Here is a 121896-nt window from a genome sequence, read left to right on the forward strand (position 1 = left end):
ATTTGCTTCATATTATATGGATTCTTTTATCTAACATTCAGTGATAGAATCCAGGCAACTATGAACTTAACAACTGTGCCCTCCCCCATAAAAATTTTTAATATTTTTAAAAACTTATTAACCTACACAGTACCCATTTATTTCAGTACCATGTGTTTTATAAAACAGGCACGGAAGTTCTATTAAACTGATACTGATTTTTCTTAAGTAAAATTAGACTGAAACTGTCCTAAAAGCTTAGACCAACTTTCTGCAAAACGTTTGTGAAACAGTTAAATTATGTGACTTTGTTCATGCGTGTGTGCATGTCTTTAAGTGAATGCGTAAAAAAAAAGGTTGAGTCCTACTTACGTTGATGTCAATATTGAGAGTTTTACACAGGACTTCAATCTCAAACTTGAGGTTCAGCTTCAGTTCATGCTCCTGGTGAAGTTCTGCCAGGACATTCATGATCCCCATGGTCCATGGGTTGGGGGGCTTGAATACCTGGAACACACCAAATAGGGGGGTTAACAACAGAATTTACACAAAATGCAGTGAAGGAATTCAGTATCTATTCATGGAACTTGAACAAAGTGCAGGAAAAATGCTGCTGTTACTTGCCAAATGTAAACAAATTCTACAAATATGGTAATTATTTAAAAATTCAAACAAAACTGCTGTTATTACTATTACTGCTATTGGTAAACAAATTCTGCAAATGTTGTAATTATTCAGAAATTCAAACAAAACTGCAAATGAGATATACAATTCCTGACCCTGGCCAGGTTTTTACACCCTGCTTCTGGGTTATAAAGTAAGAGACAGCAGGTGCTATTTTTGAATTTTCTTTTTAAACCTGCAGTATTCCTAACTTACCCTGCTTTTGGAGGAGGACTCGATCACTTTGGCCACAAAAGGGACGACGTAGAGCAACTCGCGCTCCCCCTTGCTGTAGGCCTCATATAGGAGAGACTTCAGGTCAATGTCCTGAAATACAGACATACATCACGTCACGGAAATCTATCCAGTAACAACATGTGAACTTGTTGGCCATTACGCGCATACATAATATTTTCATATCTATTTCCGGACCTATCATACTAAGACCCCATTCCCAGAGATTAGATCCATCCAACTAGATTGACCTAACTCCCTGGGGGTTCACGCTAAATAGCTGTCAGCCGAGCGGGCAGGAAAGTTAATTACCCCCTTACAGCTTGTAGTAGGTGGGACGGACACTTAAGCCGGATTATCTGACAGTAATCTAGTGAGACTCCCCGCGGGGATAGATCAATCTAAAATCTATGGGAATGCGCCCTTAGTCTGGCTATACGTTGTTACTAGGACGTATGACTATCACAAAACTTTGTTCATTTTTCTGAACCCTGATGCCATCAAATAAGCTTTGGTCTTCCAAGTCTTCTGTCAACAATGGAAAAACTCCAAAGGGGTGGTAGACAACAAACAGCATTCATATCAACTAATATTTCTTCTCCCTCTTACGTTATTTTCAGTATGAAGAAACAGTTTTTAAACCCAATGCATCTCCCAATGGTATAAAATCATGACAAAAAAGTACATTTTAAAACCAATCACCTAGAATGAAAACTTTTCAAAACCTGACCACCAAAATTACCCACGTTTAACCCAAGTCCCCCCAGTTTGTTCTACTTACCACGTGGAGGATAGGTTTGTTCTTGGCCAGGGTCAGCATGCCCAGCCAGTGACCTAGATTCTTCAACAGCGTCCTGTCTGAAAAGTTTGCTACCGCCTTGTCACTTCGCAACAGAATCTGAAATCACAAGACCGTTTACTTAATCTTTTATGACCTTTGACCTTCTCTTTCCATAAATGAATATTCTAATATTAGAATAAACTGAACAAAATTGAATACAAAGTTAGATATGATTTAAAGTCCAATTGAATACATATTACACAAAAATTTACTTAAAAGAAACCTGAATTTTTTTATACTGATCCTAATGTGAAGGAGACTGGCTAATATTTCCTTGTAAATCATCTGTCCAGCCAAAAGTTGAACCATTTTATCAGTGCCCCAGTCCCCCCACCTTAATGTTCCTGTACGTCTCCGAGATAATCATGTCCGACAGAGGCTGGATCTTCAAGACCTCAGCAAAGTTGGCGTAGAGCGTGTGGAAGTTGGGTTCGATGCTAGCCCTCTTCATTACCATGTACTGGGAGACCCAGGGGATGTAGTCTAAGCTGACGTGTTCACGCAGCTCCTCTGCCTGTGTGGGGAAACAGAATATATACATAATACAGAGTAATGGCAGCTTTTCCCCCTGTGTGGGAGGAAAACAGAATATATACCTAACCTAAATACACAGTTATGGCAGCTCCTTTGCCTGTGTGGGGGAACAAAATATATATACATACACAGTTATGGCAGCTTTTTCACCTGCCTGGCAGGATCAAAACACCCTCAATATTCACTAACATATCACATTAATTCCAGTGACTCTCTTACACACTCAAAGGGGACTCGAGTCTATAAGACTAAATGAAATCTTTCAAACGGTGAAAATCCCCCTTTCCCTGCTGGTACAGCACCCATCCACCCCTCTTACCTTCTGGGCCATGTTAGCCAGTGACAAGTTGTTGAAGATAAAGAACACTTTGTCTTGGAGAGCCTCTGGGGGGACGCTGGTCTCCTCTTTCCCCTCTGTCCCTGCCAGCAGGGTGTCAATGTTGGTAGCATTAGCTATAGACGGCTGGAACAACACAGAGATGACAAAATGTGAAATACAATAACCATGGGTAAATAAAAATTCATGTCTCTGACTGCAGACTGTTGAAAAGAATGTGAATAATTTTCTTTTTAGAGTTAATAACAACTGAAACAACAACACATTCACCAAGTTTGAAGTAGTTTCAGCAATAATACAATTCTTTGGTAAGTAAAAACCGACAATGGCAAATAATTTAATGATTAACATAATTACATAAGTAACTAAATGCATTTTCCTGGCAGTAGAGGAATCACAAATAACCCTACCTTGGTCTGGAAACTAACACTCGTAGGTTTGGTGACGGCAGCAGTCGCAGCGGCCGTGGTCGTGGTGGTTGTCACGGTGACAGTACTGACCACAGGGGGTCCACTGGGAGTCAGGCTCCGGGTGGAGCTGGTAGAGACCACAGGACCCTGGGGGCGGTTGGGGGGCTCCTGGGAGCGGGACCCGAAGTCCACGTACTCTATCATGTGCTGGGGGAACTGGCTGAAGTGAGGGATTCTAGCCAGGTGTTGGCAATACACTGGGTAGTCCTTCAGTCTGGAACAATATAGGTCAAAGGTTATGAAAAACTAGGTCAAAGGTCATGGAAAACTAGGTCAAAGTTTGTGAGTAACTAGACTTAAGGTCACAAGGTATCAGAATTGATAATGATTAACATGCTGAATCTTCAAATAGGTTGAACTTGTTTTGTCTGCAGTGGAGAATTTATCCATTCATTAAAGTCAAATACATCACATTCATACTTGACTATTCTGAATGGTTAAAATAAAATCAACAAGGGCAAACAATTTCCACATACTACAGTTGACAGTACAGCATGTAATCAAGTGAAGGAAAAAGATCAAATGGCAGATACACGATTAAAGAATTTGTGCAATTTAGTCAATATCTTCCTAAGTTAATTTTTTCTTCCCACTAACACAGGTTTTGTTAACATTTGTTAAAGTCTTCCAAACTTTCCAATTATAACAGATGATTCCCCCCCCCCAAAAAAAATCTCCAATCTCCCCCTTTACTCCTTCCCAAATCTCCATGCATACCCCCCCCTCTTTACCTGGTTTTGAACCTGTCCAGTGCAGCTATTCCAAACAGGTACATCTTGCTCCCACTCGGCTTCCTGAGAGCATCCAGCACGTATCTCAATGCTACGCCTAGCGCCATGTAACTAAAAATATCAACACAATTCCATAAGTCAGCACGCCCACACAGGACATCACAAGGCTTGGATTGTTAATGAACAATACAAACAAGGTAAAAAAAATATAATAAAATCTTAAAATATTATGTCTTATAAGTGACAGGGCTGTAGCATGCCCATGTAGGACAGGGGTGGACTGAAGCCATCTTCTGCCCCTTCAGCAAACATTGGCGGATATCTAATTATTTTTTCTGTTGGAACTCAGTCAAAATTGGAGGATGGATCAACAAGAATAATTAAGAAGACTGTCAGAAAATATTGCTGGAATCACCTCTGTAAGACATCTCAGGTCTTGGATTGAAAATATACAGTTCAGGTAAAATAATAGAATAAAATCTCAAAAAATTATTTCCTTTATCTGATTAAACAATAAACCCAGTCTGCAGTTAAGACCAACTATTGACTCAAATTCTTGCTCTCCCCATACAAAAGATTTATTATCAAACAACTTACGTGACAAGTCCTTGCTCGATAATTCCACCAAACAAGATGGCGGTGGTCTGCAACTCTTTCTCAGGGTATTGTGGGAAGAATCGGTACTCCTCAAACAAGTTGCGCAGCATGCACGCAAAAACATCCTGGATAACATAAATGTGAATACTTTAAGAAATGCACCAAGCAGAAGTGATAACAGATTTGCGGAAAAAATTTAATGACTGTTTTTCTCTTCAGGTAAAAAGAGATAATTGAAAATGGAGCAAATAGGCCAAACGGATACGGATATGGAGAAATAGTAGCAGAGAACCTTTTCCAATACCAATCTGTCTGCCATCTGCTCTCCTTCAGATTCAGAACAAAATATTATAAATAAAAATTAAATAAAATAAAAAATTAATTAATTAATACAACTCAAAGTTAATAATTAATAACCCACCCGTTCTTTCTTCACGGGGGAGTCCTTGAACCTCTTCAGCATCTCGAGGACCTCGTCAATAGTGATGGTTGGGTGTGGCGGGTGGTTGTAGATCCTCTGGAAATACGAGTTGGCCTCGTCTTCCACCTCCTTAGAGAATTGCTGAGTGGGTTCCTGGAACAGACTGGCCACCTCGTCCTGCTGGGAGGCTGGGGAAAACGTGGGATAGGTGTACGTTACACACAGGAAGTAAATGGTGCAAAAATGAAAGTGAAACTGAAGATTATCCTTTTTTTTTCTCACTGGGCATTAAGATGTTCTTTTTTTTCCTCCTCACAAAGTTTTTTAGTTTTTTCTTTTCATTTTTAATATGTGGCCCCTCACAGAGTCTTTTATGCATTTTCTCTCTTTTTTTTTTTTTTTTTTTTTGTGGTCTCCTCAGACTTAAACTAATGAGTAATGAATTAAGCTAAGGTGGTTCTTCATATAAAATATCAGATTAGCTTTTCATCATGGGAGATCTCTTAAACCAAAATCATATTCTTAAATAAAGAATCACAAATATGACAGAACTTGAAATGTACCAACCCCCCCCAGGAAGACTGATCTCCCCCTACCTTGGCGCAGTCTCTCCACATTTGGAGGCTGCTGCTGCTGTTGTTTTAGCGTGGCATTCATACTGAGGGCGCTGAGTGAGCGTGCTCCAGACGCCATGCTGGTCTGTATGCCCAGGCCACCAGAGGGCATGCTGGTCTGGATACCAAGGTCTGGAATAGTTACAAATATATTTCAGTATTGCAATTATATTAAACTATAGTAACATGTTACTTTTCTTATCGTAAGATCTATATTGTACTGAATGTACTGACCGTTGAATTTACTCACCCTCAGTTACACTCACTTATACAGGCAATAAGATAATATTTTTGGCTCCCAAAAAGTCGGAAATCTTCCACAAGTCATAAAAATCTCACTCCTGCTACTGACAGTGCCAGACCACTTACTTTGTAACTGTGAAGTCAAGTTCTGCATGGGGTTGGTCTGCATAGGGTTGAACCCTGGCTGTGCAGGGGGCGTGGACTGAGAGACGTTCGGGAAATTCTTGGCTGGCGAGGCCGGGGTGCCACTCAGGGAGGCTGCTAGCCCCTGGGGGAAGCCTGGTCCACTGGGGAATCCCCCTGGGGGTGGTACCCCTAGTCCTGACAGAGGACCCAAGCTGGTCATGGGGTCCATCTGAAATATGAAGAGTTTCGTTAACTCAAGGTTAGACAAAGGATGTTTGCCAAAAATAAATAAATGAATAAATAAAAAAAGTTATGATAATAATAACAGTAAAAATAAACTTAAAATAAATAAATGTATAAATAAATAAATAAAATTAATTAATGATTAAATGAATAAATCATAAAAAATCAAAAAAAGAATCCACCAAAAATATCAACTTATTAATCAAACTGTGGACCCAATGGATTTCCAAAATCATAAAAAACTATCACTAAACCCTTCATTTTAAGTGAAACCCCTCCATTTCCGACCCCTTCCCGTACCTGGTTCAGTCCTGTGGGTGGGGGACCTATGGGGGGTGTGACCCCTTTCCCTCCTACCACCCCCGGGGCTGTCTGTCTGGCCTTCTGGAGGATGTGGGAGGCATTTCCAAACATGGTGAGGATGTTCTCTGACAGCTCAGGACTCACATTTCTACAAACCAAGGTGCATTATATAAATATGGCGTCTGGTAATACATGAAATTAACTCGTGAACAAAATATATAGGCAATCTAATTGGGCACATTTTAATAAGACTTTATTTGGTAAAATGGTTGCTCAATATTGAATATTTAAAATCTTAATAACCCTGGATGTCCCAAAAATTTCTTGCAGAGACCCTTACTTCATTTTGGCAAAGATCATTACTTTCACAAGTCAGCAATACACAAAAAGACGATACCCAAATGAAATTGCTTGTCTAGGTTTTAATTGTAAAGAGTGACATGAAGAGCTTTTTTAAACACTGCTGATAGAACCCTGGTAACAAACAGCAAATTTCTTTGTATCCACACACACAAACTCTTGTCACACACACATAAACAAGCACACACGCACACACACACACACACACGACCCGTATTCTTACCCAGCACACGCGTGCAGACAGGCCAACATGGTGGTCAGTGTCTCAGGTGGCAGCTGCTGACTCTTGGACTGTGGCTGGTCATCCTTCATCCCTGGACCAGTCAGCTGTGGACAGCGCCTCTTCAGGAAGTTCACACACGCCTGAATGAACGGCTCCTGCAGTGACGAAATGTGGGGTTAGTTTCTCCTGTTCTTTTCAATCTTCAAATCAATTACCGCCAATGTCAACTTACATCATCTACATATACACAGTGCATAATGCCCAACTCTTAACTTGCATCTTGTAAAATGTGATAAGTATTCTTGTCAAATATCCATGTTGCATCCCTTGTCTATTGATGAAGGTGACTAAAAAAATCCAGATGATCAACTCCCTCACCCTATGTTCTCTTAACTTATTAGAGCGCCCCCTTCCTTTACTGATAGAGGTAACTTTACAGCAAATAACATATAGCACTCACCCCATGTTCTCTCATCTTATCTGAGAGCCACTTGTCCAGCTTCAGGTACTCTCTCCTGCTGGCCAGACATGCAAGGTCAATAACAAAGGCAAACGGTGTCGCATTTAGCAACATGGACAGGGCCTGGAAGGAAGGAATTACACTTTTAACATAAACAATGAAAGTATATTTATTTTAGTGTTGTCTCAAAAGGAAAAGCTGAATGACTGAATTTAAAAGAAAATGTGTACAAGCTCTCCTCAACTATTATGGAACAAATGAAAAATTCTGTAATTTAGTTCATTACATGCTGAGGCTCATAAAGCATAGATAACTGCCAAAATCAAAAGAACTCACAAAGTAGGATACCAACTTTTTTTTAACATAATGGACCCCATCCCCAAGTTTTCTTTATTACAACCCACATGAGAATCAATCCAATCCCACAAGCAACCCTTATGCCAACCCAAGGCGCCATTCAGGATAGAAGATCCGAGTATCAAACCTACATGAAAGGAAGACTGCTTAATCCTGTAATGGTCTCTCCGCCTCTCACACGCCTACCCACCCGTCATCCCTGCAGGGGCATAGTAATCAAATCTCGACTCCATTAATCAGAAATGTGGGGAGGTGTGTGAGAGGCGGAGAGGCCATTACAGGATTAAGTGGTCTTCATTTTAAGTAGGGTCTGCCATATTTGAGCCTTAAGCCACTTGATACTCGGATCTTCTCACTCTGAATGGTCCCCAAGAGACATAAGCTACAGTCACCACTCCACCTTAAGATCCTGGGCCACGTCAAGAATCCTGGACAGCCGACTCTGGTCGTGGTGCTCGCCGCGCATGTACCACTCGGCCATGGAATGCATGATGAGTGTGCGTATGGTGGTGGACTGGCTCTGGCAGTGCCACGCGTAGTGGAGAACCACGCCAGAGTTGGGGTGGTTGCCGAGGAAGATCGGCATCAGTGTGGAGATGAGCTCGTGTTTTAGTGTGTTCCAGTTGGGCTGAAAAAGGCAAAAGTAATACTATTTTACAAGGAGTTTCAGTTATAAAACTTCACTGATTCAAAATGATGAAAGAGAAATGAATTAGGCTACGTATTCCCGTGATCCCGAAGAAATACTCCCATATACCATTTAACAATGAGTTGTAGTTATAAAACTTCACTGATTTAAAATGAAAAAAGAGAACTGAATTAGGGTACTTCTCAATGTGACCAAAACAAGAGAAATGCTTCATGTACCGATTTAACAATAAAACCAATGATTTAAAATGATGTCACTTTAATTGAGCATGTTGAATACATATGTATCCTCCACAAATGCAACTTGTAAAAAGTTCCCAACTTTCATTTCTAATTATTAACAGGCAAAAGTCCAACTTCAAGGTCATGTTGTCTGTTCACAGCTGTAAACTTTACTATTTGGGTGAAAGCCAACAGTAATTACAAAGTCTCTATCCCTATCACTCACTGCCATGATTCCTAATTGAAAGAAAATGTAGCAAGAAAACCACTGTGCCTTTTTTACTGGGGGCCGTAAATAGCTCAGCTAAAACTGGGACTTCTGATTTAAAATATTTCAAAGAACTCATTTCTGTGAACTCACAGAGATCTGGAGTAGTGCCAGCACCAGCATGTCTGGGCAGTGTTGTATGGGGAACTTGAACAGTTCTGTAATCTGTTGGTACAACCCAGCATCTGACAGCTTCAGCAACACTTCCACCAAATCCAGGGATTTCCTAGAGGAGAAAATAGAACACATAAAATCTACACCTTGCACAGGTTTTAATCATAATTTCACTTCAATGGGAAACATAGCCAAGGTAATCATCTTTTACGGACATAGTTGTGATGTTGTACTTGTTCAAAGAAGCTTCTCTTTTATATTATCAAAGCACAACACGGAAGAGCAAGTCAAGTGTAGAACTTAACAAATCCCAAGTATTCATATCATTTTTAAGTAGTAATTAATAAGAAAAGTTTTCCCTCCAATTTTATCCCTTATTTCCTATCCCAGAATTCACTACAAAAACTTAAAACTTCACAATGGTTTCACCAGCTGCGTACCAAGTAGCAATCTCCCTGTTCTCGTCATCGGGCGGAGTCTTAAGGATGTCAATCACCACAGGGTGACAGGGATAGTCGGCAAAACAAAACACGTCAGGATTCTTCAATGACTGGGACAGCCAGGACAGCTGGAAGAGAGTTTTGGACATTTGACATACAGCACAACAGTGTATGTTATCTGCTGGAATCTAATATCTGTGAAATACTAACATGGTGAAATGGACAGTGTCGGACTTTAAAATTCTCATACCTGTGAAATATCAACATGGTGCTAAAAACAGGTCAACTTAGCTGGAGAAAATGAAAATATTCAAATAGACTTCGATAATTTAAGGGCCCATTCCCACTGTAACTATCGGTCTCTATAGATCGACCCAACTCCGCACAGACTCTCACTGACTGCAATCAAATTAACACTCCTCCACCGGTGTTGAGAAGAATATAGAAAGCTGATGATTAAACAAGCACCTTGGAAATAAAAAGAGGCATGATAATTTGATTACAATCAGCGAGAAGTCTAACGGATAAGTATCAATCTACGCAAGATGGGAATGGGCCCTTTAACTTAAGTCAAAATTATCCACTGGATAAAAATAAGATAAACTTGCTGTATATCTACCTGGCTTCTAAATGGCACTGAGTTAATGGTTTAATTTACACCTGATGTGAACCCACCTGTCCCTCCGTGTTCTTCCATGTCCTGTAGATATATTCCACTGGGAACACGTCCCCCCTCAGTCCACGGAAGAGAGCCTGGACCAGCAGGCGTAACCCTGGTTTCCCCAGCACCAAGAAGCCCTCATGGTCCAGCTCACTGACCACTTCTCTCCAGTTAATATGAGGACCCTGGAAGTGGTATTAAGATGTTATGTTTCTATAAAATTTCTAAAGAACCTGTGTTTTTAAGGGATTGCAAAAAATAAAATGTAAAAATCGAGTGTTCATCACTTTTAAATGAAGCTACAATCATTATTTCTCTCAATTTTTGCAGATATATATATATATTTTTTACACTGTGTGTGTGTGCATATTTTATAGTTTATGTTGCTGCTGAACCTGAACATTTCCTGAACATTTCACTGAAATACACATTTTTCTGCTCTTTTACCCATAACGAAGCGTAGCCCACTAAGGGGTGAGACTGCCATTTAGTGAAAAATTCAGAAAATATGGCATGGGATCAAGGGGGCTGCCTAGGTCAATGATATTATTGGCTCCCCAAAAGTCGGAAATCTACCGATAGTCAGAAAAATCTCATTTCTGCCCACTAGAAGACGACAATTTCAGTTGCTGTAACCTGCCACTCACCATGTCATGAACAACTTGTACAAAGACATCAACATTCCAGGTGCTAATCCCAACAGAATCTGGCTTGTCTTTGCCATCACTCCATATAGTGCTGCCACCTGGACCACTCAGGGACTGCGGAGACGAGAAAAAACCATGGCTAATTTTTACAGGTCATCTATTGCTTCGTTCCTTTGTTTGCATTGTTCACAACCAAGTTGAGCCAGGCTTAACTGAGCTGCAGCTCAAATATGGAGGACCCCACTTGAAAGCATGCTGCGTAACCCTGCAGAGACGGCATTCATAGGAGGCAGGGAATCCATTGGGGGATTACACAACATGATTTCAATCGGCACCATATTTGAGCCCTGGCTTAGTTAGGCACCAGACTCGACTTGGTTGTGAACTGAACCTTACATAGGTCTCTATAAGTAAGTAGACATGATGAAAGAAATCTTTCTTCAGCACACCTGCTTCAAAAACCAAATCAGTTTTTGACAGTTTCTCTCTCTCTCTCTCTCTATATATATATATACAACAGTTTCATCATGTTTTATTTTTTTATCAACATATATTGGTTTAACTAAATCAGGGTGCTTAAATAATACACTTTCTATCAACCCAACTCCTTTCAAATGTTATGTACTAAGAAATGCACCTTACAGTATGTAAATATATAACTTGCCTGTACGCTTGCCTAGATCTTACCTGTATATTTACTATGACTTACCTGTATGTTTACCTGGTCTTACCTGTATATTTACTATAACTTACCTGTGTTTACCTGGTCTTACCTGTATATTTACTATGACTTACCTGTATGTTTACCTGGTCTTACCTGTATATTTACTATGACTTACCTGTATGTTTACCTGGTCACCTAGACCTGTAGGTGTTCTGGCCATCATTCCAAGAACACGCGCAATGGCGCCTGCCGTCAGCTCGCGAGCTCCCACTTGGAGCAGCGTGGTGCGACATTCTTCAACACTGAAAGACACAAAATACAACGTCGTCACATTTCATGTGCCAGAGAAAAAATCTAATACTAACAAATGATAACTGCCCGTGTTCCTTATTTCAGTAACAGAGAATAAAATATTAAATAAATATTCAGTATGCAAACTGGGAAGGGTGGGTTTTCTACTCATTTTTAAGTTTCATTTTCAAATTCCAGATCATCTTATCACCTTTCTAGTTTCAGAATATTTCAACCAAGCACAGGAAATTGTTAAATTAAAGGAGGTAAAACAGCCATCTTTACCTAGCAGTACACCCATATCCAGCCTCCAGTAAAATGTCAGCTAGGGAGCCCTCCATCTGAAACATAAGAGAGCACTATACAGGAAGTATTCTTATAACAAGCAGAATTCACATTTCAGACAATATTCACATAACAGGCAGTATCCACATTAGGCAGTGTACCTTTATAACAGATTACACAATGTTGCACAAATGAAGTATTCTAACACACACTACCCCAGACTCTTTTTTTATTTTTTTGAAATTATCGCCAAATTTGTTTCTCAGACCACTGATAATCCATACCATTGACTTGGGCATGGTGATAGAGTCTGGGTTCAGTTTCTCCAGAGGTAAGTCCTGTAATTCTGGGTACAGCAGAGGAGAGAGCACAACTGGTACTCGGTCCTTGGGAAAATCTGGAGAAAATTAATTTTCAAAAAATTATAAATAAATAAAATAAATAAATAAATAAATTCCCATCTGATGTAAATCAAGGTGCATTACACACTGCATAAATGGAGGATAGCACTTTTTACCAACAAATAAAAGTAAAGCACAGAGCACAAAGAGTTCATGACCACCCCTCTCTACCCCCCCTCCCCTACATTGACAACTGTATTAGATTCCAAAGTAGGGCAAATATTGTACACTCAGCTTATTATGTGTTGTATATTGTTAATTGTACCTCTTTGTAGACTTTTTATAAAGGCCTCTTTCTGATCTGACGATATGTCAAAGCTCTCTCTGTCCTTGGCGAGATGAGTCAGCAAGAAGTGGACAACTTCTACTGCCACCTCCTGTAGACCGCTCTCTTGGCTTACACTGGGATCTGGACACAGCAAGACATAAGATTTTGAGTAAAGAAATAACTAAGGGCTCGTTTCAAATAAAACTATCGTTCTATGTAAATCAAATCTACTCTGCAATCAGACTAGCACGCCTCCTCTCGGCATTGATTAGAATACAGAAAACTGGTGCTAAGTAAGTAAGTTCCAGTAATTGATTCAATTATTTTTGTTATTTACGACAACTCAATGACTGAGAACAAAACAACAACAATAACAATCAACTAGAAGATTTACTTACCCGAGTCCAAGTGACACCTGAGCAATTCAGGGAATTTCTGTTTCACAAACTGCACTGCAAACGTCCTGGTGTCCGCGACGGAGGAGCTGAGCAGAGCTAAGCCGAAGACCACCTCCTGGACCTTGGTCAGCTTCAGGAACTTACTCAGCTGAGGCAAGAGATGAGGGGACGCACGTAAGGTCTGAAACGTTAGTGGAAATGAAAGGTTGTATACATTATTACAATATGGCGGTGTTCAGAATAGAAGTTAATGAACTAGCAAGATCAGATTATGAAAATTTTTTTAAAATTATGATTGATCTATCTCAGCAGAGACTCTTGACAAGTCCCAGCCAATGTAATCGGCTTTATTGTCTGGCATTTTGTACACAGCATATGAATAAAGGAGATAGCCCTAAATGGGACACAAAGCCCATAGTATATATATAATGATGTAGTGAGATAGGTGTTCCACAATGTATTAAAAATATTTAATAGCACTTATTAAAGCAGAAATGTCAAAGTATGAGCCTACTCACTCCCCTTAAGCCTCTCGCCTCAGCAAGATTGAAGTAGTATTTGTTGGCAAGGTTACATGCAGAAAACTTAATTGAACAGCCAGACATTAAATCTAGAAGTTATGCAAAGTTTGCTGGACCAGAAGACTTTTTGCAGTACTAACAGCAACTTCACAATGGCTGTATATTAACTGGTGGCTGGTTTCCTGGAATGACTATTCTAAGCACAATTTTCTACCCACATTTAAGTCTTTGAACATTTTATTGCTCATTACTATCAGTTTCAGCATCTTTGACCCCTGACCAAGCTACCAATTCAGTATTACAGGTAACTAACTTACTTTTTGCTGGTGCAATGGATTGTCTATAGCAAAGCAAAGTATGGACACAAAGTTAGGCTTGGAAATCAGAGCACTGCTTTCCTGTATCAAATACTGGGTCTGAAATATACAGAGAAAGAGGTCTAAAAACTGACAGAAAGTGCTACTAAAATGTGCATTTCATATTCATAGAAAAACAAAATACAGAAATAACATAAAATAAGTTATGGTTCAAGTGAAAAGTCAGATAATGAATTTGCATTTTAAGTACAGATGCTACTAACTCAAACAACATATTTAAACTAAAAGCTTTGCATCTTTAATATATAAAAACTCTTCTAAAACAAGTTATAAATTTTGAAGGACAATAATCATGAAGTACACCCAAGCTCAAGCAAGTTCACTCACTTTAGCCAAATGCTGAACATAATGTACATAAGGTAGAGAAAACGCATGGGACGTAGAAAAAATGTACTAGTAAGTGAAAATGTCAAAGACACAGTATTATCTGAAGACTTAAGTATTTTATCTACAATTTAACTCTAACAAAATTCACACTGGAGAGACAGCAGTAGACAGTGTACCTACCTGGTGAAAATCTTTGTCTTTCACTGTACTTTTACCATCCCCACTGAAGTCAACGTGTGAAAAAAGGCACCTGTAAAGATGCCTTTCTGCCTCAGCTCCGTGCTGAGAGACCAGCTACAAAATACAAGTTTACCTTCAGCTTGGAGAAACGACCTTTCATTCTAGTAGATTACAATATAATTTTTGGAAAAAAAAGCGTTCATTAATGATTTCTACTAAAGGAAAGACCCTTCTGGACACATAAAGATTCTCCACCATTAAAAAGCATTCTATGAAAATTCCATCTGAGATTGAAAGTGAACGATGTGGGTAAACTTTTTCTGATGATGACACTATATCAGCTGTTTATCTCAACAATTACATTAGTCATAACCAAGAGGTCATTATTCTCCTAGCGTTAAATTAAGCAACCTATTTGAACCACTATCAATTTTGATATTAACTTTATTTCATACGTTTATTCTGTTTCAAACTCAATTTCAAAGTGAAAGTGAAGTGTGTTATTTCACAAAATGCAGTGATTTGCTCAGATTGACCGGTCATAGTTCAAACTTATCAAGTCATGACGTAACTTCTTACTTTAAAGGTGCGACATTGTCCCCTTCAAGAAAATACAATACTTACATGCGATATTTCTGATACACTGGATTTGAAATTTTTCTTTGTTAGATTGGCCACCGAATAGCTGATTTGAGACAAGGCAAAAGATAACGAATCTAGATTCATAATTCTGTCATAATACTGTCACGAAAGCCTCAAATTTCTTTGAAGCTCTCTCTCCCCGGTCCACGCGTTTCTTGAGTTATTTTTCTCTCCTCGGAATCCAACTACCGATAGGATAGGCTCCAACATGGGGAAATATTTACAAATTCTTCACAGTTTCTTTGGCATCATGGCGTCAAACTCGCCCCGGCCATGTTGGATTAACTTCGGCAATTTCCGTTCCGAAGCTCAGTACGTGTTTTACTGTTTAAATAGGGATTATACAATTCCCTATATAACATTTGCATATTATAACTTTAAACGTAGAACAAATTCAGTAATAAAATTACAACTTCGATAAATAAAAAATGCGTTTTTTTTCCGTTTTCACTTCCGGAAAGTTGTTCGGCAATTTCCGTAATCTTTAGATTGTGACAGGTGCGCGCCTTCTTCATACACGCAATGGCTTGTGGTACGACTACGTTTTCCCTCTATTATGTGTCGACTTTTTTTGCGGGTTGTTTTTTCATTTTTATTTTGGAAATGTGAAAAAGAGAAATAAAACGCTCAACAAAATTTTATGAGAGATTTACAAGATTGTTGTATTTCAATTGCCCCTGAACCGAAATAAAACTCTTCCTCTTAAACTCTACCTTTAATCTTCTCATGTCACATTCCAATAGCACGATATATCACACAGATTCGCCTGTTTTTCCACAACTTTCCATTCTAAGTAATTCGTCAATCTGTTCACATTTCCTTATTTAGTGGTGGTGTGATGTTTTGCGCTCTTGCATACATGTAATATCTATTATTAACCATCTTTCCATTACGCTCTAATATCATTCATCAATTTATTGCCTAATTAGGTAATGGTGAGATAATTGTACCATAGGTTCAGGGGCGGATCGAGGATTAATTGAAGGGGGGGGTGGGGGGGGGGGGGGCGGATGCGAAGCCGACATCAAGCCTGCTTCATACGCTGTCTTAACTACGCCTAGTGGCTGATTACATACTGGGGTTGGGGTTAGTCGGCGACTAGAGGCTGAGGATTTTAGAACCCTTGGGCAGTCGGTACCTACCCGAAATTAATAATCGACATGATGAAAAACTTTTTTTTAAACCTATAAAGTAGACTACAATTATGTAATAATGTTAATCAAAATTATTAAAAGGGTGTTTTCAAGTAATTCTGATAGTTGATTGGCGTTTGTGATGAATTAATGGATTGTTTAAACTTCATTTCAGAAAATTCATTCTAATAAATTGCTTACAAGGTCAGCTAACACAGGAGCAGTGAAAAGGTTAAGCAGTAAAGCCTTGATTGAAGCAAGTAAGTTTGAATAGTACACCACGGTCATTTGGGAGAGACCGTTCCAAATAAAGGGGTGTTATGTAGGGCGATTCTATTCCATTACACGGGTGGCAGGTGGGGCGAGTCCATTGCACAAAAGGGGTGACAGTTGGGGCGATTCCATTGCACAAAAGGGGTGTCAGGTGGGGCGATTCCATTGCACAAAAGGGGTGGCAGGTGGGGCGAGTCCATTGCACACAAGGGGTGGCAGGTGGGGCGAGTCCATTGCACAAAAGGGGTGGCAGGTGGGGCGAGTCCATTGCACAAAAGGGGTGGCAGGTGGGACGAGTCCATTGCACAAAAGGGGTGACAGGTGGGACGAGTCCATTGCACAAAAGGGGTGACAGGTGGGGCGAGTCCATTGCACAAAAGGGGTGACAGGTGGGGCGAGTCCATTACACAAAAAGGGGTGACAGGTGGGGCGAGTCCATTGCACAAAAAGGGGTGCCAGGTGGGGCAAGTCCATTTCATTAAAGGGGTGACAGGTGGGGCAGGTCTATTGCATGAAAGGGGTGACAGGTGGGGTGAGTCCATTGCATAAGGAGGGGAGACAGGTAGGGCAAGTCTGCGAATTCTAATTATCCCAATTTGGTTCAGAGAACAGGAATTGAAGAAATTGTACCGTTTTACTCTCAGTAATGAAATTTTTTGGCCAATTTCAGTCGACATCGGAATCATCCCACATTTTCATAATTATGTTCAAATAACAGATAAAGTATTTATACTAAGAACAGGTCGCCAAATTAAAACAACTCACGATAGCAAAAGCCAAAACCGTCAAAATGGGACCCTCCCTATATAAGAAAATATAGGAAAATTATATCCAAATTAGTTTCATATGCTATAGAACAAAAATCTCATGTGAATTTTTTAAAAACCAGGATTGCAAATTTATAGATATTATATTTCAGTGCGCTAAAACAGCTTGGAGGGGTTATTTAGAAAATACTGGTCATTTTAACAATTTAAAATTTAGGTACCACAGAAAACAGTCAACCACATAAACATTGATATTATTTACAGATCAGATTAAATTTTAAAGTCCTCAAACACTTAAAATAACTCATTTTCCATTATGATTCTTACTATCCTTATCATAATAATTTCATAACAAAGTGAAAAATAAAACGCCAAATTACAAAAAGTTTTTATTGAGTTTTCATATAATAGATATATAAAGGAGCGTGGGTTCCTCTGTGTGAAACAAAGGCTAGAGTTCATAGGTTGCTTTCAGGCGGATGATCTGCAGAATCTCGTCGACCTCCTGAAAAGATAAAACATTTGTTTACAACTTTGAACTAAACAGACAGGCTCTGTACATTCTAATAATGCATGTAATATCACAGGGCAGAGGGCACATATAAATGGAAAGCCGTGCACGTTTATTAACTAGTCTGATGTTCAGGTTCAGCTAGCGTAAAACCAAAATTATGACCTTGAATTAGTTAATGATATAACTATTTGAGGCTTCTTGTTAAACAAAATGCAAGTAACATTGATAGCACAACCCGTTTCATTTGCAGGGTGGGTGAGGTTATTGCTACGACCGTTAATATATTCCTCTTGATATTAAAAGTTATAACACGTGTTGTAATACATGTTAAAGCATTTCAGAGAAAGAGATCATTTACAAATTCTCTTCAAAAATTGTGACAAATATATTGCACATATGTGATAAGTTTACAGAGAACCGTGTAATGGATGGACAACACACGGCACAATGGAGACGACAGGCTGTGTAAAATATGTATCTGTCAATCATAGTGCAATGAGCACTCGAAATCCTTGGATCAGAAGATCAGAACTGTGACAAGCATCATCCAATTAATAAATTTGGGTGGTAATACTTACATTTAAACACACGACATTTTAAATTAGGTCAAAATATTCCAAATTAATTGTCAAGGCCGGGGCACACAAATTTTTCAAACAGAGGGTTACAAAGTGCAGAGGATTTCAAGCAAACTTAGGTTATCATCAAAAGTCAGATCACTGCACCGTTTATTCTGAACATTTGGAGTCCCAGTGCACTGTAAGCAATAATTTCTACCAATCTTAGTGACATACAAGTAACAATAGAAATATAGTATAAGAATTCATGTCATAAATATTTGCCGTAACTATTTTTCTCATTGTTTTGCGCCTGAAGTATTTAATGGCTCTGGTTGATGAAGAAATAGTGATACTCACAAATATACATTTGCTTCCACGCCTTATAAAAGCTCGACCTTCTGACTGCACCACACATACTGTTGCGTCTACACCCAACTCTGTCTAACTGCCAAGTGAGCATTCAGGAAGACAGCTCGCACTACGATGAACAACTTGTTGTTATGCAAATACTAACAGGTATAGCTCATTTCAGGTGAGAGGTTGTTACTGAAACTGTTCACGAATGTTCAATAAACCCGGTGGTGATACCTTCATATGCTCAAAGTCGTGCAAATATTCGATGTCACATGCGATACTCTTCAAGTCCAAAAGTGTCTAACTGGGCCTACATGTAGCCCAGGTGTAACAGGAATGGTAGTCTGCTAGGAACCGTAGTCCGCTTCCCATTACGTTGCACAGGTGTCATTCGTCCATATACTAACCCCAATAATCCAACTAACCCTAACCTGTACTTATCATATGAGAGCCCGGACTTCCATTCCTAGGACTTCTATTCCAGTTAGTCCCTACACCTGTTTCCCCTATGTGAAAATTATTCTGAAAAATCAGCATTGAGTGTCTTTCTTTACACACACACACACACACACACACACACACACACGCATGCTGTTTACATTGTTGTTGTCGGTCGCTGCAACAATGATAGAGCGTGCGGCGTAATACATGCGCGCTCGTACGTTTTTACAATGCACATTCCTCTTTGTTACATTGTTAACAAAATTAGGTGTTGTATTGGCTCACCAGAAGTTGGAGGCAGCTAACAGTTATTAAAAACAAAGGCAACGTATTTATCGATGGATATCAAACTTGGTATGACAATGTAACAAATTAAAGAGGAATGTGCAACGTAAAAAAAACATACGGACAACAAACAACGTACGCAGCAACAATAATCTACGCGCAATTTGGTAACGTATGTATCGATACATAAGTTACCGATACATGTTGATTCACCGTATAGATCTTAAGGAAAATAGATTATCAATATATATACTTCTATACGTTACCGATAAATACGTTACCAAATTGCATGTAGATTGTTGTTGTTGTTTACGTTGTTTTTTGTCCGTCGGCGCAACTAGGGCCTATGTGAGTGCGTGAGACGTCATACTGAGTACATGCACGCATGTTTGTTTCTACAATGCAAGTTACACTTTGTAATTCTTTCATAAATTCATATTTGTGCTGAGGCTGAGAATAATTCACGGGTAAAATTGTAGAACGAATGAGGTTTTGTAAAGATGTCACTTCTGTTTTGCTCAATAATAATAATAATAATAAGAAGAAGAAGAAGAAGAAGAATACAGTTGTGTTTCAGATTCAGACTGTTTTTAGCATTCGCCCTCACAGACAAAGTGAAGGTAAAACATGAAGAAAGACAACTGTTGTATAAATATGGAAATAAATGACACAATAACATAGATCTAAAAAGGGTGACTCGGTAAACATTAATACTAATAAATACTAACTTCAGTAATAATACTTTATACCCGTAAAACAAAGGCTGGTATAAATTTAGGTCCTCGTTCCTTTGCTGTCCTTTTGGAGTGCAAAATAAACGTTTTTACTTTTGTTCCAAAACTGCAGTCGTTAACGTTAGTCCTGTAGTCTTTGTGTATATTGTGCAACAGTTGACAATCATCACAGTAAGTAAAATTCTGTTTTCGTAAGAAATTTTAATTTAATAGAATTTTAAAATATAGGATTTTTAAAACATTTTTCGTGTATTCAGATTTGTGCTCAGACTGGGAATAACCTACGGGTGGACGATGTCACTTCTGTTTTTCATTTAAGAAAAAAATAATAATGATTATAAAGTTTAATTGACATCTGTGTTCTCTGGAGTCCAAGTTTATAAATTGTGTGCCAACAGTCGGAATACTGATATTGAAATATATCAACTCAAATATTTTGTTCACTGCTTATTCACTGCTTATTCAAGCTGAAAAAATACAAGTTAATGTAGGCGTAATGACCAATCCACTATCACCTTGACTACATTTGTTACATATATATAGTCTCACTTCTTCCTGTTTATTTTGTAATATCTGTTGCGGGAGTAAGTCTAGATAACATGTACAGATAAATTAATCTACTTCATTGGGTCATTGGCACTCGGACCACAAATTACGCTGGTTATGTCATCGCCGGTTCAATAGTGTAGTGGCTATCACGCTCGCCTCACACGCGAGAGGTCCTGGGTTCGAACCCCAGTTGAACCACAGTTTTTTTTTATGAAGTTTTCTCTAATTTTACAAGCAAGCATTAATGTTTCCTAATAGGCTGTATAGTAGAGAGAAAGTGCTCGTCGAAAGTTAACCAAATCGGGTAATGTATTTTTTTTATCTAGCCCTGCACCTGTGTTAAATATTCAGCTGTTCATGATATATTTAGATAATATCTATTTGTTCAGTCAAAAAGTGGCAGCCCAAGTTAGTTCGATGGTCTCTGGAAATGGTCTCAAAGTGTACTGTATGCTAAAGAGACAAAATTCCAGGAATTGTCAAAGAACTCGCCGTACTTTGTTCTTCAGAGCCCCCCCCTTTTTTTGTTTCACTACGGATGGTTTAATGATGAAGATGAAAACTTAGACCCCATTCCCATAGATTTTAGATCGATCTATCCCTGTCTCACTGGGGAGTCTCACTAGACTGTCAGCTTAGTCGGCTTAAGCGTCTTCCCCGCCTACTAAAAGCTGTAAGGGGGTAATTAACTATGGTGCGCGCTCGGCTGACTGCAATTTAGCGTGAACCCCCAGGGAGTTAGGTCGATCTAAATCTAAATCTCTGGATCGATCTTAATCTCTGGGAATGCACCCTGAATTTATTTTTGCTTAGTAAATCTGTACCTACCCAACTACCATATAAGTATTTTCACTGATGCATCTCTGAAGATCTAATTTACAGTTGTCAAATCACTTTAAAGCAGATCTTCAGAGATGCATCAGTAATAATACTTATATTTTCATTTACAGATCTATACGGTGAATTAACATGAATACCCAACTACCAGACTCGGCACCGAATGATCCTGAATTCACCGGTAGATCGGACCACACTATCCGTTTTCAAGGTGTGCAGCAGAACGCATTTCACAGTTTCATACCCCGGAACAAATTTTGTGAAGAGATGCACTACTTTCCAACCCCGCTCAGAATAATCGCTATCACATCGCGTACAAGGCAAGAGCGGTGTCGCGTCTGATACTTCGAAGCGCGTACTGACGCGAATTGATGATGCGTTAAAAACGTCAGTAATGAGCTTTGTTTAAATCATATTTTTTAATATCTAATGCTGAATATTAGAAAAACAGTGTGAAAGAGAACGAAAACACACGAAACACAGAAAGTCCTTTTTAAATACTTAAAAAACTTGTTCTCTTGGTGAATATTTATTGATAACTTTTTTTTTTTTTTTTTTTTTTTTTTTTTTTTTTTTTTTATTCACGAAAATTAATACATGTACAACACAATAAGAGACAAATACACCATCCACACACCATTCACACACTACAAACGAAGTTCTTACAAATGTTGATTAAAAATACATGTAGAATTTTTAAATAAAAGAATCTTATTAGGCCTAGTCTACAACAAATGTTCTTTTTTATTCATATCAATATTTTTTCTATACTGTCCCATTTTTTCCTTAGATTATCTGCCTTTTGAGGACCCAGTAGGTATAAAGATTGAAAATCTATTATCTTTTGCTTTTCCAAATACTTTTTGCAGGCATTCCAAAGAGGTGTAATTTTATTCTGTCTACATAAAGTGAAATATTTCTTTATATAGAGAAGTAGTAAATTAATACCTAAGAGAGGGCTGTCGTCCAGGATTCCAAATATAAACAAGCACGGTTGTTGTTTTAATTCAACAGAGTACTGTGTACGTAGGTTCTGAATGAGACAAGTCCAAATAGCTTGAACATATGTACAGTCCCAGAAAATATGCAATAAAGTTTCTTTTGGGTCATTACAGAAAGTGCATCGCTCATGTTCTAACATATTGTATTTAAAAAGCATCGAGTTCGTAAAATAAATTCTATGTAAAATTCTAAATTGCAATGTGAGAAGTTTATGATCATTGGTTTCTCGAAAGGGCAATGCATGAACTAGCTTCCACTTTTCACTTGGTAAATCAATGTTCAGCTTTTCCATCCACTTATTATGGATGTTAAGAGGTATTGCTTCCTTATCCGAAATAAATTTCGGGTAAAAGAGTTTCGTTAATTTGTTTTTCGATTTTAATAATACGAGATTTTTATTTGTTATTGCTGCAAGATTCTTTTGACACCCTCTTATAACAGTTTTCCAGGCAGAAGGTAAAGCGCTGATGACGGCTTGATAGTCAAGGAAATTACAATCTATATTATATTCATCACAAAAAACGTCTAGACTTTTTACTGAACCAGTATTATCAATCAGGTTATTAACGTAAAGCACTCCTTTTCGAAACCAAGGTTTATAGAAGATTATCTTTTTATTGATCTTAATATGATCATTTCCCCATAAAGGTTGTGCTAAGATATCATCCGGAGAAGTAGTAGAAAATTCTTGCACAGAAGCCCATATTCCCAAAATCTCTTTCCAGAAAGTATTTAGTATATTAATATTGCGTATAGACTGTAGGCCCTTCAAGGGAAGTAGCAATACGTCAATTCCCCCGATTTCCGCAATCTCATCCATCAAAAGAGTTTTCCACGAAGAACAATAATGTGGATTTACCAATTTCTTTAGCCATATCAATTTAAGAGCTTTACAGAAGGATTTCACCTCGGGGACCTTTAATCCACCGTTTTCATAAGAATTAATCATAACATTTCTCTTAACTTTATCTATTTTACTGTTCCAAATAAAGCGATAAAAAACTCGCTCCAATTCTTTAAAAAAAAGATCAGCAGGCATAGGAAGGACAGTTAATATTTGGATGATGGTAGGGAGTGCCAAGGATTTTAAAATAGTTACTTTACCTAGGAGTGAAATATGACGGAACGACCAATCATTTAACAACGATTTGATGGAATGTAATTTTTCTTTAAAATTTTCTTCATAAATGTCATCCTTTGCTAGGTTATACCAAATACCCAGTAGTTTAAATTTCCCACTATGATTCCAAAATATACTTTTAGAGGTTTGATACTCCTCACCACAGCAGCGCTTTGCTCCAATCCAAACAGCCTGGCTTTTTTCAAAGTTTATTTTCAATCCTGAACATTGAGAGAACAATTCTAGCATATCCTATTTATTGATAACTTCTTTCGGTAAATGAAAATGATAATCTGTATATATACATATATCAATTGCAATCAACCATCATAAATTTCAACCCAACTTAATAGACCCGGTGGAAACCACCTTAGACAGGCGAATCTGCCAAACAAGAGTGAAACTCTATACGCCAGAAATGTCGTCTTTGGTACCAATACAATAGAAACACGCAACATGTGGTGAATACACGCTGTCGTCAAAGAGCTGTACATTCAACCGAATTAAAGAGAAAACCACAAGTAAATTATCTGTGAAAAAAAAAAAAAAAAAAAAAAAAAAAAAAAAAAAAAAAAAAAAAAAAAAAAACAGCCTGTCCTATATGATTCACCGTGGCACCACAACTGCAGCCGCCAGTTTGCCATTATTTTTTATCCCACTCTTCTTCAAATCCCGCGAGAATTCGCGCGAGTCTGTGAGCTACCTCATATGATACAGAATTCACTTTTCATCGGCAACTGGTCCTATCCAAATCAATTGCATACCGGAGGGCTTTCAGTGTCGTATTACATCTATGCTATAAAGCCATGTAATCTGTAATGGACCATAAAGCTTAACCAAATTGTTTCTTTTTTCGCCGTCCTTAATAATATATAATTATCAGTCTTTTTCGTGCTTCTGGTTTTTCCTAAGTTTTAAATGGGCTAAAATGTTTCTTTTTTATTTGAGGTCTATTTGGTATATCTGAGCATATTGAGTCTTGCCCCCATTATCTGTGAGATAAAACCGTAGCACTGCGCTGCATACGCCTCCCGATGTTTCTCCATGTGCTCTAAGTGGGCGGAGTCATCCCAGACGACGGAAGTGACGTCAACCCCGCGGTTTTTCCGTTGCTCTACCATGTACTTCACGCTTTTCGGTGTTGCAATGGCGTCGGCCGTGGAACCGAGGAAGAGCTCTGGACACCGAGATTTGTCTGCTCTAATTATGTCCCAAGTGGTAAACACGGCGCATCCTGGAAAGAAGAACATCCTTTTGATGATGTGCCAGACGTAGTGAAACAGAACATAGAGTCCGAGGAACAGACCGCAAATAGGCTTCAGGACTGCCGACACCCGGAGGGAGTTCATGTAACTCCTGATGACGCCGAAAAAGCCGGTCTGCACGGGCGCGCTGTCAAAAATGACACCGGCAACCTGAAGGGTGCGGCCTTTCCCATCTGGGACGCTCTCCTCCGCTTGCATCGCCTCCAAGAAGTGGCGGTACATGGCCTGACCGCCGGCACCGAAGATGTGAATGAAAATGGGATGTTTTTCCAGTTCATGGTCCGCGATCACATCGTATATCTTCGCCGCCGTCCGCCGAAGACGCCGCTGTCCGAAAAACATGTCGGGGAAGAAAGGGATGCTGTAGCTGATACATATGTAGCTGCAAACGTTAAAGAATGCGCATTTAAAGACGTTTTAATAAATGCTTATGCGTCATAGATATACGACGAGTAATGGCAGTTGAAATTAAATATGCAATTTCAATTATTTCCGTTTTAATTATCATAATTGCTATTTCTCATAATTTCTCACAATACTGGACATTGGCTGAGAAAATACAGCACGCAATTACCCGCTTTGTTCATAGATGGCGCTGTATTCGGCCAACTCGCCGTCCGTAGACTGAGCCCAGCCCAGCAATATCACCACAGGCTCTCTCGTCTCGCTCGGCTTTCGGGCCTTTTCGTCTCTCCACGGAAACGTGATGCAGTATTCGAGTTCACTCGGCATTGGTCCTGAATATATAGAGAATATATGGCCTTGAGAAAGTTTATATATTCGGTGAACTTCGGGTGATTTCGTGCATTGCCGTTATCAGCTGAAGTGCTTCAAATAAAGCTTTTTTTTTAGTTCTATAAAAAGTAAAATTTTGAAACGAAATCAAACGATTCTTGCAATTGAAAAAGAAAAAAAATTCACAATTTAAGGCCGACTGTTCTGAATTTGAATGTGATTTGAGTCTCTTATGCATCTATATAAAGCAATATCGACCAAATAAGTTAGGTATATATCTATATTTACTTATCCAATACCATTCTTTTTTTTCATACAGAATTGAAGAAAATATAAAAGATGCAGACGTTTACAACGTAGGAGCCATTATTTATGTTCAAAAATGCCACATTTGTCATAAAATGATTTACATTGCAAATGTGGGCTAAGATCCATTAAATGTTAATGCAAGTTTCGACAGGCGTAGTTATTCTTGGATAAATGTGCATTTAATATCCTAGCCATCCTGGTGAATTCATTGGGAGGGCATAATTTCCAACTAACTTCTGTACATGTATATTTACACCCGAATTCTAACACTTTATATGACAATAGACAAACAGCGGTCTATTTCTTCATAAAAACGACGACTGAACATAGAACAAGTAATGCTTTAAATGATAACTATTATGATGGACGTACTTGAATTCTGAAACCCTCATAGAACCCCCCTCCCCTCCGTTCACATGCAGTTGACACGTGCATAATTTTGCCGGTTTCACTCTGCTGATTGCAATCAAGCCGGTGTCTGCCCAGCAGGAAGCACATATTTTTGTCAGCAATACCTCTCCACTGTTCAGCCAAAGCCTGGAGGGGATTCTGCTGAGCACATACCGTGCCGATTACAAACAAGACCAATAGGGCAGAAGCAGATAGGCCTATGGACAATCAGAGGACAATATTGAACGCTAAATGACAGGTTTAATCTTTAAAAACGCTTATTTAAACAAAATAATTGTTAATAGAGCAGAAAATCTATTTTAATTTACAGTTCGAATAATCAGAATCATCACGTCACCAAGTTCTGTATGCATTGTATGCACCTCAAAGTACAGCTTCCTGTACATAATATGACTCTACCACTGTAATTTGATTCATTCGCTTGTTGCTATGTTAGACAGTTTTTAGCCTGGGGAGTCAACCTCCAATAGCATTATGATGTTTCTAAATAATGTATCTAAAAAAACGGTGCTGATACGAAACCATACGTTTTATATAACCTGGTACATACATATATAGGGTCAGCGAAGTTGATAATATAACTGGGAAAATAACTTATCAACACGAAGGATGATCAATTTGCATGAAATATAATGAAAATAAGGCTGCTTTCACATCAGCAGACTAACAGATCAGCGGCTCAAATATGGCGACACAATTAATACCTTGCCGCGTAAATCCTTAATAGACACTGAATAGATTCCCTGGGGGATTACGCAACAAGCATTCAAGTGGGTCAGCCATATTTGAAGTGGGGCGGCCATATTTAGTCGGCGTATCAGTTAGTACTCGGATCATTTATTCTGAATGGCCCCTTACATTGGCTTCAGGACTACATGTCGCTATGTCTCGGTTTTCTATTCTCTTTCTTTCAGGATATTCAGCACGCAAACAGCATAGCGTAACAACCCGAGAACAAATGTTTGGCTGAACGTTTATAGATCGCGAGCAAATTGTTATCAAAGCATCTCACTTTTATTATTAGAACTGGTTTTAGCAAGGTGTCGGTGAAGGTGTGGCCGCTTTCAGGTGCAACGATGTGTATAGGCCTATACCTGAGTGTGTGTGTGTGTGTGTGTGTGTGTGTGTGTTACATAGAACGATGTACAGTCAGCATTGGTTGTCATCCGCGTAATTCGCGTTTCGGTTATTCTGTTCATCATTTCAATTAATACAAATTATCTGACCTCTGTCTGTCTGTTTGTCTGTCTGTCTGTCCATCCGTCCGTATGATCGACCGAAAACCCGTCCCGTCAGTTTTCTCTTACGCCTGTCTGTCTGGGGGTGGCCTTTGCCATAATACAATGGGCATCATTGGTTAAATTCATATGCGAAAGGCACACCTTTTTAACTTGATAAACTCCCTTAACTCACACCACAAACAATCTCACCGGTCCTCTCCTTGCAGGCGGTGAGTTGGATAATACTGTAATAACATTTAGTCGAAGACAACAGAGAGTTGTGAAATGCGGCGTTCGCATTCATTCTGCAATTGGGTGCCAAACCTGATTTTTAGCTTATTTATTTATTTATTTATTTATTTGTTCATTTATCTACCTATTTATTTGTTTATTTATTGATTTATTTATGTGAGGGCACTTAAGTTCACATATTCATGCATGTATTACATTATTCAAACAGTGCATTTTACAGACGAGCTTAATACACTAACAAATATCCTAAGGGTCACAAGCACCCCCACCCCCCCTCTCCCCCCCCCCTCCCTCCCACCACTCCTGTATAGTACATGTCGGGAGCTCGAGGAGAGTGAACAAAACACCACCGTACCAAAGAAAAGACATACGGGCAATAATATACACATTAATGTCTGTTTGTAAAGCAATTCTTCGTTGATTGCTCAGCGGAAAAGAGTTCAATGCTGATACCCTGGTATATTTTTCTGAACATTTTATACATGTAGAACGTACCCTATAATTATGTGCTAAGTTTGTTTTCCTGCACATTAACCGCGTATGATTTTAGCAGCGACTCTATACAACCATACCCAAGTTGAACTCAGCCTACGCTCAACATGGTATTTGACACGGAACGCCCAGACTTGCGTTATTGTGTACCACGAGTTAAGTGGAACAGAACGCTCATAAAATAAAAATGCTGATACATACTTGAAAGCACGCTTAGACCGCAATTTTGCCATTAACCCAACCTATAGAGCAGTTATTCATATTAACATCAAAACCATAATATATCTAGGTTCGAGAAAAACATCGTCGTCAAACGTGGTGTCTGCTCGAGACTCCCGCAGCGCCGGGTCTACTTAAATACCTGCCAAAAATACAACACATATGTAGTGATGTAATCTCCCTGCGCTTTGTGCTGTCTTGCACGATTGAGTTGGGTTGCCTGGTGATTCCCGTCTAATTCTCGTCTATTTTCTGAACCTAATCCTTAATGAATTATAGCTATTATGACTCTTGCACTAACCTTTAAATTTGTTCTCAAGTTACAGGTAGAAATATGGTTAAACCCAGTTGTTGATCTTTCTCTCTCTCTCTTTAACGAATTCCACCAAAATATTTTCTTCGGTCTGCTTGTTGGTGAAGGGTAACCGCGGCGATCGCTTAGCTCAGTTTACATACGCGCACGCCGGGCTTCCGTGCAAAACACTGTGGAAAAATTGAGGGCACCTGTTTGGTGCTTTTTTCCCGTAATGTTGTGAAGGTCATGTGGTTAGAGAGGGCTCACAAGGGGGTGCCTGTGCGAGGCCACAGGAGAACGGTGTCGTCGTTAAAGGGATAATAACTCTTCGGTTTGTCCAAAAAATGAATTTTCCTGGAGTAAACAACAATTTTCCCATACTTACCAATGGTTAATGAATCCATTTTTTAAATTCAAAGTTAGTCCCTGTTTTTTTTTTTTGTAAAAAGTTTTTTTTGTTAAAATCAATGAATTAATGGAGGTCACGTGGTCTGAAGACAAGCTCAGACATCAGAATAATAGCTATAACTGCTGTTTTTGTCGTAAAACAGAATATATTATATTTCTATGAGTTTTTCACAATGTTTTTATTGTGAAATATAGACTTCATACGAAGAGTTATTATCCCTTTAACCTTGAAAGGATTCAGGTTGGAAAGGGGCGTATCCGTCACGAGAAGGCAGACGTGATGGCGATGAATGCCTTATAAACATTGTACATACTGAGGATAAGGTTTGACCAGTAGGGGGAGGTCAACTTTGCATCATGTGCTCCCTCCCATTGTTTTTAAACCAGAATGATGTATGCCTTAAAGCACTATACGGGGACGCCATCAGGGAATTAGTCGGCGTTGCTTTTAAGTGAGTCGGCCATATTTAGTTCGCGGATCTTGTTCTGTATGCGATCTTATACATTCTAAGGATCAGATTTGACTTGTATGGAGAGGTGTACTTTGCTTCATGTAGCCTTACCCAGTGTATTCAATCCAGTATGGCTCCACTGACTGAATTACTTCTCATTGCCATACATTTCATAAATGTGGCGTGAAGATAAAACGATATCTCTGTGTCTCCAACTTCCTTTGTTTTTCAGTATACTTTACTGTCTACTCTCTTTCCTTTTAATACCAAAACAGGAACTGGTGACATGTTAAGTCACGTTTTCATGCCATTAAATAATGTATAAGATGTAGGAATCATGGAGGAAGCCAAGCTGCTGTGAATTATCCATATCATATAGTATCACCTTTGTATCCAGAATAGTAATAAATATATATGATATATGGAAATTAAGAATAAGGAGCGGAAAGGAGACACTTGTTTTCCTTCTCGCTGACTTCGTGACACGCAAGGGAATACCCGGGGTGTCGAATACACCTAACTTATCTTAACAAAAAAAGCATGACTATGAACAGCAGTTATCGTTGCTGTCTCAGTTATGTCAGGATTTTTGCATTGATTGAACAAATCAAAAAAGTGTTAGAGGTCACCTCTCTATAATTTGCCGGGCTGGGGGGTCGTCTGAACAGAAAACGACGCCTCCTCGACAAAAAAGGTTAGAGGATCTCTCTTCACTAACTTTGTTATTATTTCAGTGATGTCGGGATATCTGCATTGATTGTCCAAGTAAAAAAGTTTAATAATTATAATAATAGTCTAGTCTAATAAAAATGCATCTGTGACCCTGGTAGAGGAGTGGGAGTAAAGCTGCGAAGTTATAGCGTCGTATTTTGCTGTATTGCCGTTCATGATTAGACAGCAGGGCTAAAACGAGAAGTGTCACAGTGCTGGATTTTAATGTGTCACAGCACTGGATTTAAATTCATCCGTCTATCCTACAAAATAACTAAAACATGACCGTCCCTGGGTGGGCTTGAACCACCAACCTTTCGGTTAACAGCCGAACGCGCTAACCGATTGCGCCACAGAGACCTGGATACCTCACCTGAAGGCATTATTTTTCACCTGGCGGCTCACATGACGACAGGTAGATTGAGATTTTATCTCACCGTCGGTTAGGCCTTTATGTAGAAGGCCTCTGTGTTGATGATAACGCATGATAAACTGTCCTGTGCAGGAATTTCTAAGGGCCTGTTTAATTAATTAAACTTTTTTGTTAGATTTTTTGGTGAATTTTTTTTCAAACATAAATATTTGCTCTACAGCACACAAGTAATGTTTTGGTTATTTTAATAAAGAAATGGGTAATCGTAAAACAAATATTTATAATTGGTATACCCCTTTTTGGGCCAAGTTAGGTCCAAAATTCTGATGGGAATACTGAAACGTCATTTAAAGAAATCACGAGAAAAAGCATATAAAATAAGATTTATGCTGGGTTTGCTTGAACCAACAACCTTTCGGTGAACAACCGAACACGCTAGATGAGACGTGGATGTGTCAGTATCAAGTTTCGTGGAAATGCGACTAGATTAGGCGTAGAAGATTTTTAACCTTAAAAAGTTTGAAAACGTGTATATCATCACACAGTGTAAAATGCAGCATTATTCTGGCGGTTTTCAGTCCATTTTAGCATTTTTCTATAGTTTTTAGTGCAGGGTTGCTGGAGTACAGCAAAATTTTGTTGTTATAAATATGGCAAACTGTCGGTTACGAGCATTAGTTTACAGCCTTTTGGTAAAGTTAAAACACGCGGGCCCGTAGCCAGCGATATCAAAATAGTGGTTCTTTTTCTGAAGAAGTGCACCTTTTACCGTGAGACCTTCATGTCCGCGCAAATTACGTTACATACGTTGCTGCTATTGCTTTACCCATCCACACATTCTTTTTAATACCCATACCCTCTTGGAATCTTGCTTATCTAGACTGTTCATTGAACGCTATCCATTTCCAGGTACGGCGCAGATCAAGCTTGAATTGAGGCAGATTGACAGAGAGATCATTTAAAGATGCATTTGAACTCAGCGTCACTGAAGCATGGATTCACAGTTATGCATATAAAACACTTCTACTATATGTAGCTTGTTATACGGCTCAACATACCAATTAAGGGATATCGGAATTTATCACTCGATCAGCCATAAAGGAGATCAACACTTCACCGTCTTCAAATTGGTCTTTAATTGGGTCTACTATTCTGACCTACTTATCTGCCCCGATACAAAGCACAGAAGGCAAGCAAAAAATAAATAAATAAATAAATAAATAAATAAATAAATAAATAATAATAATAAGAAAATAAATGAATAAAATAAACAAACAAACAAATAAATAAAATATAATAAAGTAAAATGAAATGAAATAAATAAATAAAAATCCGTTCAAACGTCGTTTTCACGGTATTGTGAAACGGTGACGTTATACTTTTTGAAACTCTATGGTGACATTTGGTCGGCTTTTGAGGAAGAAATTGACTTCAAACCCGTCTTTAATTGAACATTATATACGGGATAACATCTGGGTGGCGCTGGTTTATAGGAGAAAGTATCGAACAAAACCACCTTTTTCACTGAGTGACTCCTGTAAAATATTGTCTTCTTTACTTTTACGTTCTCACGAAGATAATATAAGAATAATAAAGAAATATCATGCCAAAGACATCAGTGGGCGAGGAAAAAGTATGAGGAAATGTGAGTAATATGATATTGCATTAAAGTTCACACATTGTACATCACACGACGTGATATATTTCATTTCTTACAGATATAATGACCTTTCGCAGAATACTGTCATCTTGATGCCTTCGTTTTCTTATTTAGAAATATCTGGAATAATAATAATAATAATAATAATAATAATAATAATAATAATAATAATAATAATAAAGCATACTCTGCCTCGTCCTTTCTATGAAGCTCCCAGGACATAAAAGGTACACTGAGTCCCATGAAAACATGGTAGCTGCATCATTTATTGGTAAAATTACTTAGGGTCAAAAAGGCATTTATGAAATGATTGATAAGGCACTTACAAAAGTAAATTAAAGATTTCTACTCACTTACCATGTCGGTTCAATAGTGTAGTGGCTATCACGCTCGCCTCACACACGAGAGGTCCTGGGTTCGAACCCCAGTTGAACCATCTTAAACACATTTTTCACAAAAACCATAAAATTCATATTGACAGTGTTAAGTTAATAGGGCCAATGATAAATGTGGGCAGCATGATATGTTTCAAATAATTTGATTGCAGTAACTGCACAAGCTGTGTATTATATCTTCTCTGTCACAATCCACATTCCACGTGTTTGTAATCCAGTATGGGTCCACTGACTGAATTAATTCTCATTGCCGTACATTTCATCAATGTGGCGTGAAGATAAAAGTATATCTATGTGTCTCCAACTTCCTTTGTTTTTCAGTATACTTTACTCTCTTTTAATACCAAAACAGGAACTGGTGACATGTTAAGTCTGTCAAGCACAACATGTATAGTTATGTATATATACAGGTGCACGTTTTCATGCCATTAAATAATGTATAAGATGTAGGAATCATGGAGTAAGACAAGCTGCTGTGAATTATCCATATCATATAGTATCACCTTGGTATCCAGAGTAATAATAATACATATGATATATGGAAATTATCCATATCATATAGTATCACCTTGGTATCCAGAGTAATAATAATACATATGATATATGGAAATTATCCATATCATATAGTATCACCTTGGTATCCAGAGTAATAATAATACATATGATATATGGAAATTATCCATATCATATAGTATCACCTTGGTATCCAGAGTAATAATAATATATATGATATATGGAAATTATCCATATCATATAGTATCACCTTGGTATCCAGAGTAATAATAACACGTATGATATATGGAAACTAAGAATAACGGGCGGAAAGTAGACGCTTGTTTTTCTTCTCGCCAACTTCGTGACACGCAAGGGAATACCCAGGGTGACGAATACACCTAACTTATCTTAACAAAAAAAGCATGACTATGAACAGTAGCTATCGTTGCTGTCTCATTTATGTCAGGATTTTTGCATTGATTGATCAAATCAAAAAAGTGTTAGAGGTCACCTCTCTATATTTTGCCGGGCTAGGGGATCGTCTTAACAGAAAACCACACCCTCCTCGACAAAAAAGGTTAGAGGATCTCTCTTCACTAACTTTGTTATTATTTCAGTGATATCGGGATATTTGCATTGATTGTCCGAGTCAAAAAGTTTAATAATTATAATAATTGTCTACTCTAGTAAAAATGCATCTGTGATCCTGGTAGAGGAGTTAGGGAGTAAAGATGCGAAGTTATAGCGTCGTATTTTGCTATTTTGCCGTTCATGTTTAGACAGCAGGGCTAAAACGAGAAGTGTCACAGTGCTGGATTTTAATGTGTCACAGCACTGGATTTAAATTCATCCGTCTATCCTACAAAATAACTAAAACATGACCGTCCCTGGGTGGGCTTGAACCACCAACCTTTCGGTTAACAGCCGAACGCGCTAACCGATTGCGCCACAGAGACCTGGACACCTCACCTGAAGGCATTATTTTTCACCTGGCGGCTCACATGACGGCAGGTAGATTGAGATTTTATCTCACCGTCGCTAAGGCCTTTATGTATAAGGCCTCTGTGCTGATGATAACGCATGATAAACTGTCCTGTGCAGGATTTTCTACCGGCCTGTTTAATGAATTGCACTTTTTTTTGTTAGATTCTTTGGTGAATTTTCTGAAACATAAATATTATGCTCTACAGCACACAAGTAATGTTTTGGTTATTTTAATTAAGAAATTGGTAATTGTAAAACAAATATTTGTAACTGGTATACCCCATTCTGGGCAAAGTTAGGACTAAAATTCTGATGGGAATACTGGAATGTCATTTAAAGAAATCACGAGAAAAAGCTTATAAAATAAGATTTTTATCACAATATGCTGGGTGGGCTTGAACCGACAACCTTATTATTTTTCCAGGCATTATTTTTCACCTGTCGGCTGTCATGACGGCAGGTTTATTGAGATTTTATCTCAACGTCGCTTTGACCTTAATGTCATTTTTTAATATCGCAAGAAAAAACACTAAGGCCCAATTCAGAATAGGGGATTAACTAGTCCGAGGGCAAATATGGCGACCCACTACAAAGTTTGCTGTCTAACCCGTTAATATACACTGAATATATAGATAACCCGTGGGGAAGTATTCAAGTGGGTCGGCCATATTTGACCCTAGGACTAGTTAGTCCCCTATTCTGAATGCGGTCAATGTCTAGTCTAGTAAAAAAGGCATCTATAACCCTGGTAGAGGGTAAGAAAATGTGATGTTTGGGAAGAACGAGGTGAAGTTATATCGTCGTATTTTGCCGTTCATGATAAGACGGTAGAGCTAAAAGGAGACGTGTCACAATTCTGGATTTTACTTAATCATTTTATCCACAAAACAACCAAAAGTGACCGTCCCTGGGTGGGCTTGAACCACCAACCTTTCGGTTAACAGCCGAACGCGCTAACCGATTGCGCCACAGAGACCTGGATAACTCACCTGGAGGCCTTATTTCGCACCTGTCGGCTCTCATGACGACAGGTAAATTGAAATTTTATCTCACCATCGTTTAAGCTAATATGTACAAGGCCTCTATGCTGGTGATAACGCATGATAAACTGTCCTGTGCAGGATTTTCCACCGGTCTGTTTAATGAATTATACATATTTGTAAGATTTTTTGTTGAATTATTTTCAACACAAATACTTGATCCATATCACACAATGTTTTGGTTGTTTAATTAAAAAAAGAGTAATTTAAAAATAAATATTTTAATTGATAAAACAGACACTCGGAAAGCGCAAACAGGTGTACCGCAGGATTTTAAAAAGTTCTTTTTTAAATACTGTAATATCATCTAGAAACCACAAGAGAAATTTTATCCGTCGCCATAACGTGATAGTCCCTGGGTGTGCTTGAACCACCTACCTTTTGGTTAACAGCCGAACGCGCTAACCTCCACTAACCTAACGCCACAGAGACGTTGATGTTATACCCTCTACCCGGTCGACAGACTGATTTTTCACAAATATTCACAGATATGTCTCTAGATAAATAAACAATCATTTGGCTGTTTTCCGTTTTTCCCTATACAATCTGCCACCCTGATCGAGGATATTGATGTTGTAAGAATGGTAGTCTCAAGTCCCGTAGAAATATGACAGATAAAAGATATTTAATCTTAAAAAGTTTGACAAAATGTGCATTTACAGCACACTTACATGTATAAAATAACGTAATGATCTGGCTATTTTCAGCCCATCTTCGTATTTTTCTATCGTTTACAGTGCAGGGTTGCTGTAATTCAGCGAAATTTTGTTGGAATAATTCATTAAGGCAAACAGTTAACAGCCTTTTGGTAAAGTTAAAACACGCAGCCTGTAGCCAGCAATTTCAAAGGAGTGGTCCTTTTTTCAGAAAAAGTGGACCCTTCACCGTGAAACCTTCATGTACCTAGATAAGATTTTACCCAGAGGGGACCTTTTCCCAGCAAAAAAAGGTGGTGGTGGCGGTCATCCGAAGCTCCGACTGGCTACGGACCTGACACGAATAAAGTGTCTTGTAACTTTTGTTTGGTTGACGCTTCTGTTAAAATTCAGATTTGTCATTTTCTTTATGATTCACTCATGATTGGTCACCGAGTGATGTGTATGGCGTACTGTACAGGTAAAATGCAAAATCAGTCGCAGTGACCACGGCGTAGTAAAGATACCGGGGTACGTTATGTTTTGAAAAATGAACCCATAGATATCCCTTCATATAAGTTTTTTTGCGAAATAAAATAGTCTATTTGTTGAGGGTAGGCGTATGCAATAACGGAAGAGATAGATTTGATGCAATAATTGAAAATAGATAAATTTTATGTATCTTTAAAAACAAAACAAATAAACACATGCACTGGCAATTTGATGTCAAGGTCCAATGGTAGGCCTATAATTAGTACATTGTAACTTCTCAGTAGCTCATGTCTTAAATGTCTAAATGACATTACTTATACTTGAAAATAAGCTCTTGTAAATGCACTCTTCTGAATACCTAGTTTTATACTATTAGTTTATTGTAACCCTTCTTCATTCTTTCTTCTCTTCCCCCACCCCGATCTTTCCCCCCTTTTACCCCCCAAAGACAGTCGAACGTTCCCCATCCCCCATCCCGGCTGTTTTCTTAAAGAGCCAATCGCGTTTCAGAACACAAAAGATGAAACAAAGATGAAACAAAGATGAAACATGAAACGAGCCAATCACAACGCTAGGAAAAGATGAAACAGGCCAATCAGAAAAGACGAAGTCATAACATGAAAGAGACAAATCCAACATGGCCGGCGGATGCCAATTTCATCGCTTCGCATTCTAGAAGTCGGCACGACGTCACAAGATGGCCGACCCTTGACAACCACATTTGTTTGGGGGACGATTTGATGCGACTTCCGGTTTTACCCCATAGTTTGTAATGGACGGACGATAAAAATTGCTCCTCAAAAAAGCGTGGTTTGCTATATTTAAACAACCTTTTACACCAAAGCAGTGTAACAGTATTGGGAGGGACTATCCCTAAAAGCACAGAAGAGATATAAAGAGACACTTGAGCTTAGCATTTTGGAGATTTGTCCGTACAAATTTCCCGCAGATGCGTGGGTGAACGATCGCAAGGACAGCGAAAGGAATGACCAGAGCATGTGGGGTACCTTATTATAAATCATTATAAATGACCTCTTTATCATAAACCCTCCAGAAAGTGGGTACTGTGGGCTCTCATCTTGCTACAGAGATTCCCATATTTTGTCTAAGGTTGTTAAATTCTGCACATGAAATATAATGATATAAAAACAGGTAACACCAACAGAACATATATTTAGATATTTTACTGAACTATATACAATTTATGTGGTGCAATAAAGGTCCATTAAGAGCTACAATTAAACTGTCTCACTTTTTCAGTGTTGTTGAGCTTTTTTATGTACTAAGTGTTACTTTATCAATTAAAATGTCAATCAGAAAAATCATAAACTTCAAATAAAGGTGGGCAGACACAAGGACTCGTTATAACTGATCTCTAAAAGATTACCAGGCTTGAAACATGAATTGTAAGATTTGTAGGCCTACTTATAAGCCTAAGGTATGAAATATTATTTAATGTTGCATTTGTATTTATATACACATTATAAATTTCAAATGTGTGAACATACAATGAATGCCTCAAGGGAATAAAAACCATACGATCCACTGATTGAATTAATTATATGATGATTTAAAAGTATTATTTGGTCCATTACACATTCTTCCTTTTCTCACCATATATATATCTATATATAAAAGGCTGATAAAAGATCACCATGCAAAAAGTAAATTATGCAAAGTGCTTAACAGTGCCAACAAGGATAATATACCTTCCCTTTCAAATTTTATTATAAAATAAATTTTTAAAAAGTTAAGTAATATCTCTACTTGGAAATTTCTATTATATTCCTTGTTGAAAAATATTAATGTATGAACAGTGACTCAGCAGTGGGAAGTGACACGTTTTATATCTGAATAACTGTGTTATTTATTTATTTATTTATTTATTTATTTATTTATTTATTTGTGTAATTGTAGCTCTTCCTCCCTTCCTTGTAAATCTGAATCACTCCATATTATATTACACGTTATTGTGACCACATGCTTCATGATTTTGTGTTTATGATAAATTTATAAACACCAATAAGTTAAATTTCACTGCTTAGCTTGAATATTTCATTATTTCACTTTTAAGTTCACACTTGTCGTGTGCATCATGTAAATTAAAGATATATTTTTTCAGTCACAAACTGGCCACGCAAATACCATTTACAGAGTGGTAATGCACTAATTGTATTGCTGTCATTGTACAAGGCCATGATAATTTATATACTAGTACAGAAATAAATTGAACTGAATTGGTAAAAAAGACTCTCCTCTCTAAAAACTCATTATAACTACCCATGACCACAGTTTAACTTGTTTGAGGATAAAATTGAGGAAAGAGAAACCTTAGCTAATAATATGTTGCAGAATAGGTAGAAAAACTACATGTGTACCAGTGTATAGCAGTGTGACTTTAAAATGAATTATTGAAATTATTCAACTAGTGGTAATATACCAGTATTTAAGATAACACAAAATAATTTTAAACTCCTTTGTCTAATTCTACATGGGGATCTATAAGAGCAAAATATCCCACTTATTTTAAAACCATTCATTTACCCAATGTCTGCTTACAGAAGAACAGAGTACAAGCTGATTCACTATAGTGAACAGATAATAAATATTGGTAATTACATTGTTATTCATAACACTGGCATCAAATACTTTGAACTGCAATATATGTTACCTAAACAAGATTTAATTGTTACCTGCACTGACTGCATGAATCCCCCATGACCAACCCAGGTATATAATTATATATGACCCTTGCATCATCACTGTTAGTATCAGCTAGTATGCAATGCAATTAACAGGTGAAAAGAGTAAGGGCCTTATTTGATTGTCAAGTGAATAGGTAGGCAACAGGGGTAATTACTTCATTCATTACACTGGCCTCAAATACTATAAATGATTATGTTGCCTTTAACATGAATTCATTGTGAAAATGCATTTAATTGTGTTTGCCAGAGACAACTTGTAGTTGGCTCTTTGATACCAGTATGCATGTATATACACGTATATACTGTATACAGGTTGCAGAATAACGGATCCTGTATACTAGTACGTGGGTTCCCTGCATAGATTTAGGGTAAACTCAAGTGTGGCTGAATAAAAAAAACATAGTCCTCGTTTGTTCAAATAGCAAATATACACCATGTCCTCTACTTCGTTAAAGCCAAGATCGACTACAGAATACCATTTTCATTACTACGCACTATGTACTACCCTTTGCCTTAGTTACCATATGTTTCCCCGATTTTCACAATAAAAACTCTACACTCGTTTATGACAGTCATTCATCTTTGTAGTGAAATACCACAAAAATGTAAGTAGCAAGTTGTCTCATCAATCAAATGTGCCTTAATATAATATATTTTGAACTTAAAATGCGATCGACTACATCGACGCGTAACCTGACGAATCCCCCAAACAGGAACAAGTGCTCCGCAGCAAACGCGGCCATGACAGTATCCGACTTCTAGAATATTTGTCCCCTTCAATCTTTTACATAGTTCATTGTCGGTGGTTAAAAATACATGAGATGGAAAGGTGTGACATGTACCTGTGTCGTTAATGAATAAAACGTAAGACTGCTTACGTGTCAGTAATGCACGGACCGGTTTTGTAGGAAGTAACAGGGGCGGGGAGGTGGGGGGGTGGGGGGTGGGGGGGTGCGCTCTTCAAAAACTGAGTACGGAAAATTAAATTACAAATAACATTTCCAACAGCATACAAATTTGGTTAGACATGATTACTTAAACAAAGCTAATAGTATAAAACTTGGTATTTAGAAGTGTGCTTTGACAAAAGTTCTACAAGGCAGGATATTATTTAAAAAATTCAAGCTTATAGGCCTAATGTTCCATACGCAAGTGCATGAGCATCTATCAGGAAATATCAAATGGATTCCTTATCTGGATCGTTTGTGTCAAAACTTGCATTTCTAATATTTCGGCTGCCCAGCTGTTTTTAAATAAGTAATCATATGTAATCACAAAACCGGTCCCTGGCTGCATTAATGACACGTGGGCAGTCTTACGTTTTATTAATTTACGACAAAGATACATGTCACACCTTCCGATCTCATGTACGTATTAATAACCAGGGACAATGAAATATGTAAAGGATTGAAGGGGACAAATATGCGAAGCGATGAAATTGGCATCCGCCTGTTTCATCTTTTGATTTCGTCTATTCTGATTTGCCTGCTTCATCTTTTCTGGCATTATGATTGGCCCGTTTAATGTTTCATGATGTTTCATCTTTGTTTCATCATTTGCGTGTTCTGATACGCGATTGGCTGTTTAAGAAAACAGCCGACCAGGGGGGAAATAAGGGGAAAAGATCGGGGTGGGGGAAGAGAAAAAGGAAAGAAGAAGTGTTACAATAAACTAATGTAAAACTAGGCATTTAGAAGTGTGCTTTGACAAAAGTTCTACAAGGCAGTAAATTATTCAATAATTTCAAGCTTATAATGTTCCTTACGAAAGTGAGCATCTATCAGTAATGAAGAAGTGTTACAATAAACTAATAGTATAAAACTAGGCATTCAGAAGTTTGTTTTGACAAAAGTTCTACAAGGCAGTAAATTAGCAAAAATGTTCATTAGCTTGGTTGTTGGATATACATGAAAATTCTCAAACACAAGCCTAAAAATTTTATTTCAGCTTCCTCTTGCACCTATACAACAGCACGCCATATTGTCGAACTCTCGCGGAAACGGCAACCACCTTTTCAAGGTCTGTTTATTTATTTTTATTTTATTTATTTATTTATTATTTTTTGCAACGGCAACATAAATGGAGGAAGAGGTTAAGATGTACGGTGGTCTTGAAGTCAAGTCGTTTGTGTGATGCAAAGATTAAATAAATGACTGGTAACTTTTCTGTGTTATCAGAGTGAATGACGGCGTTTTGTTATGCGGTTCATTTCTCCTTTCCAGCCTTGTATTTTTTTTTACTTTGAGCTGCAATTTATTTAGTATATTTTTACGTCCTCTCCCAGTAGTTTAAGGAACTCCAGAGTATGTCATCCATAAAATAAGATAAAAGGAAATTCGTCAAGCAAACATGCTGATGTAGCATCAGCCGTGACGTCCAAGCGATTGGTATTTAGATCCCTGATCAATGTTCACATACCCACATACGCAATTCGCAGGTTCATTCTTATATATGCATTTTCATCAATTAATATGCTAAAAGATGTAATAAATTACCTATTGATGGATATATTATATTTAAAAGTTTATCAAAAATTACACACCAATCATGTACAGATGCCTGGAAAAGGTTTTTTATTTTTAAGCACAAATTAAATAAGTCTGCGAAAGAGGGTACAGCGACTAAGAATCTACTATAAAAACGTACGGCATCCAATGCTCCTTAGTCATTCATCAGAAGAGACTGAGACAGATCCACACGAAATAGTTAAACATGAACTGGTATTTAAAATTTTCAGTGCTTCGGGAAAAAATTCATTTTCCCGAACTAAAGGATAAACGTATGTTGCATATGTAGTCTGGAGTGTATGATAGAAGAGGTAGGGGCCCCAAATTCCTTTCCTCAGCCGCAGTGCTCGCTTACTGAGCGATTGACCTCTGCCATTTGTCCGGTTGAACCGAGTAGCTGAGCATCAATAAGCGGAAACTGTCCTTTATGGGGCATGTAGCCAGAAGCACAAGGTTGGGAAAGGATATCCTGACAGGCATGGTCAATGGCACTAGAAGGAGAGGGAGACCGCGACGGAGGCTGCAAGATGATATATACAGAGCAGTGGGCTTGACAATGGCTGAACTTTTCAAGGCTGCTCAGGACCCGGACTGTTGGAGGCGTACCGTTGCATGTGCCACGGCGGGTCAGCCTTGATCCTTCCGTCTCTGATGATGAAAGGATAAACAGAAGGAAGTCATCCAGTACATATTTCATAATAAAAATGTAATAGAGATTCTCCCAACCGGATACGGAAGTCATTGCTCTACATTATACCACCACTTATTCAAGATGAAGTAAGTAGAGATACGATTTATTAAAAAAATTATAATTTAAAAAAAAATGTTCATCCTTTTCTCATTTTGATATAGCAGTTGCATATTATAAATTATTTTTTCATTTTAATTTTAATTAAAACAGATGGAGCTACACAAAAACCACACAGCAGTTATAATATCCCCATTATTGTCAATAATAGAGGAGCAAGTAAGTGCTATGAATGCCATGGGAAGAATAATATATAAATATGCATGTATCTTTTTACTTGAAATTCCACATTATTTTTTTCAGATATAATCTCTGGAAAGTTTTAAAAGATATTTGGCTCTCTATCTTGACAAGAAAGATGCAAGAATCTATTTCAGTTATTTCTATTGATGAGGTGCATTGCTTTAGTGAATGGTAAGTAAATAATGTATAAAGAGTCCGACTGTGCAGTATAAAATGATGAAGTACAACAACGCTTATCATTAAAATACTTTGTTTTATTTTTTAATATTATTGTTTGTACAATGGCTTTCCAAGCACATTAATCTCTATTAATTATTAAAATAAATAAAATATTTTTTAAAAATTTAAAATATAAAATACCTGCTAGTAACCTATGACTTAATATCATGTACTTGAAATGATTTTTATGGAAGAGTCGAGGCATATCTAGGAGCCAATATCTAATTATTTCATCTCCGTCCCCCTCTCGATTTGCGTCCTTGTGACATAGAAAATTGAGTCCACACCAGGTAAGACCTCGGGAGTACTCCCGCACATAATCTTTTTTACAGCACTCTTTACAATGCCATGTTCCTTCTGAATTAGAACGTAAACACTTCAATGCCATATAAAATATTTCACAAACATTTTGAAAATCCATTTTAATGTTAAGAACATCCACTATAATTTAAGGCTTGAAAAAAACGTTTTTAAAGTTAAGTATGGGAAACTCGGCGTTAATTTTTTAATTGTAGTTATTTAACGATGGAATTTTTTTAATATATATTTTTATTTTTTAATATTATTGCATAAAAAATGTACCTGGTACATCACTTTTCCTCATGCCGATGCACTTTAAATGGAACCATTCGCCAGAGGAACAATGCGGCCCATCGCACTGAATCATTGTTCCTCCTTTGTCTGGAAAGTATAAATTATCGATTAAAAGATTTGTTTCATATTCATTTTTATATTTTATGAATAACTACTTCTTGTAGACGCTTAACCTTTCAACCTTAAACATATTAAATCTTATTATTATTACTATTATTATTATTATTACCAAACTTGCAACCCGAGGGTTGAATAATTACAATCATTGCATCATAGTTGAATAAAACCATTAGTAAGTAAGAATAAAGGAATATTAAAAGACATATGTAAACACATTTAAAACACAATATCTAAAATGCTAGGTTAAAAAAAAGAAATAAACGTCTATCAGTTAATTTTGAAACTTGTTTATGGCACTTGTTAAAAAGTCACTCATTGATCGTTTGGTTTTAATTTTAGGTCTTTTGAATGCTTCCTGTTCCCTTAATGAAAATTTGACATTTTGATTTGGTTGTAAAAGATAATGCAGTCTATGATTCGGTTCATTTGGAATACTAATAAACAATTTTTTGCATGCATTGAGCCGTCTTTCACTCAGTAGTTCAAGTTTACTGTGTTCACAAGCAGCGTCATATTCAAGATCAGGATAAATTATTTTAAGAGCTCTTTCTTGAGACTTTTCTACTAGGGCAGTCAATTCATTCGTTAACCGAAAGTGCCAGACAGGGGCAGCATATTCCAGAACTGGCCTTAAGACCGTCTGGTAATAAGTTACCAGGTCATCAGATGTAAGGCCTGCACGCTTAGGGTGCTGAAGGAAATAAATCCTTTTGCTTGCTTTTTTAGTGATTTTGTCTACATGTACCTTCCATGTGAGGTCATTAGAGATATACACTTCAAGTAATTTAAATGATTCTACAAATTCAATATCTGTTTTGTCAATCATGAGCTTAGGGATATCTGCATTCTTGCGTTTAAATGATATGGCCATTTGTTTGTTTTTTTTCCTGTTTAATCGCATGTTGTTTGTCCTAGACCAGCCCAATGTTGTGTCAGTAATTTCCTGTAATTTGCTTTCATCGAATTGTCTAAGGATCTCAGAAACTGTTGTGTCATCCATATATTTATGGCACAATAATTCACCAGGAGGTAGATGTAAATCGTTTATCATCAGGACAAAGAGCAATGGGCCCAGCCATGATCCTTGAGGCACCGAGCCGTTTATGCACTGCCACTCCGATCTGACTTGACCAAGTTTGACTCGCTTTTAGTGAGGAAAGCGGCAATCCAGCGAACAATCACATTATGTAAGCCCATGGTTTTTAGTTTATTAATAAGCAGGGAATGATCAACGTGATCGAAAGCTTTGGAATAATCAATCAATAGAACTCTAACAACATTGCCAGCTTCAGTTGCCATAAACCATTGGTGCATGATATCGATCAAAGCATGAGTTGTTCCAGATCTTTTGACCCCACCAAACTGGAACTTGTCCAATAATGGTTCCACAGTTTCAAGTGTCCATTCACCTACAATAGACTCCATATGCTTGGCTAGCGCTGGCGTCAAGGAGATGGGCCTGAGATAGTCCCTAACTGATTTAGGGGGGTGGACTTTTGGTATGGGGACAACATCATCTGATCGCCCTACTTCTGGGACATACCTTCTCTCAGGGAGCTGTTATGTATGGCACATATTGGTTTTGCTAAAAAAGGTGCGAAGTCGCGTAAAATCCAGTTAGGTATTTCATCCGGGCCACTGGCCTTATGAAGCCATTAAATTAGTCATTGGCTAATCCCTGAAGATTGTTTGAGTTTGCGTTCAGACCAATCATCTGCTTTGTAGCTTGCCACCATTTTCTTGAATCACCAGATTTAACCTGTTCCACTTTGCTTTTGTAGTGCTTTCTTTTTAGGTTTCTTGACATTCTGTTTACTTTGTTTCGGTATATTTTGTATTGTTCATAGTCACCGGATTGCCAAGCTTTGGACTTCATTTTGATGGTATTTCGGAAGTCAGCATTAACCCATGGTTTATCATTGGAGTGTCTAGTGACTTTGCAAAGAGGGAGATGAGTGTCAATAAGTGTTGTGGCCTGTCTAGTGAAAAACTCAAACTGCTCTTGACATGTCTTCATTTGATAGAGCTCTCTCCATGAGATAGTCTCAATGTCACGCGCCAAAAAGGCCAATGCGTTTTGGCTCTTTTTCCTAATGAAGGTTGTAACTTTGTGCCCTGTGGAGAAGGAGCTATCTGGCCCAGGAGAGCATACGACTGTGTTGTAATCTGACCTGCCAAATAGACCCAAGACAGTGGGATTCTTTATACAGTTCTTGCATATTTGTGAAAACTTTGTCTAGAATCCGTTTACCTCTAGTTGGGCATTTAACAATCTGCCTCAATGGGAAGTTTCTGATCCTATTGTCTTTCAAGGAGTTGAAATCACCGAGGACAAAAATCCCACAGTACGGATGCTTTTGTTTGATAGAGTCTAAAGTCGATATTATGTGGTTATTCATATCATGGTGTGATACGGTATTTTTAGATGATGTAGGCGGGTTATATATTGTTCCTATTAAAATGTGCGGTGAACAGTCTTGGTAATTTGTTTGGTCGTAGAATTATCCACAGTGTCTCCGTGTCATCATGATTGTGTTCAGTACTGTACATACGGCCAGGGGCGGATTTAGGCCGTCTTCTGGGTCTTCTAGAAGACGGTCAGTTTTTCAAGTTTACATTGACGGGTATCCAATTTTTTTCTGTCGGAAGACGGTCAAAAATGGAGGATGGATCAACAAAGGTAATTTGAAGATTGTCAGAAAATATCTCTGGATCCGCCCCTGATTACGGTATAGGGTATGTTATCTCGTATATAGCACACTACCCCACCCTCTCGACGTTCACCTGGTCTGTCACGATGAACCACATTGAAGCCATCAATTGAGATAATTTCATCTGGTGTGTCCTCTTTAGGCCAGCTTTCAGTCACACAGGCTACATCAACATTCTCATCGTGTAGTGTAAGGCTGAATTCATCAAGTTTATTTGCTAAGGCTCTACATGGTGTTGGTACAGAGTACAACTGGTAATTGCCATTTGTTAAGTTTACAGTATGTAAGGTTTTGTGTATTAATCCCGAATTGTGTTGAATTCTGCAGGCTAGGTCTAAGAGATATTTTGACAGGAATATGTCTTTGTATCCTAGAGCCTGCTCTCCTTCCACGGTGGGTTGACTCTATTGTATTTATGCCCAATTTTCTAATTATGTGTGTTGCCTCCAGTGATAATAGTGGTCTGAACCCTATTGTCCTCCAAATATTGTCCGTAATTGTTTGCCTGGGTAGCTTATTACACACATGATTGAAGGGAGAGGCTTCACGGAGTAATGGTCAACTGCCGGGCTGTGACTGCCTGTGTAAATGCTATATGCTGTGTATACTTTTCTAAAAGTCCCTGGCAAAAGATTTCCATTGGTACAGTCAAGTAGATGTTGGTCACTTTGGGATCCTGGCACATTTATAAAAGGAGCTATGTATCATTAAAACCATTTGTTCAGAAGCTGACTTTAAAAATAAACTAAATTGGCCTAGGTCTACTACAGGCAGCTCAACAGTGCACATGACCTTGACCCTATCTAATAGGCGCAGAAATATTGCATACGCGTATTATAACTTAACATGAATAAACATTATCGTTTACTTTATCATTGTATATAAATATAAACATAAATAAATAAACTAAGGGTTACCTTTCTTGCAAATGCAATATTTAGATCCACTGGCGTCATCGTCACTTGCATTGATCACTTCTTCGACGGCATCCACATTTATTCCTTAATTGCCATTTCTTATATAATGAAAAAGAAATTAACAAATGGTATATGTAATAGTTTTATTGTGTGTTTCAAATACCAAATATATATAAATTATGAAGAATAAATCTATATCCCAATATATATAAAATTAACATGCAAGTGGCCTTTAAAGAAATTATCTTAAAAGCTCATCTAACCTCTTTTACTGCCTCTTCAGCCCAATCTCGCATAAATGTCTCTATGTCATCATTATCCTTCAATCCAGGCACTTCTCCTAACCCATCCATTCCTTTTAGTTTCATAAGGAGGAGAAGTACATATCCTTCTGTACAGAACTATAAAAGATTTAACAACAGACTTAGTACATTAAAACGCCTTATGTTAGAGGTACTTAAAAGCGATACTAATAAAAATTAATGAGACGAGAAAGAAAACGTGTTTATTTATCAGATAAAATGGGAATGTCATACTGAGGGATGAAACGTGGGACAAAGAAAGCCATCAAAATAACCACTAGGAAAGAATAAGGGGTGAGACAGAAAAAAATATGAGATGTGCTCTAGATAGGATTAGAGGGGGTCCATATGAAGGACCGGTGTGGGAGACGTCATATATGCAGTGGCATCGATCACCTTTAGAAGATCTGTTGCTTGACCGTAGCATTCTTTAGTTTTTTCAGTCACACGTTTGTGACCGAAGAGAGACTTGACGTTGTACATTGTACTCTTTGCAGCGATACTGTTACAGTTAAAAAACTCGTCATATTTTATATCCTGAAATTATGAAAATTGTACATGTGATAGTATTTAGAGCATTACCATAATGCAGCTTCTTTATTTATGTGTGTTTATTTTCCCCGCTAACTGTCCTGCCTAATTTAAAGCTTGCTTTACTTTTGGTTTAATTTCCCGTTCACACTGGAATCATGCTATTAAGTCAATGTTATTTCCCCTGCTTGGACGCTTTAAATCCCCGCCCTCTCTGGGGTTGGGCCTGGTTTTTTTATTGTTTGCTTCTCTAATACCACATAGCAATGTAAATATTTTTAAAAATTTTACCTGAAGATGAAGCTGCAGTCTATGGAAATCTTGGGCACATGGCTCCAAGCCCTCTAGCCGTGCTTCAGGAGTAATGCACGCACTTCTGAGGTGTTTCATGAAATACGATAATAATTATTATTCAATTAAAAGTAATTATAGTAACCAGGTTAAAATAACAATGAAACTTATTGTGAAAAATGTATTTTTACAGTTCGCAGTCGTGCTCTTAAACTATTATTATAAAAAGGAAAGGGTTATATTTAAAACATAATAAGCTTGCCCTCTTGGCATCAAGCATTCTCTCAACAGATGCACCATCTCCGTGCACTATCACTTTGTAATAATCTTCTGCATTATTCATGGGACAGTAAGAGTGTATATTTTTCATTATTTTTACGACCCCTTCGGTTGACGACGGATTTTCTTCTATCACACCAATATTAACCTATTGTAGTGTGAAATATAATAATAATAATAATAATAATAATAATAATAATAATAATAATAATAATAATAGCTTTACTTTTATTATTTAAATTTTTTCAACAATACTTTATTTATGCATTACTTTAATAAATGCCTATTAATTATGATACAACCACTGCTGTGATAACATGCCGTCTCACCTTTCCTGAACATGTCTTCGGGGTATTCATGGACAATGTGGAAGATGGGCTTGAACTTCTCCCTCACATCAAGCATATATTTCCAAGCAATGCGTTGAACAATGACAACTGTAAATGTGTGAAATATAAGTATTATAGAAACATAAAAGTTATTTGAAGGATACTTAAAATATCTATTTAATTAAATTATAACATGTAAAAAAGAGTACTTACTCATTCTGTCTTTCAGGAAATCATTATCTTGTACTGAAGGCAGGAAATTTTTAATGGGTATGTCCCTTGCCGAAATGCAGTTTCTGTAGTTGTCATCCAGGTGCATGAAACTATAGATTATTAGATTATTAAATAGTAGGCTTGTTAAGAGGTCAAACGCTGCATTTTATAGTACAAATGTCTAACTTGGCATAAATGTTCCTTGGGCCAAAAGAAAATTTTTTATCCAAAGAGACGCCCTCTATCGATACATTAATTAGCATTAATTATGCAAATTAGGTGCCAAAATATATAATATTTCATATTTCCATTAATTTTTGGCCTAGAAACATTTATAGATTATCAAACCTGACTAAATTAGGGACAAGGAACCCATTTTTGATCATTTGGAAGCAATTGGTGGCCATTTTGTGCCTCAAATCCAAGATGGCCGCCACCCGCCATTTTGAAAGTGGACATAATTTTGCTATTTTATGTTGAATTTTGAAGCGTTTGGTCTATATATATTTGATATAAATATCGATTCCTACTATTTTGGGTGTGAAAAAGTCATTTTTGATATTGTTTTGGTGATAGTAGGTGATTTGAATTGACAAAGAGGGTGTTTTAAGTGCCTACCACATATGTGTGAACACTGCAAAACCATGGATGTTGATAACCCGTATTCAAATATATCTCAATGCAATTTTTTGTTATATACCATCGCTACTGGACTATATTATGAGCAAAAAAAAACAATTTTTGATCATTATGGAGGCTATTGGTGGCCGTTTTATCCCTCAAATCCAAGATGGCCGCCAAAAACCATTTTGAACTTGAGCATAATTCGCTATTTTGAAACTATATGTATTACATCTTTGTAAATGAGTAATACGTAGTTTTATATTATTTTCTGGTGCAGAATACATTATCTGTTTCATAAAATGTGAATACAAACTATTTTATTCTCCAAAACGAATATGCATGTAGGCTTATGTCAGTCAAATAGACTTACATGTGCCATGTAGTCTAATTAGTACAAAATGTTTTATAAAATCATAAAGAGCTTGAAACAAGTGTAAGAGACCAAAATGGCTTAATTAAAGGTAAAGAACACATACTTGGTGCTTTGGAGACAATTGGAAGCCATTTTGATCCTCAAATCCAAAATGGCCGCCAGTCACAATTTTGAAATACGGATAAGGCATAACTCATCAATTTGAAGCTATTGCTCTTACACTAGCATGTTATACATCGTTTCTTATCATTTGGGTTGTAGAAGTCATGTGTCTTATCTCTTCTGAGATATAATACAAAAAGAAAATATTAAAAGGCTCCAACACCAATACAGGCTTACGTCTTCACCTTCGCTTGTATACGTCTTGAAGTCAAATTTGTGCAAAAATATGTTATATAACAATTTTAAAATGGTTTTGCCGGACATAGATTAAGTGCAAGAGACCAGCACAGTGGATTCAACTTTATGGTGACTACTTTTAGCTATTCTGTTGTTCATATCCAGGAGCCTGTCTCTATTTTAAAATTATGGCATAATTTACCTTTTTTGAGCTGTTGGACTTACATATGTTCGTAATACATCAATTGTTACTATTTTGGAAGTACATAATTAATTTCTGGTGTTACTCTGGTGACAGAGGATAATAAAAAAGGCATAAGGTGTTTTAAGATGATTCCAAGATGAATATTCCTGTAGTTGTCATATACTGTAGATGTTTTGTGCTTGTTCGTCCATTGGAAACAATGAGAACTATGTAGTCGCCTTATGGATTTCTATTGGTAGTGAGATGACTTGTCTGGCCAAATCATGCTAGGAATGATCACTGGCACTGTCAACTAGGAAAAGAGGCTGCTTCCTCGACTTCTTTGCTTTATCCCTCTTACCTTCCTGCGCAGCTGCTGCTTTCTAGTTGGTTTTGCAGATTCGTTCTTTTGTGTAAAGATACCACTTTCCTCTGATGCGACATGTTCTCATGCATTAATGTTTCTCTGGAAACTGGATTCTAATATATTGTTTGGCTGTTTCTCATAGGACACTGACAAAACCTCAATTCTTACTAGCTGTTGTCTTATTGGCCTACCAGAGCTGATCATGCATGTTTATTTTTGCTGTGCTGCTGGATGATTTTGCAGACAAGATCTAGAGCTATTTCAAAGCAAAGTCCATTTGCTTGTCTTTCACGGACATTTACGCATCAACACAACTAACCAACTTCCATAGTATTATAAGATGACACATTTTTCACCCTTCAAATCTTCTGGGCTATATTTAACGTGCGAATGCAAGCCCCAGTGACTGGGACATAAATGTGCAAGTGGCTTTTTGGTTCACATTGACCAGTAAAAGATTAATAATATAATACCACTATGTATATATATTTATTGCTTTCCTTTGAGTATTCAGTATCTTTTAGTGGATGGTCACTTAAGATAAATCTAGATGATATATTTGAGCATGTGGTTTGGGTTCCACATTTTTGTAACAGACTCAACAAAACTCATCTTGGAATTTATTTTACAACCTTATATTACCTTTTTATTATCTTCTGTCACCAAATTAGCACTGGAAAATTACTTTTGAGCCCCAAGAATAGTGCCATTTTACCTAATACAAGCGAATGAGGGTCCCACAGTTCAAAGATTATAAATAACACCAAATTATTAAAATAGCGGCAAGCAACCATCACTTGGTTTTGATCAAAATAATGGCTAACAATTTTCCTCATGCGGTCAAAGATGTATTCTTTTGCTTTAATTCAGCCATTCTGTTTGCTGACACTTGATTTATAGATCGGCAAAAGCATTTTTGTACTAATTGGATTACTCATTGTACATATAAACTGCAGGTCCATGTAGCAACTGAATCCTATATTTATTTGGAGGCTTATAGAAGTTTCTATTTACATTTTATGAAACCGAAAATGCATTCTGCTCCAGGAAATAATCAAAAATGACGTATGGCACGCTTATGAAGGTGTGATAGTTTCAAAATGGTGAATAATGTTCAATTTGAAAATAGCGTATGAGGGCCATCTTGGATTTGAGGCACAAATTTTAAGAAACAAATAATGTATTCTGCACCAGAAAATAATATAAAACGACGTATTACTCATCTACAAAGATGTAGTACATGTAGTTTCAAAATAGCGAATTATGCTCATGTTCAAAATGGTTTTGGCGGCCATCTTGGATTTGAGGGATAAAACGGCCACCAATGGCCTCCACAATGGTAAAAGTGTGGGTTTTTTTTGCTCATAATATAGTCCAATAGCAATGGTATATAACAAAAAATTGCATTGAGATATATTTGAATACGGGTTATCAACATCCATGGTTTTGCAGTGTTCACACATATGTGGTAGGCACTTAAAACACCCTCTTTGTCAATTCAAATCACCTACTATCACCAAAACAATATCAAAAATGACTTTTTCACACCCAAAATAGTAGGAATCGATATTTATATCAAATATATATAGACCAAACGCTTCAAAATTCAACATAAAATAGCAAAATTATGTCCACTTTCAAAATGGCGGGTGGCGGCCATCTTGGATTTGAGGCACAAAATGGCCACCAATTGCTTCCAAATGATCAAAAATGGGTTCCTTGTCCCTAATTTAGTCAGGTTTGATAATCTATAAATGTTTCTAGGCCAAAAATTAATGGAAATATGAAATATTATATATTTTGGCACATAATTTGCATAATTTATGCTAATTAATGTATCGATAGAGGGCGTCTCTTTGGATAAAAAATTTTCTTTTGGCCCAAGGAACATTTATGCCAAGTTAGACATTTGTACTACAAAATGCAGCGTTTGGCCATTTTTTGGTTCTTAACAAGCCTACTAAAAGAACCAAATTGCATTGGTGTACCACTTACTAATTATTTAAAAAAATTATACTTTATTATACTTAAAGAAAAATGAATAAAACTAACCTAATTCGGTTTTTAATTGCATAACACAATGCCCACAATATGAAAATTTTCCCTTTCATCCTTGGCGTGATGCCTTCTTTTCGTTTCCAACTGGACATTATCCCACACCAGGGCATAGCCTTTAATTGGTAAAATCAATTTATTAAAATATATAAATACAAAGTATGGAGATATATCAAATATTTTTAATATGACATATTAACACACGCTCGCGCGCGCGCGCGCGCGCAATTATTATATCTTCACCTTATTTATTTCATACTAATTACACGTTAAACTTGTTTCATTTACTTATAATCCGACTATTATTTTTTGGTTCTTTAATTTTCCTCCTATGTTACTTAGTACCTTCAACTCCATCTCCATCTATTTCTTCTTCAAAATCATCCATGCTGCTCAACGTATTGGAATCAGTGACATATACTATTAAAGGAAAAAATTGAATTTTTGGCATTTTATTTATTTCCTCTTTATTTTTAGATGATAGAAACTTCATCATACTTTACTTTAAGTAACATGATTAAGGCCACACTACATTTCTACTATTATTATGATCACTAAACGTTTACCATTTTCAGATTCACCATTATTAGAAGTTGACACAGACACCTCATCCGAATATAGAGCTGGATCGTCTTCCTCTTGCTAAGAGATAAATTATGAAAGTTATTAAACGATTATGAATGGTAATTAATTGTAACTGACACCATGCAGGGAAGGATACAGGACTATTTAAAAGGAGGATTTTGGTGGCGCGGATACCAAGCCAACCACCTTCCACACCCTTGGCGCTGGGTTCGGACCGCTGAAGGTCCACCTAAATATTTTGGTATTTTAGAGGGCAAAAGGTGCCATTTGGTACAGTTTAGGACTATCATTCAGCTACTCACAATTGTCATTTAAAAATAGGACGGCCCATAAATCGTTCCACATTCACGCTTGTTATATATATATATATATATATATATATATATATATATATATATATATATATAAATATATTCATTTTTTAACTAATTTCATATATGTTAAAACAAAACGACAAATATTCAAAATTTTGTTTGGAGGCATTTAATATATTGTTAAACATTAATTGCAATTACCCTTTGGGAGCACCCTGATCTCCACATTTTTATGCTGATAAAACTTATCAAAATTTTATGGCGTTTGGGTGACGGCTATAATTCAAAATGGCACAGGCCATACCAACTTGGCGTTTTTGCTTCTGAGTAATCGATCTATTAAAAACAGAAATAAAAGAATTTAAATAATAAAAATGAAAGTAATAATTATAATAACGAATTTTATAAAAACAAATGAAATATCGGTGTAAAATATAGATAGATAGATAGATATAATGTTAGAGGTTTTTACTTACTTTTTTTTGTTTATTTCTGCTGCCGCAAGTTTCCAAAAGGGCAAAAGTAAGTGGTATGGCCTTTTTTATTTTTGACGTGTACTTTTCCCACTCAAATTTGTTTGCATTGTCAATAGTAAATTTTTCATCTTTATTCTTGTCCATTTTTATTGTTTCTTTTCTTATAACTTTGTTAAATAATTTAAAAATAGATTTTCTCGCAGGGAAACTTCCTATCATAGTGGCTATCATAGTGGCTCTGTCGTAGAGCTGCCACGGCTCTCTCTATGAAAACGTTCCCATCGCTGGTTACTGGCTGTAATTTGCAATGAATAATAAAACCATGAATGGTGTATTTGACACAAGTGCAATGTTTGGTGGCAATATCTTAAATGGAATTATTAACAACATAAAATTTGGAATAAACTACCAACACGTGTTCTTTTCCTTCATCTAGATCTGCTTGTGTGTAGGCTCCTTTTGCTAATGATGTCTCTTCTGATGAATGACTAAGGAGCATGGGATGCCGTACGTTTTTATAGTAGATTCTTAGTCGCTGTACCTTCTTTCGCAGACTTTAATTTAAATTCTGCTTAAAAATAAAAAAACCTTTTTCAGGCATCTGTACATGATTGGTGTGTAATTTTTGATGAACTTTTAAATATAATATATCCATGAATAGGTAATTTATTACATCTCTTAGCATATTAATTGATGAAAATGCATATACAGGGGTATAAGACTGAACCTGCGAATTGCGTATGTGGGTATGTGAACATTGATCAGGGATGCAAATACCAATCGCTTGGACGTCACGGCTGATGCTACATCAGCATGTATGCTTGACGAATTTCCTTTTAATTTATTTTATGGATGACATGCTCTGGAGTTCCTAAAACTACTGGGAGAGGACGCAAAAATATACTAAATAAATTGCAGCTAAAGTAAAAAAAACACAAGACTGGAAAGGAGAAATAAACCGCATTACAAAACGTCGTCATTCACTCTGATAACATAGAAAAGGGGGGTTGATCTACCTGACATTTGTAAGAGGGTCCTAGCCGCTACACCACCTAGCGGTCAGAGGGAGTTTGAACAACTACTCACATCAGTCTAATGAAGGCCTTCGACCAGGTTGGTCGTAAGTTAACACGGTGCGGAAATTTTTTAGGCCTGTGTTTGAGAATTTTCATGTATAAGGCGGTAAATTATTAAAAAAATTCAAGCTTATAACGTCTATACGCAAGCTTGGACATAATAACGAAGAAACGAAAACAGCCGACCAGGGGATGGGGAACGTTCGACTGTCTTGGGGGGGAAAAGGGGGGAAAAGATCGGGGTGGGGGAAGAGAAGAAGGAATGAAGAAGTGTTACAATAAACTAATAGTATAAAACTAGGCATTTAGAAGTGTTATTTGACAAAAGTTCTACAAGGCAGTAAATTGTTCAAAAATTCAAGCTTATGATGTTCCATAAGCAAGTGAGCATCTATCATGAAATATCATAAATTATATAAATTCTTTATCCGGATCTTTTGTGTCAAAATTGTTTGCCTAATATTTCGGCTGCCCAGCTGTGTTTAAATAAGCTATCATGTCTAATCAAATTCGTATGCTGTTAGAAATGTTATTTGTAATTTAATTTTCCGTACTCAGTTTTTGAGGAGCGCAACCCCCCCGCCCCTGTTACCTCGTACAAAACCGATCCCCGACTGCATTATTGACACGTGGGCAGTCTTACGTTTTATGTATTTACGACAAAGATACATGTCACATCTTCTGATCTCATGTATAGTTAACCACCGGCAATAAAATATGTAAAAGATTGAAAGGGACAAATATGCGAAGCGATGAAATTGGCATCCGCCATGTTGGATTTGTCTGTTTCATCTTTTGACTTCGTCTATTCTGATTGGCCTGTTTCATCTTTCCCTAGCATTGTGATTGGCTCGTTTCATGTTTCATGATGTTTCATCTTTGTTTCATCATTTGCGTGTTCTGAAACGCGATTAGCTCTTTAAGAAAACAGCCGAGCGCCGCAGAGACCTATATACCTCACCTGAGGACATTATTTTTCACCTGGCGGCTCTCATGACGGCAGGTAGATTGAGATATTATCTCACTTTTGCTAAGCATTTATGTATAAGGCCTCTGTCCTGACGATAAACTGCCCTGTGCAGGATTTTCTACCGGCCAGTTTCATGAATTATAGTTTTTTGTTAAGTTCTTTAGTGAATTTTCTCCAACACAAACATTTGGTCCATATCAAACAAGGAATGTTTTGGTTGTTTTAATAAAAATTAATTGTAAAATAAATATTTTTTATTTATAAAACAGACACTCGGAAAGTGCAAACAGGTATACTAAAGTTTGGCACAATAAAGACTTTTAAAAAGTACTGATTTAAATACTGTAATGTCATGTTTTAGAAACCACAAGAAAAAATTTACCCGTCACCAAAACGTCATCGTCCCTGGGTAGGCTTGAACCACCAACCTTTTGGTTAACAGCCGAACGCGCTAACCTACGCTAACCTAACGCCACAGAGACGCTGAAGTTGTAACCTCTACCAGGGCAACAGGTTGATTTTTTACAAATATTCACAGAGATGTCTCTAGACAAATACACAATCATTTGGCCGTTTTCCGTTTTTCCCTACATAATCTGCCACCCTGGTAGAGGGTATTGATGTTGTAAGAATGGCAGTCTCAAGTTCCGTGGAAATACGACTAGGGAAGGTGTTGAAGATATTTAATGGAGGGGGGGTTCTTAGATAACCTTTTCCCCCCAAACTGTGTCAAAACCACCAACAAAGATGCTTATACATCTAAAAAAATACAAAAAAACAAATTAAGCTATCTCTATTATCAGAGCTGCTACTTGGGTTTTAGTATTTTGGAGAAAAATCGTTAAAAATACTTAAACTCTGTATTTTGTAAGATAAGATGGTTTTTCATATATCAATGTTTATGCTTACATTTTAACACAAATTTCATTGTGACTAACAATTCTGACATACAGACGGACTAAATACATATGAAAACTAAACTGAATGCTCTAACACCTAGATAATGATTCATAAGAAGTTCAAAAAGACAGGAATTCAATAAGAATTCAATTCACTAAGAATTCAATGCTTTTAGGAAGCTTACAGGTATCATAACAGTACCAAAATCCAACCGATTTATCAGTCTAAACGACCTTAGACCTGTGGCCCTGACTCCGGTGCCTATGAAAATTTTGGAAAAATTAGTCTTAAATTCTATTAAAGAAATTGTGCAAACGCAAACATCTTTAAAGTTCACCTTTATTGTTCACGCACTATTTAATGGTGTAATGAAGTGATATCGGAAGCACTATCTTGTAGTGAATTCTGTAGTGGTGAAACTAAACAAATAATAAAAAGGGAATAATAATAAGAAATAAATGAATTACAATACTGAAATAACAAATATAAAAAACTGACATACTATAAGTTTACATACAAATGCAAAATAAAGAATGGAGAGAGAGAGAGAGCAACACCTAAACGCAGATATCGACAATATAAAACAAAACTATGTAATTAAATATATAGCTATAGTACTTACACAACATTCGGCAACTTAAAGATTACATGCACGGCAACGTGGCGGCCTGGAAAGCAATTGCCTAAAAGGATAACGTACATGTCGACTAAATATATATATCGATATAAAAAGATGGCTTTATACTAATATAACCTGACTTAATCAACTACAAATAGGTGACGACGGTTTACCAAATCTTTTATATAGAAATAAATAAACATCTAAATGTACATATCTAAAAGCGTTCTATGTAGCTTACCTTATTACATTCTGAAGAGAAAAACCTGACCGCACCCAGAAGTGGTATGCGCCCGCTATTATAGCGAACGTTGAAATAATAATAATAATAATAATAATAATAAAATAATAACAATAATGATCAAACTACTGAGCAACTATTCATAATACAATATTATAGCGTGATTTATTTGTCGATGTCGACAACAAATAAACCATGCACACTTGTGTAAGCTGTGTTCAAAAAGCGCATTGAGGAGATTAACTCCATTGTGATTTCAGCTTACAACAACAAACTCTGAATTGATACATGTTCATGTCATATTTGTTCTGTCGTTGTAATAGAAATGTTATCATTACATAAACTGAATTGTTATGAAGTTAGCATGTTCTGCAGCAGTTTCCACGTCTGCAAGCATGTGTATAATTACTGGCACCAGATCTCTCAGAGGCCGTGTTCTTTTAAATAAATTACATAGACTGCATTTTATCTTCCGTTAAATGCTATACAGTAATGTTCTATTGTACCATGCTCATTTTAATAAATCATGATTATTCAAGAAAATTTAGGGCATGTGAAGTTGCAAATGATAAGATAAGCTGAAAATACTTATCCAATTTTGTTTATGATTGATTGAAGGTCAGATTGGCGGCTCTGCATCTCGTGAGTGGGACTGCTCACAAAAGTTTTTACCAACGTATTCGTATAATCACTAGCTTTAATTTTCTATATTCTACACAATGTTAGACATGCTACCAAGTAATCTGTTATATTCTGATTGTATTCAATGCTAGTCCCCGTGGAGTTAGTGTGTGTAAGCTAAGTTGACAAAATTCATTGTAAATGGTCCCTTATGCCTAATGTGACTGTAGTATTTTGGCATAACAATACAAAACCTTCACTATTTAAATGAGTGTCCTATGAAAATAATATGATTATCCGAAGTTTGTGTGATGCTATTTTTATATAATCTCGTGCAATTTGGTCTGTTTAACCCCCAAAGATCATGTTGAAATTTTCTTGCATTTGTTAAGACCGACCACCTTGGTCTTCAGGAAAATATATTTCTTCTTTTTTTTTTCTTGTAAAGTGATGGTACAAAAGTAAATCTTTTCTAAAGAGATGTCAAAACATCCGCCAAGTTGACAGCAATTTAATGAGACACCCCAGGGGGATGGATCGATCTAAATAATTGGTAAAAATGTGTTTAAACTGTTAAGAAACAGTTTACTTTGTTTGTACAATTTTTTGGTCTTGTTCAGCTTTGGAAAAATGTGTAGTGCTTGGCCCATTTTCATTTATGGTATCATTGGGAATAAGCCGTGAGACAGGTGACTATTGGACAGATTTTAAAAATGTTTAACCTCCTTTTTTACCCTCTCTCTATCTCTGTCTTTTTTTCTCAATTTAACGAATTCAGATCAACTCAAATGGAACAATTAATAAAATGGAGCCTGATAGGATTCAGATTCACACAAAAGTGCCGCTTAAGTAATAAATACTATGTCAGAGTTCTGAGTATTTAATGAGTATGGCAACCACAAAAGGATTGGCAAGATGATGGTCGCCATCTGGTACTCCAGCGCAGTCAGATCAGATATGTTTCTCTCTCTCTCTCCGCTGCTGCTTTTGTATGAATTGCAACCAAGCCGAGGCAGTTACTGTCTATTTGAAGTAGGTATTATTCCAAGTTAAGATATGTGACGGTAATGTTCACTTTGTATTGATAATATGAGTATAATTATTGTCATAGGACAAGAGTATTCATCTGAACTATGGAAAGTAAAGTATATATTTGTATATACTTGACTTACAAGATATTTTAGACAGTAAAAGTAAGATTAGATATTAGACTGCATTCCCACATATTTAGATCGATCCATCTGGATTGACCTAACTCCCTGGGGGTTCACGCTAAATTGCTGTCAGCTCAAGAGGCTTAAATGTCTGTCACGCCTACCGAATCAGCTAGGGTAAAGATAATTACACCTAACAGCTTTACTAGTTGTGATAGACATTTAAGCCGCCAAGTTGACAGCAATTTAATGAGACACCCCAGGGGGATAGACCGATCTAAATATCTGTGGGAATGGTCTCTTAGAGTGACGAGTAGACGCTGTTGTCTTCCCCGGCAGGCACAGTGACATTGGATCAACGTTGAAAACAGGTTGATCTACCTAAATTCAACGTCAAATCAATGTTGATCCAGCCACATCAAAACGCCGTCATATTGTGACGTTGAATCAACGTTGTATTTTGGTCGTTGACTCAACGTTGTTTGGTCGTGATCCAAGACATGGATCGTAATTTAAAATAATTTAATTAAAATTATAAAAACGTGATACTATGTTTATATAAAAGCCTATGTATGACATAATGTATTAAAATGAATTTATGGCAGCTGCAAGGTATACCGGGTATGTTGCCATGGGTAATAATTAATTAGTTCTAGCCTATTAACATCAATAACAGTGCTGCATAATCCACCTATTGTTCATTAATTCCTGAAAAGATTAAATAGATAACAATACTGTAACGAACTTTATCAAAATATGAAAAACGGTGTTTTAAAGTAAAAGTGATAGTTGTTTTGTGTCTTTAGTGAACTAATGAATTTTCTTAATTTGTTATTCAGAATTACATTCCAATAAACTTCCTCACAAGGTCAGCTAAGACAAGGACGAATAAGTCCAGCTGTAAATGTGATGGAGTGAAGTTAACGATGTTGACAGTTCACGGTATCCTGTTATATGATCGGGATGATCACGCCTTCCGACAGTATATAAGATAATAAAATGAAATTTTCAAGGGAATTAACAATATAAATCTTTCAGTTCCATTGAAATCTCATGTTCTTAAATGTCAGTCACAATCCAAGGCCTAACTGGAGGAAAATGCATAACGACCGTCACAAAATATATAGCAAGGCAGGACCGCTGTGGAAAAACGTTGTTCAGTCGCGAAGAAAGACGAACGAGATTACGCCTGGTATATTACCACTTCATGGGATAAATGCTCTGATTTTACTGTCAAATCGACTTCATAGGATAAATTGCGACTTCATCTCCACATAAGATACTGCCTGCGACTTCATGGGATAATGGTGAAATAGTACCTGTTGTTGGCCCAACGCTATGAGAGAGAACGTTTTTGAAATATAATGTTTTTGTACTGTAAATATTATCCAAAATAGGTAAACTGTACGTTTTAATTCACTTGTATGACTGAATAGGGTTTCTTTAGTGGTATTGGATGCATGTTCCGAGTAATTTTTAAATACACAGGCGTATGTAGGTGAGGATCCAGTATTTGTAGAAATCAGTACATGATGGGACATTATGGTCAGCGTTGAAGAAAAGGGGGCCCAGACCCCCTGTGCCCTCCCTTCCCAGATCCGCTTGATGCATAAAACTAATGGATCAGGTAAACCAGGCTATGAAAACATAATTTACCCGTAGGTTACTGGATTATAAGACAAATTTTTCCATGAGGAAAGACACGCGCAAGTGTAATGATTTACGTCTGTCCCTTGGTTTCCGAGATGCTCTGTTCTGGTCCTACACCTGTGAATGTCCATCTTGATGTGATCAATGGTGTCCCCGAAATGTGCCCTTGGCTGGCTCTCATTTGACCCGGAAGTAATATCTGCGGCACTGTCTGCATTTGGAAACCTGTTAATAAGGCGTTCGGGGGGGGGGGGGGGGGGGTAGGCCTACTCGTTGTTTAGCAGCCTAACTAACGTAGTTGATCTGCGAGATCAACAGGCTTGTAGATTGATATTTACCATGGCCCATAGGAGCCTACGCCCCTTTACATGCGAAAACGACAAGGCCTATGCCGAGTTCGTCTTTTACTACAGAGCTTTGAGAGCCGAAAATGGCATGGCCTCTTTCGCCACTTACTGAACTCCAGAGATGCGAGATTAACACGACCCATGTCGCGTTTGTCTCTCAAAAGACACTGTTATAAAACATGAAATAGGCATTACGTGTGATTTTCGCAGCTGAATAAGTAGACCCTTATAAACGAAGTTGACGTGACCTTAGAGTCATGTCGCTTTCAACTTTTACAAACCTCCAACAAAATCTATCTCCACACAGACGCGCGCGACATGTACTATTGGACATGGGTCAGTTGAAAGCGACATTAACCTTAATGGCTCATGTTACTTTCAGCCAATTAATTTGAAACAGAAGGACCGTCTTAAAACCCTTTATATTTGAATCCTTGAAAATAAGAATATGAGGCCATATAATTATTACAAGCAATTAGCCACACTGTTATCTAGATAGCACTTAATTATGATGGGATTCAAATGAAAAAAATGTTTTGGGACAGCACAACACTGTTTCAAATTAATTGGATTTGACATATAAGAGTTGGCTGAAAGTAACATGAGCCCTTTAGGTTAATAGGGTTTCAACTGACCCATGTCCAATAGTAGATGTCGCGCGCGTCTGTGTGGAGATAGATTTTGTTGGAGGTTTGTAAGAGTTGAAAGCGACATGACTCTCAAGTTACGTCAACTTCGTTTATAAGGGTCTACTTATTCAGCTGCGAAAATCACACGTTATGCCTATTTCATGTTTTATAACAGTATCATTTGAGAGACGAACGCGCCATGGGTCGTGTCAACCTCGCATCTAACGCGTTCAGTAAGTGGCAAAAAAGACACAGCCATGTCATTTTCGGCTCTCAAAGCTCTGTAGTAAAAGACGAACTCGGCATAGGCCTTGTCGTTTTCGCATGTAAAGGGGCGTCTAAAAGACGCACGCGTAGGCTCCTATGGGCCATGGTAGATATTTATTCAGAATTGTGGTTGATTGTTATTGTGGTTGATTTTAATTTTTACATCGTAATTTCTGCTATCTACCCGTAGACCTTTAGTAGTGGGACTTTGCAGTCCTTTGGGGGGTTATATATATTTTTATATCGTTGTTACTGGTATCCTCTATCCATTAAAGTGAGGAACATGAGACGTTGGGGATATTTAAACTTGCCATTAGGGGTTTTCACGTGTCCTTCGGATTTTTGGTGACTTTGGCGACCTAGGGGTGGTTGATTATTATCTTTAAATTGTATTTTCTGCTATATACCCATAGGTCTTTAGGTTGTGGAAACTAAACTGTCGGGGTGTGCATAGGCAGGTTTTTTTTTGGTTTTTTTTTTTTTGTGACCTGGGGTGTGGCTGTCCCTGGGGATGGTACACATATATATTACCGTAATTTATTTCATCTCCCCCTAGACCATTCGAATTAGGAACATGAGTCTTTGGTGCATGGGTGGGCTACATTAGTGTGACTTGGGGTGTGGCCGTCCCTAGGGGGTGTCGTGATTAGTGGTTTGTCAGGCAATGAAACTGATTCCATAGATTGCATTTAAGATTCCTTGCAGAGTTGGACCGACCCTGCTAGTACTACATCCTGAATCTGATGGCTGTCTTCGAGTTAGGAAGGAAAGGGAAATGTAGAGAAAGCAGCAGACAGTACTAAATAACAGACCTTCAGTCGTATTCTTGAATATAGGTCAAGTTAATTAAAACCCATTCAAGAACCCATACTCTCAGGAATCCTAGGGTCCAAGTCCCATTGTTCTTTAACCTAAAACACACATGTTTATTACTGCTCTTGGGAAATAAACATTTTTGTTTTGTGTTAAGACACAACAGCAGTTAAACGCTAAGATTCTTGATCGAGTGTGTGGGGCCTTGAATTAGTTTTTAATTGGATTCCCTGACCTATATTTATGCATATGGCTGGAAGTCCATTTAGTTCTGTATGTGCTTCTGCTGTTCTCTACATTTCTCAAGGACCCATGCACATTCATTAAAATGACTGGTTCATCAATCTCCGTTTCATGTTCCTTAAAATTTAAGGGTATAGATGGCAGAAATAAAGTTGTGAAAAATAGAATCAACCACCCCCCGGGATAGCCACACCTGAAATATCATACTAACATTCCCGGAAACCTATGCATATCCTCAATGGTAAGCTTATCAGCCCGGAAGGTTTCATGTTCCCAACTGTAATGGCGTAAGGGTAGAAGCACGAATAACGATGTAAAATTTAAAATCAACCTCCCCAGGGACGGCCACACCCAATGTCACAAAACCCCAGAAGGACCCATAAACATCCCCAAAGACAGATTTTTCAATCCCCATAGCCTTACATTCCCAGCTTTATTGGTCTAAGGATATAGATATAGCAGGAATAACAATGTCAATTAGACTCAACCGCCCCCCCCCCAAAAAAAAAAATCCGAAGTGCCCTTCCACATTCGAAATAGTATGTAGCCACGTTTCATGTTCCTAGCATAAAATACGATGTAAAAATTAGAATAGACCACCCCCAGGGTCGACCACACCCCAAGTCACGTACAATTGAATTCCGAAGAGCCTTTGCAAATTCCTATAATGATAGGTTTATTAATCCCCTTAGTTCCTAACTATGATGGTTTAGGAAGTAACAATGTGAAATAGATTATGTATGTATACAATTAATTGTCCACCACAGGGAAAGCTTGACCAATGTAAGCGTACCTAGCCGAGACAACCCCGTCCCCATTCCAATTCTACCTCTATAGAACTTAATTCACACTAGCTATTTATTGACTAAGAAAAAACTCTGGTTGCAAAATGCGTTCCGGTTGAAAAATTCGTTTTCATGATTTTCTTTGGTTGCAAAATGCGTTGCAGTTGCAAAATGCGGCTCTACACCAGTTTTATGAATCCCCAGTATTTCATTCTCCCCAACATCTATCTGGACAGTTGACCGTTTCAAATCATTCAGATTTCAGACTTTCCGACCTAAGCGTTTTCATTAAGTATATAGGCCAGGAGGTCAATCTTTTTAAACGATTCTCCCCAACATCTATCTGGACAGTTGACCGTTTCTAATCATTCAGATTTCAGACTTTCCGACCTAAGCGTTTTCATTAAGTATATAGGCCAGGAGGTCAATCTTTTTAAACGACCGAGATATTTTCGAAACATTTATGTTGCATATCAATAGAAAAGCCTATTTTTACAGCTTGTTATTGCAAGTCATAACATTTATGTCATAGTTACAAAAGAGATACTTCTATAACACGAATAATGAAATAGACGGTTTGTTAAAGATATTAATGTACAGCTAGTGTGGAGCAAAATTAAAACCTCTCTGCCTAGTAGAGTTCTCTACCTACAGTGGAAAGACATACATTCTTGCTACTGTGTACTAGCCACTTCTATAAACCTGCGCCGTCAATCAAACCACACATGGTCAGTTTTATGCCCTAGTTTAAAGGCAGGCAATGTGTTTATTTATACACTTCGTTTGTCTTATACATCTAGTGCCTTAGACCCGCCATGATTCAACGTCCAAATATTGTCAGTTTTTAATCGTCCTGAAATCTGAAAAATCTCAAAACTAAATGGGTAAAACAAAAAACTAGCTTTATGCTTTCCGTCACTGGACCGGAGCTCTTGAAATAAAGTACATTATTTATAGAGTTAATCTCACAGGTATCTACGAGAACATCTGAAAATAAACAACAGCTTCATTAAACTCCAACGAGATAAAATACGCACTATCATGAGTAATGTTACTCCCCCCCCCCCCACACTCACACACACACAAACACACACACACACACACCCCGTTTCAAATACACGCGTCACTCTGGAAATCATGGTCTAGAATGAAACTTCATATCGACCTTTACGCCTAATTTCCACATCCAACCAGAACTGAAACATGTTTGGATACAATGTACCATGAAGTGGTAATATACTACGAAGTCTCCTAAGGGTCCTTATTTTTTAACCAATGAAGTCGCCTTCTATCATGAAGTAGTAATTCTTATCCTATGAAGTGGTAATATACCATGAAGTATCTTAACAGCCGTGTAAAAGAGAAAGGGGTACTCCTGCGCGGAAAAACGTTATTCAGTCGCCCGTTGTAAAGGCCAGCTTGCACTGTTCCGACATCATTCCGCGGAGGCAGAAAAATCGGAAAGATTTGTTTTTGTGCTGTGCTAAAGCCACGGTCACAACCGGACGCACGGATTTAACATACGTCCCTTGTGAATTTTGCGTGCAGTAGAAGCCGTGGAGGTCGTAGAGTTAGACGAAAGTCTGCCTTGCGAGTTGCAAGGGCCAAATGAGATGTCCTTTCAAGCAGGAACACTAATTGCAAGGTGCAGGGGCCGTGGAAATTGTACTCATTTCTTGAGCTTGCCTTCTACCTACGTACGTGGCACGCACTCACCACTATTGAAGAGAAAGCAACGCACGGCGAAAGTAGTTTCCATTTTGCTTCACACTTGCCTCATACACTTGTGATGACGTACTAACCGCGTACGCCAGTTTTGTCTACTGTTCTCTCCTTCTTTCTTCTTCCTTCTACCTTCTTTCCTGCTATTTAAGGTTTTTTCTTGTCTTTTGGAGACATATTAGAAGCTGAATTAAGCAAAATTCGAAATTTTTGAAAATTGTTGCACAGGTTGCACGATCTTCTTTAACTACCGTGCGTCGTGAGTACACCTTTTGTTCTCCTAGCGTAGGCGTGACGCACGTGCGATGCACTTCCGAGGTGCTTTCGACTTTGATTGTTAGTTGTGAGGGTGTGCGCCGTACTGAACACGCAAAAGACATTTGTTCCTTCATTGCCTGCGACGTGCGTCTTGGACCACGCACGTCACGCACGTCACGATTGCGAACTCCTTGCGAGTGAAGCAATGTACGTTTGCGGACTCGCTGTTCGCAGATTATTCGTAGAATCTTTTGGACATGTCCAACATCCTCCGTACGTGGATACGGGCTGTCTGCGAACTCCAAATTTTGCAAGAGAGACTTGCGTTGCACGAGAGCCGTTAAGTTTAAAGGCAACCCTCCATTTCTTTCAGTACTGGAGATACAAGAGGATGTGGCTGATTTGCTTCTGTTGTATTTTGTGCGCGGTTTTGCAGGGTTCCCTATCAGAGGTAATGCTTTCATATTTTTTGGTAAATTAGAATTTACTGGTATACAGTATCTACCGTAGTATTGTGAAATGTGGTACATGTAGACTGTTACACTGCGATAAACAAGGCCTTGACAAAGTTATGTTGATTTGCACACACGCGCGCGCCTGCACACACATATTTTTGGTCGTACCCCTCAACTCTCGCCCCCCCCCCCCCAACCGAAAAGAAAAGCATTATTACAAGCAAAAAGAGTTGAACTGTTCAATCCTTGTGTCTACCCTACTATAGCATGTGCTCTTGGCATACATGTGTTTCAATACTCTAGCTTCATATCCCCCACCCTCCAAGAACCTATTCCCACAGATTTTAGATCGATCTATCCCTGTGGGGAGTCTCACTAGATTACTGTCAGCTTAGCCGGCTTAAATGTCCGTCCCGCCTACTAAAAGCTGTAAGGAGGTAATTAACTTTCGTGGGCGCTCGGCTGACAGCAATTTAGCGTGAACCCCCAGGGAGTTAGGTCGATCTAGATGGATCGATCTAAATCTATGGGAATGCAGTCAATCTAGCTTCATTACCCCCTCTAAGGCAATGGATGACCTGCTTTGCTATTTAGTTTTTTTTAGCATTATCATAATTTTGATATGATATGAAATTAAAATTTGCAAATCATATGATTTCGGTGTGTACGCGTGCGCCTGTTTTTGTGTTTGCTCATCTATTCATATAATGTACATAGTTGAAACGTTCATTTTTTAGGAAGGGAAGGAAGATATCCACCCTTACCAACGAGCCTTTGGTAAATAATACAAACAGCTAGTCCAAATATCATATCATTATATAAAACCTGTGCATTGCAGGTAAAATACGGCTTTGAACGTTTGCCTACGGATTTCTATTCCTTAAAGTGACACCCTTTTCCACTCATTTAGTTTCATCAAAAACGTAATACTTACGCGTTTTAATTACTTACCATACAGTATAGATAATAGGAATATATATCTTCACGTCCACGATACTGGGTAACAACAATGGGTTATCGTATTTGAAAGTCTGTCAAAGAATTCCTATGTGTTGGATTACAATGGGGCTGCTTTCACTTGAAAAGGGATGGGTTGTTTTAATATAACAAACAATTGTGTGTTTCCAAACATCGCTGTGTATTTAAAACTTTTTAATTCTTAGCTGAAAATAATACTAAAACAGCGCTTAAATCTTAGATACAGACATGTGAGACTGTTTTACAGCTGTGCGTTATGGAAAAGAAAGCTCTCAGAATAGTATTATCATGTTTTTTGGCCCTCTCAGGGATCATTTACGGCAAACACTCTAGAGAAATACAAAAATTTCTCTCCGTCGCAAATTATGATGCGTGAAGAGAGCGGTTTGTTGTGCATTACTTTCGTTTCCGATTTCCACTTCAGTACACAGTATTATATCCCATACACGTGAACAATACAAATTTCAATCTTGGGATTTAAATACCTGATATACACTCTGCTTTTCATAAAACAACAATGTGTAAGGAAATCCTGTCATCTGAGCGTTTAAGCACAAATGTTATGACCCAATCCTGTTTCGGTCCCTTCAGACAGGCATGAGTCACAGCTAGAGTGTAGTTTCGTTTCCCCATTCAGCTTCGGCCAAATAGTGGAGATTTTTATTGATGACGTAATGACCCGGTCACATGAATATTAAATGAGGCTAATTAAATTAGCTATAGATCTATCCGGTTCCCACTTTTTTGCTTGTAATGCACGAAAAACGCTTTCACGCCATCGCTGTTTAACCGCTGATTCTGGGATCGCATGGCGCTTACCCAACTCCGTGGAGTTAAGTGTACTCTTCCCTGATAACTTTTTTATGTGTTTACTGTTACATTTTCCAAGTTTTATGAATATAAAGCAAAATACGATGTATATTATAAGCTGAAAGCGTGCTCACGAGAGAGTATTTCATGTCGTCGCTGTTTAACAGCCGATTCAGGATTGCGGCGTGTTTCCCTACTCTACACCCTGAGCTTCAGAGCTAACTTGACACTAACCTTTTCACTGTAGCCTATTCTCCATCGTGTCAAGTAACTCTACGAAGTTAAGTGTACTCTTTTTTATGTGTTTAGTGTTACATTTTCCAATATTTTTGAATAAAAAGCAAAATACGATGCATGTTCTAAGCGGAAAGCGTGCTCACGCGATTGACGCCATGTTGAAATTTTGCTGCCCAAGTCCCAATGCCGTTACCCAGTGTCGTGGACGTAGAGATATATTTAGGTAACCATCTGTGCTTGTATTGACACATTTTTAAAAAAATCTGTCGAAGATCCCTGTGTGACTCACGACGTTCTGGACCAGGACTGGAGAAGCGTGAACAATACAAAAGGCACGGATAAAAATGGGAAAATACATTGTGATAAAGCAGGATGGACTGACATTAACTTCCCTGGGTGGTTCAGATTCAAAGGCAATGCTGGGAATAGAATGCTAGACAAGGTCAGTATACACTGATGCTCATAAGTTAAGCAACACCCCGATTTTTTCAGAAGTTTCTTCTATCATGATCATTATTTCATTTGTTGGTGGGATTATGCATATTTCTTTCATATTTTATAAATAACTTATTCAAGTTGAATATTTCGGTTAAAGAAATACACCACACAGCTTACTGTAATAATCAAAATAACATTATTAACCAAACGGTACTAAAATATGCCAAACCATGTGTCAAAAAAGTATGCTCACACAGCAAAAAGTACGTGCTGATTAAAACAGCTTATTATGAAAAAATAAAGTTCGATCATTTAAGAATTAGTTTTAATAAAAGAAGACTGTAGATAATAGATGATTAATCGTCTATTATGCAATAAATATCGGGTGTGCTTTCCCTGGTTTTGAACAACAGCTTCACATTGTCTCCTGCAACTTGCCACCAAATTCTGCCAATCTTGCTTTGGGAGCCGGTTCCCTTCTTCAGTTACTGCATGCTGGACCTCTCTAATGTTTCTAACTGGAGTTTGTCTCTCATTTACTGCCCTGTCAATCATATCCTAAGCATGTTCTATTACATTGAGAATTGATAAATATGCAAGCCAATCCAAATGTGGGATACCGCGCTGTTGCAGCGCGTCTTGCACGGACCATGCTTTCTGGATGGGCGCATTGTCCTGCACCAAAATGGTTTTTCTTTCTGGATTTGCTTGAATGTGTGATTGTATGCACCCCAATGGTATTTCGTCTCTGTATTGTTGACCAGGGCACCTCCCTTGAATGACGTACGGTGGCAATTTTTCATTGTTTGGCTGATATAAACTAGTCCTGGTGGCATAATCGAACCAGATATCTTCATCTCTTGCGTCGGTTAATATTGGTCTACCAGAAAGAGGCTTGTCCAATATATACGAGTTTGGCGCCATTTTGCTACCAGCTTGGACACTTGACTTGGTGCACCCCAGCACGATGACTTCCCATTATTTGCCATCTGATTACCTCGTTGAGTCCCCTTCTAACCATTGGTTGGTCCAAAATAACAAATTGTGCCCATGAAACTAGCCAAACTGGAAGCTCCTCATGGCATGGCCAAACTGTGTTTTTCGCAAGTGGCACCCCCATTGCATATTCTTTCGCGTCCAACAGTAAATAGTACTCTAATGTCACGGTCCAGTAAGTCAAAGTAAAAACAAAAGAAATATCTAGCTACTGTACAAATTTTGCATCAATAAAAATTTTGGTTGCTGAGAAATTCGAGAAATAAGAAAGTGTTGCTTAACTTATGAGCATCAGTGTAGGTACACTGAGGAAAGACAATTCTGGCTTGGCCTTTTCTAGACTATATCAGAATTACTGACAGTATACCATTACGGTTTTCACTACACGTTCAACTTGGTCACACCACACTTAAGTACTCAAAACACACACACACATACAGTATAATGATAGAGAGAGAGAGAGGGGGGGGGGGGGAGAAGACGAGGGGAGAAGACGAGGGTAAACTAGTAATGCTGTTAAAGGACATACCCAGTATATACACATTCCATATCATGTATCTCACTTTTTCAGTCTTGAACATGCAGAATATTTACTATTAGGTTACTGTTGGTAACTGTTTGGTCATAGTCTTTGTGAAAATGTGCTAGAACTAATAAAACTATTATATCAAAGGCAAATCAATATGACTGATGGAATAAAAGTATAAAGTATGTTAATAAACATAACCGATGAGCAAATATAAGTCATATTTTTAAGTATCTTTCATATACCTCTTTATTGTACTTTTTAAATTGCCTCATTTACAGTGCCCAGAGCCCTTCACATGCGGAACTAATGCTCCCATGTGGTTGAACGGTAAACACCCAGCAATAGGAGATGGCGTGGTCAGTAGCAAGACATGCGTGAGCCACCATAATGGCTGTTGTAGTTTGTCATTTCCAGTCCTAGTGAAGATGTGCTCGGCGGGATTCTATGTGTACTTATTACAAAATGCACCAAGATGCTTTATGGCTTATTGTGGTGGTAAGTGTCTCAAAATGCATCGCATACACGATGTCTGATAAAATATTTTAATTTAATTTGAAAATTAACACTACTATAGTACAGTTGAGTAACTAATTCCATACCTAATTTACACAGAAGAAAGTACGCATCCCTTGTATATCTAGTGAAAAGTCAATAGTACTGTTAGAGGGTAAGTAAACAGTACGCAGTTACGCCCAGTTGGTTTTTTAAAATCCTAAACACAGAATACATTATCCTCTATAGAGTAGACGCTGATTCTGAAAAGAGGCTTATAAAGCTAGGAGTTCCAGAACTCCTTGTATAAAGTAACATTTATTCCCTCGGCAATCTTTACTCGGTTTGACACTGTGCTATGTTAGACAAATGTATGGCGGTTTATTTCAGGGTGGTCGTCCTTTAAAACCAATAGGCCGTGACATCAATAGGTTTACTAAATTTAGCGAAAGGTGTAAAAAAATGGGCATTTAATTCTTGTTGTCAGTATTTATTTCGTAATTAGGTAAATTCACAGGCGACTTAAATCCCAAAAAAATCTATGAATAAACCAATATTATTACTAGTAACAAGATTATCGATTTTGAAGGCTAAGGAACATTCTATCATTTCAAAATTATAAGTGAAACATAAGTTTACTTTTCGTAACTATCGCGTCAAAATTGCTATGTTAGGGGTCTTTCGGCTATCATACATGCATTCCTTTTTTTTCTTCTGAATAAAACGAAAATTGTCCAGTCTATTTTTTAAAAGGTATATTTCTATTTGTCATATTAAGTCACACATGCATTTCTCCAATAAATGCCGTAATGCTGGACTTCAAATATTGCAAATAACAATTCTGGACCATCAAGCTCCAATGAACATTTGATTCTTTAAGAAGAAATAGCTAAAAATCTATTTGCTTAGCACGTGAAGTGGTCGAGGTGCAGGCTAAATGATAATTGAATATTTGTAGAGATATATAAAAATGCAAAATGAAACCATACAAAATATGTATTTTTCATCTTGTGCGACACGCATCCGTTGATATAGCCTACGTGATATCAGCGTTACAAAGTAAATACATTTACTATTAATAAGTTGTATTAAGGTGCAGTGCAGGCTGAATGACAAATTGAATATTTAGAATTATTAAGCTAGGGCAGTAAACCTGAGGCTCAAAGGTGTTGTGTTTTCATTTTAGAATATCACGACCTGTGTTTTGATGAAAACGGTGGATGTTCCCACTACTGCTACATAGATAAGACTACATTAAAACCTGCGTGTTCGTGTCCAAGTGGTTTTCCTCTTGGAAAGGATCGAAGGACGTGCGGTGCGTGGCTGTTCCAAAAGAATGGAAGCACCGTAAAACCTGTTTGTTGTATCGACTTACTAGGTCGTAAATAAAAATTCATTGAAAGAATAATGAAATGCGTTTACAATCTTAGAAACATTTCCAGTTTAACGCGTATGGGGCTATGAATAAAACTTCTCACGAACACACACATACACACAGACAGAGAGAGAGAGAGTTCGCCAATTATGTAATTTCAGAGTATCGCGACCTGTGTCTGGACAATAACGGTAGATGTTCCGACAACTGCTCCATGGATAACTCTACATTCAAAGCTGTGTGTTCGTGTCCAAAGGGTTTCCGTCTGGGAAAGGACCAAAGGACGTGCGGTACGTGACTGTTCCAAAAGACCGGGTGTATGTCACAGTAAGTTAAGCCTTAAAGGGTATAGTAATGGGAATGTGTTTACAAACTTAGATAAATATCCAATGTAAATAATCGCGCGTTTTTATCCACACGTACAGTAACTCACAAAGAGAAAGAGAGAGAGAGAGAGAGAGAGAATGTTACCAATTATGCCATTTCAGAGTTTCACAATCTGTGTCTTGAAAACAATGGTGGATGTTCGGACAACTGCTCCATGGATAACTCTACATTCACTGTCGTCTGCTCGTGTCCGAAGGGCTTTGTGGTGGGAAGTAACAAGCGCGCCTGTAGTAAGTCTAATCTTTTTTTAATTAAGTAAAAAAAATAGAAACACAGCCGATCATTTAGGAGAGCTGGCATTCATTCGTGCATTACAACCAGCTAAGTGCATTGACTTTGGGTCATTTCTTAATTCATTTTATCATCTTTTTCATTTATTTTTTCAGATAACTCTTGCTTTAAAAGTTTTCTCCGATTTCACTTCAGTTAGAGACGAGTGCAGAGTAGATAACGGTGGCTGTAGCCATTTCTGTGTCCATAGAGATTACGATGACCACAGCCACTGTCAGTGTCCAGTGAATGATCTGGTGTTGAGGCAAGATGGAAAAACATGTGAATGTCAGTGAACGCTTGCAGTATTTCTTTTTTAAATTTGTTTAACATCGCCAAATACGGTACCTTGATCAATGAGCAATAATAGGAGATATTTGGGGGAATATGATATAGATACTCATTACAAAGACAATGGTAAAATGTTTGTCTAACTGGGCGTACCTTTTTATGTCATTAAATTTAAACATCTACATTTATGCTACGTCAGCTCCCGATGTCAACGTAACCTGCACCGACCAACACCTGCAGTTGGACCTGCTTCGTTCGGCATTCCATGGTCTTAACGAGAGCCAGCTCCAGTTGACGGACCCTTCCTGCCAAGGCACAGGCAACCATACCTTCATCACGTTCAGGGCGCCCCTGCACGGCTGTGGCACGATCATGAATTTCACCAACTCCTCGGTCGTGTATTCCAACATCGTGTCTACCAGGCCCAACTACCTCTCTCTAATGAGTGGTGTCGTCACTTGGGCCGGCACGGTCGAGATTCCATTTGAGTGCAAGTATGCAAGGGACCACTGGATTGCCGGAAGCTTCAAGCCAGTTGTAGAGAAATTGAGATTCAAGGAAAAGGGTCGAGGGAACTTGGCGTTCAACATCCAACAGTTCCAAACCGATAATTTTTCGACTCCATACTCCGAAAAGGACTATCCTGTGTCCGTGAAGATTCGTGACCAGATGTATTTCGTGCTGAGCGTGAACACGACGTCCCCGGCTGTGAAACTGTTCGTGGACACGTGCAAGGCTACACCCTCTTCCAGCCCCTTCGACTTCCTCCAGTTCAACTTCATCATTAACGGGTAAATGCCTGTGTTACGCATAGGACACAAAATGTAATGACAAAATATTTAAGCTGTACATTCATACAGATCAATGCAAAAATGCAATAATGGATATCCGTGGTTATCAGAGTTTTTATAGTTTTTCTTCGTGTTTTCATGGTCCTACATACAGTATCTTAAGTTCCGTCCAAAAATGATTCGCTCATAACCTCAATTTGGGATGTTTTAACGAGTAAGCTCACTTTTGTGTGTGTGAGTGTGTGTGTGTTTTATTATTATTATTAGATTTGATAATAGGCCAACTTTTTGTGTCTTAAGAACTAGTCAACTGATCCTTTCCCAATCAGAAGTCATCTTCATATTATAATCAAATGAGCGTCATATATACCGGTAGTAAAATAACTTGCCGTTCCTTCCATTCAGATGTTCAGTTACATCGGCAGTCAAGTTCCTCCCGAGTCAGGATCCAAGGGAGATCCGGTTGAGCATCCGGGCCTTCCAATTCTTGAAAGCTTTACCTGAGATTTATCTCCACTGCAAAGTGGTCGTCTGCCACACTGCGGATATGACGTCACACTGTACCAAGAGCTGCGTGCAAGATGATAACACAGGGAAGAGACAAGCGGGATCTGTCGACGATTTCCAGATATCTGAAGGACCGTTCCATTATATCGTTTACTGACGGCTTTTGTAAGTCATTTTCCATGAATGTTCCAATCTTGTGTTTTAACCTAATTTTTATTGGTAATTATTACAAATAATACACATTTTAATCAAGGATAATTACATGATTTCAAATTTGCATACAGACCTACATTTCATTCTAAATGCAGGGAAAGCACATTTTTTTAATTTGGTGTATGTCTGTTGAATATATATTTGTTTGAGTTGAAGTGTCCTGGCATCTTCTTTATTAAATTTTTCATTAACACATCTTTTACAGACCTGCGTCAGCAAATGTCCTCAACTCTCACGAAGATCGAAATCTCAACTCGACAATTGGACATGGGACATGCGATTTCAACCGATATAATTCGATTTTCACACCAACCTTAAACTTGTGCAACTAGTGGAGTGTAAAACTTGTATTATTCTACGCATATATCTTAATCCGCTTTTGTGCACATTCTGAATTGCGCTTATCATTAAAAGCAGAGCAACTGACTAAACGTGTTATGTCTTTGGTTTAACTGGATGTTTTCACAGTATGGGAAGTTTTTGAGTCTATGATCTCCAACAAAGTTATGTGAGAAAAGGATCTATAAAATCAGTTCCTTTTGTTTATTTTTACCATAACGACGGAAATTCATTTCTATAACGACATCCAGACACGAAATTGCATATCATAATGAAGACAGGCTCGAAGGAAGCAAACCTTAGTGGGAGGGACAATTTAGGAAATAAGTGATGAAGGGCGGAGTTAGCTGCAAAGGGTATATACTTTAACTTGGACATCAGTTGACGTGGGTTTCCGCCCGGGATGTGATATTTTGGTGGGTATTTATTATTTTTTACTTAAAGGAATAATAACTTTTCGTTTTGGCCAAAAAATGAATTTTCCTGGAGTAAACAACAATTTTCCCATACTTACCTGTTTTTTTTCTAAAAAGTTTGTTTTTTTGTTAAAATCTCTTCAGAGATTATAACAGAGTATAGCCATCAATGGAGGTCACGTGTGAGATCTATATTTCACAGTAAAAACACATAGAAATATAATATATTTTACCACAAAAACGGCAGTTATAGCTATTATTCTGATATCTGAGCTTGTCTCTAGAGCACGTGACCTCCATTGATGGATATACTCTGTTATAATCTCTTAAGAGATTACAACAAAAAAAAAAACTTTATAGAAAAAAAAAGACGGGGACTAACTTTGAATGTAAAAATGGATTCATTAACCATTGATAAGTATGGGAAAATCGTTGTTTACTCCAGGAAAATTCATTTTTTGGCCAAAACGAAGAGTTATTATACCTTTAACTAAAATAGGCATGCTATCAGTAAAAGTTTTCAATGATCTTAAAAATATACACTCTTTGTCGTGCCTTCTTTACATTCTTCGCGGTGTTATCTTTCCAATTCAATTTACTGTTAAGGTGTATACCAAGTAGTTTAAATTCCTCTACCCTACTAACTTCAACACTACCAATGGTGAATGGTACCTTTACATTCTGATTCCTTCTAAAATCCACCATTTTTTTGGTTTTAGCTACGTTCAAGATAAGATCATTTCTCTCGCACCAGCTTAACACAGACTCAACAGATTCTCTATATGTACTCTCGTCATTATCAGTAACTAGCCCCACAAGCGTAGTATCAACCGCAAATTTCATGAGAGGATTTCCCTTCGCTTGCACTAGTGCAATCATAGGTAAAAAGGGAGTAAAGACAAGGTGAAAGGACGCATCCCTGTGGTGCACCGGTATTTAAGTTATTTTTGAGCTAAAAGAGCCGACTTTAACAGATTGTCTTCTATCTAAAAGAAAGTCTAAAATCCAATCACAAATAAGAACAGGTAGCTTAAGATGGTTTAAAAGTTTCAAATATAGTTTTTTTGGAACAATTGTGTTAAAAGCTGAACTGTAGTCAATAAATAAAATCCTTGCATAAAAGTTTTTGTTATCTAAGTGTTGTAGTACAGTGTGTAGGCACAAATTAATCTCATCTTCAACATTACTGTTAGATTGATAAGCAAATTGCAGTGGGTACAAAGTTTTCGGCACAATTTCTTTAATAAAATTTAAGACTAATTTTCCCAAAATTTTCATAGGCACCGGAGTCAAATTTTCAAGTTTACATTGACGGGTATCTGTTTTTTTCTGTCGGAAGACGGTCAAAAATGGAGGATGGATCAACAAAGATAATTTGGAAGACTGTCAGAAAATATCTCTGGATCCGCCCCTGAGTCAGGGCCACAAGTCAAATATCGTTTAGACTGATAACTCGGTTGGATTTTGGTACTGGTTTGATATCTGTAAGCTTCCTTAAAGCATTGAATTCTTAGTGAATTGAATTCTAATTGAATTCCTGTATTTTGAACTTATTATGAATTATTATCTAGGTGTTAGAGCATTCAGTTTAGTTTTCATATGTATTTAGTCCGTCTTTGTGTCAGAATTGTTAGTCACAATGAAATTTGTGTTAAAATGTAAGCATAAACATTGATATATGAAAAACTATCATATCTTACAAAATACGGAGTTTAAGTATTTCTAACGATTTTCTCCAAAATACTAAAACCCAAGTAGCAGCTCTGATAATAGAGATAGCCTAATGTGGTTTTTTGTAGTTTGTTTTTAAGATGCATAAGCATGTTTGTAGGTGGTTTTGACACAGTTTTGGGGGAAAAGGTTATCTAAGGACCCCCCCCCCCCCCATTAAATATCTTCAACACCTTCCCTAGTCGTATTTCCACGGAACTGCCATTCTTACAACATCAATATGCTCTACAGCCAAAATGATTGTGTATTTATATAGAGACATCTCTGTGAATATTTGTGAAAAATCAACTTGTTGCCCTGGTAGAGGTTACAACATCAACGTCTCTGTGGCGTTAAGTTAGCGCGTTCAGCTGTTAACCAAAAGGTTGGTGGTTCAAGCATATCCAGGGACGATGAAGTTTTGGTGACGGATGAAATTTTTCTTGTGGTTTCTAAAACATGACATTACAGTATTTAAATCAGTACTTTTTAAAAGTCTTTATTGTGCCAAACTTAAGTATACCTGTTTGCACTGTCTGTTTTATAAATTAAAAATATTTATTTTACAATGAATTTTTATTAAAACAACCAAAACATTCCTTGTGTGATATTGACCAAATGTTTGTGTTGGAAAAAATTCACTCAGCACATGGAAAAAATGCACTCAGCACATTTATTAACTTTTAGCTTTAACAGATATTTAATTCTTTATTTTATCCTTTATTTATATGTTTTGATGTAAGCACAATAGAGTAGTTTCTGCAGTAGCCTAGACACCGAACAATGATAAATTGTAACACTTAAAGCTGAATAAATATTATTATTATTATTATTGTTGTTGTTGTTGTTGTTGTTGTAGCATATTTTCATCCATTCCTCTCTTCGCCGCCACCCGATCTTTTCTTCCGTTTTCCCCCGAAGACAGTCGAACGATCCCCATCCCCAGTTCGGCATACTGTGAAAACATCCAGTTTAACCAAAGACATAACACGTTTAGTCAGTTGCTCTGCTTTTAATGATAAGCGCAATTCAGAATGTGCACAAAAGCGGATTAAGATATATGCGTAGAATAATACAAGTTTTACACTCCACTAGTTGCGCAAGTTTAAGGTTGGTGTGAAAGTCGAATTATATCGGTTGAAATCGCATGTCCCATGTCCAATTGTCGAGTTGAGATTTCTATCTTCGTGAGATTTGAGGACATTCGCTGACACAGGTCTGTAAAAGATGTGTTAATGAAAAATTTAATAAAGAAGATGCCAGGACACTTCAACTCTAACAAATATATATTCAACAGACATATACCAAATTAAAAGAAGGTGCTTTCCCTGCATTTAGAATAAAATATAGGTCTGTATGCAGATTTGAAATCATGTAATTATCCTTGATTAAAATGTGTATTATTTCTATTAATTACCAATAAAAATTAAGTTAAAACGCAAGATTGGAACATTCATGGAAAATGACTTACAAAAGCCGTCAGTAAACGATATAATGGAACGGTCCTTCAGATATCTGGAAATCGTCGACAGATCCCGCTTGTCTCTTCCCTGTGTTATCATCTTGAACGCAGCCCTTGGTACAGCGTGACGTCATATCCGCAGTGTGGCAGACGACCACTTTGCAGTGGAGATAAATCTCAGGTAAAGTTTTCAAGAACTGGAAGGCCCGGATGCTCAACCGGATCTCCCTTGGATCCTGACTCGGGAGGAACTTGACTGCCGATGTAACTGAACATCTGAAGGAAAGGAACGGCAAGTTATTTTACTACCGGTATATATGACGCTCATTTGATTATAATATGAAGATGACTTCTGATTGGGAAAGGATCAGTTGACTAGTTCTTAAGACACAAAAAGTTGGCCTATTATCAAATCTAATAATAATAAACACACACACACACACGCACACACACACACACACAAAAGTGAGCTTACTCGTACATCCCAAATTACGGTTATGAGCGAGTCATTTTTGTACGGAACTTAAGATACTGTATGTAGGACCATGAAAACACGAAGAAAAACTATAAAACTCTGATAACCACGGATATTCGTTCATGCATTTTTGCATTGATCTGTATGAATGTACAGCTTAAATATTTTTTCATTACATTTTGTGTCCTATGCGTAACACAGGCATTTACCCGTTAATGATGAAGTTGAACTGGAGGAAGTCGAAGGGGCTGGAAGAGGGTGTAGCCTTGCACGTGTCCGCGAACAGTTTCACATCCTGGGACGTCGTGTTCACGCTCAGCACGAAATGCATCTGGTCACGAATCTTCACGGACACGGGATAGTCCTTTTCGGAGTATGGAGTTGAAAAATTATCGGTTTGGAACTGTTGGATGTTGAACGTCAAGTTCCCTCGACCCTTTTCCTTGAATCTCAATTTCTCTACAACTGGCTTGAAGCTTCCGGCGATCCAGTGGTCCCTTGCATACTTGCACTCAAATGGAATCTCGATCGTGCCGGCCCAAGTGACGACACCACTCATTAGAGAGAGGTAGTTTGGCCTGGTAGACACGATGTTGGAATACACGACCGAGGAGTTGGTGAAATTCATGATCGTGCCACAGCCGTGCAGGGGCGCCCTGAACGTGATGAAGGTATGGTTGCCTGTGCCTTGGCAGGAAGGGTCCGTCAACTGGAGTTGGCTCTCGTTAAGACCATGGAATGCCGAACGAAGCAGGTCTAACTGCAGGTGTTGGTTGGTGCAGGTTACGTTGACATCGGGAGCTGACGTAGCATAAATGTAGATGTTTAAATTTAATGACATAAAAAGGTACGCCCAGTCAGACAAACATTTTACCATTGTCTTTGTAATTAGTATCTATATCATATCCCCCCACATATCTCCTATTATTGCTCATTGATCAAAGTACCGTATTTGGCGATGTTAAACAAATTTAAAAAAGAAATACTGCAGGCGTTCACTGACATTCACATGTTTTTCCATCTTGCCTCAACACCAGATCCTTCACTGGACACTGACAGTGGCTGTGGTCATTGTAATCTCTATGGACACAGAAATGGCTACAGCCACCGTTATCTACTGTACACTCGTCTCTAACTGAAAGTGAAATCGGAGAAACTTTTAAAGCAATAGTTATCTGAACAAATAAAGATGAAAAAGATGATAAAATGAATTAAGAAATGACCCAAAGTCAATGCACTTAGCTGGTTGTAATGCACGAATGAATGCCAGCTCTCCAAAATGATCGGCTATGTTTCTATTTTTTTTTTTTTACTTAAAGGGATAATAAGTCTTCGTATGAGATTTATATTTCACAATAAAAACATTGTGAATAACTCACAGAAATAAAATATATTCTGTTTTACCACAAAAACGGCAGTTATAGCTATTATTGTGATATCTGAGCTGGTCTTCAGACCACGTGACCTCCATTGACGGCTGTACTCTGTTATAATCTCTTAAGAGATTTTGACAAAAAACCAAATTAAGAAAAAAACCAGGGACTAACTGAATGTAAAAATGGATTCATTAACCATTGGTAAGTATGGGAAAATTGTTGTTTACTCCAGTAAAATTCATTTTTTGGCCAAAACGAAGAGTTATTATCCCTTTAATCTAAAAAAAAAAGACAAGACTTACTACAGGCGCGCTTGTTACTTCCCACCACAAAGCCCTTCGGACACGAGCAGACGACAGTGAATGTAGAGTTATCCATGGAGCAGTTGTCCGAACACCCTCCGTTGTTTTCAAGACACAGATTGTGAAACTCTGAAATGGCATAATTGGTAACATTCTGTCACTCTCTCTCTCTCTCTCTCTCATTGTGATTCACTGTACGTGTGGATAAAAACGCGCGATGATTTACATTGGATATTTATCTAAGTTTGTAAACACATTCCCATTACTATACCCTTTAAGGCTTAACCTACTGTGACATACACCCGGTCTTTTGGAACAGTCACGTACCGCACGTCCTTTGGTCCTTTCCCAGACGGAAACCCCTTGGACACGAACACACAGCTTTGAATGTAGAGTTATCCATGGAGCAGTTGTCGGAACATCCACCGTTTTTATCAAGACACAGGTTGCGATACTCTGAAATTACATGATTGGCGAACTATCTCTCACTCTCTCTCTCTCTCTCTCTCTCTCTCTCTGTGTGTGTGTTTGTGCGTGTGTATTCGTGAGAAATTTTATTCATAGCCCCATACGCGTTTAACTGGAAATGTGTCTATGTGTCAATGAATTTTGATTAACGACCTATGTTGTAAAGCAAATTAATTACACTTTCACTAATTGCAGATAACAATTAAAACGGAATCAAACGAGTAAAAGGATAGGGAGTTATTGAGTGTAAGTTAAGTTTCATCAAGTGTCAACAAGTGTAGAACATGTTTTTAGTGTCAGAAAAAGATGGAAAAGGTCAAAGTCAGTAACAGTTAATGTGACTGGTTAATTTCATAGCATATTTTAATTTTGATCAACTGTTTATCACATGATAACTTTTTGGATAAGGTCCAAGCATGAGTAATCCAAATAATATTTTAGATATCTTTAATTGAAAACAAGTATCTTAGGGATTACCTAATAAGGAAATGTTGCATGGTGACTTGCAACATGCGAATGGAAAATTCCTTGTAACCACGCAAAGACAATGGAAAAGAAAACAAGTAAATGCGTGAAATATTTGTGCAGTTGTATGAAGAAGGAGTCGTTGAATAAACGTTCGAAAGCTCCAGACCGCTGTCGTTATTTCTAACTATAACACCTAGAAAGTCGATACAACAAACAGGTTTTACAGTGCTTCCGATCTTTTGGAACAGCCACGTACCGCACGTCCTTCGATCCTTTCTAAGAGGAAAACCACTTGGACACGAACACACAGCTGTTAATGTAGTCTTATCCATGGAGCAGAAGTGGGAACATCCACCGTTTTTATCAAGACACATGTTGTGATATTCTAAAATGAAAACATAACACCTTTGAGCCTCAGGTTTACTGCCCTAGCTTAATAATTCTAAATATTCAATTTGTCATTCAGCTTGAACTGCACCTTAAGACAACTTATAATAGTAAATGTATAGACATTGTAACGCTGGTATCATGTAGGCTATATCAACGGATGCGTGTCGCACAAGATGAAAAATACATATTTTGTATGGTTTCATTTTGCATTTTTATATATCTCTACAAATATTCAATTATCATTTAGCCTGCACCTCGACCACTTCACGTGCTAAGCAAATAGATTTTTAGCTATTTCTTCTTAAAGAATCAAATGTTCATTGGAGCTTGATGGTCCAGAATTGCGGCATTACGGCATTTATTGGAGAAATGCATGTGTGACTTCATATGACAAATAGAAATATACCTTTTAATAGACTGGACAATTTTCGTTTTATTCAGTAGAAAAAAAGAAATGCATGTATGATCGCCGAAAGACCCCCAACGTAGCAAATTTGACGCGATTGTTACGAAAAGTAAACTTTGTTTCACTTATGATTTTGAAATGATTGAATGTTTGTTAGCCTTTTAAATCGATAATCTTGTTACTAGTAATAATATTGGTTTATTCATAGAATTTTTGGGACTTAAGTCGCCTGTGAATATACGTTATTACGAAATAAATACTGACAACAAGAATTAAATGCCCATTTTTTTACACCTTTCGTTAAATTTAGTAAACCTATTAATGTCACGGCCTATTGGTTTTAAAGGACGACCACCCTGAAATAAACCGCCATACATTTATCTATCATAGCACAGTGTCAAACCGAGTAAAGATTGCCGAGGAAATAAAGGAAAGTTTGGCGTAGTCAAACGATATTTTATGGCGACAACAATCTCCAGAGCTTATTTACGCACATGCGCATTCTGCACATGCTCAATTCTACCTAGAGGGGTGGTCCCAATTGAGGCACATGTTGCTACTTATACCAGGGGACGTCACTGTCTGACCCATTTTGCGCTCATTCTGTTGTCGCGCACGATACGTTGAAGCTACAAGTTATCTCCGACTTTCAACTTAAACCTTCAGTTCAGAAAATTTCATCGGCTTTTCCTTCGATGAGACCTTTCCAGCAGTTCATCGATATTTCGAACCGTTACACCACGTTTACAGCATATTATATCAGCGAAAGATTATTTACTAGTTCAAGCAGGGAGTAGCTGTACATGTACACTGTTCGTAGTACATCTGCCGACTATTAGGCTACATGAAGGCGGTAAGTTATTTTCTCTACTGATTTATCAGATGCCGTTGACATAATCCATTTGTTCGTGACTTTCTGGTTTGCTCTAATAATGGTCACGGCGACTGCACTATAAGGCTCCTTGCGTATCACCTATTCAATTTTTTAGTTATCACTGAAGTTACCGTTTATACCTACAATTTATTAATTATCTTTGAGTTGCACATTTACGACTCCGTTTATAAGTCTTCTGATCACGATTGTCTTATCAACCCCCACCCTTCACACATCTCGAATTTTGGGTCCGTTGTCAAATAATTGCTTATCATGGACCACAGCTTACGATAACTGTTGCATGGTGGGGGCCTCTTTGCAACCCCACAAACGAAATTTGTGCAAAATTGCTTGAAAATGATAACTTTTGCTGACTCGTCTCATCATTATTTTTAGGATGATGAGTCTTAGTTAATATTTCATATTTAATTTTTAGGCCATAACATTTAATGCAGGCAACAATTTGCCACATTGTTATTATTGTTAAAATTATTAGGATAGTGAGTTTATATAATAAAAGCGGCCTTGTTTGGCCAAATCACGAACACCCGATAGTCTTTGTTGCATTTTCTTTTGCTATGAACGGGAATATGCAAGTTTGTGATGCACTGGGATGGAGGAGACATAAAAGTTACTTTATACAAGGAGTTCTGGAACTCCTTGCTTTATAAGCCTCTTTTCAGAATCAGCGTCTAGTCTATAGAGGATAATGTATTCTATGTTTAGGATTAAAAAATACCGACTGGGCGTAACTACATGTACGTACTGTTTACTTACCATCTAACAGTACTATGTATTGACTTTTCACTAGATATACAAGGGATGCGTATTTTTCTACTATGTAAATTAGGTATGGAATTAGTAACTCAACCGTCCTCTAGTAGTGTTAATTAAATATTTTATCAGACACTCTTCACTATTCCAGCCAGATAATGAGATTAGATTCAATGAGTTCATGATAAAAACACAAGCATCACAGCCAGGCTACATGTACTTATGTGGTGAACAATGCACAGACTCTATATGTGTACCCATTATATCAGGAAATTATAACCACTACTCCTCTCTGTTGACGCGTGCGGCACGTTGTTTTTTCTCGCCCTGATATATTACAATGAAATGCACTTTTAACATAGAATAGAAGTAAAGCCTCGTCAAATATATCAGGGTTATCATTCCATTCAAAAATCTTATAAACTTTAGATGATTGCCCACTATCAGAACCAAATCCTTATTTTGGTCATTCGCGTGCAAAACGATCAATAAGTATATGCAATGCATTTTGAGACACTTACCACCACAATAAGCCATAAAGCATTTTGGTGCACTTGGTAAATAGTACACATAGAATCCCGCCGAGCACATCTTCACTTTGACTTGAAATTGCTTATCACAACAGCTAATTAGGTGGCTCATGCATGCCTTTCTACTGACCACACCAACTCCTATTGCTGGGTGTTTACCATTCAACCACATGGGAGCATTAGTTCCGCATGTGGTAACAGCTGGGCACTGTAAATAAGGCAATTTAAAAAGTACAATAAAAAGTATATGAAAGATACTTAAAAATATGACTTATATTTGCTCATCGGTTATTCTTATTTACACATTTTATACTTTTATTCCATCAGTCATATTGATTTGCCTTTGATGTAATAATTTTATTAGTTCTAGCACATTTTCACAAAGACTATGACCAAACAGTTACCAACAGTAACCAAATAGTAAATATTCTGCATGTTCAAGTTTATTAGACTGAAAAATTGAGATACATGATATGGAATGTGTACATACTGGGTATGTCCTTTAACAGCATTACTAGTTTACCCTCGTCTTCTCCCCCCCCCCCCCCCCCCTCTCTCGCTGTCATTATAATGTATGTGTGTGTGTGTTTTGAGTACTTAAGTGTGGTGTGACCAAGTTGAACGTGTAGTGAAAACCGTAATGGTATATTGTCAAGAATTTTGATATAGTCTAGAAAAGGCTAAGCCAGAATTGCCTTTCCTCAGTGTACTTATACTGACCTTGTCTAGCATTCTATTGCCAGCATTGCCTTTGAATCTGAACCACCCGGGGAAGTTAATGTCAGTCTCTCCTGCTTTATCACAATGTATTTTCCCATTTTTATCCGTGCCTTTTTTATTGTTCACGCTTCTCCAGTCCTGGTCCAGAACGCCGTGAGTCACACAGGGATCTTTGATAGATTTTTTTAAAAAATGTGTCAATACACGCACAGATGGTTACATAAATATATCTCTACGTCCACGATACTGGGTAACGGCATTGGGACTTGGGCAGCAAAATTTCAACATGGCGTCAATTCTTGCGCACGCTTTCCGCTTAGAATATACATCGTATTTTGCTTTTTATTCCCAAATTTGGAAAATGTAACTTTAAACACATAAAAAAGATTACACTTAACTTCGCAGAGTAGGGGAACACGCTGCAATCCTGAATCGGCGGTTAAACAGCGACGACATGAAATACTCTCTCCTGAGCACGCTTTCAGCTTATAATATACATCGTATTTTGCTTTATATTCATAAAACTTGGAAAATGTAACAGTAAACACATAAAAAAGTTATCAGGGAAGAGTACACTAAACTCCACGGAGTTGGGAAAGCTCCCTGTGATCCCAGAATCAGCGTTTAAACAGCGACGGCATGAAAGCGTTTTTCGTGTATTACACGCCAAAAAGTGTGAACCGGATAGATCTATAGTTAATTTAATTAGTCTCATTTAATATTCATGTGACCGGGTCAAACGTCATCAATAAAAATCTCCACTATTTGGCCGAAGCTGAATGGGGAAACGAAACTACACTCTAGCTGTGATTTCGTTGTCATGTCTGTCTGAAGGAACCGAAACAGGATTGGGTCATAACATTTGTGATTACACGCTCTGATGACAGGATTTCCTTACACATTGTTGTTTTACGAAAAGCAGAGCGTATATCAGGTATTTAAAAACCCAAAATTGAACGACTTATATTGTTCACGTGTATGGTATATGATACCTTGTACTGAAGTTGAAATCAGAAACGAAAGTAATGCAAAACAAACCGCTCTCTTCTCGCATCATAATTTGCGACGCAGAGCAATTTTTGTTTTTCTCTAGTGTGCCTGCCGTGAATGTTCCCTGAGAGGGCAAAAAAACATGATAATACTATTCTCAGAGTTTTCTTTTCCGTAATGCACAGCTGTAAAACAGTCTCACATGTCTGTATCTAAGATTTAAGCGCTGTTTTAGTATTATATTCAGCTAAAAATTAAAAAGTTTTAAATACACAGCGATGTTTGGAAACACACAATTGTTTGTTATATTAAAACAAACCCATCCCTTTTCATATGAAAGCAGTCCCATTGTAATCCAACACATAGGAATTCTTTGACACACTTTCAAAGATGATAACCCATTGTTGTTACCCAGTATCGTGGACGTGAAGATATATATTCCTATTATCTATACTGTATGGTAAGTAATTAAAACGCGTAAGTATTGCGTTTTTGATGAAACTAAATGAGTGGAAAAAGTTGCCACTTTAAGGAATAGAAATCCGTAGGCAATCGCCCAAAGCCGTATTTTACATGCAACGCACAGGTTTTATATGATATGATATTTGGACTAGCTATTTGTATCATTTACCTGCGGCTCGTTGGTAAGGGTGGATATCTTCCTTCCCTTCCTGAAAAATGAACGTTTCAACTATGTACATTATATGTATAGATGAGCAAGCACACAAACAGGCGCACGCGTACACACCGAAATCATATGCTTTGCAAATTTAATTTAATATCATATCAAAATTATGATAATGCTAAAAAAAAACTAAATAGCAAAGCAGGCCATCCATTGCCTAAGACTGCATTCCCATAGATTTAGATCGATCCATCTAGATCGACCTAACTCCCTGGGGGTTCACGCTAAATTGCTGTCAGCTGAGCGCCCACGAAAGTTAATTACCTCCTTACAGCTTTTAGTAGGCGGGACGGATATTTAAGCCGGCTAAGCTGACAGTAATCTAGTGAGACTTCCCACAGGGATAGATCGATCTAAAATCTGTGGGAATGGGGTCTTAGAGGGTGGGGGATATGAAGCTAGAATATTAAAACACATGTATGCCAAGAGCACATGTTGTAGTAGGGTATACACATGGACTGAACAGTTGAACTCTTTTTGCTTGTAATAATGCTTTTTTTTTCGGTTGGGGGGGGGGGGGGGGGGGGGCGGGCGAGAGTTGAGGGGTACGACCAAAAATATGTGTGTGCAGGCGCGCGTGTGTGTGCAAATCAACACAACTTGGTCAAGGCCTTGCTTATCGCAGTGTAAGACCCCATTTCCATAGATTTTAGATCGATCTATCCCTGTGGGGAATCTCACTAGATTACTGTCAGCTTAAGCGTCTGTCCCGCCTACTGAAAGCTGTAAGGGGGTAATTAACTATGGTGCGAGCTCGGCTGACTGCAATTTAGCGTGAACCCCCAGGGAGTAAGGTCGATCTAAATCTTAATCGCTGGATCGATCTTAATCTCTGGGAATACACCCTAACAGTCTACATGTACCACTTTTCACAATACTTCGGTAGATACTGTATACCAGTAAATTCTAATTTACCAAAAAATATGAAAACATTACCTCTGATAGGGAACCCTGCAAAACTGCGCACAAAATACAACAAAAGTAAATCAGCCACATCCTCTTGTATCTCCAGTACTGAAAGAAATGGAGGGTTGACTTTAAAGTAAACGGCTCCTCAAGTTCCACGCCCACAACCCCCAAATATGAACATGGAAACTAGCATGGGCAAGTGAATGACAGTTTATCTAAGTCATACATTCCAATGCTATTGGAAAGGGGAGCCAGGTTGAGGAGGATAAAAATATAAGCGACCGCGACTGCTTTAGTTACATTTATTGCACATGACTATAAACACTTTTGAATCCGATTAAGTCATTCGTAAGAGAATGCGGATATTTCGCCATGTCTTTTGTCTCCTATTTAATCTTGATCAGGGGCAAGGTAAAAGATGCGTTTTCATGTTGGTGCATCATTTCACAGCATAGACGCTTAATGAACAAGTCGGGTAAAGCTAGCAAAGTATAAATTTCTTAGATTGTTTTCATTTTAATTCAACATTGAACTAAATTTATAAAATATTAATGTCAGAAGAATACCCGATATTAAACAGAAATCATACTCGACACCGTGATGACGTCACAACCTGAAATTCATTCTTTCAACGGCTTTGTTACAGTATACCGGCTCCCAAACTGTTAATTATACATATACTACAGTAAATGCATCAAGAATGACCAAAGACAACACATTGGTAGCCGGTTGCTTGCTTTTAATGATTATCAAAATCAAAATCTGCACATAATCGGAAGTATTGACGTGGAAATTGATATCCGACTTTTACATTCTACTTGCAAAATGTAAAGGTTGGGTGGTTTACAGTTTTATTCAAAGTCAAATTAGATTTGTTAAAATTCACGTCTCATGTCTGATTGTCGATATCATCGTGCAAGTTGCAGACATTTGCTAACGCAGGCCTGTAAAGAGATGATTTAATGACAAAATTTAATAAAGAAGATGGCAGGACACTTCAACTAAAACAAATATACATTAAACAAATACAAAAGATGCAGATGAGCAAAATGGTTTCAGGAAACATAGATCATGTGAAGATCATGTCTTTGCACTCAATAGTATTGTTAAGAACAACACACAGGTATTCGCAGCGTTTATTGATATAAAAAATGTTTCGATTACATCGATAGAGATATTATGTTGTAGAAGTTATTGATAAATGGGATAGATGGAAATTTTATCGAGTATTGAAAAACATTTACTATCAAACGACTGCCCGTGTCAAAATCAATGACACGTATACTGACTAGTTCAACTGTCGTACTGGTGTAAGACAAGGCGACAAAATCTCGCCAACTCTATTCTATATTTTTGCAAATGATATAGTAAGTGAAATTAATGATCTAGGAGTTGGAATAACGTACGAAGACAATCAGGTGTCTATTCTTCTATATGCAGACGACATTGTACTGGTAGCACCATCAGCACGTAATTTACAGGTCATGTTAGATTGTCTTGTTAATTGGTGCAAACGCTGGAGGGTAACTCTCAATGCAAAGAAATCAAAATGTGTCTATTTTAGACACCATAATGTAAAGGTTTCTTATTATACCTTCACCATTGGTAATAACGCTTGGGAGACAGTGGACAGATATAAATACCTTGGTGTTACATTCCATTACTCAGGCCAATTTTAACATAATGCTATGGAGTTAGCGAAAGGGGCCAGCAGAGGGCTAGGTGGTATGATTAATAGAATACATAGTTTGAAAGATATTGGATTTAGTACTTTTGAACAACTGTTCAGATCACGTATCATGCATATCACTTAATACTGTGCCTCAGTATGGGGGCATAGGACATTCCCATCTATAGAGAATGTACAATTACGAGCTATCAGGTATTATATGGGAGTACATAGATTTAGAACAATATTAGCACTTTATGGTGGTGTCGGTTGGATGCCTCTAGTTTACATTCAATGGATGTGCATAATTAGATATTGGAATAGATTAATAGACATGGATGACAATAGACTAACCAAGAGACTGGTTGAGCACGACTACATATTATGTAAAATTAATTGGTGTAGCGATTTCAGAATAATCATGCAAAAGCTGCAGTTAGAAGATATATTCACAATGCGGTCAGCGGTAGACTTGGAGCTAGCACATGGGAAAATTATTGAATTGTACTAAATGTTATGGAAAAACGACATCCTGAAAAAGCCAAAGCTGAGAACATATATACTCATCAAAAACACCTTCAACTGTGAATCATATGTTAGGTTGTCCATGAGTAAGACATTAAGATCAGTACTGTGCCAATTTAGATGCGGAAGGAGGCGTGTCAGCCAATTAAGATGGTTCTGCTGATTGGACTTAGCGAGAATCCCTGTAGACTTGGACCGACCCAACCAGTACACTGTGTCTATAACAATGGGGTCTAAAATATATTACTTAGATCAGGGGCCATGTGTTAACTATCATGGGACCAACAAATTGTTTTGTTTTAACGTTGAAACAACGTTGAACCATAACGTTGAGTAGACATTGAATAAACGTTGGATTTGAAAGTTGTGTCAACCTCAGATAACAACGTTGTATCAACGTCAGAAAACAATGTTATGTCAACCCCACCCAGCGGGAAATTAGCCTGGATGTGTTGAGCAGTAGGACATGTTTGATGGCTTAATATATGTAGGGTATAAATGTATGGTCTTTAAGTTAAAATTTCCAAGATTTAGATTAATATATATAGTTCTTTTCTTATATATATATATATATATATATATATATATATATATAAGAAAAGAACTATATATATTAATCTAAATCTTATATATATATATATATATATATATATATATATATATATATATATATATATATATAAGAATATAACTACAACCATATATATATATATAGGCCCTATATAAAACAAAGTCACAGTCACCTCAACCTGTCTATCTATAACAGGTTACCAAGTACTCCATCACGTTTACAGCAACTTATTCATCTTTAAGTTAAAATTTCCAAGATTTAGATTAATATATATAGTTCTTTTCTTATATATATATATATATATATATATATATATATATATATAAGAAAAGAACTATATATATTAATCTAAATCTTATATATATATATATATATATATATATATATATATATAAGAATATAACTACAACCATATATATATATATAGGCCCTATATAAAACAAAGTCACAGTCACCTCAACCTGTCTATCTATAACAGGTTACCAAGTACTCCATCACGTTTACAGCAACTTATTCATCCTAGTGTTAGCTGACCTTGCAAGCAATTCAGTTTATTGGAATGTATTTCTGAATAACAAGATAAGAAAATTCACTAGTTAACTAAAGACACAAAACAACTGTCAATTTTACTTTAAAACCATTTTGTTATTATTTTGATAAATTTAGTTACAGCATTGATAAACAAAGTATCACGTTTTCAATAATCAATATTTTAAATTACAATCCATAACTGCAAGGTTGTGTCATTGACCAAAATACAACGTTGAGTCAACGTCACATTATGACGGTGTTTCGACGTGGCTGGATCAACGTTGATCTGACGTTGAATTTAGGTAGATCAACGGCAATTCAACGTATCAACCTGTTTTCAACGTTGATCCAACGCAACTATGCCTGCTGGGAAGCTTATAGAGGATTAAAAGATACATTGATGATATATATGTAATATTAACCTAATCTTATCTAATGTTAAACATCGCGCGACAAGATCGTAGCGGAATATTGTGGACCAGTAGATTGCATGCCCCATGTAAAAGTAACTAAAACATTGTAGTCATTTCTCGGACGAATTGATTTTTTGTTTCATTGGTTGAAGGTCCAAACCGCAAAAGTCAAAACCAAAATAACTTAACGTAATTGAAAAAAAAAAATAGGTTGAATAACCGTTTACATAGAAGTCGATTACAGATACCGTTTAATACCTGTATCTTTAGTATTTATATATAGTCTGTTTTTTTTTACTTTACTGAGTAAGCCTACGTGTGAAAAGACACATTTATTGAGTTGCAAACTTTTTTAATTTGGATAAAAAATTATAGACGTTTGTTAAGATACTTCATGGTATATTACCACTTCATAGGATAAGAATTACTACTTCATGATAGAAGGCGACTTCATTGGTTAAAAATAAGGACCCTTAGGAGACTTCGTAGTATATTACCACTTCATGGTACATTGTATCCAAACATGTTTCAGTTCTGGTTGGATGTGGAAATTAGGCGTAAAGGTCGATATGAAGTTTCATTCTAGACCATGATTTCCAGAGTGACGTGTGTATTTGAAATGGGGTGTGTGTGTGTGTGTGTGTGTGTGTGTGGGGGGGGGGGGGTAACATTACTCATGATAGTGCGTATTTTATCTCGTTGGAGTTTAATGAAGCTGTTATTTTCAGATGTTCTCGTAGATACCCGTGAGATTAACTTCTATAAATAATGTATTTTATCTCAAGAGCTCCGATCCAGCGACGGAAAGCATAAAGCTAGTTTTTTGTTTTACCCATTTAGTTTTGAGATTTTTCAGATTTCAGGACGATTAAAAACTGACAATATTTGAACGTTGAATCATGGCGGGTCTAAGGCACTAGATGTATAAGACGAACGAAGTGTATAAATAAACACATTGCCTGCCTTTAAACTAGGGCATAAAACTGACCATGTGTGGTTTGATTGACGGCGCAGGTTTATAGATGTGGCTAGTACACAGTAGCAAGAATGTATGTGTTTCCACTGTAGGTAGAGAACTCTACTAGGCAGAGAGGTTTTAATTTTGCTCCACACTAGGTGTACATTAATATCTTTAACAAACCGTCTATTCCATTATTCGTGTTATAGAAGTATCTCTTTTGTAACTATGACATAAATGTTATGACTTGCAATAACAAGCTGTAAAAATAGGCTTTTCTATTGATATGCAACATAAATGTTTCGAAAATATCTCGGTCTTTAAAAAGATTGACCTCCTGGCCTATATACTTAATGAAAACGCTTAGGTCGGAAAGTCTGAAATCTGAATGATTTGAAACGGTCAACTGTCCAGATAGATGTCGGGGAGAATGAAATACTGGGGATTCATAAAACTGGTGTGGCGCCGCATTTTGCAACTGCAACGCATTTTGCAACCAATGAAAATCGTGAAAACGAATTTTTCAACCGGAACGCATTTTGCAACCAGAATTTTTTCTTAGTCAATAAATAGCTAGTGTGAAGTTCTATAGAGGTAGAATTGGAATGGGGACGGGGTGGTCTCGGCTAGGTACGCTTACATTGGTCAAGCTTTCCCTGTGGTGGACAATTCATTATATACATACATAATCTATTTCACATTGTTACTTCCTAAACCATCATAGTTAAGAACTTGATACGTCGGGGATTAATAAACCTATCATTATAGGAATTTGCAAAGGCTCTTCGGAATTCAATTGTGACTTGGGGTGTGGTCGACCCTGGGGGTGGTCTATTCTAATTTTTACATCGGATTTTATGCTAGGAACATGAAACGTGGCTACATACTATTTTGAATGTGGAAGTGCACTTCGGATTTTTTTTTTTTTGGGGGGGGGGGGGGGGGCTGGGCTCGGTTGAGTCTAATTGATCGACATTGTTATTCCTGCCATATCTATCCTTAAGAACAATAAAGCTGGGAACGTAAGGCTATGGGGACTGAAAAATCTGTCTTTGGGGATGTGTATGGGTCCTTCTGGGTTTTTGTGACATTGGGTGTGGCCGTCCCTGGGGAGGTTGATTTTAAATTTTACATCGTTGTTCGTGCTTCTACCCTTACGCCATTACAGTTAGGAACATGAAACCTTCCGGGCTGATAAACTTACCATTGAGGATATGCATAGGTTTCCGGGAATGTTAGTATGATATTTCAGGTGTGGCTATCCCGGGGGGTGGTTGATTCTGTTTTTCACAACTTTATTTCTGCCATCTATACCCTTAAATTTTAAGGAACATGAAACGGAAATTGATGAACCAGTCATTTTAATGAATGTGCAAGGGTCCTTGAGAAATGTAGAGAACAGCAGAAGCACATACAGAACTAAATGGACTTCCAGCCATATGCATAAATATAGGTCAGGGAATCCAATTAAAAACTAATTCAAGGCCCCACACACTCTATCAGGAATCCTAGCGTTTGACTGCTGTTGTGTCTTAACACAAAACAAAATGTTTATTTCCCAAGAGCAGTAATTAACATGTGTGTTTTATGTTAAAGAACAATGGGACTTGGACCCTAGGATAGGAGGATTCCTGAGAGTATGGGGTCTTGAATGGGTTTTAATTAACTTGACCTATATTTAAGAATACGACTGAAGGTCTGTTATTTAGTACTGTCTGCTGCTTTCTCTACATTTCCCCTTCCTTCCTAACCGCCATCAGATTCACACATAGGATGTAGTACTAGCTGGGTCGGTCCAACTCTGCAAGGAATCTTAAGTGCAATCTATGGAATCAGCTTCATTGCCTGCAAACCACTAATCACTCCACCCCCTAGGGACGGTCACACCCCAAGTCACACTAATGTAGCCCACCCATGCACCAAAGACTCATGTTCCTTATTCGAATGGTCTAGCGGGAGATGAAATAAATTACGGTAATATATATGTGTACCAGGGACAGCCACACCCCAGGTCACAAAAAAAAAAAAAAAAAAAAAAAAAAAAAACCTGCCTATGCACACCCCGACATTTTAGTTTCCTCAACCTAAAGACCTATGGGTATATAGAAGAAAATACAATTTAAAGATAATAATCAACCACCCCTAGGTCACCAAAGTCACCAAAAATCCGAAGGACACGTGCACATCCCTAATGGCAAGTTTAAATATCCCCAACGTCTCATGTTCCTCACTTTAATGGATAGAGGATACCAGTAACAACGATATAAAAAATATATACCCCCCCCCTAAAGGACTGCAAAGTCCCACTACTAAAGGTAGATGGAAGAAATTACGATGTAAAAATTACAATCAACCACAATAACAATCAACCACAATTCTGAATAAATATCAATCTACAAGCCTGTTGATCTCGCTGATCAACTACGTTAGTTAGGCTGCTAAACAACGAGTAGGCCTCTCCCCCCCTCCGAACGCCTTATTAACAGGTTTCCAAATGCAGACTGTGCCGCAGATAATACTTTCGGGTCAAAAGAGAGCCAGCCAAGGGCACATTTCGGGGACACCATTGATCACATCATGATGGACATTCACAGGTGTAGGACCAGAACAGAGCATCTCGGAAACCAAGGGACAGACGTAAATCATTACACTTGCGCGTGTCTTTCCTCATGGAAAAATTAGTCTTATAATCCAGTAACCTATGCGTAAATTATGTTTTCATAGCCTGGTTTACCTGATCCATTAGTTTTATGCATCAAGCGGATCTGGGAAGGGAGGGCCCAGGGGGTCTGGACCCCCTTTTCTTCAACGCTGACCATAATGTCCCATAATGTACTGATTTTTAGTAATAGGCCTACTGAATCCTCACCTTCATACGCCTGTGTATTTTAAAATTAGGCCTACTCAAAACATGCATCCAATACCACTAAAGAAACCCTATTCAGTCATACAAGTGAATTAAAACGTACAGTTTACCTATTTTGGATAATATTAACAGTACAAAAACATTATATTTCAAAAACGTTCTCTCTCATAGCGTTGGGCCAAGAACAGGTACTATTTCACCATTATCCCATGAAGTCGCAGGCAATATCTTATGTGGAGATGAAGTCGCAATTTATCCTATGAAGTCGATTTGACAGTAAAATCAGAGCATTTATCCCATGAAGTGGTACATGTAATATACCATGAAGTATCTTAACAGACGTTATTGCAGTACACGGCACTAAGTTCAGTTTATTTCCTAGAATGGAATGGATTAAAAAAACCTTTCCTACTACATGTCGGTAAGATCGACCCAGATTTTGTTCTTTGTTTACTTTTTTGTCTCTAAGTCAGAAAGAGTTCCGAATGCGTAATATATATAATTCAGGTAATTAGGTCACGGCTGATCCTTTCCTTAGTTTTGAGTATACCGCGAATCGAAACCGATATTTACGATTAATGGGCGTTAAATATTGTAATCGGAAGGTTTCAAGATCCTTTAAAGTTATGGTATGTAGGCTCTGATCAGCTGACTAAGTTATATGCATAGCTACCTGTAGCCTTCCCTCTACCTTTGGGCCACAGATTGGTTTTTCACTGAACATTCGCAGATATGTCACTGGTAAATCAGTGGCACTTGTAAACATGCATCTGCACTGTAACTCGTTAGAGAAAAGTGCACATTAATCTGCGGCCCTGATAGAGTATACCCGTAGCCTTCTGCTACCTGTGGGCCATATAAAATACATTACTGCCATTTCGTAGCCTAACGTAATTGACACAGAAGCGAAAGTTTATTTCACAACAAGCAGCAGGTGACCTCATTTAATACAACGTAATAGTGTAGATAGCTGTGAACTATATATAACCTGCTGATGACTATCAAGGCCAGCCGTTTTTAGTCTTTGGGTTACGGACTATGGGTACCCTCTACTAGGGCCGCTGTTTTTATTATGTGGACATTTTCTCACACGCGAAGTAGCCTACAGAGAAAAACGGTCAATTTAACCAGTGACAAATATGTGATTATCTAGTGAAAAATCTGCCTGTGAAACTTAGGTATTTTAAAGGGCGAACGGTGCCATTTGGTACAGTTTAGAGCTATGATACAGCTTGTCCAAATTCTAATTTCAAGAGGGTGTAAATTGGTGTAATTATTTTCAGAAATCGAAGTGGAGGAAGGGGCAGGACCCCCTGATCCAACCTTAATTCGCCACTGTAGAGGTTTAAGAGGTCTATTATTAAAATCATCACCCGACCTCGTATCCGAGAATTACATGTAGTTCATTGCTTGTTGAGCCTATCCAGGGTCGTTTGTTTGATTTACCTGTACGTTTGGTTTGGATATACATCGAGCAAAACCCTCAGTGAAGAGATTTCCACCCTTATGTTTGGCTGGCAAAAAGGGAAGTCACTATTTTATCTCATTTTTGTGCAGCATGAAATACTGTACACCATGAAAGCCTAAAATACAGCACTAATAAAAAACATCATACCTGTTCATATCAATATTGCAGTAACGATTTACCGCAGTCACAATTTAAAAAAGGCAATGATTGAGGACACATTTTGGTGCAGCATTGAAAAAGGCTCACTTTTAAATGATGACGTTTTATTTTTTCCAGAGCGACAATAGGTCTAATATTAATGGCTCCGTAAAACGTAACATTTGTAATACTGGCCTAGGACAATGTATTTAAAACAATGTCACCTTGCCTAACAGACTACAGCAAGCGCAACGCCATGGATGTAATACCGAGTCTTCTGCTTGCTGTAGCGTTAGGTTCTACTTTGACGGTGTGTTTGCCCCAGCCCCGGGGGGAGGGACCGTCAGCTAGCGGACTCCCTTCAGACTTTCTCTGGGGCGTGGCCACTGCCGCCTACCAGATAGAGGGCGCTTGGAACGAAGACGGTGAGTTCTCTGCTGTCATCAGTTTTAAGTGAAGCGATATCAGTCTCAGTGTTGCTTTGTTTAAAAATAAAATGGAAAAACATACATTTCAGAACGAGATCCATTGAATTTGAATTTGTAAATCCTAGATGACGACCTCCGGTTGTCTCAAGGCCTGGTTGACCACTTCTAGACCAGATCGGTCGCAATTTGAAATTTCAATGTCATCAGTGATGACAGCTGAGTAGGTCTCACTCCGTCATAGCTGTTATGATTCAATTAAACATTTGTGTTAGCGCAGTTTCCGATTATGGACCAAAACCATAAGACAAAAGATACTTATTTCTTAATTTGGTAGTCTATGTGTAGTTCTCATATTGTGTTTTGGTCGACTTGCTCCTTTTTAATTTATTCAAATCCTTTTGCATGCATTCGTTCATTAACTGATCTGTTCTTTTGATTTAATTTATTCAATAATTTATTTCATCTAATCGTTCAGGTAAGGGTCCTAGTATTTGGGATGTGTACTCTCACAAGAAGGGGAACATTTTCGACGGTTCCAATGGCGATGTTGCCTGTGACAGCTATCACAAATGGCGGGAAGATATGGAAATACTAAAGCTTATGCGGGTAATGAAGATACCAGTATATAATGTTGAAAGAAACACGCTGTATTCAACAGTGTAACCATATTAAGATTATTGTATGATATTTTATGATATACTTTGTAAATGAACATATTTTCATTTCGCGGAGACTGGTATCCAAAAGAAATATTTTGTTGTGACAGAAACCAGAGGAAATGAATAAAATCAGTCTGTTGCCTATTGTTTTAGACTATATGGTGATTGTCCTATTGTCAGTGACATGTGAACGACAGAAATCAGCAGCCACAAAAGCCTCTTAATTGACAGCGTATCGGATAGCGTCAGTATCGATATGATAAGTGATGACATTAATCTTTGTTATCTGTACAGATACTGCCATGGCATCAATACTTGATATCTTTATTACGTAACTATCGAACGTGATTTATTTCATAATTTGTAGAATAAATAATCTATGCAATCACCCATGCTGTCTCGACTTTAGGTAAAGCACTACCGCTTCTCCCTGTCTTGGCCAAGACTTCTACCAGACGGCACCAAGGGTTCGTTGAACCCCAAGGCCGTTGCTTACTATATGAACATCATTAAAGCCCTGAAAGACAATGGTATTATACCACTGGTAACGCTCTACCACTGGGACCTGCCAAAAACACTACAGGACAAGTATGGCGGCTGGCTCAACGAGTCCGTTATTCCGCTGTTCAAGGACTATGCCGAAGTTTGTTTCAAGACCTTCGGTGACCAGGTAAGATAAATGTTGCTTAAAGTTAACTCTGGGGCTGCTTACTTTTGACATGTTGGGTTCATTTTGGTTAAAAAGATATGCATACATGTCAACTCTCCTGGAAAATCCGCAAGTCTCTCGGATACAGAACGATTCTCCCGGTCTCCCGTATGGGTAACCTGGATAAAAGCGACTTTGATAATTTGCACCACTGTCATCTAACGTCCTGTCTCAAATACCCCCCCCCCCAAAAAAAAAAAATAATAATAAATATGTCTTCAGAATAGTTGAGTGATCTTTTTAAAAACTTATTCTCTTCTAATTGTTTGGGGGGGGGGGGGGGGGGGAGGTTAACAGAGTGGTCGGGTGAAATATCTCGATTATATCAATTGTGATAAAAAATTCATTGTAAATCTTTTTGTCAATATGGCCGTAAAACCGAGGCATTAAAGGTAAGCCAAACAGTTTGCTAGGAAAAATGAAAAATGCGGTGTTATTTGTTTCATTGTTACAGGTCAAGCACTGGCTGACATTCAATGAGCCTTGGTGCGTGTCTGTACTGGGATATGAGGTGGGTCAAATGGCGCCGGGTATTAAACTGGCGGGCACCGGTGCCTACAGGGCCGCTCACACCATTCTAAAAGCGCATGCCGAGGTGTACCACGTGTACCACGAGAAGTACAATGCAGACAAATCAGGTAGATAAAAGAAGCTCCAGTAGAGTTGCGTGACATGCTAAAGATTATAGTAACACCACGGATTATGCACGCTGTCTCCGAAAGGTGTCGCCTGTAGAGACAATGCAATTCAATAACCGGGCACATACTGTAACCCATATCGAAGGTGGCAGATACTTCCAAATACAATATTTGTCCATGACTGAAATATATATTGATCAGAAAATGAAATATCACCTTTTAAGCATCCTATAACATCATTAATTGGTTCTTCTATTTTTCTCACATAATATTCACATGAAAAACTTGCAGGTAAAATCTCGATCACGTTAAGTTCGGACTGGTGCGAACCGAAGACGAAGAGCCCCGCGGACGCCGAGGCCGCCGAGAGGAACCAGCAGTTTATTCTTGGCTGGTTCGCGCACCCCGTGTACGTCAACGGTGATTACCCGGATGTAATGAAATGGACTATAGGAAACAGGAGTAAGGAAGAAAACCTGAACCAGTCCAGGCTACCCGTGTTTACTAAAGACGAGAAGGCAAGGATAAAAGGTTTGGAAAAAATCATCACATTTTTGGTCTTTCATCTTGTTATCAATTGTCATGGGACTTAATTCACATCAGCTTAACATGAAGTTAGGTTATGCAAGGTTTGTTGTGAAGGTTAGGATGAATAAGGTTAATTTTCTAGAATGTTAAGTATTTAAAGTTTGCGAAAATACCGTACGCCATTTACCGGTAGTACCGAACCAGTTCAAAAGTCCTGTCTTCATTAACGAACGCTGCTTTGGTGACACTATTGAAATAATAGCCTTAGCTGTCGTTATAACAGGGACCTTTGATTTCTTCGGCCTGAACACGTACACCACAAACCTGGTCACTGGCGCCAAAACCACGGGCGCCGGATACTACAACGATATCGAGGCGGCGTCTTCTAAAGACCCGAAATGGAAAACGTACGTATAAATACCCAAAAATGACAGCTGTGTAGTGTCATTACTCAAATTATTATTCCAATAAAGGATTCTTTGGCATGATTATTTATTTATTTATCTATTTATTTATTTATTCATCATATAGGAAACGGTGCAAGAAATGAAACGAAAGTGATAATGATTTTTTCCAGTTTAAAAGGTCTTTTTAGAGAATATTGTCATAATATTATAGCCATAACCAGCCGATATCTTTCAGTCGTCAAACCGATTTAGATGACGCACGTAAAAATGAAATAGGTACCAAACCACTAAATCAATAATAGGGCCTACCAATATTACACAACCAATAGTTTGGCAAAAGAAAGAAAAGTTTACATCCAGTGCCCACTGAATATTGGCAGTTTAATTACGGTTGGTGAAATTTCATTTAGTCGTACCAAGACGTTAACTTGGTAAACTAAGACGTAATCTGATTGCATTTGGTGAAAGTCCCCGCGAAGTTGGATCAATCTACTGAGTGCGATAGTTTCACTGTGAACACACCCTTAACCTCTCTTTGAAAGCCTGCGCGTTTATTCTTCAGATCGGGCTCGTCTTGGCTGACAGTGGTGCCCTGGGGCATGCGCAAGATGCTTAACTGGGTGAAGAAACAGTACAACAACCCGCCCGTCATTATCACAGAGAACGGCATGTCAGACAGGAACACAACCATCCCTGGAATATACCGGGACGACTGGAGAATAGACTACTACGCCGGATACATTAGTAATATGATTGACGGTAATAACAAATACCATTTTTGTGCTCTCTTTTTGCCTTGGGGTGTGCAATATTTAAAATAAGGAAAAGATAATTTTAAAGAATTTAAAAAGGTAGCCTTAGTTTTCCGATTAATATCCTTTACTTACCATAATGTATATGTCTGTAAGTTATCACATTAGCGGGTGACACGATCACATTTAAACAATCCCTCTGTCACATGTGACACACTTTTTTTATAACACCTAATACAACACTTGTATACCTACCACACCGCACGCATCTAACACAGGTACTTAAACACCTAAAACAACGTATTTATACACTTATTGCAACGCACTGATACACCTAAAACCCCCTTCACACTGGACGGCGTCCGTTCTGCGTCCTTTGTACGACCATGAAACTGGCATCGCACAAGCATCGCTTTGGTTTTCAGAATGAATCCTCAATGATCGGCTAGTTGTCGACAAATAGAGTGTTACTTCTTTTTTTTTACTATCACATGGGACCGTACTACGGGACGCGTGCAGAAAGGACGCCGTCCAGTGTAAATGACATAGGGGCAAAAGGTAACGTACTTTAACACTTCATACATTTTCCTTCCAGCGGTCACTAAGGATAAATGCAACGTGATAGGCTACACTGCCTGGTCAGTTATGGACAACTTTGAGTGGTCAAGTGGGTATTCCCAAAAGTTTGGCATGTACCACGTGAATTTCAGTGATCCCCAGCGTCCGAGGACCCCCAAGGAGTCGTCTGTGTACTACTCTATGGTGATCAAAGCTAACGGCATCCCGAAGTATACCCCACGGTCTTTTCGCGTTTTAAATGAAAATTAATGAAATTAATAAATTATTAAAATGAACGTCAGTTTAGAAAGTTCTTTTTCTTTTTTCTAGGGTCAATGTGAAAAAATGAAAACTTATAAGTAGTTATAGACAACACTTAAATATCTTTATTTCTGCCTTTTTTTAGTCATGCCTTGATACTTATTGCTCATGAATATATTCGTGTAGATTTGTCCGCTGTTTTATTTGCGAATTTTAATTTGAAAATTAAGTTTTCAATGCTTCAGATGGCTTTGTGGCGGATTCAAGAAATACACTTGGCGCTAACTATTCATGTCACTTCTTAAAAATACATCTTTGGGTTTACAAGTACAGACATGTTATTTAATTGCAATATTTATTCCAAACCGTTTTCTTTTGATTTTTTCCTTCTTTCTCGAATAATAAATGAAAACAAGTACTCAAAACGTGTTTTAATTACTTTTCACAATCTATTTATTGTATTAGTAGCATCAGTTCTTTAACTATATTCACCAGATTGCCAGTATATGAGTTCCTATTCAACTTCAGTAAAAACTATGGGCTGCCAGTTTTGGAGATATAAGGGACTTAAATGTTGCAAATTTCAGTTAATGGTGAAAAGTTGGTCAAAGGTCAACTTCAACGTCACAGTTAGTTTACCAGTATAAGACTTCCTATTCAACTTTAATAGTAACTATGGACCTATCTCTGCCAGTTTTGGAGATATAAGGGACTAAATGTTACAATTTTGGGGTTACAATAATGTGCCATAAATTTCTTACAGAGGAAATTAATTGAAATAAAGAAAAGGTCCTTTTGGTTAAAATTATTTAAATGGGAAGTGCTCAGAAGTCCCAGATATTCAAATTTCATGAATTGATGTCATTTTTGACCACAAGTTGTCTGCCTCGCCAAGCCTTATGTTATCTTTTCCAGACACTCAAAATTTTATGCATATTGCCGTATTGCACATTTAACTTTCAGCTCTACAATGTATTTTTTGATGCAGTATAACTCGTAAACCGTATGGAAAACAGAAAAACCACCCCCAGTGTTGGGCTTTACATGCTCTATCAAATGCAAAAAACAAAATTTCTCTAGCATTAACAGTTCCAGAATTAGAGTTTTCTGTTTCGGCATCTAATGGCCGCTGCTCCCGTGAAAATGCACCGATTGACCCCAAACTCATGGAGATGAACGATGACCTGAAGGGTAACGCCTGCTATTATAGGTTAGGTCTGTGTTGTTTCTGAATACCAGCGTAAACATTTTTTTCGTAAAAAAAATTATTATTATTTTTTTTAATTTTTGGCCCGTTTCACCTTGAAATAAGGTCAAAGGTCAAATCCAATGGCATATTTGAAACCTCCACATTTGACTTTCGGTCAGCCGTCTGTAGAAATTTTTCCCATAATTCCTTCGGTATGGTAGATATTTAGCATTTAATTTTGCCAATTTTGGACAAGGGTGCATTGCGACGAGCACCACACCTAGACCCCAGCACCGACGAAGCCCATACTTTACGTGGAACGAGTTGAGATTATACTCGACCTAAAGCCAAGAGATGGGTACGCAGGCTCTTGTAATCTAGGAGGAGAAGCGGTAACGGTAACATGGCGGCGGAGCCGGCGGAACGGACGGAACGGACCGGACGGGACTAAAACCATGTGGACCGCCAGCGCCTACACTGGTGGCACAATTATGTACCAGAGGAACTCTTACTGCTTGTAGTATACACTTTATTCTATATCATGCAGAAGAAGCTAGTTTTCATAATCACAAAAAAATGTGTACTAGTAGACCTAAACAGAGGCAAAATAAATTTTCCCAAATATTTCCACACCAAGATATATATATGCCTATCTATCTATAACAGGATATCGTGAACTGTCAACATCGTTAACTTCACTCCATCACATTTACACCTGGACTTATTCATCCTTGTGTTAGCTGACCTTGTGAGGAAGTTTATTGGAATGTAATTCTGAATAACAAGTTAAGAAAATTCACTAGTTAACTAAAGACACAAAACAACTATCACTTTTACTTTAAAACACCGTTTTTCATATTTTGATGAGGTTCGTTACAGTATTATTGTCTATTAATCTTTTCAGGAATTAATGAACAATAGGTGGATTATGCAGCATTGATGTTAATAGGCTAGAACTAATTAATTATTACCCATGGCAACATACCTGGTTTACCTTACAGCTGCCATAAATTCATTTAATACATTATGTCATACATAGGCTTTTATATAAACATAGTATCACGTTTTTTATAATTAATATTTTAAATTACGATCCATGTCTTGGATCACGACGACCAAACAACGTTGAGTCAACGACCAAAATTCCACGTTGATTCAACGTCACATTAAGACGGCGTTTTGATATGGCTGCATCAACATTGATTTGACGTTGAATTTAGGTAGCTCAACGGCCCAACCTGTTTTCAACGTTGATCCAATGTCACTATGCCTGTCGGACAAGACAACAGCGTCTCCTTGTCACTCTAAAAGACCATTCCCACAGATATTTAGATCGATCTATCCCCCTGGGGAGTCTCACTAAATTGCTGCCAACTTGGCCGGCTTAAATGTCTATCACGACTAGTAAAGCTGTTAGGGGGTAATTATCTTTACCCTAGCTGATTAGGTAGGCGTGACAGACATTTAAGCCTCTTGAGCTGACAGCATTTTAGCGTGAACCCCCAGGGACTTAGGTCAATCCAGATGGATCGATCTAAATCTCTGGGAATGCAGTCTAACATCTAATCATACTTCTACTATCTAAAATATCTTGTAAGTCAAGTATATACAAATATATACTTTACTTTCCATAGTTTAGAAACTTATCACAGATGAATATTCCTGTCCTATGACAATAATTATACTCATATTATTAATACAAAGTGAACATTACCGTCACATATCTTAACTTGGAATAATACCTACTTCAAATAGACAGTAACTGCCTCGGCTTGGTTGCAATTCATACAAAAGCAGCAGTGGAGAGAGAGAGAGAGAAACATCTGATCCGACTGCGCTGGAGTACCAGATGACGACCATCATCTTGCCAATCCTTTTGTGGTTGCCATGCTCATTAAATACTCAGAACTCTGATTTAGTATTTATTACTTAATCGGCACATTTGTGTGAATCTGAAACATATCAGGCTCCATTTTATTAATTGTTCCATTTGAGTTGATCTGAATTCGTTAAATTGAAAAAAAAGAGAGAGGGTAAAAAAGTAGGTCTAACATTTTAAAAATCTGCCCAATAGTCACTTGTCTCACGGCTTATTCCCAATGATACTATAAATGAAAATGGCATTGGTGGATGGGCCAAGCACAACAGATTTATCCAAAACTGAACAAGACCAAAAAATTGTACAAACAAAGTAAATTGTTTCTTAACAGTTTAAACACTTTTTTACCAATGAGACATAATGTTTTGACTTCTCTTTAGAAAAGATTTACTTTTGTACCATCACTTTACAAGAAAAAAAGAAGAAATATATATCCCTGAAGACCAAAATTCTTGGTCTTAACAAATGCAACAAAAATTTTGGTTGTTAAACAGACCAAATTGTACAAGATTATACAAAAACAGCATCACACAAACTTCTGATAACCATATTATTTTTATAGGACACTCATTTTAATAGTGAAGGTTTTGTATTGTTATGCCAAATTGCTACTGTCACATCAGGTCTAAGGGACCATTCACAATGAATTTTGTCAACTTAGCTTACACACACTAAGTCCACGGGACTCACATTGAATACAATCAGAATATAACAGATTACTTGTTAGCATACCTGACATTGTGTAGAATATATGTAACTATGTGTAAATATGCACTAGACTCGAGATGTCTTGTCTTTTGACTTGCTGTGATTCTGACGCCCTCTAATTGTTCCTTTGTCTATGTTCCTTTGTTCTGTCTTCCCGCGTCTGTGTCATGTGACGTCTCGTTATAAAAGGCGTTGGCGCCGGATTTTCAAAAAGTGCTGGAGTTGCTGTTATATGTCACCGTTTATTACAGGGTGAAAAATTTTTTTTATACCAATAAAGATATTTTAAACCACAAGAGAGTCCGTCTGTTACATATAGAAAATTAAAGCTAGGGATTATACGGTTATGTTGCGGTAAAAACTTGTGAGCAGTCCCACTCACGAGAACCAGATCCACCAATCTGACCTTCAATCAATCATAAACAAAATTGGATAAGTATTTTCAGCTTATCTTATCACATGCAACTTCACATGCCCTAAATTTTCTTGAATAATTATGATTTATTAAAATGAGCATGGTATAATAGAACATTACTGTATAGCATTTAACGGAACATGAAATGCAGTCTATGTAATTTATTTAAAAAAGCACGGCCTCTGAGAGATCTGGTGCCAGTAATTATACACATGCTTGCAGACGTGGAAACTGCTGCAGAACATGCTAACTTCATAACAATTCAGTTTATAATGTAATAATGATAACATTTCTATTACAACGACAGAAGAAATATGACATGAACAACTATCAATTCAGAGTTTTATGTTGTAAGCTGAAATCACAATGGAGCTGATCTCCTCAATGCGCTTTTTGAACACAGCTTACACAAGTGTGCATAATTTATTTGTTGTCGACATAGTCGCTATGATATTATATTATGAATAGTTGCTCAGTAGTTTGATTTTTTTTTTTTTGAGAGAGGGAGTGTTGTCGACATCGACAAATAAATCACGCTATCACATCTAACGCAATGTCACGGTTATCTGTTCATGAATATTTGAGTAGTTTTTGTCAACGTTCGCTATAATAGCGGGCTCATACCACTTCTGGGTGCGGTCAGGTTTTTGCTCTTCAGAATGTAATAAGGTAAGCTACATAGAACACTTATAGACATGTACATTTAGTTGTTTATTTATTTCGATATAAAACATTTGGTAAACCGTCGTCACCTATTTGTATTTGATTAAGTCAGGTGATATTAGTATAAAGTCATCTTTTATATATATATATATATATATATATATATATATATATATAGTCGACATGTACGTTCTCCTTTTAGGCAATTGCTTTCCTGGCCGCTACGTTACTGTGCACGTAATCTTTAATTTGCCGAATGTTGTGTAAGTACTATAGCTATATACATACCACGGGGCTGATATCTAAACAAAAGGATTGCAGGGACTGATATCATTGTTACTGTCCAACCAACCGCATGGTTCAGTTCACACAAACAATGCTGTTAACTCGACCCGCTATCAAAAAGTGCTCGCACTTTCTGATAGCGTGTCTCGTGGTGACTCGGTAAAATCCTCGAAAAAAAGCTCGATATCTCGCTTTTTTTCTCGAATTTTACATGAATAGTCACTGAAAACAGAAAAACAAGAAGGAAACAACGTCAGGCATTTAATTTATATTTTAATGAAATTGGAAATTGCAATTCTGAAATACAACCGGCTGATTTGTTAAATCGATAAGTCTACTCAAAGAAGAATCTGTTTGTGTTACACTTTCATCACTGACGTCTGTCTGAGTTCGTATTTTCGGCGGCGTCGGACCATCATCACTCCCGTCAAGGATTCTGCTGATGTGTTGTTCCTGTTGTTCAGACGGCCGTTTATATGAACGAACGCCTAGAAACATATCCGAAAGAAACGAAATAATACTAAAGGATAATATACTGGTAAAATATGAGCCCCTTTCCCTAATAAATGAGTAAATGAAAATAACATCACAACTGATTGTAACCACAGTGTTGTAAAATCTGTGCATAAACTTATTAGTACTATAAAATAAAATAATACTTAAAAAGACATCAGTGGGGATCTTCGTGGCAAAATGAATTTGCCTGGAGTCTAGGCCTACAGCAGTTGAGAGACAATTAAGAATTAATCTAAATTATTGTGAAATTTTAGATTAATACAAAACAGTTACACGCACTTAAATTTTGTTGTCTATGTATGGTATTGATGATATTTACGTACCTTCGACTGAACGATGCCCTGTTTTGGTCATAATTAGCTGCTCATCGACACCTCTCCGAAAGAGACGCGTCGCAGTAGTTGCCCGCAGAGAGTGGTTGGTGTAGAATCCTTTCAGGCCAGCCTTTTCACACGTTTCTCGGGTGAAGTTTGACAGGGTATTCACACCAATCGGCTGTCGACTAAACCATACGTCTTCCCGCCATTTCTGCAAAGGCTGGAGGTAAAAAGAATCGTCTCTGTTATCTTTGGGGATAATTCCATATATTTCTTGTAAATCCTTACATGACATCGCTCCGGGCAGTCTGCGTTAGCAAAATGGGTCACTTGCTTTGGTACTAATTTGCGATGTTTTAGGCCACCTTGACACGTTTTAGAGACGTCCTTTGAATATTTCAAATAAGCAATTTCACCTTCAGGTCCGTGGAGCGTAATTTGAGGTGATTTATATCGCAGTCGTCGATGTTTCTGTCCACCTCGTAATCCGAAATTTTTGCCATTCAAATAGTGCAGTGTACGCACGAGTACTTTGGGATTATAGTCGCCCAGCGCTTTCGATGACCACAGCTTGCTTTCATCCTCCAAAGAAATTGCTTGGGCCTTTTTGGTGTTACATCCAAGGCCAGTATGAGAAAGACGTTTCATCTCAGAATCTAATACTTGTCGGAGACCCACAAATTGATCAGAATTTAATAAATCAATCCCTCGCTTCGACTCAGTGCGAATGTAACTCTGCAGTCCCATCACAAGGGACAGGAGTGTCCTTGGAGGATATTCCGTACCGTTCTCTTTTCTCACCTCCAGTATAAATTTGGATATCCAGTACTGAAGTTCCTCGTCAGAGAGATTTGTCAGTGGTTTCATTATTTTATTCCATTTATTAATGGCAATGTCGTTTCCTTGATAACCGTGCAACCGTGTGTTGTTTCGCGCCACTGCCCACTTATTCCATGTATTAAGTGCCCACATGTTACGACGCAACGTGTTCTTAGGTAAGCTTGCTTTTGAGCGCAACTCCATTTCCTCATCTGTTACTGGGATAGCGAACCTTTTACTGCTATTCCCCTCCTAAAAACAGGATAATATCATAAGAAAACGCATTTTGTCAAATATGTCAATTTTCACGTTTTTCGAAAGCAATGGATCTCATCCGTTCAAATGTCAAGGTACAAATGCATTTTGTCGTATAATTATGTAGTGGTAATACATATGGAAAAGATAAACATAAATGAAAAATGTGTATTTTTGTTATACGCACCTTCATCTCAGCCGAGAAAGCCTGCTGCTCCTGCTGCTGCTTCGCGTCTAAATAACACATTTCTGCATTTTGACTTGCGCTTATAAGTTCGTCGTCTGAAATGTCAGAAAATTGTTGCACAGTTTCAAAATGAGACTTCTCTGCCTTTTGACTTGCGCTTATAAGTTCGTCGTCCGAAATGTCAGAAAATTGTTGCACAGTTTCATAATGAGACTTCTCTGCCGTTTGACTTGCGCTCACGAGTTCGTCGTCCGATACATCAGAAAACAGCATTTCTGCAATGTCGCTGTCAGCTTTGCCGAAAAATTAATGAGAGTGACTGCCACGTGCGGGAGATGGGCAGGAAACTGCCACGTGCGGGAGATGGGCAGCCAACTTCTCACAGAAAAACCACTGACCCATATCTCTGACAAAGCACACGCAACCACAAACCATTCACACAAATGAAAATAATTGGACGGTGACCACAATTAGACAGAAACTATCGGCGTAAGCGCGGGAAAAGTCCATTCTTTGATATCACCCCATGCGCGGTGATATCAGCGTGTTCTATTCAAAGTTAGGGGGTTTGGGTGAGGAACATGCACGATTTCCCTTAGTATGTATGACAAATAATGCACTGTTACCCCCTCGCCCGATATCCACTATAGCATGCCTCGCTGACGCTCGGCCTGCTATCGTGGATATCGGGCTCGTGGACAGTGCATTATTTACTACATACATACCACGGGGCTGATATCAAAACAAAAGGATTGCAGGGACCGATACTATGAATGAGACGGAGTGACTGCCACGTGCGGAAGATGGGCAGGAAATCGGCCAACTACTCAGAAAACCACTAACGCAAACGAAGATGATTGGACGGTGACCGCAATTAGGCAGTAAACGCGGGGAAAGGCCATTCTCTGATATCACCCCATGCGCGGTGATATCAGCGTGTTCTATTCAAAGTTAGGGGTTTTGGGTGGGGAACACGCACGATTTCCCTTTGTATGTATGACAAATAATGCACTGTTACCCCCTCGCCCGATATCCACGATAGCATGCCTCGCTGGCGCTCGGCCTGCTATCGTGATATCGGGCTCGTGGACAGTGCATTATTTACTACATAATTTCATAGTTTTATTATATTGTCGATATTTGCGTTTAGGTGTTGCTCTCTCTCTCTATTCTTTATTTTGCATTTGTATGTAAACTTATAGTATGTCAGTTTTTTATATTTGTTATTTCAGTATAGTGATTCATTTATTTCTTATTATTATTCCTTTTTATTATTTGTTTAGTTTCACCACTACAGAATGCACTACAGATATCACTGCAAGATAGTTCTTCCGATATCACTTCATTACACCATTAAAGAACATGAAATGACGAATGGGGTTAAGTCAGAGCCGCTGTTTTGTTACCATAACCATATTTAAAAACGAGTTAAAGTAAAAGGCTAAATATTAAATAAATTTTTCTAATTTGTAGCAGGCAACTCGTATTTTATCTGGCCCTGCCAGTGTCCATGACAACATGCCCCAGCTTCCCCCACCACTGCGGTGTGAGTGAAGACCAGCACTGGTGAAACTTCAAGATTCTGTAGACACAATATTGGAGAAACTCCTGCGACATGAAGAGCTGCTTCACCAAATTTTGGGAGCCCCCCTGCCAGCACCTCCACCACCAGACCGCCCCCCCCCCCCCTGCGACCACCTCCACCAGCAGACCAACCCCCCTCCCACCACCTCCACCACCAGACCACCCCCCCCACCACCTCCACCACCAGACCACCCCCCCCACCACCTCTGCCACCAGACCGACCCCCCTGCCACCGCCACCGCCACTAGACCCCCCCCCCTGCCACCTACATCCCCACCTCCACAACCAGACCGACACCCCCTGCCACCTGTTCCGCCACCAGACCGACCCCCCCCCTGCCGCCGCCACCGACTACGGAACCCCACCCCTGCATCCCTTTTGAATTCAGACAGCCCCCTCCCATCTCCCCAACCTCCCCCTGCTTTTCCTAGCCCACCACTTTTCCCTGCATATCCCCAACCCCCGTTTTTTAACATACAAGGAGCACATCACCCCCATGCCCCCTTTCCCTCCACACTACCCGTACCCGTACCCAGTCCCTGCCCCTGCCCCGGCTCGTTCTCAAGGCCAACCTCCCCAGACCCGTCCGTTATTCCCCACTGAGAACGAGCTCCTTGTCCTGAAACAGAATTCCACGGGGGCGACCAATTTTTGCGTTAAGCTAATGTCAGCAGGGAGGAGAGGACGGACCCCACAAAGAATGTGGAAGGATCAAAGAGAGGGGGCGACATGCGGAGTCCGTTGGATAGAATTAGAATACAATTCATACGAAAAGCTGTTGGTCGGTACTTCCCGGAGCAGTAGAGACTGAACAAGAACTTTTGGGGAAAGATGGTTTCTGTCATGAACACTGCAAATAGAAATTTAAGAGCGTGCAACCAAAATTAGCGAAGTGTATATGTTTTAGTATTAGTTGTTATAGTTTATAGTTTAGTATTAGTTGTTATTAATGTTTTTCAAAATAGCATTTCTTCAAATAAGCTTAGATTAAGACTACATTGATTGCCTTTTTACTTTTTCATGTTAATCTTTGATTAATTTTGTGTAATTAAATTCTGTTTTGTGACCGAAGTGACTTTTGTCGTTCATCTTGGCCATTTTAAATTCTCAAAGTCAATCGAAAGCTTATTAAATGGTTATCCAAAGTAGTGCTCTCCTCACTCCTCACTTTTCAAGGACAATAGTTTCTTCAATCCCTTATCACAATAGGAATTGAAGGGAACAACTCGCGATCCAGTATTAATTTTTCACCGCAAATCTTTTAAACGCTTACCGCAAAGCTGTATAGACAAGCCTTTTTATTTTTCCAGTTTATTTCAATTACTGTGGAATGAGCTTCGATCAGTTTGAAATGTTACGCCATTCAGTCATTCCACGTTCAATAATTAAACTTGCACTTACACGGATTGCTAAAAAGCGCACAGTATTGGCCTCGTCTCAACGTAGCAGGGTACAATACCTTTTTATTTTATTAGCCCACAATCACTCGAACTACAGTATATCACACCTCATTTCACGCGTGGCTAGCTGTTTGGGTAAGCATGAACACAAACCAGGCCCGCTAGCAATTTCAGAGGGTGGGGGGGTTCGTTTTCTAAAACTATAAAATCCTCAAGTACATAGGTAAAATTTTACCCAGAGTGGACCTTTTTCCAGCAAAAAAGGTGGTTCTTTCGACCCCCCCGAACCCCCCCCCCCCCCCCCCCCGGCTACGGGCCTGCAACCGTCACCCAAAGTGCATAATCCCAGCCCCTCCTGTCGTCCCTTCACCTGAATAAGATGTCCGTGTTCTGTACGTAGGTCGGCATTGTACCTAATCTTAAGAATGTACAAATAATTTTATTGTCTTCTGTTGAAAATCAGAGCACCGATGGGATCACTTAATTTCCATGACCCACGCGTTGCATATGGTTGCTGTTGATAATAAGGGCAGTTATCATTTCTCTTATTGAAACATAGCCGAAACTTTCTTTTTCCAACAATTTCATTTACAAATAAGGAATGCCATCAATAACAATCAAAATTAAGCATGGCTAAAAGAAAGACATTTTAAGAACTCATCAATATACACAATCTTTTTGATCATTTCGCTCATTTTAAATATTTGAAATATGCAAACAGAACTTCAGAATATCTCTCTAACCCTCTCATTTAACACATATTCCTTACATTGAAGATTGTTACTTTTGAATGAAAAGTTTTAAATTTTAAACCCTCTTATATATCATATCAATAAACCCTCTTATATATCAATAATTAAGTCTACGTTTGGATAAAAATACCACCACAACCTCGTAGGCCTATATGTCTTCACCGTAACAATGCACACATAAGCACCCTGCCTATGGTAAAATAATTTGGAAAAAAACAGCCCTGCGATATAACTAATAACTAAATAAGCATTCTAATCAATATGCGATATAAATATGGTGAACAGAAACATTCCTATTCTGAATGCTGCAAAGGTGAACTGATTAAGACTAATAAATATATATATATATATATATATATATATATATATATATATATATATATATATATATGTATACACCAAGGTAAAAAATTAAGACCTAAAATATAGCCTACACCATTTTCAATCACTTCGCTCCCTTGAAGAATTCCAAATTTGAAAACGGTGCCTCAAACTATAACGTTTACTTAGTACAAATATTCTGTTCGTTCAAACTTGTGTAATTGAAAGAATGTTTTGACTTGAATCCCTCCAATATATTAAATGGGAATACTTATTTAGTCTACATATCAATACATATACATGTATTATGGATAAAATAAGATATTACACAGCCACATACATTATATGCCCTGCCAAATAATTTTCCATAAGCACCCTGTCTGCTACTAAAATGAATATATGTATAAATATCATAGCAAGAAAAAGAAGCCATTGCTTTAATAACTGACCAATTATTCCACCGTAATTAAAAGTCAATTTAAGACACTTGAAGGAAACAGTATCTTAATCATAAAGAACCAAGAAACAGTCATTTTAGTTAAGGAAAACAAGTGGAATTGCAGTTCGCGTTTTCCACGTTACCGTTCATTGTCCGTATTCTTTTGGGTTTCAGTCCGGCTTGTTGTCACTGTTTGCCTAAACGTTTTCTTTGCCCTTGATCGTGTCTTTTTTATCATCGTCAACGTTCGAACTCTGTCATAATTCGTCCGAGATTAAATTAAGAAAGGTGTCCAGGCGGGGAAAGGTGGAGGTCCCAACAATGTAACCCAGTCGTTGGCCGGGTTGCCATTGAAGTCCGCGCAAATACCACGTACTGCATGAGGGCCACCGGTTGCCCACTCACCGCTAGCGTAGATGCTAACTGCGTGTCGATAGACAGAGACAAGTACGAATGGGACTATACGGCAATCTATCGTGATGTTTTTTGCTGTGCCAGAAACCCACGCGGTGCCAGCGGGAGGGGGGAAATATCCTGGTAGGCCTGCGACATCGATGGGGATCCATACAGCGTTAACGACATCCCAATACTGAAAGCGAAATGCAAGAGTATTAATTTAGCGCAATGAACTAAGTATTATGAACATTTTAACTCCAACTGTCAGAGAAACGACAATAAGGGGTGTGGTTAATAACTTGGTGCAAAAAAGTGCCTACATTTCCTAAAAATATTACAAAGAAAACTCACATATAAGCTGACAGTCGATCCCAATGTAGCCATAAAGTAGATGCCAATTGGACACTTCACATATACTACGCTGATGCGCGTTTTAAGTGTTCCACCAAAAAACTCGTGCTCAGTCATCACCCACCATGAATCGTCATTCCAAGGCAGGAGCATAACGCCGTACATATTAACAGGTGAATTGAAAGGGAAGCGTCTGTCATCTAGAGTGTCGTAACGTACATCGCCGTGTCCATAACAGTAGGAATCATTAACTACAAAAACATAAAATTCTTAATATTAACTGAGGATGTCATTTCTTTATGTAAATATCATATGTTATGTGCATGAATATTTGCATTTCAGCTTCAAATAGCTAAAACAACGGTACGAATCAAGTTTCTTGTTCTGCTGAGTATAGAAGTAAAGAAGGCGAAAACAATTTCTTTTTTATGTGGTTCCCCCTCCAACCCACATATGCAGAGACTTTCAGAGAGATGGGAAGGATCCTCTGAAGCCACGGGTTAGTGTGTAAAAGAAAAAAATTACTCAGTTTTGGAGTTGGTTTTTAAAATGCATTCAATCTAGTTATAGGGTATACCCTACTAACTGCAATAATCGATTTTTTTCTGATTAAGGCAGGCTCCATTTAATCTTGTCTATATCTCTGCATTTCATAATAAAATGAGTTTCACTCATTGCCACACAAAAAGCGCAACATATTTGTTGGTTGTCGCAATCACTGTGAACGCTGCATAACAGCAGTAGCGACAAAAACACGTTGCATTTTCGTTGACAATCAAATGCGTCCTGTATTAAGTCCGTTTCTACATCTTACGTTTTCCTGGTCCTTCTGGCAACTGTGCGATGACCAAATAAGGTAACAGTCTTTTTTCAAGCACTGCGGGAGTAGTAACGCCAACTACTGTCGCCCTAGGCCCAACGTTAAACAGGACCAGGGCCACGGCCAATGACATAAGGCGTCGATCCATAATGAGCAGTTATTTAGTTCTCTTGGCAGTCGTCAGTGCAGAGATTTTTATACTCCTCAAGTTCATTAAATTTTCATTGAGGCGGAACAGAAAAGACCAATGAACGTTCTTATAAATTTTTATTTTGACGTCAATTCTACACGTGTCCCTTGTTTCACGTTTACATTGGCCTATCTAGAAAAGGGGCGGAGTCAGTTTATTACAATGGCATATTGCTGGCCGTACGCCTGCAGTCGAAAAACCCTGGAGATAGATAGAATTATCTAGTTTAATAAAGTAAAGAGGATACCCGACTTGAATATATGTGACCTGAAGCCTACAGCCCATTTATTGCCACACATTTATTGCAACATTGATGTGAAACAAAGTTTTCTTGAGTCATAAAACAAGGGAGACAAGGGTATTAAAAGATAAAGGCCAACTAATTCATAGAGCTAATAATGGCATTCACAATTATATTTTTCCTGATGAAAAAAGTTAATAACAGTGACAGATCCAGAGATATTTTCTGACAATTTCCAAATTATCTTTGCTGCGTCATCCCCCATTTTTGACCGTCTTCCGACAGAAAAATTTAGATTCCCTTCAATGTAAACTTAAAAATCTGACTGTCTTCCGGAAGACCCAGAAGACGGCCTAATCCGCCCCTGTATAATCTCTCCCTTCACCCCATTCTTATTCATCCTTTGAGTAATCACTATCGTTACTGTGCCTTAAACCGCCTGCTCCATTACTTGTTGATAATTGATCTGCATTAAAAATGATCTGATATGTTTTGTTAACGAAGGGAATTTTAAAAATATTATATTAATACACCTACAGCTTAAGACTTAATGTATATACATATTGAAAAACCCTAACAAATCCCGAACACAATAGGACTCATTTCTGAAACCTTCTACCTCCTGTAAACAGGAGTGAAAACGTTTCCAAAGTAGCAAAGACGTCGCATATCTAATGAAGTGAATGCGCCAAAAGTTTCTATCTGCCCGTATATTTTGCACATCAAAACCTCATTGCCTGCGTAATAAACCGCTTTAATTACGTCTTATCTTCTTTGTAGATGAAGTAGATCAAATCAGTCAAATGAAACACTGCAGTTTTGGAAAATGTGTCATTTCTCATATAAGGAATATGGTTAACAGTATAATATTTTGGATAACGATTTTATAGCAGGCCCGCACCCAGGAGCCTATTCCAAAAAAAGCATACATCTCTTATACTCAGTATTTTAATGTAATCGTTGGCATCAAATATGGCGACCCACGTAAAAGCTTGACTTGTTAACCCCAAATAGACAGTGAATAGATTCCCCTCGGGGATAACGTACGCAACAAGCATTCAAGAAGGTCGGCCATATTTGATCCGTTGACTAGTTAGTCCGCTGTTGTGAATACGGCCTTACTGACAAAATGTAACAAGGTAATTTAGATTCCTTTGGCAATAAACACTTTTTTGATAACTCCATGTTTTTTCTGTCCTTTTTATGTACAGACACAGATGTGTCTGTACATATAGCCATCATCTGCGTCTGTCGTCGCCGTCGTCGCCGTCGTCGCCGTGCACTCAGCGATAACACGATAAGTGGAATACCGTTTAACATTTTGTATTCAAATTTACAGAACTGATGAATATTCATAATACGCAGGTCAAGTTCGAAAATCAGCATGATCGGGTCACTTTTAGGGAATTTATGCTGTTTTTTCACTTTTTTCAGCATATATGCAGCACCGATAACACGATAAGTGGAAAACTGTTTTACCTTTTAGCTTGAAACTTACAGAACTGATGAATATTCATAATACGCAAGTCAAGTTCGAAAATCAGCATGATCGGGTCACTTTTAGGGAATTTATGCTGTTTTTTCACTTTTTTCAGCATATATGCAGCACCGATAACACGATAAGTGGAAAACTGTTTTACCTTTTAGTTTGAAACTTACAGAACTGATGAATATTCATAATACGCAGGTCAAGTTCGAAAATCAGCATGATTGGGCCATTTTTAGGGAATTTATGCTGTTTTATCACTTTTTTCAGCATTTATGCAACACCGATAACACAATATTTGAAAAACTGTTTTACCTTTTGGCTTGAAACTTACAAAACTGATAAATATTCATAATACGCAAGTCAAGTTCGAAAATCAGCATGATCGGGCCCTTTTTAGTGAAGTTATGCTGTTTTTTTTTCACTTTTTTCAGCATTTTTGCAACACCTATAACACATTTTAAGGAAAATCGATTGGCCAATTGTCTTGAAATTCACAGTAGTGATCAGTGTTACTGAAATACAGATAAAGTTTTGAAAATAAGCTTGATCAGTTAAAGTTTGGTGAAGTTATACCTTTTTTTTGTATATAAGAGTTTTTTCCTCAAATTTAATTCTCAGGCATGTTAACAGTCTCATTTTTTAACTAATTAGATATTTTAAGTTGTTCTTTTGACATTTTCTGTATCTTTACAACCTTGTTAGTCGATTATATAAAAATGATGGTAAACCTGATATTGTGTATTGTTTAATAAGTATCAAAAATGAAAAAAAAACTCATATCTTTACAGTTTGTCACATTCAACCATTCACTATGTTCAGAATCTCAGAATGGAGTAAGTTGGACATTTATAATTGTTCTATTGATATTTTTGCTTTGACAACATATTTTTTTGATTGATCATATAAAAGTGACAGTAAATTGAATATTTTGTTTTATGTAAAAGAGGTGTTGAAAATGGAAATAAACTCTTTCAATACAGTTTTCTCTTGTTTACATTTTGGGATTTTCAAAGTATGACTCTGAACTCTATGGGCTAGTCACATTTTCTGAATATCCATGATACTTTTATTTCATTATTAAAAAATTGACTGTGCAGTTAAACATAATGTATTATTGCATCAGAATTGTCAGTCTCCTGTTTTTGTGCATTATTGTTTTCTGCTTTTCTTAAGGTGTGACTTATGGGCCTGAAGACCTTTGATAGACAAATTTGTGTGGTCAGTCTTTAAATTCCCCTTGGGTATTCACTAGGCCAAGTTTAGTGCTATAAACTCATTTGCCTAATTAAGTGGCCATTAAATTAGATTACATAAAGCACACTTGTTGATATTTCCCTGTAAACTCCCAAAGGTTAAGCTCTCTGCTAGATAACATAGTGGCCATAATAAGGAAGCAGTGAATAACAGCTTCATTAGATAATATTTTTGTTGTTTTCTTTTTAATTTTTTCTCCAACACTGGCATTTACAAGATGTGACTTTTAACTCACATCCACCTGAGGCTCCGCACATTTTCTGTATTTCCACATAAGCAGTTGTATTGCTATTCATGTCTTTAAACACTATTTAATATTATCTTATGCACTGTCATCATTTTTCATATATTGGGACTTTCATCATGTGAATTTTAACTCTCATGGTGCTGAAACTGTAATCTTATTGAAGGGGTGGATTGAGACCATCTTCTGGGTCTTCTGGAAGACAGTCAGATTTTAAAGTTTATATTGATGAGTATCTATTTTTTTTTCTGTTGGAAGACCATCAAAATGGAGGATGGATCAACAAAAATACTTTAGAATACTGTCAGAAAATATTTCTGGATCTGCTACTGTTATTGACCATGTTACCTGTTGTGCATGATGAAAAATCAGTGTTGACTGACTGTGCTATTATAAGCATTATTTATTATTAATCAAAATTGACAAAATGACCTCTTTTGCATCTTTTTTTCTGTTTTTTTGTCTGTACATTTGACAGCTTTGCTGCCTTGTTTATTTTTCTCACAGCGTCACTATTTTAAAACCAGTTATTATATTCCTTTTAATGGCCACCCCCTAGCAATCACTTCACTGTTATTTTATTTTACTTTGAACTTTATTTATAGAGGGTAATATTGTTAAGCGTTAAGTCCGTAGTCCGATTTGATTACTACAGATTAGTGTTGGGTTAGGGGGTAGTCGGTTAATTTAGAGTAGATGGACTTGATATCGATATCACACACCCCCCCGTGGGCTGTGACAACGGCCTTGTTTTCTTCTTATTGTCATCAGTGAATTCTTTTTCATTTGAAGCTTTTTAATTACTGTTTAAGAGCTGAGGGAAAACGTTTCCAAAATAGCAAAGACGTCGCATATCTAATGAAGTAAATGCGCCCAAAGTTTCTATTTACCCGTATGTTTTGCAAATCAAAATCTTATCGCCTGCATAATAAACCGCTTTAATTACTTTTGATCTACTATGTAGATGAAGTATATCAAATAAGTCAAATGAAACACTGCATTTTTGAAAAATTGGTCATTTCTGATATAAGGAATATGATGAACAGTATAATATTTTTGATAAGGAGCTTATATCAGGGCCGCACCCAGGGCCGTATTCCAGAAAAAAATGCATTTCTTATACTCAGTATTTTTTAAAATGTGATCGCAGGCATCTGTTTTATTGACAAAAATTAACAAGGTAATTTTAATGCCATTGGATATGAATAGGTTTTCTTACTGTGCTAATAGTCCTCTCTTTCCTCCCTTTTTGTTTTTTTCACGACAACGTCAGTACAGTTGAATATAGACATCGAAACCCGTTATTATATTTCTTTTATTCTTACCCCCCAGCAATCAGTTTACTTTTACAACCTCCCTTCACATATTTTGCTTTCAACAATAATAATTAATGATAATAAACAACAGTCTCTGAGATCCTTAGACAATTCGATGAAAGCAAATTACAGGAAATTGCTGACTCAACATTGGACTGGTCTTGGACAAACAACATGCAATTAAACAGGAAAAAAACCAAACAAATGGCCATATCATTTAAACGCAAGAATGCAGATATCCCTAAGCTCATTATTGACAAAACAGATATTGAATTTGTAGAATCATTTAAATTACTTGGAGTGTATATCTCTAATGACCTCACATGGAAAGTACATGTAGACAAAATCACTAAAAAAGCAAGCAAAAGGATTTATTTCCTTCAGCACCTTAAGCGTGCAGGCCTTACAACTGATGACCTAGTAACTTATTACCAGACGGTCATAAGGCCAGTTTTGGAATATGCTGCCCCTGTCTGGCACTTTGGATTAACAAATGAATTGAATGCCTTAGTAGAAAAGTCTCAAGAAAGAGCTCTTAAGATAATTTATCCTGGACTTGAATATGACGCTGCTTGTGAACATAGTAAACTTGGACTACTGAGTGAAAGACGGATCAATGCATGCAAAATATTGTTTATTAGTATATCAAATGAACCGGATCATAGACTGTATTATCTTTTGCAACCAAAACAAAATGCCAAATATTCATTGAGGGAACAGGAAACTTTTAAAAGACCTAAAATTAAAACCAAACGATCAATGAGTGACTTTTTAACAAGTGCCATATACAAGTTTCAGAATTAACTGATAGACCTTTATTCTTTCTTTTTTTTAACCTTGCATTTTAGATATTTTATTTTAAATTTGCTTACATATGTCTTTTAATATCCCTTTGTTCTTA

At 37.7% G+C, this 121896-nt stretch overlaps 7 protein-coding genes and 5 non-coding genes across 13 annotated transcripts in view; 4 read left to right on the forward strand and 8 right to left on the reverse strand.

Moving 5' to 3' along the window:
• LOC106179078 (CCR4-NOT transcription complex subunit 1) overlaps positions 1–15391 on the reverse strand; it is a 27245-nt gene extending 11854 nt beyond the window's left edge. The window contains exons 1-27 of the mRNA XM_087010263.1: positions 15073–15391; positions 14449–14562; positions 13882–13980; positions 13044–13224; positions 12643–12786; positions 12261–12373; positions 11977–12032; positions 11576–11702; positions 10737–10850; positions 10104–10274; positions 9429–9556; positions 8968–9100; positions 8137–8364; positions 7380–7502; positions 6920–7074; positions 6334–6484; positions 5791–6019; positions 5404–5553; positions 4808–4995; positions 4387–4511; positions 3790–3900; positions 2999–3272; positions 2571–2714; positions 2052–2231; positions 1658–1774; positions 859–969; positions 352–486 (exon numbers count right to left, since the gene is read on the reverse strand). Coding sequence (XP_086866389.1) covers positions 352–486; positions 859–969; positions 1658–1774; positions 2052–2231; positions 2571–2714; positions 2999–3272; positions 3790–3900; positions 4387–4511; positions 4808–4995; positions 5404–5553; positions 5791–6019; positions 6334–6484; positions 6920–7074; positions 7380–7502; positions 8137–8364; positions 8968–9100; positions 9429–9556; positions 10104–10274; positions 10737–10850; positions 11576–11702; positions 11977–12032; positions 12261–12373; positions 12643–12786; positions 13044–13224; positions 13882–13980; positions 14449–14562; positions 15073–15174 — 3903 coding nt within the window. The 5' untranslated portion in view covers positions 15175–15391. The remainder of the gene's footprint in view (positions 1–351; positions 487–858; positions 970–1657; positions 1775–2051; positions 2232–2570; positions 2715–2998; positions 3273–3789; positions 3901–4386; positions 4512–4807; positions 4996–5403; positions 5554–5790; positions 6020–6333; positions 6485–6919; positions 7075–7379; positions 7503–8136; positions 8365–8967; positions 9101–9428; positions 9557–10103; positions 10275–10736; positions 10851–11575; positions 11703–11976; positions 12033–12260; positions 12374–12642; positions 12787–13043; positions 13225–13881; positions 13981–14448; positions 14563–15072) is intronic.
• Positions 15392–20825: 5434 nt separating this feature from the next.
• On the forward strand, positions 20826–20898 carry Trnav-cac (transfer RNA valine (anticodon CAC)). Its single transcript has one exon. It is a non-coding gene; the product is annotated as a tRNA-Val (tRNA).
• Positions 20899–23899: 3001 nt separating this feature from the next.
• Positions 23900–29099, reverse strand: LOC106179072 (transmembrane protein 53). Its single transcript, XM_013562577.3, has 3 exons — positions 28864–29099; positions 25499–25661; positions 23900–25306 (listed from the first exon to the last, which is right to left on the reverse strand). The coding sequence occupies exons 2-3, from the start codon at positions 25654–25656 to the stop codon at positions 24610–24612; spliced, it is 855 nt and encodes a 284-aa protein (XP_013418031.2). The 5' UTR covers positions 25657–25661; positions 28864–29099; the 3' UTR covers positions 23900–24609.
• A 1615-nt stretch (positions 29100–30714) lies between these two features.
• Positions 30715–30788, reverse strand: Trnan-guu (transfer RNA asparagine (anticodon GUU)). The gene has a single exon. It is a non-coding gene; the product is annotated as a tRNA-Asn (tRNA).
• A 2036-nt stretch (positions 30789–32824) lies between these two features.
• On the forward strand, positions 32825–32897 carry Trnav-cac (transfer RNA valine (anticodon CAC)). Its single transcript has one exon. It is a non-coding gene; the product is annotated as a tRNA-Val (tRNA).
• Positions 32898–34233: 1336 nt separating this feature from the next.
• Trnan-guu (transfer RNA asparagine (anticodon GUU)) lies at positions 34234–34307 on the reverse strand. Its single transcript has one exon. It is a non-coding gene; the product is annotated as a tRNA-Asn (tRNA).
• Positions 34308–35237: 930 nt separating this feature from the next.
• Trnan-guu (transfer RNA asparagine (anticodon GUU)) lies at positions 35238–35311 on the reverse strand. Its single transcript has one exon. It is a non-coding gene; the product is annotated as a tRNA-Asn (tRNA).
• Positions 35312–59891: 24580 nt separating this feature from the next.
• LOC106158370 (oncoprotein-induced transcript 3 protein-like) lies at positions 59892–76443 on the forward strand. The gene is made up of 12 exons (XM_087012273.1): positions 59892–59987; positions 67197–67274; positions 68016–68055; positions 69576–69745; positions 71545–71761; positions 72945–73073; positions 73295–73423; positions 73622–73750; positions 73947–74078; positions 74281–74872; positions 75278–75544; positions 75798–76443. The coding sequence occupies exons 1-11, from the start codon at positions 59913–59915 to the stop codon at positions 75534–75536; spliced, it is 1950 nt and encodes a 649-aa protein (XP_086868399.1). The 5' UTR covers positions 59892–59912; the 3' UTR covers positions 75537–75544; positions 75798–76443.
• Positions 76444–78326: 1883 nt separating this feature from the next.
• On the reverse strand, positions 78327–105996 carry LOC106152228 (oncoprotein-induced transcript 3 protein-like). Its single transcript, XM_087012213.1, has 12 exons — positions 105901–105996; positions 88914–88991; positions 87924–87963; positions 86303–86472; positions 85574–85790; positions 82865–82993; positions 82000–82128; positions 81673–81801; positions 80998–81129; positions 80204–80795; positions 79529–79795; positions 78327–79275 (listed from the first exon to the last, which is right to left on the reverse strand). The coding sequence occupies exons 2-11, from the start codon at positions 88971–88973 to the stop codon at positions 79537–79539; spliced, it is 1857 nt and encodes a 618-aa protein (XP_086868339.1). The 5' UTR covers positions 88974–88991; positions 105901–105996; the 3' UTR covers positions 78327–79275; positions 79529–79536.
• On the forward strand, positions 96919–103390 carry LOC147762058 (cytosolic beta-glucosidase-like). Of its 2 annotated transcripts, XM_087012119.1 has the most exons (10): positions 96919–97048; positions 97703–97762; positions 98164–98450; positions 98929–99059; positions 99522–99782; positions 100276–100459; positions 100751–100990; positions 101271–101394; positions 101957–102153; positions 102742–103390. In XM_087012119.1, exons 3-10 carry the CDS (start codon positions 98243–98245, stop codon positions 102972–102974), a joined length of 1578 nt encoding a protein of 525 aa, XP_086868245.1. In that variant the 5' UTR covers positions 96919–97048; positions 97703–97762; positions 98164–98242; the 3' UTR covers positions 102975–103390. The 2 variants fall into 2 exon arrangements, with proteins under 2 accessions (XP_086868245.1, XP_086868244.1); XM_087012118.1 differs by having other exon boundaries at positions 97703–98450.
• Positions 105997–108356: 2360 nt separating the features above from the next.
• On the reverse strand, positions 108357–110912 carry LOC106151891 (zinc finger MYM-type protein 2). Its single transcript, XM_013525330.2, has 3 exons — positions 110199–110912; positions 108944–110008; positions 108357–108592 (listed from the first exon to the last, which is right to left on the reverse strand). Exons 1-2 carry the CDS (start codon positions 110469–110471, stop codon positions 109103–109105), a joined length of 1179 nt encoding a protein of 392 aa, XP_013380784.2. The 5' UTR covers positions 110472–110912; the 3' UTR covers positions 108357–108592; positions 108944–109102.
• A 2836-nt stretch (positions 110913–113748) lies between these two features.
• Positions 113749–116441, reverse strand: LOC147762059 (uncharacterized). The gene is made up of 3 exons (XM_087010315.1): positions 116256–116441; positions 115442–115692; positions 113749–115283 (listed from the first exon to the last, which is right to left on the reverse strand). Exons 1-3 carry the CDS (start codon positions 116407–116409, stop codon positions 114969–114971), a joined length of 720 nt encoding a protein of 239 aa, XP_086866441.1. The 5' UTR covers positions 116410–116441; the 3' UTR covers positions 113749–114968.
• Between the last annotated feature and the right edge of the window lie 5455 nt (positions 116442–121896).

This window comes from Lingula anatina, chromosome 4, assembly GCF_051362555.1.
Source record: "Lingula anatina isolate TDL-2025a chromosome 4, LinAna3.0, whole genome shotgun sequence".
Lineage (NCBI taxonomy): Eukaryota > Metazoa > Brachiopoda > Lingulata > Lingulida > Lingulidae > Lingula > Lingula anatina.

Coding starts and splice junctions, on each gene's coding strand:
- LOC106158370 (XM_087012273.1), top strand. CDS start 59,913: ATGTTTCTCTCTCTCTCTCCGCTGCTGCTTTTGTATGAATTGCAACCA. Junction 73,424..73,621: donor AAAGGACCAAAGGACGTGCG/GTACGTGACTGT, acceptor ATGCCATTTCAG/AGTTTCACAATCTGTGTCTT. Junction 74,873..75,277: donor TTCAACTTCATCATTAACGG/GTAAATGCCTGT, acceptor CCTTCCATTCAG/ATGTTCAGTTACATCGGCAG.
- LOC106152228 (XM_087012213.1), bottom strand. CDS start 88,973: ATGTGGCTGATTTACTTTTGTTGTATTTTGTGCGCAGTTTTGCAGGGT. Junction 85,791..86,302: donor GCAATAGAATGCTAGACAAG/GTCAGTATAAGT, acceptor CCTTATTTACAG/TGCCCAGCTGTTACCACATG. Junction 81,802..81,999: donor AAAGGACCAAAGGACGTGCG/GTACGTGACTGT, acceptor ATGCCATTTCAG/AGTTTCACAATCTGTGTCTT.
- LOC106179072 (XM_013562577.3), bottom strand. CDS start 25,656: ATGCCGAGTGAACTCGAATACTGCATCACGTTTCCGTGGAGAGACGAA. Junction 25,307..25,498: donor GCCATCTATGAACAAAGCGG/GTAATTGCGTGC, acceptor TAACGTTTGCAG/CTACATATGTATCAGCTACA.
- LOC147762058 (XM_087012118.1), top strand. CDS start 98,243: ATGTCACCTTGCCTAACAGACTACAGCAAGCGCAACGCCATGGATGTA. Junction 99,060..99,521: donor AAATACTAAAGCTTATGCGG/GTAATGAAGATA, acceptor TCTCGACTTTAG/GTAAAGCACTACCGCTTCTC. Junction 100,991..101,270: donor CGAGAAGGCAAGGATAAAAG/GTTTGGAAAAAA, acceptor TCGTTATAACAG/GGACCTTTGATTTCTTCGGC.
- LOC147762059 (XM_087010315.1), bottom strand. CDS start 116,409: ATGGATCGACGCCTTATGTCATTGGCCGTGGCCCTGGTCCTGTTTAAC. Junction 115,693..116,255: donor GCCAGAAGGACCAGGAAAAC/GTAAGATGTAGA, acceptor ATGTTTTTGTAG/TTAATGATTCCTACTGTTAT. Junction 115,284..115,441: donor GATCGACTGTCAGCTTATAT/GTGAGTTTTCTT, acceptor TTTCGCTTTCAG/TATTGGGATGTCGTTAACGC.
- LOC106151891 (XM_013525330.2), bottom strand. CDS start 110,471: ATGCTGTTTTCTGATGTATCGGACGACGAACTCGTGAGCGCAAGTCAA. Junction 110,009..110,198: donor CTTTCTCGGCTGAGATGAAG/GTGCGTATAACA, acceptor TCCTGTTTTTAG/GAGGGGAATAGCAGTAAAAG.